Genomic DNA, 129,577 nt, shown 5'->3' on the forward strand with positions numbered 1-129,577 from the left:
GCGTAAGTGCTGAACCTGGAGAGTTTAATAATTACCATCATTAAAACAAACTACTTCAGAATTTGAGTCATTTGTTGTCCCTGCCCAAATGGCAGTAACTTGAAAAGAATGAGAAAGCACATACTCTCATCCTATCCCACTGAATGCAATTGTAAATTTGTACCCCCTGCTAGCCTGGCTGCATACCTGGAAAGAGAAATTTGCAGACCTCAGTGCCACGCATACTACGTACAAGGGAAGACACCTAAGGAATTGGGAGGCAGGTACCAAGTTCTCAAGGAGTTAAAACACTCAGACTGGAAAGACAAAGCACAGAATCTACCCATGAAACATGAATATAACCACAGTATTGTCTCCCCAGTGAATTTCTATAATGAGCAGGGTTTCTTGGGAAAAAATACTGAAAGATAAAAGTAGAAAACAATCACCTTCCATGTAGATCCTGGAGTCTATTTATTTACTGGAGTATTTATTTATGTATTATTGATATACACTCATATGAAGGTTTCACATGAAAAAACAATGTGGTTACTACATTTACTCATATTATCAAGTCCCCACCCATACCCCAATGCAGTCACTGTCCATCAGTGCAGCAAGATGCCACAGATTCACTATTTGCCTTCTCTGTGCCACACTGTTCTCCCCGTGATTCCCCACACCATGTGCACTAAACTAATACCCCTCAATCCCCTTCTCCCTCCTCCCCACCCGCCCTCCCACACGCCTCCCTTTGGTAACCACTAGTTCCTTCTTGGAGTCTCTGAGTCTGCTGCTATTTTGTTCCTTCAATTTTGCTTCGTTATCTGGAGTCCCTTTATTTGAATGACTAATCAATTGCCTAGAAGACAAGGTCTTCTACCTGTAATATGTACAGATTTTAACTGATGATGGAAGGAGAACCATCAGACCTCTGGTGAAAGCTACCCAGTTCTTCACAACTGACCCAAACTGTTTTGGAAACATGGATCCTCACTGCTCATTAGAGACACTCAAAAAGAATATGCACAGTGTACCAGGCTTTGTGCTAAGCAATGGGGGATAGAGATAAACAGGTCCCAATCCTTACCTTCAATTCAGATATTAAAGCCAGTTTTCATCCCAAAATAATGATGCAACATGGTAAGTGTAATAAAATAGAATTTTATACGAATTGCTTTGGCAACATGGTGCATCCACAACTTACAGCCTAAATGACATTGGACAAATTAATCATTCTCAAGCCTGTTTCTTTATCTATAAAACAAGGATAATGTAAGTATCCACCTCAAGTCTAGTGCACAGTAAGAGAATAACAAATGACAAGCATTGTTCATTATTTTTATTTACTGATCATTATTATTACAACATGTGCGATTTGAGAGAAAAGTTTGGTTCAATAGGTAGAAAACCAGCCCCAAAGAATGCTCAAAGCACTTGTGAATATTAAGTACCTATTTTTCTGGAATGAAATTGAGTCACGTCTGTACCAACTAATTTCCATCTGGAGCACTGTGAGAATCCCCTGATGATAACCATTAATTTTGGAGCGCGGGACCCCACCCAACGGGAGCTAGCATTAAGCATCAGGACATTGTGAGCAATCGGGAAAACTGGGCACCGGCAGGTCCCAGACGTGTGCTCCGGCTGAACCGCCCAGCATCAAGTCCTTGCCTGTCCGCGCCGGGTCCTGAATCCACAGGCCCCTGGTCCCCGCTCCACGGGGCACGATGCCCCTACCCCACCAAGCTTGCCCAGGCGAGGCCCCACCACTGCGCCGCCGTTGCCGGCCGGCCGCGTCGGGAGGGCCTCCCAGCAAATCACACAGGGACGTAAACCACCGAACACTCCTTTCTGGAAAGACCTTTCTTCTCAGAAGGCGGTGCGGTCGGGTCTCGCCTTACTCCCTCTCGCACGCAGGACGCCAGGCCTCGCATAGCAGCCGCGGCCTCCAGCAACGGGAGCCCCGGCCAAACCGGTTCTCTCTGCGCAAGCGCAGAAATCGGGCGGGCACACGGCTTCCTCTCGCGCTCAGAGTCCCGGGATACTAGGGGCGGGGATTGCGTGATGACGTTGCGGGGCGAGGTTTCGGGCGGCGGGAAGAGGCGCTGGAGAATGGAGGTGCAGGAGAGCGGTAGCATGGGCGAGCGCGGGCCCCAGGCCCCAGCCCCTGCCCCGAGCAAGGCCCCCGGCAGCGCGGGCCACTATGAGCTGCCATGGTGAGGCCCTCGGGCCATAAGTGATGGGTGCTTGGGAAGTGTGGGTGGGCGTGTCCTGAGGGGGACCCCAGGGGTGGGAGCCCGTTCGCTGGGCCCCGAAGCGTAGCAGGAGGCCCTGCGGTGGCGTACAGATTATTACTTGGAGAGGGCGAGGGATGCGGGTCACTGAGCCAACCTGGGGTCGATAGTAGCTGACCTGAGCTCTAGAAGCTGGTTCTCGGTCAGAGCAATGCTAGTGATGTAAACAGCCAGCCCCCGTGACCACCACTCTGCGCCGGCCCCTGTGCCGGGGGCGACTTTGCTAGTCACTCGCGCCGGACGCAGGACGAAACTCGGGGATATGTGCACAAGGCGCTCTCCTCCCTTCTGTGACTTTCTGGTTTTAAAATAGGGGCATTCTGGGTAGCTGGGAGGAAATGGTGACTTGGAAGTCAGCTGCACAGGCACAGGTGTGCGAGCGCTGTGCTCTGATCCCACTCCCTATGCTCTTCTCTCAGTATCTCCACCGTGCGTGGAAATGGCTTACTCCGGTGCTCTGTATTCCCATCCCTCCAGCACACCCCTGTTTTGCGGAGAGCAGATACCTAAATGAAGCGCAGTAGATAGCTAACTGGAAAATCTATAGCTGCTCTGATCAGCCCCCCAGCCACTAACCACATGAATCCATTGAGCACTGGAAATGAGGCTAGTCCCAGTTGAAGTGGGCTGCAAATGTACAACATACACCGGATTTCGAGGACTTGGTATAAGTAGCTTATGGTGGTCAGGGAAGACCTCTGATGAGGTGATATTTGAGCAGAGACTTGAACTCGAAGTAAGCCATGTGGCTGTGTGGAGAAAGCTTGCAAACAAGATGAGCTGCCGTGAAGAACCTGAAGGAGAAGCATGTTTGCCTTGTTCAAAGTCTAGCCCAAATTTCAGCTGGTAACATTCCCGGGTGGTGATTCTCCCTCTGGACTTCCACAGCCCTTGGTTTTTGTAACCAGTTGATCACTGTTGTAGAGCTAAGTTCACTGTGGGAAAGCCCTTTACAGCAAGAACCATGTCTTGCTCATGTCTGTACCTTCTGCTTTCCGCCCCTTGAGATCTCTAACCCCTTACACAGTGCCCAGCACCTGGAAGGGGCAGAGTATGAATAGGTAGGAACAAACATGTTCCATCTGCTGATCTTGGAGAACTGTCTTCTTTATTTCCTGTGGTTTGTGGCAAACAGGTTTCTTTGTGTGCTGCTACTTCTGGAGCAGAACTGGTATCTAGGGGTGCAAGCCGAGGGTAAATCCGGGAGAATAATAAGGGACAGAAGAGGTCTTGATAGTCAAATCATTGTAAATCCACTGCCACTTCTAGTCTCAGCTGGAGAAAGTCATTTTCTTTAATAACATAGCCTGCTCATTAATTTAAAAGAGGGAACTGTTGGTCTGAAAAAGCCACTAGCCTGTCCATTTCACATAGCCTAATAGGATCACAAGATAGGCCCATGGTTTCTGTCTAGCCAGCTCTGCTGTGCACCTGGTACCGTTCTGTAGAAACTGGCAGGTAAGGGATGAGAAGGGGGATCAGTTGCACCAGTGTGTGTCAGATCAAATGATGTCAGGCTGTGTGTGCTGCACCTCTGTTATGATGGGCAGGCTGTGTTGCCGCACAGTGTCACATTGCTCCAGATGGCCTGCTCTGGCCCTTCTCCAGCAACAACAGGTGTTTGCTCTGGCCGGTTTGAAGCCTTTGGTATACAACTCTCATGCACTTAACTTTTCAAATGGCACTTGGGCATCTCTTTAAATTTAAAACCTGCAACCACTTGGTGTATTTTCATTGACTGTATATAATCTTCTGACAGGGCTCTCAGGATTGCCTTATAGTGCCTCCTTTGGATAGTGTGAGAATAGCCATGTCAACATCTTTATGCATTTCCTTCAAATCAGGGTTGAAAAATATAGGCCAGTAAGGTTGAATGAAATCGTCGGGAATGAAGACACTGTGAGCAGGCTGGAGGTGAGTGATTTTTTTCAGAGATGATCTCACATCGAGTTATTTGATAAACTAGAGGCAATTGGAGGAGAACAGCAAAGATCATGAGGGGGAGGCGAACCATGACTCCAGAAGAATTCAGGGACATTCAGGAGACAGGATTAGGATTAGACAAGAATCAGGAGACATTCAGTTTGGAGGACTAGAAGCCATGGTGGATGACTTCAGATGTTTGAAGAGCTGGCTTATTGGAGATAGGTTCTCAATCTAGTCCTGAATCCTCCTAAAGCAGAGGTGGCAAGCTTTTTAAAGGCCAATTAATAGATATCTCAGGATTTGCAAATTGTGTAAGGTCTTTGTCAAATATTCTTTATATTTTTTTAAACAGCCCTTTAAAAATGTAAAAGCCATTCTTAGCTAAGGGGCTTTATAAATAAAAAGGCCTCAGGCTGGATTGCCTCCACTGCTGCCTACCCTCTCTCCTGGGGTAGGCAGCAGTGGAGGGTTTTCAAACCCCTGCCTAGAAGGGTCCTAGTGACAGAGTAGTCAGCTTCAGGATGATGGGTCGGAGCAAGCAGAGCAAACTTTGAATACCTAGCTCTAGGGGTCTTTAAATGGAGTCCAGTAGCCCAGCTATTTGAGACACAACAGAGGCAGTCACTGCAGTAATTAGGCTTAGACTTTAATGGCTACCAAGGTATTTAATATTTATTTATTTTTACACATGTATTCATTTTACAAATATCTGAGTATCTCCTCTGTAATGGTGCGGTGTTAGGAACTGTTGATATAATGGTGAACAAAATAGACACAACCCTGTGCAAAAGTGATTTATAGTCTTATGGGAGCTACATTAAAGGCCATAGGCAGAGCTAAGCATTCTGCTAGAGGAAGTACAGGGTGCTGTGCAGAGCATGTGACAGGAGTTAACTTGCTTACAGTATATTCATTCCCAAGTGGAGGAAGCGACACCAAAGCTAAGTGGGTGGGAATCAGCCGCACTTGGCGGGTAGCCAGGGAAGGTGGCAAGAACAGCATGTGCAAAGGCCCAGAGGTGAGAGAGCCCAGCTCGTTCTGGGAGGAGAACGCCATCTTAGTGGAATACAGAGCAGTACTTTTCAAACATTGATGGGCATATGAATTGCTGGACATCTTGTGAAAAATGCAGATTCTTAGCCAGTAGGTAAGGAGCAGGGCCAGAGATTCTGCATTTCTCACAAGCTCCCAGGGAATGCCAATGCTGCACGTCCCGTGGAGCAAGAAGCCACAAGTATGCATTTGGGATGTTGGAAAGGAGCTCGTGGGTGGTGGGATCTAAACTGGGCAGAGCCTCTTGAGCCACCTTTAAGAGGCTTCCGTCAGACAGAAATGTTTTAATAGATGTGTATTTTAGAAAAGTGGTTGTGGTTACTGTATAGGAAATGGATTGGGGTGGGGCAAGATTAGAGGTAAAGAGACCAGTTAATGGAGATCTAGGCAAGAGATGATGGGCTGAGAAAGTGGTCATGGCTGAAGAAAAGTAAATGGACGCAAGATGACAGAGCAAGAGTGGCTAAGCCTTTGTAATTGAGGTGTGTGCTGGGTGAGGAGGAATGCCTGATCATGGGTGAGGGTGACCTGCAGGGTCCCAGCATGGGCCTCAGGGTTGAGGGCATTGACAGTCCATGGAAGGGAAACATGGTGGGGCCTCAACTGTGTGGGGAAACTATGAATTCAGTTTTGAATATGCAGAGGTGAGAGTCCATGGGGCCTCCATGTGGAGAAACCTGTAGCCATATTTTACCACACTGGCCTGGTGGCCAGGGAGGCTTGGGCTCCTCCTGTTTGCAGATTGACCCATTTTAATGGACATTTCTTCCTTCAGGTCTTTGCAAGAGAAGGAAATGTGCCCAATATTATCATTGCTGTAAGTGCTCAGTCCTGGCCCCAGTGACTTGCGTGTCTCCTCCAGCGCGTAGAGCTCCTCCAAGAGGCCCCTTATCGCCACGCCCTACCTGCCCTCAGCAGAGGGAAACGTTTTGCTCCAGTTGGTCAGGAGGCTGAGGCTCGGGCTCGGGGTAGGGGTGGGGGATTGGGGGCAGGGAGGAGAGTGCAAACAATAGTGAATAATAAATGGGGAGCTATGTTAAGCACATCCTGTTGGCTTGAAGCACTTAGGGAGCTGTCATTCCCAGGGACCCCCAGGAACGGGCAAGACCACCAGCATCCTGTGTTTGGCACGAGCGCTGCTGGGCCCCGCGCTCAAGGACGCTGTTCTGGAACTCAATGCCTCAAATGACAGGTATGCCTGGGTGGTGAGACAAGGGTGGCAAGCGGTTTACAGTGGGAGTTGCCATAGAAACATCCCTTTTCCTTCTGTGTTGTACTTGAAGTTTGCCTTGCCAGCCCCATGTTTTCCTTTACTTCTTCCCAGTGAGCGAGGATGGGAATTGCTTGCCTGCTGATGTGGCTTCATAAGCATTGACTTGCTGGTTTGCTTTTTTCTTACATAAATTATAAAAACTATTTTTAACTGTGGTAAAATACATATAAAATTTACCGTCTTAGCCATCCTTAAGTGCATGGTTCAGTCATGTTGAGTTTTATTCACATCGTCATGATCTCCAGAATTTTCTTGAGCTTCTAAAACTGCACTTCTGTTCCCATTAAGCAGCAACACCCATCGTCTCTCCCCCACAGCCCTTGGCACCCGCCGTTCTGCTTTCTGTGTCTATGAATTTGTCTACCCAGGACCTCAGATAAGTGGAATTCTACAAGATTTGTCTTTGTTTGGCTTTTTTCATTCAGCTTAATGTCCTCAAGGTTTATTCACATAGCAGGTGTCAGAATGTCCTTCCTTTTTAAGGCTGACTAGTATATACCCCACATTTTGCCTATTTATTCATCTGTCAGTGGACACTTGTGTTGCTTTCATCTTTTGGCTGTTGTGAATTGTGAATAAGGTCGCTTTGAACGTGGGGGTGCAGTCTCTCTCTGAGACCCAGCTTTCAGTTATTGCTGATACATACTCAGCAGCAGAATTGCTGGATTATTTAGTAATTCTGTGTTTAACTTTTTGAGGAACTGCCATACTGTTTCCCACAGTGGCTGCACCACTTTACATTCCCACCTATAGTGCACAGGGGTCCCAGTTTCTCCACATCCTTGCCAGCTCATTATTTTCTGGTGGCACTGGTGTTGTGTTAGTAGCCATCCTAATGTGTGTGAGGTACTCATTTATTTTACAGATACAAAATAGTAGAAGGTTATGAAACGAGGACCTGTTGAAGGAAATGTCTGCAAGGTCTGTCTCTGGTTATTTCTTGAGGATGTGGTTCTCAGCTCTTTAATGTTTCCCTGGTTTTGAACACCTGTGCATTCCCGAAACGGCCAGTGCCTTTGAATGCAGTTAACCGCTCATTGGCCGTCGTGAGTGCGCATGTCTGGGTCCATTTTAGAAATGCTGATTCCAGGTGTCAGTACAGGAGGTTCTGGCTCATCATTACCTGTTCTTCTCACACTTGAATTATCAAACTCACAAGTTTTGAGAACTTTGATGGCTCATGATTTTGAAGAGAGTAGCCTATAATTGCAAAATATTTTCAAGTTTACTTATTAACACCCATTAGAATGATCATTACAATAATTTTTTTCATGTTTCCTTCCTTTCATCTTTATATACACACCTGCCTTCAGCTTTTGATCACTTACAGACTGTACCTTGTAAATGTTGGGGTGCAAGCATCATAAAATATGAAAGAATACTGTCACATGACCTGGAGTAAAACAGGATGATCTAGGTTCTTATTATAAGATGTTGAGGAATCAAGTCTTTTCTGTTGAGTGACCAACTTGGTGAAAATATTCTTAGTTTTTCTCCTTAGAAATATATTGTTCACTCCTTGATTCTTGGGTTTTGAGAAAGTTCAGTATGATTTTGGCATCTGAGGATTCACAATCTAAGATTTGGCTTATGTGATCAATTCACATTATTAGAATCTAGACTTTCTGCTCTTTGTTTCTCTGCAGTTGTTTTCTGATTAATCTATTAATTAATGAAATAATCTCCCTCTGTCATTTTTTTCTCTTTTGGCATTGGAGGTAGAAAATGAAAAGTTGTGCATTTTTAGCTATGGTCTCAATGAAAGCTTTAAAAAAGACAACCAGGATGATGCATCTGACCCTCTTTTATATTTTCTAGAAAGAAATCTAGTCCCTCAAGTAACACAATAAAAACTGACGGTGAAGCAGTAGGAACAGTGCCCTTGCCCCCCACCAACTATTGAATCATTCTTCGAGGCAATTCCATCATTCTTTCATTTTCTTCTTATTTTAGTCTTTTTTAGCATAGTTGGGAATAACTGATGAGTAATGATGCAATAATTACAAGGATGAAATTGCTGTTTAGTTTCAAGATACAGGAAGAGTTAGATCATCTAGACCCCAAAATATATTTTAGATTCTGAAAGAGTCCAGTGGACCCATATGGTAATTGTAAGATAAAACAAATTGCATTCTATCCAAAAAGTGAGTTTTTTCTGTGTTCTTTTGGAAGACCTCCAAGAAGGAATAATGGTAATGACGTGTCAGTCTTTAGAAATAGTTAGAATTGTCCAAAAAAGAAACTTAAGACCTAATGCTAGGTCTGTGAGGGTATACTAAAGGTCAGAGGTCCCCAGGAAGTGACTGAATTTGTCTCAGAGGGTGACAGTAAAGTTCTGGCTTACTGTTTCAGAGGTATTGACGTTGTGAGGAACAAAATCAAAATGTTTGCCCAGCAGAAAGTCACCCTTCCCAAAGGACGGCACAAGATCATCATCTTGGACGAAGCAGACAGGTAGAGTGCTTTGCCAAATACATTTTGACCTTGATCTCTGTGTCTTTCATGGGGCGTTATTCTAACAGGAGAAAAAGCTGCCACCGTTGCACTGTTGTGATAGATTGGCTTATCATATCTTCAGGAAGCAGTTTAACAGGGGCCTGAGCCTTAAGCCTTATGTTATTAAGTAACTTCCAAACAGTTGTCTAAGGTGGTCAATTAACGTGTTTGTTCCAGTATTTCTAGAATGAACAATTTAAATAGTGTTTTTTAGAATTGTGGTGAAATACAGTAACATAAAATTTACCATTTGTCCCATTTTAAAGTGTGCAATTCAGTGGCATTGAGTACGTTCACAATTTCCTGCCGCCATTGCTAGTATAACGGAAAGGTTTTAAATGACATTTAAAAAAATAACAGTAACTTATACTCTTTAACGAAAATTTAGAATATATTGTTACTATCTTGCTTTCTTCTCTTTTCTGCACTATGCATTTCTGCATGGTTGACCTCATGTGTATGCTTTTTGTATCCTTTTGTCCTTTTAATGTTGAAAAGCAGTGTTCCCTATTATTATAATCTCTATATATTAAAATGTAGTTTTAAATTGCTGTGTGAGATACCATAGTAACCATTTTATTGTACCATTATAGCAGTAATAGCAGCTCATGTTTATTGAGCCCTTATATGTAGTCATTTACATCCTGCCAGGTGATCTCTAAACACTTTCCATGTTACTAACTTATTTAATTGTCATAACAACCTTCGGTAGGCGGCATTGTTATGTCCTTACAGGTGATGACACTGAGGTTTAGGTAATTTGCCTAATGTTTCACAACTAGCAGATGAAGGAGTGCTGGGTGAGCCCCAGCGGCCTGACTGCAGGCCTTGCTCTATGCCCATGAGTAGCCTGCTTGTGCAGGATCCAGCTGGGGTCCTGGAGGGAGGCTGAGCATGCTCACTTGGGAGTTCAGAGGTCTCAGGGCTCTAGGCAGGATTTGTGTCCAGTGGGCCCTGGACCACTTATAAACTCTCCTCTTGTGTCTTTCTTCTCAGCATGACTGATGGAGCCCAGCAAGCCTTGAGGAGAACCATGGAAATCTACTCCAAAACAACTCGCTTTGCCCTTGCTTGCAATGCTTCGGATAAAATCATAGGTAGGGGTCGGCTCTGGGTGGCTTGGGGTCCTCATGGCACTCATACTGGCTCTGTAGCAGCAGAAGGGTAGGGACTTTTTGATTGCCAGCTGTGGGCCAAGCACTGTATAGTCAACTTTTTAATTTAATCTTACATAATTCTATGGGGAGGTGTTACTAGCTCCACATCAGAGATGAGAAAAATAGCTCAGAGAGGTTGAGTAGTTTGCCCAAAGTCACACAGCAAATGGAAGAACTGCGATAGGAACCCCAGGTCTGTCTCTTTCCCCATTATGGGCACATGTGACGTTTAGTGTCCTGTGCACAGTGCTGACAGTCGCTGGCCCACTCTGGGCGTGCTGCTGTGCTTTCTCTGTTCTACACCCTTGGCATGTGCTGAGTCTGTGCACTGGGCTTTGTTATTACCAGGAATTGCCTCACCTGTGAACCCTGATGTGCTAGTTTCCTTTCTGACCTGGTGTCTGTCCTTCCAGCTCCCTCACTGCTGTGAGCCTTCTCACCTCAGCTGCTCAACTTCCTGATACAGATGCAGACACAGTCCAGCTTTTCTCTCCCTCTCACCGTTTCTCACAGCTGTCTTGTCCCACTGTCCTTCCTCACATCTAGCCTGCTAAGCCCCAGCCTGTGTGAGCCACCTGACTCCCCCTTCCCCCAGGCCCTCGTGCATTGTCCCAGACAAACATGTGACCCAACATGAGGCACAGTCAAGGCTTCCAGCCTGGGCAGGCCCTCTATGTTAGCAGAAGTCTGCTAGGCCCTCTCACCTTCCCCACATACTCCTTACTTGTTCATTCATGCATTCAATCACTCATAAGCAGACAACGTACTCTGTCCTCAGTAGGTGTCAGGCGCTGTGCTAGTGTGGAACATACAGAATTTGGTGACAACATTCTCTACTGTCAAGACAACGTGTGCTGGAGGAAACTACTAGAACTTCTTAATTTGTGGATGTGACTGTAGCTTGTCTGTCTGCTTAACCTGTGAGGGCAGGAATGGCATCAGAGCCCCTCCCCAGATGTGTTTCCCACAGGGCTGTGTGTTAATGAATTTGTTTAGTGATTTGAAACTGCAGTTGGTGGAGAAAGCTCTGGCCCTCTCTTTTCCTTCATTTTTCTGATACATACAGCATTCTGATTTTTTAAATATTTCTAGAAATATAACATCGAAATGCAATCTCTAAAGAAATTTACTCCTCAGCTGTAGAGGAAATGGTTCACAATCAAATTGCTCCAGAATTGATTTTTCAGCTCTGTGTAACTGAAACTGTCTGGGCTCACCTGGAGTCATACCGGTTGAGAGAGAGGCAACTTTCTTTGAGGAATGCCATGGTTGCCTTACTCTGACATGTCTTTAAATTCTGCAGATTCGGTTTCTGGTGCTTCACAAAAGAAAAATCTATGGAAGGAAACGTCTGGTGTAGTTGGGATATGAATTGCTTTTAAATATGAGCTCCAGTTCTTAACTGTTCTTTCTCTTATCTGTACTGATAAACCCAAAATGTAAATAAGGTGAAGCTTCCTGATTTCAGAAAAATTGAAATGCGCTAACTCTTAGGAAAGCTGCCTTAAGTCTTATTCATTCAGGAGATACCAGCCATGTTCCATGTACACAGCATCTGCTCCGAGCAAGGCACAGAGGCTCCACATATGTGAAGGGCTCTCTGACCTTGCCCTCCAGGGGCTCACGCATGGATAGGACAGGGGTCCCCAAACCAGCGAGCCTTGAGCCATCCAAGTCCTCTTTTTTCTGCTCACCAGGATCAGATCCAAGGTCATCTAACTTCCTCAGTCTTGAAGCCCCACCCATGCTTCCTCCTCCAGGCCTTATGATTTCTCCCTGGTACACTGTCCCCCCCGGCCCCCTCTTTGGTCCAGCACACGGAACCCTGTCGCCTGAAGTGACCATGAGGGTTTCACCACCCTTTGCCAGGGCAGCCTCACTGTTTTCTGTCTCGCTCAGAGCCCATTCAGTCCCGGTGTGCAGTCCTCCGCTACACAAAGCTGACCGACGCCCAGGTTCTTGCCAGGTTAATGACCATAATCGAGAAGGAGAAGGTGCCGCATGCTGACGATGGCCTGGAGGCTATTATCTTCACCGCCCAGGGAGACATGAGGCAGGTGTGTGCTGGCCCAGGTGTGGGCCTCCTGGGCTTGCAGCGCTGTGGGGGGGACTAGGCAGCCGGAGTGGGGGCCGTTGACCCAGCCCTGCTGAGGCCTTGGGCTGCCTGAGAGCATGGATAGGCCTGCAGGGAGGAGTCTATGAAGAGAGGTGGGGGAAGGCAAAGAAAGTCACGCTTGATGTTTTTTTCTTTCTCACCAGGCTTTGAACAACTTGCAGTCAACTTTCTCAGGATTCGGCTTTATTAACAGTGAGAATGTGTTCAAGGTATAAAAGCTGGCATGTGTGTCATGGTGTGCAGAAGCAGTGTTTATCTGCTGGGGCCAGCGGGGCAGCGTTGGGGCAGAGGGGGTGGACCGTGCTGCCACCTCTGTGCTGGCGCTCGTCCTTGGGGAGGTGTGAGGGGAACTTGCCCTAATCCCATCTGTCCTCTGGTGCCCCCCACACTGGGGAGTTGGGAGTGACCCCTGAGTACCACCAGAGTGTGGATGGGTGGGAGGGCCCGGTGCTTCCGTCCATGCCCGTGGATCTGTGCAAAGCCCTGCACACGTGTCCCCAGCAGCATTTTGTGGCTGAGGAAACAGGCCCCAGTAGCTTGCCTGAGATCGTCCGGCTGCTCAAGGGCAGGAGGGAGCACAGCATTTTCTCCTCAGCAGGCTCCTGGCTCTCGCCCCCAGGTTTTCCCGCAGCCCCTGCCCCTGCTCCCCACTTCCTGCACCTGGAGCCGTAGCTGTGCTCTTCAGGGCCAAGCCGAGGAAAAACAGTCTTATTCTCCCACGTGGGTGAAGGGGTTTTCTTTCGGGAATAATTTGTAAACTAGCTAGCACGTTCTAACAAGTGTGGTTACAGAGACTGATTTCCCCCTGGTTTGGGGGTTAAAATTGGGTAGGGCCGTCCCTGCATTCAGATCGTAGCTCTTTCTCAGCTGTGAACCGGTCAAGTGGAAGCCTGTGTTTAGACCTTGGCAGCAAGTGTATCTCCAAAGATCCTAGGGAAACTCACGGAGTCCTCAGTAGTGACAGTTAAGTCACGTTGCATCCCAGAACAGAGCATTGAAGGCCCCAGAAACTGACATAGGAGGGAAGGTAACTTCATCTGGGAAGAAGGCCAGGGGCAGGCGTGGCACCCCAGAGACACCAGAGGCTTTGATTCAGAAGGTTTAAATGTGATGCTGTGCTAGAGGTTGTAATCCAGGGCCAGAGGCTGGGATGAGGGCAGGCAGCCTCTGGGCTCAGGGAGCTGACATGCAACAGGCTGCCCTGCCAGCCATCATACTGAGGCTGGGCACCCTGTCCCAGGAAAGCCAATTCCTTTCTGGGGTGGGAGATTGGCCTCAGCAACCTTATTCTTAAATGGATTCTAAAACGTTCTGGGCAAATGAGCCTCCAAGAGTCTTTAAAGCTGCCCCCAAGGAGATGCCTCAGTGGCCCTTGGTAATCCTTCTTGGCTTGGGAAATCCGTGATCATGTACCAGAAGCTCTCACCACAGGAGGTGGGCACCACTCTCTGATGACTTGTTCAGTGGTGAGAGGGGCATTCCCAAAACTGGCTCCCTTTCTGGAGAATGCAGTGAAAAAGCAAGTTGGAGAGGCTGGTTACGTGGATTGTGCTGAGCCTGGCCTGTTGGGGCTCCTCAGATGGCTCCCATGGCCCCTAACGCACCCTTCTCTGGTATGGTCAGGTCTGTGACGAGCCGCACCCCTTGCTGGTGAAGGAGATGATCCAGCATTGCGTGAGCGCCAATATCGATGACGCCTACAAGGTTTGCCGGGACCATTGGCTCCCTGAGCAGGATGGGGGGCACTCCCTGGGCTAGGGACTGTGCGCTTTGCTCCACTGCCTCGGGGGCTGAACTCCCTGTTAAGAAGTCAGGCCTGCAACTCAGAATCATCCCTGTTTACTATCATTATATTCTCCTCAAGAAGAGTTTGCTAAGACCCTAGGAGAGGCCAGCCCAACTCCTTATGCTGCAGTGAAGGCATGTTTCCGTTGAGGGGAGACCCCCTCCACCCTCCTGAAGAACACAGACCCAGAAGTCCCTGGTCAGCCAGAGAGGAGGCACCAGGGCTTTCTAACCTGATTATGGAGCCTGTCCCTTGAGCAGATTCCAGTGGGCATCATTGGGGTTCAGGTGACCCTCAAGTCCACATGGGAGGCAGTGGTATGATTTAAGGCCATTGGCCTGATTACAGCAGGTTTCTCTCCCCCTGCTTCCCAGATTCAGCCAAAAGTTGACTGGGTTTAGGGCAGGCTGAGACCTGGTGTGAACTGCGAGTACAAGGCTGGGAAACTGAGGTAGAGACCCAGGCACAGGACTTGAAGCCTTCAGACTTAGGAACATAGAGCTGCCTGTCCCCTGAATTCACCCCAAGGTGCCACAGCAAAGGCCAAAACAGCTAACTCCTGGCCCTGCGGCCAGTGGGGTGGGGTGCCATGGGGGTTGGAACATCCTGGGGCTGAGAAGGCAGGAGGCTGAGACCGCTGCAGGCCCCCCCGCCCCGGCCAAGGTTCAGGGCCCTCCCTGTGGGGGCTGTGTATCTGACCGGCAGCTAGGAAAAGCCCGGCAGAGAGGTGGCTCTGCTACTTCCACACCAGAGTGCTTGCCGGGATGATTAATGAGGCTTTTTAAGAGCCTTAGATAAAGGCGTTTCATGGGGATTATGTAGACCATCTTGTAATGTTTTAAAACAGTTGCAGTAGTACCTCTGCTTGCTGGGAAAATCAGTTACCAGCACCTGCTCTAAAGGGCATGGCCCACCAGCAGCTCCTTACCACCACGAGGGTTGTCTGGTGGGGTGACCCCTCCACTCTCAGCAGGCCTGAGAATGGTGTGGCTTTGACCTCCTGTCCCCATAGTGTCCTTGTTTACAGAGTTAAACAGCCTTAGCATCTCTGCTTTTGTTTAGATTCTCGCTCACCTCTGGCATCTTGGCTATTCACCAGAAGACATCATTGGCAACATTTTTCGAGTGTGTAAAACCTTCCAAATGGCAGAATACTTGAAACTGGAGTTTATTAAGGTCAGTGAGAGCCTTGCAATGCCTTTCTCCTCAAGAATGTGGGCCATGCCATGGTTTTCTTTGTTTTCCTCCAGGCCTGGCACCTGAAGGGTGCTCAGTATCCCCAGTGATGGTGGAGGCAGGGCTGGCAGATTCTCCTGGGGGCCAGGAGCTTGTTTGAGCCGTTCTGCTGGTCAGTGAACTAGTGTTCCTGTGATGGCTCTCTTCCTTAGAGATTTATTTATCCATTTGTTTATCTTTTAAGGACAGATGAGTTGACATAATTTACATAGAGTAAAATTCTGACTCAGGTATGTTCTGTTGACAAAAGCATTCATGCTGGTATGAATGAAACCTCACCACAATCAAGGTGTGAACAGCTCTGGGATCCCCTGCAAATTTATGTGCCTCTTCCCCTCAGCCACCTGAAAACCACTGATCTATTTTCTGTTTAGGGGACAAAAGTTTCCAGAATGTCATATATAAATGGAGTCAAGCACAACACAGCCTTTCAAGTCTGGCTTCTTTTAGCTTAATGCATTTTGGATTTTTTTCATGCTGTTGTTGAATCTATCAGTGCGTCATCCTTTGCATTGTTGAGTAGTGGTCTGTTGTATGGACATACCACAGTGTGTGTGTTCACCAGTTGAAGGACATTTGGGTTTCCAGGTTTTGGTGACAATGAATAAAGCCATTACAAATATATATGTACATGAATTCATGTGAATGTGAATGTAAGTTTTCATTTATCTTGGGTGAATTCCCAGGAAGTGAGATTGCTTGCTAAATGGTAAGTATATGTTCAACTTTATAGGAAATCACCCAGTGGTTTCTCTAAGTGGCTGTAGTATTTTGCATCTCTACCAGCAATGTGTGAGCATTCCTTGTGATCCACATCCTAGTCAGCACTTGGAAGGCTCAGTTGGTTTTTTAAAGCCATTCTAAAAAATAAGTAAGTGTTTAGTGGTATCTCACTATGGATTTAATTTGTATTTTCCAGTAATTAGTGATGTCAAACACTTTGTTATGAGTCTATTTGCCATCCGTAATCTTCCTTAATGAAACATCTGTTCAAATCTACCTTTTCTTTAATTGAGTGTTTACTTATTAATCTTACTACAAAACTAAGTTTGGGTGTTTGCTATATTTTCTGGATGAAAATCTTTTATCAGATTTGTTTTTTATAAGTATTGAGTATTTTTTTCCAAGGCTGGCTTTTTAAAATCTGCCCTCAACAGTACCTCACAAAGAAATATCAATATCCTTTTAGGAAGTAAATTGGACTTCAGTTAAACATAATCCATTACAACTTCAAGTTTATTTTCCAGCTGGAGTGTTGAGTTCATTGCATCAATTTTGAATAAGCCATTAGTCCAGATTTTAAAAAGTAGACTTCTCCCTCACTTACTAAGCAGATTTAAATTTGATTTGTTTTTCAGGAAATTGGATACACGCATATGAAAATAGCAGAAGGTGTGAACTCCCTCCTGCAGATGGCAGGGCTCCTGGCCAGGCTGTGTCAGAAGACAATGGCCCCTGTGGCCAGTTAGAGCAGACAGCTCATTGATTGGGTTATGAGAGCCATCATCCCTGAGAGACAGGAGTCACACAGCCTTCTGACTCAGGAGAGAAATGCTGCCTTAGACAGGTATTGGAGCCCACCTTCCTTTAACACGATTGTTTCCAGCATGTCCCCACGAGCATTTGCATTCAGCCTCAGACTTACGGATGTGGTGACAGGGTGGAAGGCCCCAGGGAACCTGCAGGGCATGATTGGGCATTTTAGCTAATAAGACTGTACAGTTCTGTCAGCAATGAAGTGGCAGTGCAAGGCCCCAAGGAAAACCAGCTTCCTGTCCCTGCACAGGCTCCTAGCATCCTACAAGTAGAAAGGTGATTTAGATAATAAATTAGACAAGCTAATGTCAGTTTTTCTAGCGGCCTGGAGGACAGGTCCATGAGGTAGGATTTGCTGTAATTTACTGACTAGTCATGTAGACTTCTAGAACAGCCTAGGGCAATGAGCCCTTCGGATAGAACTCTGGGTTCACCAAAAACGGGGAAACTCCTGCCACGCTGCCTGTTCTGTGTAGCTGGATGTATACTTTGCTTTAGAATTCCCCAGTGAATTTCATATTAATTTGTAGGATTGCTTAATTTTTCCTTGTTTTAATTATGAAAAATACCAATTGTTCATAAAAGTAGAGAGAATGGTATAGTGACCTTGACATGTTCATCCATCTGAGCAGCTTGACCAGCATGTGGCCAATCTTGTCTGCTCTCTTCCCATCACCCTGCCCTGCCCCGGGACTGTTCTGAAGCAAACCCCAGATGTCACTTAGAATGGTGGTTCTAAGGGGGTGGGCATGGGGTGTCTCGGCGTCCTGATTGCTGGCCTCCTCAGAAAGCTTTGATTGGTGACATACTGTGTGACTGGCTGGCTCCTCCTGCCCCAGGGGCTCTGGGGTGAAGGGCCACAGTGGTGTGGCTGTGCACCGATGCAGACCGCTGGACAGCTGGGCGGGCCAGGCCTGTGCTTGTCTCTCCCCTTGGGCTCTCCCACCCAGGCTGGGTTCACAGCTGCTGCCTGCGGCCTGAACCTCGGAAGCAGCCAGGGGAAGGCCCACTCTACCTCCTGCTTCATGCCCTCCTCCCCACGTGGGGTTAGTCATTGCCCAGACCACACTGTTGAATATGGACACTAAAGTGACACAGGACAGGCTCATTGGCTTACAGTTTTAAGGAGGAGAAAAAAGTTAAGGTGGTCAAAAACCACACTGAAGTTTTACAAATTACTCTCAAGTACTTTCTCAGCCTCATTTTTGATCCAGAGCCTCCTGGTCCCTGTGAGGCAAAGGATGATTTTGCCCGGTTTGCAGGTGAGGACCCCAGGCCCACAGAGGCTTTGGGTCCCTGCAGCAAGGAGCTGTGGGGGCAGGACTCCAGGGTGTGAGGTGACAAGTGGCCTACCGTTATGTTTGAGCTGTTTTTCCTTCTAGTTTCCTAACTTGTGGCATTGACTTCTCATACAAAGAATTTGTGTGGCATCCTGGAAGAGGACTGGGCTTGGGGACAAAGTTCCTGCCCCCTCCTTCCCCTCTCCAGGCCTCAGTGTCCCTTGCTGTTAAACAAGAGCTTGGCCTTCATTCCCTCAGAAGGTTTGCACGAAACAGGGAAAGCAGACAGGAGAAATACTGCTCTTAAACTAAAACAGTTTATTGAAGCATTCAGGTTGGAGGGAGCATTTTGTTTCCCAGACTGTGGCTTTTCTGACTCAGAAGGTTCCTTTGGACCCCTGCCCTTCCATGAGACAGTCATGTCACTGCCCAGTTAGCTAAGCTGAGGCCAGTCCTGGGGCAAGGGAGGATTTCAGGGCAGCCGGGGGGTGCCCATCCTGGCCAGTCCTCCACCCTGCCTGCCCCTTCCAGACCGTGATGCGCCTTGTCCCCTGAATGGTCACAAAGATGGCTGTAGCCTCAGCTCTTCCTGAGTGAACTGAGGCCCAAAGAAAAGAGAGCCAGGGCTCCCCCAACTGCCCAAATTAAGTCATGTAATGCTTGCAGGAGACAAGGTGGGCAAACATCGCTACCCTGAAATGTAGGCTATTAAATATGGCTCTGCCCATATAAATTAATTGTATAAGTTTACAGGTCACGAGAAACAAATCCCAGCAACTGACATTAGTAATTTGGGATCCAAATCCAAAACAAGAAGGACATGAATACCAGTGTTGTTCCAAGATTTAGAAAGTGGGTGACTTGCCCTAAATCCTGGGCACGCAGCCACGGCAGTGGCCAGGCTACCCTGGGCACCAGCTCCTTCAGAAGCCTGGTCTGAGGGTGATTCCACGTGTAACCGTCCTTTCCTGGGACCAGATGGGTGCTCGTTGGGACAGGCTGGCTCGTCTCCCAGAAGCGCCCATGACGGGGGTCTAGAAGTGGAGCAACTCTGATGAAGGGCTCCTTGCTTCCTCAGAGGCAGTAAGGGAGGCAAGTAGTCCTACGTGCTCAGGGGTTCCCTTGGCTCCTTCATGAAGATGGAAAATTTGTTAGAAGGAAAAGTTTTGCTTCCATTAGTATTTTGTTCCCTCAGCACCGGAGTGGCTGGCTCGGGGTCAGGGGAGGGACACACGACAATGGTCCACATCCAAATGCCCCCCTGACGCGAGGCTGGCAAGAGAACCCACCCATCAGACAGCCTCCACTGTGTTTCTTATTTAGGCACTTTGGCTCTTTTTTTGGAATCCTGTATTCTCTGACCCTGACCAGGGCCTGGGTTAAGCTGACCCGCCTTCGGTGCAGGAATGCCTTATGCAGGCTGGCTGGGTGGCCTGCCCTTGTGCGCCTCCAGTGACCGATCACCTTCCAGATCGGTCCTCCCCCCTCACAGTGGGACCTGACAGGTGGTACCGGGCTCCGACTCAACTCCTTCCACCTTGCCCAGCAGCCCTTCCACTGATTCGAACACCGTGGACTAGCCTGGGGCTCAGACCCTTCTCTGTGCCAGGCAGGATTCAGGATGTAAAGGCTCCATCCAGCCGCAGCCTGACCCAGACTTGAACGTGTGTCATTTCTGCCAGCACACAGTATAATGTAATGTCTTTCAGCTTAAAAACCTGCGCAGCCCCTGCAGCTCCTGCCAAGGGGTTTGGGTGCATTTTGTTTATTACTATGTACCCTGACAGGTGCCCAGTAAATATCAGGGGAATGAATGAACCATGGGCTCAAATTTTGCAGCTCATCTTGTTGCTGGCTCTCAGATGGCTCAGGCTTGCCATCTACAGGGAGGATTGCCTGTGTCCTGTGGACTGGACTTGGGACAGACAGCCTTCCAGGGCCCTCTGGGGCTGATCCTGCCTCTCGCAGAGTCTGGGCTCTAATGTCTGACCACTTGGGTGCTTGCCCCCACCCCCGCTCACTCTGTGTGTGACTTTGGGCAGGTGGCTGAACACTGCCTTTGGGACATCAAGAGATGGTGTATGTGAATACTGAGCACCATGCTGGCCTGTGTGGTAGCTGCTTGGCACCATGCAGCCACTATTGTCATTGTCCCCAGCATCTCCAAATCCCAGCCTTGGCCGAGTCCTGCTGGGCTCATGCTTTACATGCAGGGTCTTGTCTGAGATGCAGGTCCTGTTAGCTCCATTTTGCAAGTGACACAATAGGTCACTTGCTCAAGGTTGTGGAGACCCAGCCAGAGCCCACCCCACAATTCACCAGCCTTCCCCGCCTGATACCCCAACAGCCTGAGAACCGTATGCATGCTGAGGATCTGTCATTTCACCAAGCCTGCCTCAGCAGTTGGGCAGAGTAGAAGGGACCCCTCAGGAGCCCAGAACCAAGGAGCAGGGTCCCAGCACCCTGCAGAGCCACCGCATTCAGCCCCCACTGTTCCTCTGGCCAAGCTCCCTGTTTCCCTCGCAGTGTGTCCCCTGGGCCTGTGAGGTCCAGCATATTGCACCCGGGTAGCTGGACAGGGGGCTGTACCTTCCTTCCACGTCTTCCCTAGGCTTCCAGGGCCACCACACCCTCATTCACATAATCAGGCTCCCCGCTGTCCTCATCTGAGCTTCCTGCCCTGGAGGGAGGTGCTTCTCTTGGAACCTGCTCTGTGGACCAGTGGGCAGAGGTGAGATGATGGTCAGGTGGTTCCCACGAATACATCCAGGGCTGGGTTCCCCCAGAATGCTCATCCTGGGCAGTCAAACCCACAGATGCCACAAAACTGCCTGCAGGAAATGCTACACAGGATAGCACGTGTCCATCCTCTCTGGGATTTGCCAGAGATTTGCCCTGCTCCAGAGCTGAGCCCCTGCAACTCCATCCACACAGCTGGACAGGCAGCCTGCCTGATAGGCCCTGACCTCAGGAGGCCACGGTGGCTGCTGAGGGATGTCACATTACGGTTCAAGGCCCCGCAGCCACTGATGTGCCAGAGGCTTCATTGCAGAATCAGTTGGACTGGCTGCAGGGGAGCCTACCGCAGTGTGGCCTCCCCAGGCCAGGGCCCTCCCTCCAGAGCAGGAGGACCTCCCTCCAGGTCCCCAGACAGTGACCCCTCGGGAGCCACTGCTCTCCAGCCACATACCCAGGACCTTCCTGGATTCCTGCCACTGATGGATGGATGCCGAGTTCTGATAATCCTCAGATCCCTCGTCACCTGCAGGGAGAGCACTGGGAGAGGGCTGGCAGTGGGACAGCCACCATGGCGAGTCCTCAGGCCAGCAAGATGCCACAGGCCCCTCCAGAGAGGCATCCGTGCCCTGTGCAGGGCAGCCCCCTCGGGGAGGAAGGGTCTCCTCAATGCATTCCCACTGAGGCCTGGGCCCCAAGGGGCCTCCTCCAGGACACAGGCTGTGCTTGACCCAAAGGCTCCAGGGATGTGGGAGACCCTTGGGCTTCAAGGAAGGTGATGCCTTTGGGCAGTGGGGGCTTTAGGTGCCCTCCACCTCTGACCGAGGCCACCCCGCTGCCCGGTCCCCGCAGCCTCACCTGACTCAGGGCTCTTCTGCTTGCAGAGAAGCACGTTCTCGTAGGAATTGTCATCGTCGTCACCTGCCAGGGAAAGAGATGGGGCTCGGAATGGTGGTGGGCCCTGCCCAAAGGCCTGGTTCTTCCTCCTCCCTCTGTCCATCCTTCCCTCCCTCAGCAGCTGCCCTGTTCTGCCAAGCCCCCAGCCCTCTGGATCCCCCAGGGCCTCAAACATCATTCTGGACCAGCTTCTGAATGGGTTCCGGCCTGACTGCAGCAGTGTCTGCCCTGGGCTCCCTCACAGAGGGAGGTGCTCCCCAATGCTCTGGGGTCGGGGAGGTAGGTGGGGGCTGCAGTTAGGCAGCTGGAAAGTTGAGGGGAGGGAGGCCCATCTCTTTCTGGGAAGGAAGGGCAGGAGGGCCGTGGGGATAAGGAGTGTCAGGAACCAGGCCTAAGCTGGCACAGGACCCTTTAAGCTGGGCTGGAGACCTGGGGGTCTGCCCTGTGGCTTCAGCTGGGCCTAGGACTGCCTCATCATCCCTGGGACAGGGAAGCTGAGCTTTAACCATGACCCCACCAGTATCCATCTGTTCTCCAAGAAATGAGGGCCCCTCCCTACTGCAGAAGTTGCAGAGGGAAGGAAGAGGACCCGCTCTTTGCCCACATGGTCCTCAGCCCCCACCCCAGCACAGCCTGAGCAGAAGCCCAGGTTGGGGAGCTGGATACAAACCCCAGGCCTGTGCCCTCAAGTCCTCAGTTACTCTTTCTGTAAAGCAAAGGTGTTGACTGCCTGGGCCCATGAGTTCTAGGGCAGGAGCCCCTGCTGGGCTCAGTGTCAGCAGGGCTGCCCCGCCTGGCTCCTTCCCTGAGGGAACCTGGGTGACAGGGGCCCAGCCTCCTCCCTGCTCCTGCCCCTAGACCCCTCTGGGTCCCTGGCCTCTGTGGCCCAACCCCCTTCCACCCCTGCCTCTACACGTCCCTTTCTTCCCCTGACCCTGGACTCCTGCCTGCAGTGCCAGCCTCCCTCGGCCATCCACCATCCTCCATCCCTCCTGACCAAGGCCCAGCCGCCTCCTCCCCGTCCTCCCAATGGCCTCTGGTCCTGGGAGTGTGGCTCCTGCAGCTGAGCTCCCACAGCCACCTTCTCCCTCTCCCTCTCCCTCTCCCCATCCTCACCATCCACCTCACCTTCCAGGGGCTTCTGGAACTGCCCCCAGTTGTAATAGTCCATAGTGATGGGGTCTCTGGCAAGAAAGCCCAGACACGGTGTGGGTTGCTGTGCAGGCTGGTGGCTATGGGGGGGGGGGGTCCTGGGGCCAGTGAGGCTGGGCTGCTCCAGCCATCCAGGGCCCAGGGGGCCAGGCCAGGCTCTCCCCCAGATCCCTCCATCCGGCTCTCCTGACCATCCTGGGGCTGAGGGGGTGGCAGTCTAGCTCTAGCCACCTTCAGGGGACTCTAGGCAAGTCCCCATCTGTGTTGGCCCATCTGTGAGGTGAGGAGTCATCCCTGGGGGCCCTTCCCCTCTGGGTTCCATGGAGCTTGTCTGACTGTGATGCAGGATGAGATCCCCCTCCCAGACAGCCCCTCCCTGAGCATGGCTACATCCCTGTCCCCACAAAGCCATGGCCACCTCAGGGGAAACAGTGCTATCAGGAGCCTGCCTGGGCCCATGAGTTCTAGGGCAGGAGGCCTTCATAAACAAGGCAGCTCCAGGCAGGGGCAGGCAGGCTGGGAAGGAAGTGCCCAGGGCCAGGAGAAGCTGCTCACATGTAGACTGCATCTGACCCATGTCTACTTCCTGCAGGAGGAGACAAGAATTAGCCCTGAGCACTTGCCCATGGACCCTGCTAAGCCCCCGCCTCCCGAGAGCCCACCTACCTTTGCTGAAGTTCTGGTACCTGGGGGATGCGGAATCTGGAAGAAAGGCCAGGCTCATTGCTCCCTTCCCGCCCCTGCCACTTCCCAGCTCTTGCAGCCCACGGGAGGCCTCATTGCACACTGTGAGGCTCAGGTGTATCTTTCGTTCCTCTGCCCCTGCTGTCTGACCCTCCCCTCTAGGTCAGTCGCATCAGGCCTCCAGCCCAGCTCGCCTGGCGCCCAGACCTCCCCTGCACAGTACCTGTCCCAACAAGTATTTACCTGTCTCAGTCCCACCTTGGCCCCACACACCTGTGTCTGAGAGTCACTCACCTTCGGTGCTGGGGGAGAAACGCAGCAGCTTGTCCTTCCTGCAGGGGAGGGGAAGGAAGGGGCTGAGGAGGGCCAGGGAGAGAGGTCCTAGGGTTTCTGAAGTTCTGAATTCCTAGGAGGGTCTTGACTTGGGCTTAGCCAGGTGGGGACTCAGGTCCCCCTTGTGGGGCTGTGACCCCTCTGTGCCTGAGGTACAGGGCTGATTCCTACCTTGGTGTCACATCAGAGGCCGTGTCCACCAGGGCTGCTGGCCAGGACTGCCCAACCACTGCAAAGGACAAGGGGGTGTTGGCCGGGCCCCCAGGCCAGCCCACCAGTGCAGCCCTCTCATCCACCTGGCCATAGCCTCAGATCAGGCCTGGCTGCAGCCTTAGAACAATGGGATCGAAGGGCCTTTGATATGGACACCCCCAACCCCAAGCCCAGCCCCTGGACCCTTCTGTTTGGGGACTCACAGGAATAGGTCCGGGCCACTGAAAAACTCTGTTGATTCTCTTGCCTAGAAACACATGGAGGTATGTTTAGCCAGGGCCTGGCCTCCTCCAGCCCAAGGGACAAAGAGACAGAAGATATGGACAGAGAGGGGAGGGACAGACCAGGGAGAATGAGGAGAGTGCCTCCCCTCCAGACCTCAGATCCAGGGCTGCCTGATTCCCCCTTCTCTGGACTGCTCCCTTGCCCTGCCCATTGGGTGCCCACCCTTCTTACATGGCCCTGGTCTGAGCCAGCTGCCAGCCAGACCCATGCCCCTACATGGCCTCTCCAGGCCCCCTGGGATGGTCAGGAGGGTCTGTGGGCAGGGCTGGGGAGGCAGCTGTGAGAGTCTGTGATGTGAGGGTCAGGGTGACTGCTCAGGGAGCCAGTGGTGACTTCAGTCAGGAATGACAACGAGGTCCCACCTACCCCCCCAGGAGTGTTGAACATTTTAAGAGGGCACACACCTCTTGAGATGTTCAAACACACCTATATTCCCAAATAACGAGTGAGACAACAGCAAGGTGTCTAGCCATTGTCCAATATCTGCCTTTGAAACAGATCTCTGGTTTTTATTTAGGCTGCCATGTGCCCATCTAAAAGACTATATTCCCCAGCCTCCTGTTGCACCTAAGTTTGGCCATGTGATTAAGCTCTGGTCAATGAAATGCAAGCCAAAGTCAGAACTTTCAGGAAAGCTCCTTATGGAGGCACTGCCAACCAGGGTACATCCTTTTAGGTCTTCTCCTTCATTCTTAGTACTGTCTGGAATGAAAGACGAGGGCTGGAGGTCTGGCTGCCATTTTGGACCATGAGAATAGATGTCACGTCTAAGGATGGTGGAGCTGATTAGCTAATCATTACAGCATTTTGGATTCCTCTCCTGGACCGGAACGGGTACCTGGCCTAGCCTTCCAGGAGCTACCAGGGGCTGGAGGTCAGGGTGACCTGATTTAGGAGGAAAGCCCTAAACCCACAGGAGAGAACTAGGCATGGTTTCCCAGAGAAAGTGATACAGCTGGGCCTGGCACACACAGCAGCCGCTTTATGTAAGCTGGCAGGACTGAACCCAAGTGAGTGGGGGACAACCTGTCTTTCCTCCCACCTAGGCTCAGTTTTCCCACCTCCCACATGAGGTTTAGCTTCTGGCTCTGACAGTCCACAATTCTAAGGTCCACCAAGGGCCTGGAGTGTCCAGAGTCTGAGGGAGGAGGGGAGAAGGGAGATACTGAGGAGGCCTGCCTTAGGGCAGGGAGTTTGGGGGATACAGGAGAGTCCAGCTCACCCCTGGTGGAGATTGTGGGCTGGAAACCCAGAGGACCAAATGACCAAAAAATCCTGGAAAGGTCCAGCCCCAGCCCCAGGGGTGGGCATAAATGGGAAGATTCTATTTTCAGATTTTACTGTGGTTTTTCAGTTGCAAAAGGAAATGAGAAAGGGCGTGTAGGCGTGTTTGTATGTGAGTGCTCGCCTGAGTGTGCACATGAGTGCTGCAAGTGTGAGAAGTGCACACGTGAGTGTGGGAGCCTGTGGGTGTGAGTGGGCATGTGTGCAGGTGGGCCTCGGCATCCCCCAGGCCTTCCGTAGTCACGGTCCTACTCCATGTAAGGACACCGATGGCCTCTGCCCTCCTGCCCAGGTTGTCCCTGGCCCACAGCCCTGACCTGCAGTGTCCTGCATGGCTGACCATCCCAGGGCCCCAGAGCAGCCCACCTGTCCTCAAAGTGCCTGGGACTCTATCCTGCCTGGGGTCTGCCACCCAGCCTGGGGTCAGTGACCCCACTAAGTCTCTACCCCGACTCCTTTGCTTCCTACTGCACTAAGCTCTTCTGTGGCTCCCCTTGGCCCTTAGAACAAATGCTAAGGCCTCTTCCCATAGTCAAGGCCCCCCACCTCCTCTTCCAGCTCATCGTTCTCAAGGCACACCCTCATCTGCCACCTCATCCCGAAAGACAGTGTCCACCCTGGTCCTCCGTTGGGGACAGGACCCACAGCTCTCTGGAATGTCCCCTTCACCTTCTCTCCCCCAAGGGATGTGCCCATGTCCTGCCCTGCGCTCCTTCAGCATTTTCCAGGGGACCCTCGGACACAGCTCAGTTGGCTCTGTGCCCAGTCTCTGTCCCACAGCTCCCCATTGCTGCAGGAGGGTGGGATTCTGCTGTGAATGCCCAGCACTGGCACAGTGGGCTCCCCTGGGTGGGGGTCAGTGGGAGGAACTCTGGAGATGCTCCTGGGCCAGGAGAGCAGCCCCCCTCCTCCCAAGGCCCTCTCCACCTGGCTAGGCAGGAGCTCCCTGACCAGAGGGGCCCCTGGGCGCCCCCTCTCCTCCTCCCCTGACCACATGGGGCCCACTAGAGGCTGGAAGAGGTGTGAGTGAAGGGGTGAGGGGCAGGGAACAGGGAAGCCCAGGGGCACATGACGCCACTCACAGACTCCTCTGCTCATAGATTTTCTCGGACTTTTTCGCACCTGTAAGAACAGAATATCTTAGCAAGTCCTCTCTAGCCTGTGCCCTGTGCAGGCCTCAAGGAGGACGACACTGTGGGCCACCCAACATGGACAGGGGTTGGATGCCATGGGCAGCCTGCCTCCCCTTCCTTGTCCAGTGACCCCTGCCCCACACATGCCCCTTAACCCAGCAAAGCCCAGGCTCCTCAGTGAGCCAGGCCTGGTGTCTTCAGGGCAGTTTCAGGGCTGGCCTTGTGAGGCTCACGTGAGGCCCCTTGTGGGCACAGCCAGGTCCTGGCCTGAGCAGGTCTCTGGTGCACCATCTCTTCCATTGCGCCTGTGACCCCAGCCTTTACCTGGGCGGGAGCAGCGCACACACAGGCCAGCCGCTGCCCCCAGTAGCAGCAGCAGGGCGGCCCCAGGCCAAAGCAGCTCCGTCGCGGCGCTCATGTCCTCTCCTGGCCACTCTTCCTGAGATGCTGTAATGTGGGCACCTGTGAGCCAGGGAAGGGGTGGCAGAGCCACCCCCTCCAGGAGGCTGGCCGCCCTGCACTTTCCCCAGCCCCAGAGCCGAGCCCAGTCGTGGGAGAACCACCTGCTCCCCTGCTCCAGGACCACTGGCCAGGACGGAACCAATCCTGTACCCATCTGATCCAGATCCGCATTCCTGTCCCCAAGGACCACCGTCACCACTTGGTAAATGCTGGAAGGTTCTGGGGGACCACCAGGCCCCACCATGTATATGTGCACACTCCCACACTCACCTGTGCTTAATATGCATGACTACACTTTGAGGGGAAGGTGTCTCTCTCTCTCAAAGGGGCTTGTATCACTTTACAAATAAAGAAACCAGAAATCCCACAGCTGCAAAGCAGAATGACAGAATTTAAACTCCAGCCGCTGGTCCCCAGCCACCTCTGGCTCTGCCACGGCATCCCATTGTCTCCTGTGAACGCAGCTCTGCTGCCCAAACTCAGAGTCTGCGGCCCCTGCAGCATGGGAGCCCCTGGCAGCCCCCACCCGCCCTAGGGTGCTTCCCTGACCCCACCCATGGCCTCCCAGGGAGCTGGGAGGAGGAGGTCCAGAAGGCTTCTGGGAGGATGTAGGCCTGAAAGTCGTGCTGAGGAGCTGGGGAAAGGGAGGCTTGGGGAGAAACCTAGCGTTATATGGCCTGCCTCCTGCTGCAGGCTCCCCTGAGGCCTGTGCTCACCCCGAGGTTCCTGAATCCCTGTGGCAAAGATGACGAGGCTGTGGGGGGCCCTTCACAGAGAAGCCATCTCTCCTTCCTGCAGGAGGCCAAGTGAGCCAGTGGGAACTCGGGAAATCGTGGACCCTGTGACGGGCTGCCTCCACATGAGGAGAAAGGCCGCCCCCGCCAGAGCGCTGTCTGGGGCCTCAGCTCCCACCACCTCCGGCCTGGGCACCGCCCTCCAGCCTGCAGGCTCTCCTCCTCCCCAGCCCCGCAGCCCCGGCCAAGGCCATGTCGTGCCCTGCCGAGCAGAAACACCAGGTCTTGGAGGGAGGACCCCACTTGAGCCTCAGAGCCTCTTGGCCTCAATTTCCTCATCTATGGAAGAGGATCAGGCCAGTGCCTCCCTCAGAGACTCGCTGGAGGATGAGTGTGACCAGCCAGGCTCACGGTCTGGGCTTCCTGAGAGAGACTTGCTAAGGGTCTTACTGTCCTTGCTGGCTGGTTTGGACAGTCCCCTCATGCCCCGCCCCTGACATCTTTGTCCTTTTGGTTAGGACAGAGGATCTGCCCCTGAAAGAGACTCAGGCACAGACACGTGGGTGGGCTGCACACTTGTTTGCTGAGACCAGACAGGGGTCTGCTTGAGAGCACAGGAGTGAATCCACGCTCTGGGCTGGGCACTGAGTCCCTGGGGCCTGGCTTGCTGGCCTCTGCTGCCCTCCTGGGACAGGGCGGCCCTCCATCCCAGAAGCTCTGACCACCAGGAAGCCTGCGCCCTGGACCCCGCTGTCCTGGAGGAGCAGCATGCTCAGGTCGGGGTCCCAGCCCTGGCCACCCCACCCACCTGGCACTGGACGAGGAAGCGAGGGGACATGAGAACACAAATTCTACCCTTGCTCTGGAATCTCAGTGGCCCCAGCCTCTGTTAAACAGGCAACAACGACACTCATCCTTCAGGTCTGTCGTATGAGGCCTGGCACCTCGATGAGGCATGTGAAGTGCTGCTTCGGGGGCCACGGATGGCTGTGACTACCATGACTTGCCATCACCATGGTCTGGTCCCTGTGGAAGGGGAAGGGGCGGCTGCAGCCTGCTGGGGCTGGAACCGGCTGGACAGCCTGCAGAACTGTGGAGCAATCTATCCGGAGCTCTCCCTGCCGGGTGCCCCAGACCAGGCCTGGGCCTCCTCCACTGCATTGTGCCAGGACCCCGGGAGGGGCTAAGATCTGAAGGAGAGCGTGGCCTTCAGCCCAGCACCTTAGTTGTCACAAGGGACACACTAGGTCCTCTTTCCAAGGCAGGAAGGTGGGGCCCAGAGAGGCGAGTACTCTGTCCAAGGTCACATAGCTATCCAGTCCCAGAGCCGGCATCCAAACCAGAACAGGCTGACTTCAAAGGCCGCACTCCTTTACCTCTTCCTTTTATTACATTTTTAAGAATCACGAAATATTTTTTAAAAGAGAGACTTATTTGAGGAAGACTTGGGACCGCCCCCACCCCGACTCAATAAATCTGCCCTTTCTCTTTGCTTTCCCACCCAGGTTCTGAGAGCAAGCGGGGCATGAGGGTGGAGAGAGCAGAGGCTGAGTGCCCAGGAGAAGCAGCCCCAGCAGCCCTAGGGGGGCCCCAAGGGGCCAGGCAGGGCTGGGTGGGGTGGGGAGGCTGCCACAGCCTGTGGCTCTGCAGGCCAAAATAGCACAAAGGGAAGTGGGCAGTTTTCATATGAACAAGGTTTGCAACATGCTGGCTGCAAGAAAGCCCTCTGAGCTGGGCTAAGTGAACCTCAGCATCCGAGTCATGCACCCGAAAAGGCCTTGGGAAGCCAGTCTGACCAATCTCCCAGCCCTACTCATGCTAGAGATGGGGAAACTGAGGTGCACCAGGGTCCCAGGGCAGGCTGGGGAGACGGGGTTGGATGAGGGGTCCCTGCTGGCCAGGCTCTGCTCTGGGGCCTGTTGTTTTCCCAAATAATCTTGGCCTTTAGATGAGGCCACCTGAGAGGCCTCTAATGGAGGCTCTTAAAGCTCAGGTGGCCAAGGCAGGGGCCTGAGCAGCCTTTTCCCATAGCAGAGGCAGCGGATGGTGAAGGCCAAGACCACCTGTTGATAGAGCTGGGACAAGGGGCTCTCTAGGGCCTATAGCCTCATGGACCCCAGCAGAGGGTTGGCAGCCCAGGCTGGGGACTGCGTAGGGTGGCAGGGGCGCCATCGCCATCTGGCCTGATGCAGGACCAGGCACACTGGCCTGTGGAGTCTCACCAGCCCTCCCATAGCCCTGCGGCAGGATAGTTCAGCCCCATTTTTCAGAGAAAGAAATCAAGGCTCATTGGCCTAGACTTGCAGAGGCGACTGCCCTGGCCCTTCACCAGTCTCTGGAAGTGATGAGACCACCCCGGGGGCTTCCCAAGGTTGTGCACCCTCAGCTGGGCACGGCAAGGACAGGGAGGTAACCGGAGCGTTAGAAACAGGCCTTACCTCCGAGGGCCGCAGGGCTGGGGTGAGGGTTCCCTAGCCAGCGGCGCCTCGGCAGGACGGGCTAAAGGGGGGGGTGCCAGGTGTCCTGGCAACTTTCCACCCTACCCGGTGGGCTGCCTGGTGCCCTGCTGGGCCAGGGGAGTCCACGGGGGACAGTCTCAGGACCCCTGCCTCAGGGCCAGGCCCCAGGCCCTCCTGGGGAAGGCTTACCTAAGAGCTGGGGGCTCCTCACTGCCGCCACCTCATCCTGGCCCACACACCTGCTAAGCTGCCGCCAACACCACAGGCACTGGAGGGCAGCAGGCAAGGCGGCGGGCTTCCTGTCAGCCACTGAATCATCTACCTCACACATCCGCTGCTCTGCTGGACAGGCTCTGCTATTAACAGCCGGGGACAGAGACGCAGAGACAGAGAGAAAGAAGGAGACAGACACAAACACAGGCACAGGGAAAACAGATAGAAGCAGACGCGCACACACACTAAATACAAACACAGGCACACACAGGTCTCAAAGAGGGGGAAGCACACCCTGAAGGACAGGGGGAAGAGAATGAAAGGTGGTGCTTGCAAGACATCCCCCAGGCAGCAAGAGAGTAGGAAGATGTGGAGAGACATATGCTCAAAGCCACACACAACACAGAAATACACATCCACCTTGACACTACACACAGCAAGAGAGGGAGTGAACCAAAGGTACATGCAGAGAAAGACACATGGTCAGGGAGAGAACAAGAAAGAAAAATGCGCGCACACACACACACACGGACAGATAGGCAGAGACCACACACACACACACACACACACACACACACACACGGAGAGAACAAGAAAGAAAAATGCAGACACACACACGGATGGACAGATAGGCAGAGACCAAACCTGGGATGGATCCAGAGACAGAGGAAGACAGAGATACACAGACTATCAGAGAAATGCAGGAGGAGACAGCCAGAGTCAGAGCCACTCAGAGAGCAAGAGTCCCGGAGAACCAGACATACCCACTTCCAAACGCACACACACAATATGGGTGGATGGGGACAGAGGGATGCATGGCAGATGCATGCCAGGGGAAACAGAACCAACAGCCAGAGCCAAACACAGCCGGACAGAGGAAAGGACAGTGGGAGCAACAGCCGCAGGCAGCAGGGAACCCTGCTGAAGGACAGGACAATCACAACTCCCTTCTAGTCCTGGGAGCCCCAGCTCAGTTCCCGTTTTCCAGGTGAGGTTCATGGAGGAAATGAGTATGGACCCCCATCTGAGCGCTGCTGCTCCAGGGCCCGGCCTCCCCACCCCCCTGCCTGCCTGTTGACGGGAGGATTGGAGCAGAGCAAACCAGCTTCTTGGGACAGATCAAAACCGCACAGGTCACTCGGGATGAGGGTGGTGGGGGCCTCCGTTACTGGTCCTTCAGCTTGCCTAAGGCCATTGAACTATTAGTGGCCCTCCACCTGCTAGAGACCCTGGGGAAGCCCATGAAGGTCTCCTAGCTCGCATCGGCCTGGCAATTCCAAACCTGGGCTCCCCACCTCTGGGGGCCCCTGTCTGCCTGGGACTGGGTTTCTCTTTCAGCCCCAACCTGGGGTGGATGAGATTTCCTGCAACACCAGGAAGGTGGGGGTGCGGTCAGGAGGCCCCACTGGGATCGAAACAAAATGGGAGGCCGAGCAGCGTCCTGCTGCCACCGTGTGGGTGAGGAGGGTAGCACATGGTCTGGGAGCTTGTTTTGGGAGATCTGTAGACCTTCAACATCATCAGGAGCCCGTCCCTGTCCTCCTCATAAATATGTAGCAGGCCTAAAACCAACCCCATCTGAACTCCCAAACCTATGCCTTTGCAATCACTGCCAGTCTGGCAATGCGACATTTAATTCCTATGATAACCTGCCAGCTGGTGGGAAGATTGGAGGCTCCCAGGGACTAAGCTGAATTTGAATCTAGACCCCAAAGCCACTAGAGCGTTGTCTGCACCATTCACAGGGCATCAGTGGGTACATGCCAGCAGCACTTCTCATTGGGAGCAGTGGCCAGGACCCTCACACAGCTGGGACAAGCCTGCATTGCTTCCATGGTTCTACTGGGCTGTTTTTTATTTTTCTCTTACTGATTTGCAGGAATTCACACATCCTTTTTTTTTAGTTTGTGACTTGACTTTTCATTGTTTCTATTTTGATAAAGTACTTAAAACAAAAACAAAAAACTAGTTAGTATATGCTTCAAGAGTATAATGCATGTGAGAAAGACTTCTACCAATTCCAAGGACTGGTGCCGCTTACAGAATCTCTAGGCTACCTGAAAAGCTGTGATCTCCCTTAGGACGGCAAGCTCCTGGTCCAGGAAGGATTTTTTTTTTTGATTATTCATTTGATTTTCATACTTGAGTTATATGTGAATCCCACATTTCTCCCTTATTTATTTTTTTAAAAAATAAAATGCTGAAATGGTAGGTAGATGCAAGATAAAGGTAGAAAACATAATTTAGTGCTGTAAGAGGGCAAATGTAGATGATCAGGTGTGTGCCTACAGACTATTAATCCAAGCTAGACAAGGGCAACAAAACATCCACGGATGCAGAAGATTTCTCTCAAAACAGGGGGGGTGAGGTTCTAAGCCTCACCTCTGTTGACCTTCAATTTCTCTCCTGATGGCCCCCCTGCGACTGTGCCTGTCTTAGGTTGTTCCTCCCTTGAGGAATCTTACCCGCCTCTGGCTAACCAGCCGTCTTCCAGGAAGGATTTTATAAACATTTTACCTCGTCTCCCACAGTGAAAATAACAAGGAATAAATTCTCTCTAAGGCTTACACTGAATACCAAAGAGCCTGCCACTGCGAAAGAAGTGCTTTTATTTGTGTATTTTTTACAGTTAGAGAGTGGTTACAGATGGGAGAAGAGATTAGTAGGTTATAATTAAGTACAGTCATTATTTTAGTTCATTTACATGATGACAAAATGTGAAAGACACTTAAGATACCAGACATGTCTATAAGCCTGTTCATCTCACACTAAGGAAGTTAACTCCACCATCTCAACATGTTAAAGACTGGCCAAGAAAACATGGAAGATAGAGCAAAGCCCCTAGAAGGCTTGGTGCCCTTCAGGGACACATGAGGAGCCCAGCCTGAGCAAACCTGTCACCTGTCTGTGCCACATTTAAGGCTGTGTGACCAGCTTACAGCTTACAAAAGGGCAACCATCTGAGGATGGGGCGGCAGACCGGGTGGGAGCCATTGGTGACACGAACGACGCACTACTGTCCTGTACTCAAGATCCTTTAGAAAGCTGGGGATGTGACACCCTGGCTGTTTCCCCTCCCACCAGGCAGAGTCCTGCTGGCAGACATCCAGAAGCTGGTGGGCAGAAGGTGTTCTGCCTGCCCTGCTCTCCTCCAGATCAGGAAGCTCCACAGACAACCTGGGCCTTCTCAGGTCCGAACACAGTTGTCATTCCAAAGAGTGAACCCTGTCGTGGGGTAGGGACCCTGTATGACCTCCAGAGCCACCTGGAATTTGAGGACTAAGGGGAAACATTAAATTAGTTTTTTATGTGTTTTAAATTAAAGTACAATTCACGGAAAGAGCAATTATGAGGCTTCCTAAAAAAAAAAACCCAAACGAACCAGCACAAATCTCCAGAGGCCAGAAAGCATCATATCATCATACACCACACAGAAAAGAATCAGTGCTTCCAGAATCTCCAGTCAAGCAGCTTTACAAATTAATTAACTCTTCTTGTTCTGGACTTCATCTCTACTATGTGTTCTCTTTCTGAGAAAACTAGGCTATTCCTCAGGAACTGTGAAAGTTGATGCTAGGTAACAATTCCAACACCTTCCTCCTCCACCCGCATGTCCACCTCCTGACCACCTTCCTCTTTCTGCCTCCTAAGGCCTCCCTGAAAAAAACGACGTGATTTGTGATGGGAAACCCAGGCTTCTGGAAGTCTGCTGTGCAAACTGTCCTCTCCTAGGACCTGGAAAAACGATCTGGCCCCTGACAAGATGTACTCTGAAGTGAACATTCCTAGAAACCTGAGACCCTTATTAAAAGGGCCTCAGCTTGCATACCATTAGTTTCTCTGAAGCCAGTTCAGGAGTAGCAGAGAAAGCAGATCAACTACCTATCTAAACCTAACTCTGGAACATTCACACAGCTGCTACTTTTAATCATCACAAGCCATATGAAAATGACCTTACTTATTTGGGTGCTTATTTGGGGAAAGACTTACCCTCCTCTTTTAATTCAGTCACTCATGGACAAGGGGCAAGTACCAAAATGCCTTCTGTAACATTTGTTATCACAGAAATACTACACGCCAGGACAAAAGGTGCTTATGGGAAGCCACCACTACAGTTACAGCAACAGAGGGTTGGGAGGAGGGGGGCCAGCTGCACCAGAGTTTGATTTCAGTAACAAGGAACCTCTCAGTTACTGGTGGACCTAGACGATCCTTTCAAGGGACTGAACATTCACGGGCCCTTCAAATGTGGAATCCACAAGAGCTTTGTAAAGAAGCCCCATGGAGCTGACATCACACCCCTGGGCCACCAGCCCAGGAAACCCCTCTGAGTGACCAGGTTGCAACTCCTCAGCTTAGGACAGGGGGTTCACAGACTCCTCCCTTTGGCGAAAACACTAGTGGGCATCAAGGCCTCTCCTCCACACACACTTAGTGGAACAGTCCAAGTAACTCACTCATGTATCTGCTGCACAGCACCCACCCTCTCCCCACTGTATTTCCGCAGATGAAGCTGCAGTCAAGGTTCTTACCTCCTGCTAAGTGGATCCTGTACTGTGCCAGGCCCCCTGCTGACACTGTCCCCACCAGCCCAGCTTCTCTCAAAGCTCACAGCTCTGCAGCTTGCTCACTGGGCCACAGAATCACCCAACTGCCCAGCAGCACCTCCCAAAACATGCCTGCCACAAAGCAGCACCCATCAGTGTCATGAAAAGCTCCTGGAATTTCTTCTAAAAACAAGTAGTTATTATAAGTGGTGTGTAAAGGCTAGATGTTTTCCATCTTGGGGAAAAAGGCCCTTCAACCAACCAAAAACCATAGCTGTACTGTATGTAAGGTTTCTGTTAGGAAAATTACATTTTTAGGAAGTGAGAAGGGGGAAAAACACAGGAAAAGAGTTGACATCCTACTTTTAATCATCACAAGCCATTAAAATAATTTCACTAATTCTGTAACTTCCAAATGCAAGATGCTTTTCTGACAGTGCACTTTATTATTCAGATGCTCCTCCCCAAATTTCAAGTTGGTGACTGCATAAGCAGCTAAAAAGAACTAAAAAATAAGGACAAGCATTAAATATTACGTAAGGTTTTTCTTTTATTTAAAAGATCATTCACAAAATACCATATCCATAGATTTACTTTCTGCATATAGTTGAATGTGTTAAGTGTTTGGAATTCCATTCTTACATTTAAAAGTCAACTGGATTGCCCAGAAGTTTAGAAGAATCTGTTTTGTTCTTAATCTTTCCACATTGAAGATATAAGTAGGTCATCTGAAAGCATCAGGTTTGATTACAATCACATAATGCATGTCTTTCTTACGTATTGGTGTTACACAAATGGTTCTTATTTCAGAAGCAAAGATGGCAGGTGGAAGGAAGGAAAGGAGGGGAGAGTTCTGTAAATTGCTGAGACCATGTGACGAAAGAATAAGAGAAGCCAAGGACGCCAGCTAGCAACAAACCACTACCTCAGCACACTGCTTGGCGCATGTGGCCCCTCGCAGCCCTCCAGTCACGACACTGAGGGCCTCTGGCTTCAGAAGCTCCTACTGGCCTCCCAATCCCAGGCAAGTGCTGAGCACTGGACATGGGGACAAGAAACGGCCCACAGAGACCTAGGAACTGAGAGCCACCTACCAGTTATTTTAAAGTTCCTGACAACTCTGCATAGCAAAATTCTCAATTCATCAAGCGAAACAGAGTGCCACACTCTAGGTTCATTTTAATAAAATTAAGGGATGGTGCGAAGCATAGTAGCTCACTGTCACTTCTACAAGGGAACAGAAAAGACACAAGAGAGAGATGCAGAATACACAGATGCCAGGGATGGGAAGAAAGCAATGTCTGCACTAGAAAGTTAGCTGAGCACAGCTCTGCCGCCACGACCTTTTAGTCCCCCAAACCGACCTGCCCAGCAGCGAGGAAAGCAGACGGCAGTTCGTCACATCTTGCCAGAGGAGTCTCTAACACCGCCAGGGAAAGGAGGGGCTAGTCTGGATGCAGTGGGGAAAGAGCAATAACCAGGTGTGTGAACCCAACAGTGCATCCAATGTCGGCCCCCTCACACTATTTCACGTAGCTCTTCCCCATTCATTTCCCTGTCAGACTGAGAGCCCGTTCTGCTGGGGCAACCCATGTGGGGATGGGGTAACAGACAGGACTGCTTATAAATAGGGACAGGAAGAAATTTGCAAGGTATCACCAGAATAGTTTATCCTTGTTTTCAAAACAAGGTGCCTCAAATTCTTTATGTTGATCACGGCTGAAAGAAAACAAGATGCTATCCAATCTGTGGCCTCTTCTCTGGTTTCTCCTTGGAAGCCACAGCAATACAGAACTCAACATGCAGGTCAGAAGAGAAGCACTGAGCAAAATCAAAGGAAACGACTGGAGTCGGGCCAGTGTGTCTAAAGTAAAAAGAGAAAGCAAAGGAGAAAAATGAAGCAGCACCTCAATGCAAACACTCCCACATGGCAGCTGCCTCTCCCTCTGGAGACACTCATGTGCTGGAAGGAAACAAGGAGCAAGAAGGCAAGGACTAAAGGAAATTGGGGAAGGAGTGGCAGCAAAAAAGCACACAAAAACAAAAAGCACAAGCAGGCACTAGACAGAGGGCGAAGCCAAGAATGTACTAAAAACCACTTGTTAACTGCTGACATGCACTCACAGGCTCTGTTTCCGTCGTAAGAAAGGACAAAGGTCAGGCGCAGGAATGGTAACTGCAGGACTGCCGGTCCGGGGGCCAGCCAGGCTGTGGTCTTGCTCTAACTCCCCCCACTCCCATTCCCTCCCGGCCGCAGCTCATTCTTGCTCCTTGTGGACGACTTCCTCTCTGGGCCTGGCTCCTCCAAAGATAGCAGAATTGGGATTGGCTACTTGATTAAGGGGCGTTGCAACTGTTCGAGGTTTAAGCTGGAGCCTCGGTCTCTGTGCTCTTTCCTCTGGGGGAGAAAAAAAACAACACGCTTTATAATGAATGGATTCCATTCCCCATCCAGGCAAAATGACCAAACTGATGCTGACTTCTACAACCCAGCCCTTTTCTGAAAATTAACAACCTTGAAGAACTATTCAATCCCCAGATACCCTAATAAACTTACTATTTCCTATTTAAGACTACGGGGCGGCGTGCAGTAACAACTGTAGTAGCCTAAGGAGCCGTGTGGGGGCAGCCAAGGTAGCACGTTTACAAGTTACTGCCTTACCTTCTGTCGGTTCTCTGAAATCCATGCTGGACCCTCGAAGGGGAGGGCCATCTCTGAAACGACTCCCCATTGGGGGGCCCGTTCGCCGGTCACCTGGGCGACTCCCTCCCCTGCCTCCTAGGAAGTCATCCCTGAAGCCTGGAGAAGTAAGACGGCACTGAGTTACTCGTTAGACTACTGTCTCAAGCCGAGTATAGCTTGTGTGAACTGTTTCTCCGTTTATTTTTAAATTTGGTTTGTCCAGCCTCAGTTTTTCTGAAATAAAGGGCACTGGAAGTGAGTCCAAATGTGAATCTGCTTGTTTTTTTAAAAAAAATTAAAGTTTTAAATAAAAAAGATTCTTAGGAGAGAAAAAATGAGCTGTTTAGAATCTTAGCTTGCAGGAAAAATGGAAAAAGACCACATGAGACTATAACATAGCATAGCTTACAACAAAACAAGAATCCTCAAAGAACGGGTTATTCTGTTTTCTAATATACAATACACAGTTATTAGAAAGAGAAACCTGAAATTTAAGTTACAAGTTAGACTGCAACATCACACAAATAAGCTATATACAATGTCACCTCTGGGTGACACTCCTCACTTTTCTGTTTCTGCTGCATTTCAGGTGTGGATGGATCATCCTAAAAGCAAACCACCTGTGTGGTAGACAAAGTGGATACCAGAGTCGGGCCCACTGCCTCACAGAGTGGGCCATGCTGGCAGACCCCTCAGCCCCAACCTGCACGTCTCTGGCTGCAAAGGGTTTTCCATCATTCGTGTGTCTGCTACAATTACCAACAGAAGTAAACTGCATTTCAGTCAAGAGTTGTTAAGAGTAAGCTCCAATTCCCATCCATGTGTAGAATATTTTCTCAGTGGATTCATTAAAAAAACCTTCATCCTTATTTAGTTTTGTATTTAACTTAAAGTCTTTCGTTTGGGGAGGAGGGATTTTAAGCTAATTAACCTTTTAACAGTACAGCCTGTTGAAATTAACTTTCAGTACAAGTTTAAGAAATGAGATTGTAATTACACAAATGGACCCGCCTTCTGTCCCAGCTCCCAGAGGAGACTGCTCTTATCCTCAAAAGATGGTGCCATTGCTCAAAGCTTTGCAGGACCCATCTTTGGGAAGAATCCTGAGCCTGAGGAAGATTCTTCCATACACAGCCCATCTTCATTATTCATAGACTTTGTATTTGCAAATCCACCTACTCAATAAAACTTAATTTGCAACCCCAAAATCAGTATTTTTGGCTCTTCTGTTGTCATTCAGACATGCAGAGCAGCAAGGCTGGGGCCACCTGACTCCCATGGCTGAGGTGGAATAGGGCAACACGCTGCCTTCTTGTTTCCACTCATGCTATGAACAAATGTCTTTTTCACCATCTAGTTAGTGTTAGACTGTTTACTCTTTTGGGCTTCTCACTGGTGATTTCACTGTTTAAAAGGCACCTATGGGAGGGCTGTGCAACACAGAGAAGACAAGTAGTGACTCTACAGCATCTTACTATGCTGATGGACAGTGACTGTAATGGGGTTTGTGGGGGGGACTTGGTGAAGGGGGGAACCTAGTAAACATAATGTTCCTCGTGTAATTGTAGATTAATGATACCAAAAAAAAAAAAAAAGGTACCTAAACAGTGCTGAAGGGTTGTCTAGTGTTCCCTAAGTACAAGGAGGATGTGACATGCCTTATGGAGAAAATATGCATTACACCACGCATAAACTTCAATTCAGGCAGAGAAAGTGTTACTTGGCCATGAATTCACTGTTGATGTATCAGGAAAATATTAAATAAGATGTTTTTAAACAGAAACACATAGAACAAGGTTACATATTGATCAGCTGACAAAAATGTTATAACCCGAGGCTCACAGGGACCTGACCATATTTATTCCCTAGGACAAATGTATTTGCTAGGTCAGGGTTTGCAGTGATTTCATATATAGAGAACCAACTAACTGCAATGGTGTTATTTTTCTGTTCTCTAAAGCTGGTAAGGAATCAAGTTATTTGAAACCCATTTCAGAAACTGGGTTGAACAACATAAATTTTAACAAAGGAAGTAATGAAAGCAAGTCTAGAAAGATTTAAACCAACAGTAGTACTGCTCTTGGGGAAAACTCATTTGGATGTATACAGGCAAGTATAAGGTTCTCTACAAAGTCTTTTTTTGTGTGTATCATTTATTCCCTAGGACCAATATATTTGCTAGGTCCTAGGGAATAATTACATGAGTGACATTACAGTTACTAGACTCCCCCCATTATCAAGTCCCCACCACATACCCCATTATAGTCACTGTCCATCACGTAGTAAGATGCTATAGAATCACTACTTGTCTTTGTGCTAGACTGCCATCCCCGTGCCCCCCTACATTATGTGTGCTAATCGTAATGCCCCTTATTCCCCTTCTCCCACTCTTCCCACCCATCCTCCCCAGTCCCTTTCCCTTTGGTAACTGTTAGTCCATTCTTGGGTTCTGTGAGTCTGCTGCTGTTTTGTTCTTTCAGTTTTTTCTTCTTATGCTCCACATATAAGTGAAATCATTTGATACTTGTCTTTCTCCGCCTGGCTTATTTCACTGAGCATAATACCCTCTAGCTCCATCCATGTTGTTGCAAATGGTAGGATCTGTTTTCTTCTTATGGCTGAATAATATTCCATTGTGTATATGTACCACCTCTCCTTTATCCATTCATCTGCTGATGGACACTTAGGTTGCTTCCATTTCTTGGCTATTGTAAATAGTGCTGCGATAAACACAAGGGTGCCTATGTCTTTTTAAAACTGGGCTCCTGCATTCTTAGGGTAAATTCCTAGGAGTGGCATTCCTGGGTCAAATGGTATTTCTATTTTTGAGTTTTTTGAGGAACCTCCATACTGCTTTCCATAATAGTTTAATTTACATTCCCACCAGCAGTGTAGGAGGGTTCCCCTTTCTCCACATCCTCATTTGTTGTTGTCTGTCTTTTGGATGGTGACTATCCTAACTGGTGTGAGGTGATACCTCATTGTGGTTTTAACTTGCATTTCTCTGATGATTAGTGATGTGGAGAAGTGTCTGTTCAGCTCCTCTGCCCATTTTTTAATTGGATTATTTGCTTTTTGTTTGTTGAGGTGCATGAGCTCTTTATATATTTTGGATGTCAACCCCTTACCAGATATGTCATTTATCAATATATTCTCCCATACTGTAAGATGCCTTTTTGTTCTACTGATGGTGTCCTTTGCTTACAGAAGCTTTTTAGTTTGATAACAGTCCCACTTGTTCATTTTTGCTTTTGTTTCCCTTGCCCGGGGAGATACGTTCATGAAGAAGTCACTCGTGTTTATGACCAAGAGAGTTTTGCCTGTTTTCTTCTAAGAGTTTTATGGTTTCATGATGTACATTCAGGTCTTTGATCCATTTCAAGTTTACTTTTGTGTATGGAGTTAAGCAAATCCAGTTTCATTCTCTTGCATGTAGCTGTCCAGTTTTGCCAACACCAGCTGATGAAGAGGCTGTCATTTCCCCATTGTGTATCCATGGCTCCTTTATCATGTATTAAGTGACCATATATGCTTGTTAGTATCTGGGCTCTCTATTCTGTTCCACTGGTCTATGGGTCTGTTCTTGTGCCAGTCCCAAATTGTCTTGATTACTATGGCTTTGTAGTAGAGCTTGAAGTTGGGAAGCGAGATCCCTCCAGCTTTATTTTTTCCTTCTCAGGATTGCTTTGGCTCTTCGGGGTCTTTTGTGGTTCCATATTAATTTTAGAACTATTTGTAAGAATGCTGTCAGTATTTTGATAGGTACTGCATTGAATCTGTAGATTGCTTTAGCCAGGATGGCCATTTTGACAATATTAATTCTGCCTATCCAAGAGCATGGGATGAATCTCCTTTTATTAGTGTCCTCTTTAATTTCTCTTAAGAGTGTCTTGTAGTTTTCAAGGTATAGGTCTTTCACTTCCTTGGTTAAGTTTATTCCTGGATATTTTATTCTTTTTGATGCAATTGCAAATGGAACTGTTTTCCTGATTTCTCTTTCTGCTAATTCATTGATAGTGTATAGGAATGCAACAGATTTCTGTGTATTAATTTTGTATCCTGCAACTTTGCTGAGTTCAGATATTAGTTCTAGTAATTTTGGAGTGGAGTCTTTAGAGATTTTTATGTACAATATCATGTCATCTGCAAGTAGTGACAGTTTAACTTCTTCTTTACCAATCTGGGTGCCTTTTATTTCTTTGTTTTCTGATTGCCATGGCTAGTACCTCCAGCACTATGTTGAATAAAATTGGTACAAAGTTTTTTGTTTTTTTTTTAAAGTTTCATTTATTGCTTCTATGATGCTTTCCTTTCTTCACGTAGATCCAAGCTTCTGACCTATATCATCTTCCTTCTCTTTAAAGGACTTCTTTCAACATTTCTTTCAAGGCAGGTCTACTGACAACAAATTCCCTTAACTTTTGTTTATCTGAGGAAGTTTTTATTTTTCCATCACTTCTGAAAGTTAATTCCACAGGGTTCAGAATCCTAGGTTGATAGGTTTTTTTTTTTCTTTCTGTCAACACCTTCAGTATTCCACTCCACTCTCTTCTTGCTTTCAGGGTTTCTGAAAAGAATTCAGGTGTAATTCTTATCTTTGCTCCTTTATAGAGAAGGTGTTTTTTTCATGTTTCTTCAGGATTTTTTCTTTATCTTTGATTTTCTATAGTTTGAGAGTAAAATGTAGTTTTTTTGACATTTATCCTGCTTGGTGTTCTCTGAGCTTCCTGGATCTGTGGTTTGGTGTATGGCATTAATTTGGGGGAAATCATTATTACTCCAAATATTTGTTTCTGTTCCTTTCTCTCTCTTTTTTCTTTTTATATTCCTTTTACAAGTATGTTGCAAATTTTGTAGTTGTCACACAGTTCTTTTTTTTTTCAGTCTTTTTTCTCTTTGCTTTTCTGTTTTGGAGGTTTCTTTTTAGGTATCTTCAAGCTCAGAGAGTCTTTCCTTTCCTCAGCTGTGCTCAGTCTCCTAATAAGTCCAACAAGGGCATTCTTCATTTTTGTGGCAGTGTCTTTTATTTGTAGCATTTCTTTTTGGTTCTTTCTTAGTGTTTCCATCTCTGTTTATATTGCCCATGTGTTCTTGCATGTTGTCTACCCATTAGAGTTCTTAGCATATTAATCATAATTGTCTTAAATTCCCAGATTGATAATTCCAAAATCATTGCAATAGCTGAGTGTGATTTTGATGCTTTCTCTGTCTCTTCAAACTGTGTGTTTTGCTTTTTAGTATGTCTTATAATTTCTTCTGAATAGTTGGACAGTATGTACTGGATAAAAGGAACTTCTTGATACTGGTTCCCAGTGAAGTTGCTGCTTGTGGGCTTCTGTTACTGTAAACTATAATTCTTGGTGTTTCCCCAACCCTCTCTCTAATTTTGGGGACAGTGGTTCGCTCTGTGACTTCAGCTTTCTTCTAAATTGTGGAAAAGTTGATTTCTCAGCTTTTACTTGTTAGGACCTACTGTATAAATTTTAATGGATGCTGGTACTAATAGTGTAGGGACATACCACACTTGACATAACTAATCCCATAGTATTGAAGATTTTGCTTGTTTCAAATAAGACTATACTAAATATATATGATTATCTTCTTAGATTCTTTTGTGTAGAATTGCCACTCAAACTGAAGAGAAAGAACTAAAATTTGGTGCTGTCCACTGGTAGGGTGATGGACTCTCACCTGTCTCACCCTCAGTCACTAAATTATCTTTACAAAGGGATGTCCCCAGAATCTATTTTTTTCCCCCAACATTAACGTTTTATTTAGAAGTTTTCCATCAATGCTTCTGGGAAAGGTTGTTCTGTAATTTTCTTTTCTTGTAAAATCTGTCACATTTTGGTATCAGGGTTTTTCCAGCCGCATAAAATAAATTGGGAAATGTTCTTTCTGTTTGTATTTTCAGTATGTTGTTTAGTTTAAATGTAATTGAAGACTTCAAGTTATCTCTTTGACATACTTCTAACTTCCTTCTGCTTTACTTTCTTAACCATAATTTCCCCCTGGAAAGGGGGTGCACCATTCCTGGAAGTACTGCAATACCAGGTCGATGCACAGAGTGGATGGAGCAAGCTCCATCTCCTAGTTCCAAAAATCCATTTAATATATTGTCCTCGGATAGAGGACATATCAAATATTAAACTGATAAAAACAGATACTGCACTTGATCTTAGCCAAAGGCCGAGAAGCTATTGCCCCTGAATCCACTCTTGAGCAGAGAAAATGCTTCTCCGACCCCGCCCAGTACCCCGGCTTTTCTGGTCTTCCGCCGGCTGCCCAGAGGCCTGCCTTTGTCAGGGTTGGCGAGCCTCCACCAGCAGGGGATGCCATACAGTCTTTTTTTAACAACCAGAGCTCACACTGTTCATTAAACAAGCCTAATTAACCTGATATTTTCCTCAAATTCAACCGTGACATGTACCTTCTCATTTGATTATGGAAGTAAAGTTACTCTCCTTTAATATATTAGGTAATTTTTGCTACCACTTAGCCTAAAGCATGTTAGCCCACACCCACACTGACAAGGCAGATAAACACAACTGCTGTTTTGTTCAGGGGCACAAGATGAAGCAAAGAAAAAAAACAGTGTACGTTAGTAAGACGTGATGCTTCATTCTGAAATCTCTTACGATTCAAGCAATGGGAAGATAACTGGCAGGGAAAAAGCAAGGTTTGATATTAACAAACTTCTTTTAATCAAGTTTGATGACAGATTTCTAGGAGGCACACTATTCAGGAGAACCATCTGAGTTTTCTTTACAAAGTTTGACACACTGGCTATTCCTGATGGTGGGACTTCCTCATTTGGGTTCTTCTTTGTATTTTTTGCTTGAAATTTGTTTTACAACAAGCATGTGTCATTTAAAAATAGCATCATTCTTTTTTAAAGAGGAAAAAAGATTTTTACAAATAGTGTAGCTGACACCTGAACAACATGGGGGTTAGGGAAGCCAACACCCTTGTGCAGTCAAAAATTTGCATATAACTTTTCATTCCCTAAAAACTTAACTATATTTAACATGACATTTAGCCTACTGTTGGTGTATTTTACAGTAGTAAATGATAAAACAGGTTAGTATCCACATATATTTTACATATTCATGACATGCCTTACTTTGTCTTGATTTTTTCTATGTATCTTTAGGCTGTGTGGTCCGTCTATATGAGTTTTTCAAATCATCGCGTTATGTCCAAATAACTTTCTAATACATTTACTGAAAAATATGTGCATACAAATGGACTCATGCAGTTCAAACTTGTGTTGTTCAAGGGTCAATTGTATCTAGGCATTACTCCAACATGTTGGCACTTCTGGTTTTAGATAAAACACTGCCGTTTACACGGGAACTAATGGGTGGCCATGTTCACTACATGTCTGCTTTAGAGTAAAAGCCCAAAGTAAGTCAGTGGTAGAAAGGTACTAGCGACCTAAGGGACCCCCACCATTCCAGAGCCAGGCGCTCACTGCACTATTCCTACAGTACTAGGGGACAGAAGACTGGCAGGTCAGAGACCACCACTCATCCGGCCGCTAAGTGTTGCACCTGGATTGGCTGTGAGAAGACATCTGTTGCACGTTTCAATCAGAGACTAGCTTATACATAAAATTACAGATTTCCTGGATTATACTGTACTTTTATGAATAAGCTCATTTCTGATTGGCTATAGGACTTTTAAGAATTAAATTATTCAAGAGCTAAGAGCTATAAGCAGTCATCTGTTTAGCTAAAAGCAGTACTGGAAATGAATTTTTAAAGATTTTAGACTCATAGACACCGTGCACCAGTTCCTCCAATACTTACCAATCACTGAGTTTTGGTTTGATGGGGAGAGGGTGATAGGGTGGGGGACCCTTGTTCTCATTACAGTGGCAAGTACAAGAAGAGATAATCTCAAGTTTATAGAAAACAGACCTGTTTTTCATTTTCTACCTTGTTACAACTGACATTTTTACCACTTACAGGAGTTACTATAAAACAAAACAAAACAAACAAAAACAGATACAGAGATGTTTAGGCGATCAACCCTCAAATCAGAGGCCTAGCATGCAAACTGAACTCTTGAGTTGAGCCAAGGAGGGACCTATGGATCTGCCATACTAAGGTAAGAAAAGGAATGGTAAAAGGGATCATGTCCAACATCAAGGTTATGAACTCCACACCTTTTAAGAAAACCACACGTCACCCAGACTGCCATGTACCATCTAAGAGGGAGCCAACAGGAACCAGTTACAAGGTTTTCTATAAGCTTCTAGAACCCCTACACTATTTCCAGAAGTAACAGTACTTCTATTTGTGCCACAGAGACACAGGAGCCACCAAGGTGTTTCCCTGGGTTCGATCCTGAGAAAGACCACTGCGTGGGATGAAGGCTCCTCTGCGAACAGCAGGCTAAGGAAAGGAAACAATAAGGCGGATGAGTCTAACCTGCCCACCCACACTGGGGAGCCTATCAAGTCCTACCCCAAACATTTCAGTTCTACTAGAGGCTTATTGCATGCCTGGGTACCTTCTGGGAAAGTTTCATTTGTGATACGAACTAAAGAAGTAGTCCGGCCAGGCGGGCTACTCACAAGAACTGTACACAACAGCAGCAAGGCCACTGAAAAAGTAAGTGGTGATACTTTAAATACTGATACCGGAATTGAAGTCATCCCGGGAATCCCATCCACCTCTAGATTCTCGAGAGCCACCCATTCCTGAGGATACACAAAAAAGATAAAGTTGAGGTTGTATCATTACCTTGCTGCATAAACATGGAAAAATTCACTGGGAAGACGTACAACTCATGTGATGGGAAGTTCAGTAAGAGTCTTTGCTGCCAACAGAAAAAAAAAAACAACCCAGGCTTGCAGAAGCATCATCTACTCTAAGATTTTACATATTCTTAAAAGCTCACAGAAACCTATTAGTTCTATGAGATAGAGTTCCATTAGTGACCTTCAAGAGTTGTAATCAGCGGGCATATGGCCAAGTTTTATTGTTCAGTTTTAGAAGAACCAATCACCTCTGTCATCTGGTCCACCTTTCCTGAATCCAAAGCCACCTTTATCTTGTTTTCTGCCTTCTGCAATGTCCACACGAAGTGACCGATCTCCCAACAGCTAATGATAAGGGGAGAACAGTGTAAGTATTGGAAAGAAAAAAAAAAAAGCACAAAAAGCACAAACTACCTACTAACACAACAGAGAAAACCTGAAGATACTTACTGCACCATCGTACGTCAAGGCTTCCTTAAGGGAATCCACCTCATCAAATTCTACATAGCAGAATCCTGTAAGACAGAACAAACCCCAATTTCCTCAATGAACTCTGGGTTAAAGATATTGCGCAATCTCTGTTCTTCTCATTTCCCCACATCAGAACCACTACTTTTGTTGCATCTAGATGACAGCAGACTAGGAGTGCCTGAAAGAGCGTATTTTACTTTTCAATAAATAGAACATTGACTCGACTTCTTCCTCCCTCTCGATTATATTCTAGCAGAAAGGAACTGATCAAATGAGTTATGGCTATGTTTTTATAAAGCTGTCTCCTTATCTGTTTTAACCATAACATCACAACCTTTTAACAATGAAGAGCTGTTAGTTCTGACTTCTAAATGACTCCATAATTTAATTGGGGTTTCAAGATAGAGGTTTCAAATCTGATATCAAAAATGCTTCAAAGGAACAGGCTGAAGGTACCTATAATTTACTACTCAGGCCACTGGTATAGAAGTTGCTTTACAAAGCTCAGAAATATACCCTCAGGAACAAGGGCATCCTCCTTGGATGTCATACAGACAGATGGCCTAGGCCTGAGCATTTGTTACCAACGACTCATGTCCCTGATGCTAGATTCTGGTATAGGCTTATAAGCAGAGAACACTTCCAGGCAGAAAAACCACACCTTCTTTCACCTCAAACCTCTGAATAAATATCTCTATACTGGCAATACCATCCCCACCCCTTCCTCACCACCTGGAGTCCAGATCTGGGCGAAGCACTCCCCTGCCCCAGTATGCTCACACTGCACCCTGTTCTACTGCTGCTCGCCAGGATCCCCGTCCTGTGTGACAATCACATTTCACCTTCAAAGCCTGCTAGGCAGCAAGCACTTTGAAGGCCCAAGTTCAGACTTCCTGTTCCCTGTCAGCTCAATAAGTACTTACAGGAAAATGTCCTGCTTGGCTGGACAGTCCCCCCACCCTTTCTTCCCTGAGTGGATTTAGTATGTAGAGGATTTGGGAAAACCACTTCCAAGTTAAAGAGGAAAGAACAGCCAAGTCATGCATTTCACTCTACAGAGCTGCTTAAATCGAAGCTGACCCTCTATGAGATAAACCCTAAAACCTACTGCTACCAATGCAGCCCAAAGGCTGGCTTCACCCGCACATTATTCCCTTCAGTTTGACTTCCTAATGCCTGCTAGCAGGAACACTGGGTGGGACTTACTTTCACAGGTTTAACTCACGTATTTGTTCTCACTGTTTGATTACGAACTACAATAAGACTTCAATTCTTAAGTCAAAAAAACTTTCAAAACGATAGTATCACCTATATACAGAAACACTCAGATAAACACCACCTCTGCTTCTTGTCCAGCTCTCCGCAAATCACTCTGTACTTTTCACAGATGTACTTCCAGAAAAAAGTAAACCAAACACCCTGGCACCATGCACCCTTCAGGAAACCTTGGAAACTAGATGATTATGCTCCTCTGCACAAGTGCCCTGAGAGACTAATCTATACAAGTTAACTTTACCTGTAATCTGAGCCAACTCTCTCCCAAGCACACATTCTGAAGTCACAGATGTATACTGACAACACTTATTAGGTTATCTTTTGGGTTTTAGAATAAATAACCAGATTACGGGAAAACTATAGGAACCCAAGCCAGCCATGCTGAAAGGCACCTGAAAAGTCCTCCATTTAATCCGCTCATTTCTCCCCCAGGTCAGCTCCTTTTCTGCCCAGGCAGGACTGACTGACAGATCAGGCAAACAGCAGATTTACTTGGGCATATGCCACATCTTTCTACAAACTAGATGATGTAAAACTGAAGGCCTATGAATTAAAGGGTTGTGTTTATTTTGGCTTCTTGGACTAAATATTTCAGACACTTTTATAATCAGAGTCCCAGTTCACTAACATTTTTGGCTTTGACCACCCCCCACCATTATATACAGAAGAATTCCCCCAAACTCACCTTTAAATTTGTCTGTGTCTTTGTCTCTGACTAGCCGTACACTCCTTATGCTGAGATCCTTAAAGATAGCATCTATGTCGCCCTGAACCGTGTTAAAAGGCAGATTTCCTACATAGGCTGTGTAGGGGGGCTCTGTGGGCAGCTCCTTCTGGCTACGGGAACCATGGCCACCAGCATTGCCGCGGGACCTAAGAGGGGAGACACACAGGATTCAAGTCTACCCACGTATTCTTGCTCCAGAGCAGGGACAAGGAAATGTCTTCCATTCGGCCACCAGTCAGTTGAAACACTCCACTCCAATGTATAGTAACATCTTGAAAAAGTATTCCAAAATACACCAGAATGCAAATGTACTGTATTTATGAAAAGGGTGCCTATCTTTTGATGACAGAAATGTCCACACAGAAACACAGGAACTATGTAAACCTATTTCCCTGGAAAATCAAATCTAATATAACCTATCCAAGACAACTGGTTCTACCCTATTCACTTAGAATCAGCACCTGCAAAGGGTCTATCTGCTAAAACCTAAGCAAATGCCTTCCTTCGCACTTGCTAATATTAATACACACAGAAATGGACTGTATGGGGATTAATGCACTCCTGACACAACTGCTTCTTGCTCTTGCCTGATATGGATAGTAAGAATGCTCTAACAAAAATTTTAGGTTTTGTGCAGCAAGTTCTATGTACATACTACTCCCTACTCCCCACGCACTACTTCACAGGGTCCTCAAATAAAAGGTGTTTATGCTACAGCATTTAAAGCTCAATGTCACTTCCTCAGCTGTAATAAGAGGTGCTTGCTTGTCCATGGGGTCCAGAGCTAAAGGCCAAACTTGGACTCTACTGTATCACTGCTGATCTGCAGAGGTCCTGCCACATACTTGCTCCCACCACATGACTTTGAGGACTTTGTCATCTGCTCTAAGCTCTATTTATAAAACTGGGTTAATACTAACATAGACATTAAGTTACTGAGAGGTAACAATATACTTCAGATTCTGCCTCACACACAATACACACTATCACTGCACCTACAGACCTGAAGTTAAAAATGTTTTATACATAATCAAAAAGTAAACGGGGCCATTGTACGGTTGTCCTAACCCACAGGATGCACCGTACCCAAAGTGAACCCTAGTGAACTATGGGCCTTGGGTGATAATGACACTGCTATGTAGACTCACTGACTGTAACAAATGTACTACTCTGATGCGGATGTTGGTAAGGGGAAGCTGTGGCCCTGGGCACGTGTGAGGGCAGTGACCTCTAGGAATATGGGAACTCTGTACTTTCTGATCAACTGTCCTGGGAACCTAAATTTGCTCTACAAAATAGTCTATTAAAATGAATGGAGGAGAAGGAGAGCATTTCTTTATTTCAGTAAGAAAGGCAGCTCATAAATGTAGAAGGAATCATTAGAAAACCACTACTCTGAACCACCAACACACAGTGACGGCCTCAGGCCTGGCTCACCAATGGATACTAACACCACCCATAAACTCACCCTGGTACTCACTGCAACAGCCAGGCACCTGAGCTTAGCATCACTAACAATGGAACAAACTTACTTTATGGCCTGGATTCTTCAAATATGTTAAAGTCATGAGAGACAAAAAAGGTGGGGATACTAATGAAACATGACAACGGGTGTTACATGTGATTTTTGAATCCTGGAACAAACAGGTGTATAAAATAAAAGAAAAAGCAGTGGAGATATGTGAATACAGTGTATACAGATATTGCTCCAATGTTTAAATTTTTAGGGGAGCGGTAACTGGTGTTGCAGTTAAAATGCCCCCTTCTCAGGAAAGACAAAATATTTAGGAATGAAGTGTCAAGACAGACACATTTATTTTCAAGGGAGTCAGCATAAAGAACAAGTGTTGCATTATGTATAAATAAAGATAATGCAACTGTGCAACTTGTCTACTTTCTTTCAACTTTACTACAGATGTAAAAAATTTCAAAATGTATACAAGAACATAGCAGAAAAATAATTGAAAGGGAGGTGCTGTTTCTTTTGTAAGAGACATTTAAAATTAATGAGTCCCTCTCACAACAAATATCTGTTCAAAGTTATCCTATCTGCAGGGGAAATATTAATACAAGTCTGGGAAAGTAACTTTACTTTCCCAGATTTTTAATCTATACTGCTGGAAATACCAAGAAAGTAAATTCCACATCTTCCCTGAGATAATTCCAGGTATCTCAAGTATTTGATAATATTCTTTTTTTTTTTTTTTTAAGGATTTGAAAGATCTTTATGTTGAAAACTACAAAACATTGATGAAAGAAATTGAAGGAGATACAAATACATGAAATGGTATCCTATATTTACAGTCTGGAAGAATTATTTTTGTTAAAATGTCAATACTTCCAAAGACCATCTATAGATTCAACACAATGCCTATCAAGATTCCAATGGCATCTTTTTTTTTTTTTTTTTTTTTTTTTTTTTTATTGAAGGGTAGTTGACAACAGCATTGCATTACATTAGTTTCAGGTGTACAACACAGCGACTCAACATTTATATACATGATATTTCTAGGTACCAGGTATCACCATACCAAGTTGTTACAATATTTTGACTATATTCCTTATGCTATACATTACATCCCGGTTACTTATTTATTTTACAATTGGAAGTGTGTTATATATATATATATATATATATATATATATATATATATATATATATAGTGAGGGCATCTCTCATATTTATTGATCAAATAGTTGTTAACCACAATAAATCTCTGTATAGGGGGGTCAATACTCAATGCACAATCATTAATCCACCCCAAGCCCAATTTTCGTCACTCTCCAATCTTCTGATGCATAACGAACAAATTCTTACATGGAGTACAAATTCTTACATAGTGAATAAGTTACATGGTGAACAGTGCAAGGGCAGTCATCACAGAAGCTTTCGGTTTTGTTAATGCATTATGAACTATAAACAGTCAGTTCAAATATGAATACTCATTTGATTTTTAAACCTGATTTATATGTGGATACCACATTTCTCTATTATTATTATTTTTAATAAAATGCTGAAGTGGTAGGTAGATACGAGATAAAGGTAGGAAACAGAGTTTAGTGTTGTAAGAGAGCAAATGTAGATGATCAGGTGTGTGCCTGTAGACTATGTGTTAATCCGCGCTAGACGAGGGCAATAAACATCCATGTATGCAGAAGATTTCTCTCAGAACATGAGGGGGGAGGTTCTAAGCCTCACCTCTGCTGCTCCCCATTTTCTCACCAGATGGCCCCCTGCGACTGTGCCTGTCTTAGGTTGTTCCTCCCTTGAGGAATCCTTTTTAAGACTTTTTTCTAGCAGAAAAAGACAAAGCATGATGTAATTCTAGATGGCTAAAATTTTTAAGTTTAGTAACTCAGAATCCTGCTATTCCCCAATAGGAAATCCGCATTCTGTTTCTAAGAACACCAGAAAAGCAGGTTTAGAAGTGAACTGCATTCCACTTGCTCCCACTTGCCCTACTCTCCCAAATTAGCAAATGTGATTTATTTGCATTTCAATACCCTTTGAAACACTGCTGTTCTTAGGATAACCACAAACCTGAAATATTTTCAGTAAGATACTTTTTGGGACTGGATACTGAACATATAACATTTATGAAACATCTGATCTGAAAACAGTCCCTTGCCCTCAAGTAACTGCTCACAACTCAGCATATAAAAACACAGACAACTATATTATGATGTGTGCATGTTTGTGCACATTTGTACATATGTATGTAAAAAAAGCACAAAGCTACGATGATTTTTTAAAAATTAAGGTGACAGTGAGGATGAAGTGATAAATTTGATGAATCCGGAAAATTGGAGGTGGGAAGGCTCCGAGGTTTCAATGGCACAAGAAACACCTGCACAAGCACTTCTGTAGGGGCTGGATGGAGGACTGAGAAGCTAGGCTCAGGTGACCTCCAACCTGATGGGTACAGGGAACCAGGTGACAAGGCAGAAGTAAGAACACAGGAGGATTAAGACGCCAGCTCTGGCTTTGGGAAGGCAGAAGAACCCACTTGCAGAAGAGCAGTACTTGAGGAGTGAGAGAGGAAGAGCTATAACCTGAGGCCATCAGCTGGCAGAACTGCCTGTGGCTTAACACTCCCAACTTTTTCAAGAATTACGGAAGCATTCTAACTACAACCCTACCTGACTTGGCCAGTTCTACAGGACTTAAGTCTTTCTCAGCTTTTCATTGAACAGTTAGTTCACTGAAGACACTACAGGGCAGTGGAATTAGGGCCACCTAGGTAGATTTCAGTTTATTCATTCTAACATTTATGAAGCACCTACACTACAGTAAGCAAGCAACTTGAGAGACGAGGGTGAAGAAAACAAACTCCTGAAAAGTGTATATGCATATAAAAAATACACTGTTATTAACCAATCAAATAAAACATTGAAGGACAGAAAATTCTTTAGGTTAAAACTGCTGTAATATCTCTCTGACACTAATTTAGGGTTCGGGGCTAGCATCTAAATAAGCAGTGCTACACACAAGTACTTTCTATAACAGGTTAAAAATAACATTCGGAGAAAAGACCATTTGATACCTTAGCTTGTTGCAGGAACTCTTCCAAATTACCTCTGTACCTCAGTTTTCTTATCTGTTATTCTATAAATATTTCCAATCCTTATTTTATAAAGCATAAGACTGACCATAAAAACACTTTATATATACTGACCACTTTATAAAAGCTTAATGAACAACTTTAAAGTGTGATGATAAGACTAACATGCTCAAGGCTACACTGTTCATGCAGGAACAGATGAACTAGCAGCCATCGACATAAAAAGTCAGTGGATGAGCAAAGTGGCAGGCCTGGGCAGACCCCATCCACATTTAGAAATCTGGGCTGCCAACTCCTAGGCCATTATCACTGCCCACCAGGCCACGACCCTTCCTGCTCATCACTGCTTCTTTACTGTCCCTTGGGACAGTTTGTTGATTTTTACAACTATGAAAGTTTTAAAGTAACAAATCACTTCCTCAGTAATTTAGGAAATCCACCTTTCAACTCTAAGTATCACCAAAACCCTTTACAGACAAAACACTTTTTTCTTCACTCAAATCAACCATATTCCCGGATGTCTATGAAGTACAAAGCACAGTACACAGGGCACAAACCTAACACTCAGTTTCAGCCCTCAAGCTGCTGACAGCTCAAGTGAGGGTATCCAGGCATCGAGAAAGGAGAAATCATATCCTGGACAGAGGACTACAGAAAATTCAGGAGACAGCAAGGAGAGCAGACAGTCTCTGGAGGATGAAGCAACAGGAATTTGGACTCCACTTTCCAGAGAGCAGACAGGGAGAACACAAAAGTAACAAGAGGAACTGGTGACTAAGCAAACACATGTAGGAGTGAAGGGAGAGGGACATAAGAAAGATATGAGGACAGATTACTAGGGCTGGGATTAGATCTGGTAAACCGAAGAAAGAGAAGAGTACTCAAAACTTAATTTCAAAATATGAAGGATAAGGAAAACTTAAGGACACATGCTAAAAGTTATTTCTGGGATTTTATAAAAATTTCTAGATACATTAGAAACTATTCAGAATTTAAGCACCGTTGCCATCACTCTTAAAACTTCAAGACCAATGCCAAGAAATCAAGAATAATATTTTACAGAATATCAGCCTCTCTCTCTGGTATGTGAAACACTGGGTCTTCTATTATCTTTAGGTGATAACTGAGATAGTTTCAATAGGGCTGATCAACAACTCTGGTCTTTGGTATGCCACCCAGAAACACTAGCATGTACCATGTGGCACTCTGCTACATCCTACATAAAAATCACAGTAAAACTGCCTTTCTAAAGAATGAAATACAAGTAAACGACGATGACAAATTCTACTGAGCATGCTTTAAAGGAAAAAAAAACAATGGTCAAAATGTGTAACCTACTTGGTTTCTAGACAATAAGCAAGAAAGGTTAAGCCCTTATTCCTTATACACAGTTTATACTACCTGTTACTAACATCTCACACTGGTTACAATCATCGAACCAATATCAATATATTATTAACTAAAGTTCAGTTTATTTGGATTTCCTCAGTTTTTACCTAATGTCCTTCTGTCACAGGATCCCATTCAGGATGTCACATTACGTTTTAGTTATTAAGTTTAGGTTTTAAAAAAACTAGCCCAATGTAATTTGGACTAAAAGCACTTCATTTCCAAGTAGATCTCCCTCTCCTTAGCGTATGCATTCACTATTAAATCCCTCCATCTGATGACTGACTGCCATTACTATGGGATGTTTGTGAAAGCCCCTGAAAGTTTCTAGTAAACATTTGGGAGCTGGCAATGTCTATGGTGAATTGTTCAACGAGCCCTACTTCAAGGAGGACTTTTCTGCTGTGAATGAGATCTTAATAATTCAATCACACCTGTTAAAGAAAAAAATAAGGCTTTGCAAGGAGATGCAAAGTAGTTCTAAGGGAGAAACTGTTTTGCTTATTGCTTTATCTCCAAAACTGTACAGTATCTGGTATCTACCCAGGGTTGGAGGAATGAAGCCACAGGCCTACCAACTACTTTTAAGATTGCAAATAACTCCTTTCATTTATATGGATATTTTTACTTGGAAAAAAAAATTTTTTTTTAATACAAGAGATGATTATATGTATTTAGATGACATCCTTAATTAGGTACCTAATATGTTTTTAAAAAAATCTTTTTTGGATGTGATCAACAGCAAGGAACACATTTTACATCAAGACTTATTAACACATACATACATATATGCCTGCATACTAACCATTAAAAAAAAAAGGCTTGCCCAGAAGTAGTCACTCACAGAATGAAGTACACTAGTCACTATTTCCTTAAAAAAATGCCTGTCAGGACCCACTAAATTGATTCCAACATCTATCAGTAAGAAACAACAGGCAATTTGAAAGCTTTGTTTTAGATGAATAGTCAACACAAGGGGGACTTCTGGTTTACACAGTCTTTTAGGAAATTTTTCTTATTAGGAAAAAGGCATTTATCATAATGTACTAAAATTTTGGACTCTCACACATTAAGCAAATAAATGGGTTATTAATGTAATAACTTCATATGGATGAAAAGGGTTACTCTCCACCTCACTAGTCATCAGAGAAATGCAAATAAAACCACAATGAGATATCACCTCACACCAGTAAGGATGGCCACCATCCAAAAGACAAACAACAACAAATGTTGGTGAGGTTGTGGAGAAAGGGGAACCCTCCTACACTGCTGGTGGGAATGTAAATTAGTCCAACCATTGTGGAAAGCAGCATGGAGATTCCTCAAAATGCTCAAAATAGAAATACCATTTGACCCAGGAATTCCACTTCTAGGAATTTACCCTAAGAATGCAGCAGCCCAGTTTGAAAAAGACAGATGCACCCCTATGTTTATCGCAGCACTATTTACAATTGCCAAGAAATGGAAGCAACCTAAGTGTCCATCAGTAGATGAATGGATAAAGAAGATGTGGTACATATACACATGGAATATTATTCAGCCATAAGAAGAAAACAAATCCTACCATTTGCAACAACGTGGACGGAGCTAGAGGGTATTATGCTCAGTGAAATAAGCCAGGCGGAGAGAGACAAGTACCAAATGATTTCATTCTTACGTGGAATATAAGAACAAAGAAAAACTGAAGGAACAAAACAGCAGCACAATCACAGAACCCAAGAATGGACTAACAGTTACCAAAGGGAAAGGGACAGAGGAGGATGGGTGGGAAGGGAGGGATAAGGGCGGGGAAAAAGAAAGGGGGCATTACGATTAGCATGTGTAATGGGGGGTGGCACAGGGAGGGCTGTACAACACAGAGAAGACAAGTAGGGATTCTGCAGCATCTTACTATGCTGATGGACAGTGACTGTAATGGGGTTTGTCGGGGGGACTTAGTGAAGGGGAGAGCCTAGTAAACATAATGTTCTTCATGTAACTGTAGATAAATGATACCAAAAATAAATAAATAAAAAGCTGTGGTATAAACAATTTGTATGGATCCGTTTTCAACTTTACAAGCCAAGAGTTCTTTTCTAAATCAGAGAGCTTATTGTTTGAGATTTGATATTCCACATACTACCAGCTCCATTTTAAATGAAACTTCATGCACCGCTGGACTTGATACGATCCACAAGTAACTTACAACTACCCAATTTATTTAAACATTGTACTTATTTACATAAATACAAAATGCCAGACCACCATTTAAGATCTAGAATTCAAGGCATTTAGTCACAGCTAACAGTTCCTCTCTTCTTCACTGAATATTTGAAAAATCATAAAAATCTCACATTAACATATTAAAACAAATACTTAATATTAATAATTATGTTCGCTAATATCAAATTTACATGTTACAAGAGTGAAATGTTTTAAAAGTATCTGGAGAAAGTTACACACACTCTCCTTTAAAAGCACACAGTCAAGTAAAAGAGAGGAGCAGCCTATCAATGACGAGACTTAGCAGGCACAACCACCAAATGTAACATGTGAACCCTGACCGCTCCTAGTTCAAGCACATGAGTTGTACACATAAATTTATGAGCTAATTACAGAGTACTTACTGAGCTATATTAAGTTTTCAGCTGTGATGGTACTATGGTCATATTTTTTTAAGTGTTTACCTTTGAAACTCATATTTAAGTGTGTCTAGATGAAATAATCTGAAGTTTGCTATAAAATAATCGGTTAAGTGAGAAGACAGCAAAGCAAAGAGGTATATAGGTAAGATAAGATGGTCACCTTTTTAAAAAGTGGGTATTGGGCACATGAGGCAGGTTATTTAGACTGGATTCTACTTTCTGTTTTAAATTTTCTATAAACAATTTTTTTGCAGATTTAAATAAGCCAATTACAGAACTAATCTTTGAGACAACTGGGCTAAACTGAACAGGGACTGGGTAATAGGAAAATTGCTGGTTAAAAAACCCTGACCATTTAAAAACACATACCCAAGTACCAGAATTATTTTAAGATAGAATGATAAAGACAAGATGGCTGGGATTGGCTTTAAAACATTATATTCTCTTCCCACAATGGGGAAGAAAGATGAAATAGGAATAGCAAAAAATGTTTATTAAGTTAAATGGGTAAAGTTTCTGTTTGGGACTAGGAAGAAGTTCTAGAAATAGTGGTAATGGCTACACAATACTGATTACTGAAGTGTAATCATTATGAACATTAGTGCCTCTAAACTGTATGATTAGAAACAGTCTAACCATTCTGGTAAATTTTGTTATATATATTTTACCATGTGCACACACAAACCAAAAAATGAAACTGGGTAGTGGCTACATGGGGGTTTGATAGTCTCTACTTCTGTTTATGTATGAAAATGTTCCCATTCTCTTTTAAGAACTAGGTAAAATAAGCAACTGGTAATTCCAGCTGGATCTAGATCACACTAACATCCCCTCACCAACAGAAAAGTATTTAGCTGAAGTAGCAATTCTTTTGTATTTTTCAGTCTCTACAATGTAGCTACTCTGGTTCTAGTTCTGACCTCTCTAGAGCCTCACCTTTCTTCCATTTAACAGTCCAGTAGGCTTACTAGCTGTTGTACCACAGTTAAATCTTTTTTTACTAGAGCAGAGACAACTGGGCCCTGGCACGAATGAAGGCAGGGGCACCAAACGGCACTGTTATTCAGGCTTCACCACACACTTGCAGAGTTCAAAAAACAAAACAAAGTAATGGTGGGGGAGCCAGCTTCACTAAACAAAGTTTTTGATAAAGCAGTAAAAAATGATTTTTATTAAACCTCATCCCACTTTTTAATACCCCATATTACAAAATGGGGCCAAAGTGCTCCAGGAAAAGCACTCATGTGAGTGAGTTACAAGCTGAGCTAGTTACTCTTTCCACGGGACACCACTTTCATCTGAAAGAACTGACACTCTATGGTTGTTCAGATGTACCTATTAGGCAGACATTTTCTTGAAAAATGAAGTGAGCCCGTCACTTCAAGGAAAACAACAGCATCTGTTGCTACTGATAAATAAATATGCAGGCTTTCAAGCAAAAACTAGTTTTTTAGAAAACCTGTATCCATCAATGGAAGCTTGACAGCCTCCCAACACCGGACATTTTCGATGAAATTGACGGTGATATGAATGAGCATGAATTTCAATACTGTATAAAAATGTGCCAACATTTGGAAGATCTCCATAACTCAGTGAACCGATAATTTTCTACATGAACCAATGTACCACATAACAAAATCATGTGTTGGTAAAGGATCCATTTAAAATATAAGACAAATGGATAGATATTAATGAAACAGTATAAAAATTTACTGATAAAGTTTCAGATTCTACAATGCAACTAACCTCTATGGAAACTAACTCTTGTTGAGCTTGGTAAAGTACCAAATAAGAATATCCACAATTACCTGAAAAGGCTATTAAAATGCTCCTTTTTTTCCAAATACAATACAGGGGCTGGGGTGTCAACCCCATCCACACAGTCGAAAATCCACCTAGAACTTTTTTGGTGGAAGACTCAAGAGTGAGCTCCCCATCTACAACCCTGGACTCCCTCGAAAACAGCCTACTGTTGACCAGAAGCCTTACAAGTAACACAGTCAGTCAATCAACACATATTTTGTACAACATGGATTATATACTGTACACTTACAATAAAATAAGCTTGAAAAAGAAAACATTATGAAAAAAATAAAAAGGAAGGAAAAATACATTTACAGCATTGTATAGTTATATAGTGAAAAAAATCCTTGCATAAGTAGGCTGGTGTAATTCAAACTCATGTTGTTCAAGGGTCAACTGTACTTACTTGTGTAAGCCTGGGTTTTCATCAACATGTCAATCAAAACAACTTATCTCAAGTGAATACAGAAGCAGGTATGAGAAACCAGCTGCCTTCTATTAACACAAACATTCAAAGACTCCAAAAATGTATCTGATTCATTACAGAAGGATCGTACGCAGAACAAAGGTGATCAGTCTTCATGTACTCCATACTGGAGGTGCCCTGTTTTCAATGGAGTATCAGCACCCACAGGACCCATTAAGAGTATTTTAGAAATCATGACATGGGGAAAATGTCAAAAGAACCAAGGACATTCAATTTAAAGAGGATTTAGACGTTATAGCTGTTAGGTTCTATCAAAATCAAGCAACACCACTTACTTTATGGCCTGATTGTGCAGGTCTAACCAGTTGTACAAATGGTGAAAAGGCAAAGAGGCACGACAAGCTCTCCTGCCAACTCTCCATTTCTAGGGGAAGCTGGAAACTGAAAGATGGGAGTCTGATCTAGGACTTACACCTCCCACCCCCACCCCAAGCATTCTGCTTTGTAAGCCCCAAGTTTCTGGAAAGAATTCTTGAATTTGTATGAAGTCTTCCCAGAACACCAAGGTTAATTTCAAACAGAAACATAAAATTTAAAAACATACTAAAAAAGTCTTTAGAAATTACAAGTATTTATACTAAATATTCCAAACATAAATACTGTAAAGAACTAATAATTTACAATAATGAACTACTTAGTATTCATTTGTGACACTGTTATACCCGTCATGCTTTATGCCTACAAAAATGAACAGATTTCTCTTTCTTGGCTTTAGAAATCTAGCCAGGAGGAAACACTAACTCCAGTTAACACAACTTTGCCCACTCTTCCCAAGGGAAATATTTTAAGAATTAAAAAATACTATGTATCAGGAGCTACCAATTATTAACTTTGTTATGCAGCAGATACTGTACTGCACGCTTTAGACACATCTCAGTTAATACAACCAATAGCTCTACAGAGGAGTTTCTACCTCATGTGTGTGGAAAATGGCTCAGAGTGGTAAAGGACTTGTTTAGGTCACATAGCTAACACATGGCTGAGCTTACACTGAAGCTCTGGTCTTCCTAACTCCAAAGCTAGGGCTTTTGCCTGAGGTGTCTCTCAGACACCTCTAGGTAAAGTCAAGTACTGCATTTGCGGTAACAATCTTAACAGAGGAGAATAATTTGGAATCAATTCACTGGGGAGTGAAGAGAATAATAATAAACCCAAACAACTTGCCATTTGATAGGATTTTAGAAAAAGCTTTCAATACTTTAAAAAATCCTCGTTATCAGAGGAAATAGCTACAGGTTTTATATACCGTTTTCCTTCCCCTTTTAAGTCTTAAAATATGCCTAGAAATTTATAGATAGAGATGGCAAACTTAAGTCCTACAAGATCCGAAGGTTAGAACGCCAAACCCCTAACCGACCTGATGAAGAACACTGAGGTTTGTAGTCTTGCCAGTTTTTAGCAGGTTATCAGTTTAGCAATCTCAATTCTTGCTATGTCCAAGTTCCAATCTATGGTTTTAGGTTAAGACTCAGGATTTGTTGCAGTTAGATATGTAAAACCAGGATCTCTCCACTTTACTGCCAATTGAATGAAAAACTGGAACCTAGGAAATGTAATTTAGCAAACTGCAAAACAAAATACACATATGATATGGTACAATCAACTCGATAATTTGGACTTGCTTTTGAGCAACAATGTAGCCTCTGGCTCTCTCACTGGCTACTGGGAACCTGCCTCTATAGACTAGGAAAATAAAGCTTAATACTGCTTTCTGACAACTGCACTGGTTATCATATACACCTACGAAATAAACTTACGGGGAATACATAATTATGAAAAACAAGTTTTTAGATTATGTCTGTACATTTCAGACCTGCTATTCCTTTCACCTGTGTGACCCAAGTGGTTCTGAGTTGAGATCTCTTTATCTAGCTAAGGTGTTTTGGACTGGAGGGGAGGGGCCTTACAAAAATTACAAAGCAATACAACACCGGCTTTCCAGAGGTGGTGACCTTCTAAAATGCCTAAGCATTGGATTTGAACAGAGCAAACAGTAGTGAGGCATCTGATGTGAACATAACTCAAATTACAATGGAAATTATCACTGAAGAACATCTGGTCAGCTAGTCCATCATCCAGCTACATTTCAGAGATCCCAATAAATGGTAACTCCTGATCTGATGAAATTAAAACACTGACTCTGGAATAGGAAAGCTTTGGCATAGACCACATCACTACATGACTGGTCCTTTGTGAAGTTTCTGGAACCACTCCAGACACTTTAAATGAAAACACAAATTCACCAACAGGGTTTTAAAACTACTTTAGATATCTGAGTAATATTTCCTATGTACTTTTACATGAATATGAAGTCAACAGAAAATTCTAAGATCAGATGGAGAAGATGCTCAATAAAGGGATTTTTTAAATTAGGAAGCACAAGAGATGTAGAGTGCTAGCTACTTATCTCTAATGCTAGTTTCTGGAGTACATCTGGGCACATGGCTAATGTTTTCATTTGCCTTTGAATAGCATGTCAAGAAAATTTTACTTTTAATCACCTTTTTTACTGTTCAAGGCACTCCAACTGTCAAAATTTAATATTCACTGAAGGCTAACTTGAACACCTCAATTCACCAGAACAATTGGCAAAATTGTCAAAAAGTGGAATTAAAAAAAAAAATCCCAGAGCTCAGTGCAATATGACTTATTGTAAAGTCAAAGCAACTAAAGCTCCTTGGATGTGCCTTAAATTGAACCACTCGGTTTAAGAGGCGTTTTGCTGGGTACTTCTGAGTATTTTCTTAAACTAGAAAAAAATCCTAGTTATTAAATTTCAAGATGATTGACGTACAACTTTGATGTCTAGAAACCTACCCCCAAAGGCAATAATTCTACATGTCATCCAACATCTCCTCCTTTTTTATTAGCAAATAAAACATTCTTTGAAATAACAGGTGACTCCACCTCCCCCAACCTCCAAGTTCTAGTGTCAGGAATGATATTGGGTACACTCCTGTACCAAAACAATCCTTTGTCTGAGCCATTCCCAAACCAAGTATTCAAAGATCATTCTTCACCAAACACATACTTTTGGGACTGAAACCCAGGAGTCTGACTGGACACCTCAGTAGGTACTATTGTGGTATTATCCTGGGAAAGTAATCCTTTCTGTAAAAGTACACAAAGACCAAGTGTGTCCTTGACAAATAGCAAGACAGCCTATCTTCTAAATTTTGTATGAGATAACTTGTATTTAAAGAAATAAGTCAGTGCGAGGTCTTGGAGTAAGCACCATAAGCTTTCTATTCACTCAGCCAAGGACTTTTCCTTTTAAACAAAAGTGCCTCAATTATATACAGTCTGCATGTGAGCAAAAGCAGAATGAGGCTAAATGCGAATCCTTCTCTAGGTCAGAAGGGGAAACTAGGAAGAAACATAATTTTCGGCTAGCAAGCATGTAGCACCTGTCAACAAGACACTCTGACCCAAAAAAGTAAAATAAAAATGCTGTTACGTATTTGTTTTGTTTGGTCTCCCCCTCTCCGGGTGCCAATCGGGCCCATTCCCGGGCTCCCGTCGCCAAATCACTAACTCCTACGTAAGGGGAAGGGACTCACCCCTCTCTGGGCCTCCTGACCTTACCCATTCTGCTAGTTTCCTGGCACAGAGGATCAGGGAACCTACAGCGCAGGCAGACAACAGGACGCCCGGACCCGAGCCGGGCAAGCTGTGACCCCCACCCCCGCGCTGCAGCACAGCCCCGCGCACTGGGGGATGGGGTTGCAAGCGGGAGCTCGTTCTCTCCGGCATCCAGGACCGCCGAGGCCGAGCCAGAGGAAACACGACTCGGCGGCGGAAGGCAGAGGCAGGAATCGGCTCCGTGAGCAAGACCCTAGGGAGCCTAACGGCCGCACCCCCTCCCCGAGCGCGCCATTTCCAGGCCCCGGCCCTCCAAGCGCCTCTCCCAGGCTTCCGCAGGCCCAGCAGGGCCCCTGCCTCACGCTGCCGCGGGTGAGCGCGAGAAGGCCGCCGTCCCGGCGCCCCCGACTCCGCCAGCCCTCCGCGCCCGGCCAGGACCCGCGCACGCCCGCCTCACCCTCTACCGCCGCCAAAGCTGCTGTAGGCCCGATCGTCGTAGGTATCGAAGTCCGCCATTTGCCGTCTCTGCTCCGAGAGGAACCAGAGTGAGCAAGGAAGGACCCCGAAATATAATTCCCCCCCGCCCCGCCGCCGGGGCTGTCCGCTGCGCCGCCTGATCGCAAATAGCATGCACGCGCGCGCGCGCGCACGTACGCCGCGCTGCGCCCGGCCTGGGGCGACAGGCCGCTGCTGGCCCGGCGTGCTCTGCGGCCTGTGTGGTGTGGCGGCGTGTTGGCCCAGCGCCAGGCCTCACGGGGCCCGGCCCATTGTGCGCTGGCGGGCTGGCTTCAGCCGCAGCCTTCTCCAGCCCCCGCCCAGCCCCGCCCCACCCCGCGGTGGACGCGGGCCATTTGGTGGCTCCCTGGGCGCTTTATGACGGCTCCTCTCCGGACTGGCCTGGGACTCTCTGCCGTGCCCTCTGCGCTTTCTGCTGTCGCTTAGCTTTTCGTATTTCAGACCCTGCAGGGATTCTAGAGGCCTGCTCCGCTTGGCTGCTCTGCGACACCCTCTTCTCGAACAAGGGATCTCTCGCTAACATCAAAGTAAGAGCCACCTCCTCCAAAGCGGAGACCCACAGAGCTGGCACTCGCTGGGAATGCACAGGGGCAAACGGCCTGGAAGGGGTGAGATTGGGCCAGGATCCGAACGTGCGAGGCGATGGGGATGCAGATATGAATCCTGCCTCCAAGAGTGTGCTTGTGGTCAGGGTATTGGTAGGGCGGGGGGTGGGGGCGGTTGAAATGAGAATCTAGATGGTCTTTGAACTAGTGACAGTCGGCGCATCTCGCTTTTGCTGAAGTTTTAGCGCTGGAAAAGAATCCAGTCCTGACTTTAATGACATCTGGCAATAGCGGAAAGTGTAAATGCAATGAGAATGGATTACACTGGTTATTTCTCAGGTTTTGTGATTGCGATTGTGGTAGTAACGAATACACCAAACCCTAGTGTGTGTAGGCACAATTTCAAAGAACCTTATAGAATTTTTGCAATATATGTCTAGCACTTTATTTATTATTAAGGTATCGATATACAATCTTAAGGTTTCACATAAGCAACATTGTGGTTACTACATTCACCCATATTATCAAGTCTCCCCCCATTGCAGTCACTGTCCATCAGCATAGTAAGATGTCTAGCACTTTTATATTTAAGCATTTTCTGCTACTTTATCCCACTTCTGGGGTTGACAGAGCAGCAGTAACTCATTTTTTGCTTTTCTGTCTTGGTTTTCCCAAGTAATAAAGCCAGTTTACTGTCATGTAGACCCTGGGCTCAGCCTCTTACTAGCTGTGTGACTTCAAGCAAGTTAGTTAACCTCCTTAACATCTTGATTGTACCATCTGTAAAAGAGGAGGATGTCACCTACCTCATAATTGTAAAAATTAAATGAGGAAATGGTAAAATTCCTGGTCCACAGTAATCTGTATTGAACATCTATCCACTATGTGTTCTGGCAGCATTATGGGCATTTTACATGTATAATTTCCAAATCTCTTATATTATAGCTGGAAATACCTAGAGAGGAAGGAACTTGCCCACAGTAACATAGCTTTGATCTCATAGCACATCGCTATGAAAACTGTTTCTTCTTACTTACTTTCCAGTTTTATTGAGACCTTAATATTTATTCTTGAATGCCCATACATTTTTTTAATTCCAAATTCTCCCAGTCCAAAGTCACCTCCAGGTGAGATCCTGGAGTACATGGATCCATGTTGAGAGTTCTCTCTGTCATCTGCCACAGGGCCCTACATGAGGGAGAAGTGGTTAATTTATCCTTAGTACAGTAAAAGGAGGGAAGACTCCTAGAAGGCCTGTGGCTTGGGCTCTCCTGGCCCCAGGACCTTCCTTGGGTCATCTCATCCCTCCAAGTTTAATCCCCCCTTTCTCTACCCAGTCAGCACCCAAGGCCAGTCCTGGGCCACACTCCAACTATCTGTCTGTAGGCCTTTCTCCTCTTTGTCTCTGGCACACAGTCTGCCTCCTACCTAAGATCCAGAGGATTGAGGCCAACCCTTTCAAGTTCCGTAAACACTGCAAATGCCTCCTTGGCAGAGTTACATGTGCCTCTCCTGAGGTGTCTTCATGAACTTTGATCCTAATTCGTTCCTTAAATTCTTCTCCAGAGTGGATACCACAGCCTTTACAAGTTCCCTGAGGGTGGGGAGGATGCAGCCCCTTGAAGGCCCGCTTAGATGCCACTTTGCCTGAAAGGACTTAGCGTGGTGGTAAGACTGCAGGTTGCATTTCAAACTGCCTGTATTTAAATCCTGTGCCATTTATATTAGCTGTATGACCTCAGGCAAATTGTTTTATTTCGAGCTCATTGTCTATAAAATAGGAATAATAGTCATTTTGATATCAGTTTTCAATATTCAGCAATTTTTAAGTTCTGAAATGTTGGTATAATGTTTGGTATAATACTGTTAACTTCTCTAAAATCTGAAATATGAATCATTTTTATGTTGAGATTAAGATCAATGACTTAATCAATTTATGTGAAAAGACATACTGATATTCTACAAATGTATACAGATCAACTCCTGCATGAATCTCAATATGCATCTGTATTGAGCTACTGTAAAGCTTCTGTTATAAGCATGAGTATTACTCTAGGGCAAAGATTGCAAACAAGTGCCTATGGATATGAGAAAAAATTGAAATTGACACATGGTATCTCCATCTATACATGATGAAAATGAAGAAAAAAAGTACTACATATGTTTCCTTTGCAACCAAAACTGTAGCTCATGAGCATTAAAAATGTGAAGACTTTGCAAAATAACAATTGTTAAAGAAAGATCTTAACTGTATCTAATAAGAGGTGGAAATATCTGGAGAAGGATGTTTCAGCCTTGCCCCCTTGATTTGTTTCCCACACAGCAGCCATAGTGCTTCACCTAAAACCTAAATCCTGCTACTTAGGGCATGTCACTTCCTTTGCTCAAGCTTTCCCCGTCTTCCTGATTAGGAGCCAATGTCCTTACTATGGCCCAAAGGGCCCAATTGGGTCTGCTCACCCTCCCAGTCCCCTCCCAATCTCTCTTAAGCGCTTTTCGCCCAGCCATGCTGGCTTCTTTGCTCTGTTGCTTCAAGCTCCACCTGCCTTTCCACTTGAAGCCTCTGCTTTTACTGTCCCCCTGATACCCAAATGGTGCCCACCTTCACTTCCTTTAGCCTCTGCTTAAAGAAGCCTTCCCTAACTGCCCTATTTGAAATAACAACAACCCCAGTTGTCTCTTTCCTGCCCTGCTTGTTCTTTTCCCAAGCCCTTGTCTCACCTGATTTATCTATTTATTGTTTACTTATTTAAGGTCTGTCTTCCTTGAGAGCTGGGAGTTTGTTTTGCCTGCTGATAAGCCCCAGCCCAAGAGGGGGACTGCCTCATAGAGGATGCTCCATAAATACTGGATGCTTCGGTGAATACTGGGATCAGATTAAAATATTTGGAGCTAGAGTAAAACCCCTTCTTCATCCCATTTCGTTCCATCCCTCAAGTTGGATGGCATTGCTAAGAGCTTCAGTAGCCTCCAGAACTTCATGGTCAGAAAGACCCTGTGATTCAATAATAGCGCACCATTCATGTGCTGTCTTAGTCCCAAACTGGAGGGGGAGAGGGAGCCAAGATGGTGACGTGAGTAGGACAGTGGGAATCTCCTCCCAAAAACATATATATTTTTGAAAATACAACAAATACAACTATCCCTAAAAGAGAGACCAGAAGGTACAGGACAACAGCCAGACTACATCCACACCCGCGGGAACCCAGCGCCTCACGAAGGGGGTAAGATACAAGCCCCGGCCCGGCAGGACCTGAGCGCCCCTCACCCCAGCTCCTGGAAGGAGGAGAGGAGTTGGAGCGGGGAGGGAGAGGGAGCCCAGGATGGCTAAACACCCAGCCCTAGGTATCTGCACCCAGAACGCAGACACACAGTGCGAAGAGTGCGGGAAACTAGTGAAACAGGACAGTAAAACCTGTGAGCGGGTCCCTGCAGCCGGCACACCTGGGACAAAGAAAAGCGAGTGCTTTTTGAAAGTCTTAAAGGGACAGGGACCCCACAGCTGGATGGAAGTGTCCCGGGACATTTAGCCTAGCAGCTGGGAATCCCAGGGAAATCAGGGCGCCCTAACCCCCTGGGTAGCAGCGCAGCTCTGAGACCCCTCACGGTGATAAACAGCCCCCCGCCCATTCCCCCTCCGGTGCGGCCCTGCCATAGCAGAGCAGCAGCCTGAGGCTGGCCACGCCCACAGCAAGGGAGCTTCCTCCATAGCGGCCAGGCAAGAAACAGAGACCCAGTCTACGCGCAGCTGCCCAACACAAGCCACTAGGGGTCGCCATTGTCCCAGTAAAGGTCAGGAGCAGGTGGAAAGGGTCTTGGTTCTCCCAACTGACAGACGAGCCAACAGCATACCACTGCATCTTTCAACATGAACAGGCAGAAAAATTTGATCCAGACCAGACTAACCCAGACATCCTCCACATCCTCCCCTAAGAAGGAATCTGGGGAGATAGATTTAACCAATCTTCCTGAAAAAGAATTAAAAATAAAAGTCATAACCATGCTGATGGACTTGCAGAGAAATGTGCAAGCGCTAAGGAGGGAGAATACAGAAATAAAACAGTCTTTGGAAGGACTTAAAAGCAGAATGGACGGGATGCAAGAGGTCATTAATGGAATAGAAACCAGAGAACAGGAATGCATAGAAGCGGATGGAGAGAGAGATAAAAGGATCTCCAGAAATGAAACAATATTAAGAGAACTATGTGACCAATCAAAACGGAACAATATTGCATTATAGGAGTACCAGAAGGAGAAGAGATAGAAAGTGTCTTTGAAGCAATAATTGCTGAAAACTTCCCCAAACTGGGGGAGGAAATGGCCTCTCAGACCACATAAGCACACAGAACACCCATGACAAGGGACCCAAGGAGGGCAACACCAAGACACATAATAATTAAAATGGCACAGATTAAAGACAAGGACAGAGTATTAAAGGCAGCCAGAGAGAAAAAAAAGGTCACCTACAAAGGAAAACCCATCAGGCTATCGTCAGACTTGTCAACAGAAACCTTATAGGCCAGAAGAGAATGGCATGATATATTTAATGCAATGAAACAGAAAGGCCTTGAACCAAGAATACTGTATCCAGCACGATTATCATTTAAATATGAAGGTAGGATTAAACAATCCCCAGACAAGCAAAAGTTGAGAGAATTTGCCTCCCACAAACCACCTCTACAGGGTGTCTTAGAGGGACATCTCTAGATGGGAGCACTCCTAAAAAGAGCACAGAACAAAACGTCCCACATATGATGAATGGAGGAGGAGGAATAAGAAGGGAGAGACATAAAGAATCATCAGACAGTGTTTATAATACCTCAATAAGCAAGTTGAGTTAGACAGTAAGATAGTAAAGAAGCTAACCTTGAACCTTTGGTAACCACAAACTTAAAGCCTGCAATGGCAATAAGTACATATCTTTCAATAATCACCCTAAATGTAAATGGACTGAATGCACCAATCAATAGACACAGAGTAATAGAATGGATAAAAAAGCAAGACCCATCCATATGCTGCTTACAAGAGACTCACCTCAAACCCAAAGACATGCACAGACTAAAAGACAAGGGATGGAAAAAGATATTTCATGCAAACAACAGGGAGAAAAAAGCAGGTGTTGCAATACTAGTATCAGACAAAATAGACTTCAAAACAAAGAAAGTAACAAGAGATAAAGAAGGGCATTACATAATGATAAAGGGCTCAGTCCAACAAGAGGATGTAACCATTAAAAATATATATGCACCCAACACAGGAGCACCAACATATGTGAAACAAATACTAACAGAATTAAAGGAGGAAATAGAATGCAATGAATTCATTTTGGGAGACTTCAATACACCACTCACTCTGAAGGACAGATCCACCAGACAGAAAATAAGTAAGGACACAGAGGCACTGAACAACACACTAGAACAGATGGACCTAATAGACATCTACAGAACTCTACATCCAAAAGCAACAGGATACACATTCTTCTCAAGTGCACATGGAACATTTTCCAGAATGGACCACACACTAGGCCACAAAAAGAGCCTCAGTCAATTCCAAAAGATTGAAATCCTAGCAACCAACTTTTCAGACCACAAAGGTATAAAACTAGAAATAAATTGTACAAAGAAAGCAAAAAGGCTCACAAACACATGGAGGCTTAATAACATGCTCCTAAATAATCAATGAATCAATGACCAAGTTGAAATGGAGATCCAGCAATATATGGAAACAAATGACAACAACACAAAGTTCTAACTACTGTGGGACGCAGCAAAAGCAGTCTTAAGAGGAAAGTATATAGCAATCCAGGCATATTTAAAGAAGGAAGAACAATCCCAGATGAATAATCTAATGTCACAATTATCAAAATTGGAAAAAGAAGAACAAATGAGGCCTCAGGTCAGGAGACGGAGGGACATAATAAAGATCAGAGAAGAAATAAACAAAACTGAGAAGAATAAAACAATAGAAAAAATATCAATGAAACCGAGAGCTGGTTCGTCAAGAGAATAAACAAAATAGATAAGCCTCTAGCCAGATTTATTAAGAGAAAAAGAGAATCAACACACATCAACAGAATCAAAAATGAGAAAGGAAAAATCATGACGGACCCCACAGAAATACAAAGAATTATTAGAGAATACTATGAATACCTATATGGTAACAAGATGGAAAACCTAGGAGAAATGCACAACTTCCTAGAAAAATACAACCTTCCAAGACTGACCCAGAAAGAAACAGAAAATCTAAACAGACCAATTACCAGCAATGAAATTGAAGTGGTAATCAAAAGACTACCCAAGAACAAAACCCCCGAGCCAGATGGATTTACCTTGGAATTTTATCAGACATACAGAGAAGACATAATACCCATTCTCCTTAAAGTTTTCCAAAAAATAGGAGAGAATACTCCCAAACTCATTCTATGAAGCCAACATCACCCTAATACCAAAACCTGGCAAAGACCCCACCAAAAAAGACAATTACAGACCAATGTCCCTGATGAAGATAGATGCAAAAATACTCAACAAAATATTAGCAAACCGAATTCAAAAATATATCAAAAGGATCATACACCATGACCAAGTGGGATTCATCCCAGGGATGCGAGGATGGTACAACATTCGAAAATCCATCATCATCCACCGCATCGACCAAAAGAAAGACAAAAACCACATGATCATCTCCATAGATGCAGAAAAAGCATTCGACAAAATTCAACATCCATTCATGATAAAAACTCTCAACAAAATGGGCATAGAGGGCAAGTACCTCAACATAATAAAGGCCATATATGATAAACCCATAGCCAACATCATACTGAACAGCAAGAAGCTGAAAGCTTTTCCTCTGAAATTGGGAACAAGACAGGGATGCCCACTCTCCCCACTGTTATTCAATATAGTACTGGAGGTGCTACCCATGGCAATTAGACAAAATAAAGAAATACAAGGAATCCAGATTGGTAAAGAAGAAGTTAAACTGTCACTATTTGCAGATGACATGATATTGTACATAAAAAACCCTAAAGACTCCAATCCAAAACTACTAGAACTGATACTGGAATTCAGCAAAGTTGCAGGATACAAAATTAACACACAAAAATCTGTGGCTTTCCTATACACTAACAACGAACTAATAGAGAAATCAGGAAAACAATTCCGTTCACAATAGCATCAAAAAGAATAAAATACCTAGGAATAAACCTAACCAAGGAACTGAAAGACCTATACCCTGAAAACTATAAGACACTCTTAAGATAAATTAAAGAGGTCACTAACAAATGGAAACTCATCCCATGCTCCTGGCTATGAAGAATTAATATCGTCAAAATGGCCATCCTGCCCAACACAATATACAGATTTGATGCAATCCCTATAAATTACCAGCAGCATTCTTCAATGAACTGGAACAAATAGTTCAAAAATTCATATGGAAACACCAAAGACCCCGAATAGCTAAAGAAATCCTGCGAAGGAAGAATAAAGTTGGGGGGGATCTCACTCCCCAACTTCAAGCTTTACTACAAAGCCACAGTAATCAAGACAATGTGGTACTGGCACAAGAACAGAGCCACAGACCAATGGAACAGAATAGAGACTCCAAACATTAACCCAAACATATGGTCAATTAATATTCAATAAAGGAGCCATTGACATACAATGGGGAAATGGCAGTCTCTTCAACAGATGGTGCTGGCAAAACTGGACAGCTACATGTAAGAAAATGAAACTGGATCACTGTCTAACCCCATACACAAAAGTAAATTCGAAATGGATCAAAGACTTGAACATAAGTCATGAAACCATAAAACTCTTAGGAAAAAACATAGGCAAAAATCTCTTAGACATAAACATGAGTGACCTCTTCTTGAACATATCTCCCTGGGCAATGGAGACAAAAGCAAAAATGAACAAGTGGGACTATATCAAGCTGAAAAGCTTCTGTACAGCAAAGGACACCATCAATAGCACAAAAAGGTATCCTACAGTATGGGAGAATGTATTCATAAATGACAGATCTGATAAAGGCTTGACATCCAAAATATATAAAGCGCTCACACAGCTCAACAAACAAAAAGCAAATAATCCAATTAAAAAATGGGCAGAGGAGCTGAATAGACAGTTCTCTAAAGAAGAAATTCAGATGAACACATGAAAAGATGCTCCACATAGCTTGTCATCAGAGAAATGCAAATTAAAACCACAATGAGATATCACCTCACACCAGTAAGGACGGCTACCATCCAAAAGACAAACAACAACACATGTTGGCGAGGTTGTGGAGAAAGGGGAACCCTCCTACACTGCTGGTGGGAATGTAAATTAGTTCAACCATTGTGGAAAGCAGTATGGAGGTTCCTCAAAATGCTCAAAATAGAAATACCATTTGACCCAGGAATTCCACTTCTAGGAATTTACCCTAAGAATGCAGCAGCCCAGTTTGAAAAAGACAGATGCACCCCTATGTTTATTGCAGCACTATTTACAATTGCCAAGAAATGGAAGCAACCTAAGTGTCCATCAATAAATGAATGGATAAAGAAGATGTGGTACATATACACAATGGAACATTATTCAGCCATAAGAAGAAAACAAATCCTACCATTTGCAACAACGTGGACGGAGCTAGAGGGTATTATGCTCAGTGAAATAAGCCAGGCAGAGAAAGACAAGTACCAAATGATTTCACTCATATGTGGAGTATAAGAACAAATAAAAACTGAAGGAACAAAACAGCAGCACAATCACAGAACCCAAGAATGGACTAACAGTTACCAAAGGGAAAGGGACTGGGGATGATGGGTGGGAAGGGAGGGATAAGGGCTGGGAAAAAGAAAGGGGGCCTTACAATTAGCTTGTATAGTGTTGTGGGGGGTATGGGGAGGGCTGTGCAACACAGAGAAGACAGGTTTATACAGCATCTTACTACGCTGATGGACAGTGACTGTAGTGGGGGGGGGACTTGGTAAGGGGGGTAGCCTGGTAAACAGTGTTCTTCATGTAATTGTAAATTTATTATAGCAAAAATTAAAAAATAAAAAATAAAAATAATAAAAATCTGGAGGGGGAGAGCGGCACAGACCAAATTTGACCCTCCTACAAAAGAGCTTCCTACCTCAGTCTTTAAAAGACTTAGAACATAATTCACATAAATGTCTTGATTTCTTGTTTGTCTTCAAAAACTGGGAAGACCTGTTGGCCCTGGTGCATTTTTCATGGCACCAGGCACCCCAGCTGAACACTGACCCCTCCAGGCCATGCTGGGCCCCAAGTCATCCTAGCTTCCACAGCCCCTACCACATTCAACCCCTTTCATTTCTGAAGAATAGATACTACTATTGTGTATCTTACCAGTTCATGCCATGGTACCATGCTCTACAATTCCTTTTGTCCAAGTATCCATTCCAAATAGTCTTTTTCAGATTTATTCCTGCTGGTATTTATTCCTAGTTGTGGAACTAACATCTGTATGGTATTCCACTATATGAATAAACCACAATTTGGTTGTTCATTCCACAATAGGACCGATTGGTGGTTGGATATTAAACTCCCTATTTGAAAAATGGTTATCGGTTTATTTGGGTTTTCTGTTTCTTTTTCAATACATTTTAGTAAGTTATATATATATTTTTTCTGTGCATTTTATTTTTTTTTATTAAGGTATCATTGATATACAATCTTACAAAGGTTTCACATGAGCAACATTGTGGTCATTACATTCCCCCATATTATCAAGTCCCCCCAAACCCAACCACAGTCACTGTCCATCAGCATACCAACATGCCACAAAGTCACTACTTGTCTTCTCTGCTACACTGTCTTCCCTGTAAGTGCCCACACCATGTATGCCAATCATAATGCCCCTTAGTCCCCTTCTCTTTCCATTCCCACTCACCCAGCACTCCCCTTTGGTAACCACTGGTTCCTTCTTGGAGTCTGTGAGTCTGCTGGTGTTTCCTTCCTTCAGATTTGCTTTGTTGTTATACTCCACAAATGAGTGAAATCATTTGGTACTTCTTGTCTTTCTCTGCCTGGCTTATTTCAGTGAGGATAATATCTTCCAGCTCCATCCATGTTGTTACAAATGGTAGAATTTCGTTTTTTTCTTACGGCTGAGTAGCGTTCATTTTGTATGTGTGTCACATCTTCTTTATCCATTCATCTACTGATGCACACTTATGTTGCTTCCATATCTTGGCTATTGTAAATAGTGCTGCAACAAACATAGGGTGCATATGTCTTTTTGAATCTGGGATCTTGTTTTCTTTGGGTAAATTCCTAGGAGTAGAATTACTGGGTCAAATGGTATTTCTATTTTTAGTTTTTTGAGGAACCTCCATACTGCTTTCCACAATGGTTGAACTAATTTACATTCCCACTATCAGTATAGGAGGGTTTCCCTTCCTCTGCATCCTTGCCAGCATTTCTTGTTCCTAGGCTTTTCTATGTTGCCATCCTAACTGGTGTGAGGTGATACCTCTTTGTGGTTTTAATTTGCATTTCCCTGATGATTAGCGATGTGGAGCATCTTTTCATGTGTCTGTTGGCCATCTGGATCTCTTCTTTGGAGAAGTGTCTTGTTCAGTTCCTCTGCCCATTTTTTAATTGGATTATTTGCTTTTTGTTTGTTGAGGTGTGTGAACTCTATATATTTTGGATGTCAACCCTTTATCGGATCTGTCATTTATGAATATATTCTCCTATACTGTAGGATGCCTTTTTGTTCTATTGGTGGTGTCCTTTGCTGTACAGAAGCTTTTCAGCTTGATATAGTCCCACCTGTTCATTTTTGCTTCTGTTTCCCTTGCCCGGGGAGATATGTTCATGAAGCAGTCATTCATGTTTATGTCCAAGAGATTTTTGCCTGTTTTTTTCTAAGACTTTTATGCCATGTGAGGTTTTTATCTAATCACTCACCATGCTCGCTTTCTTTGGTTGACCTGGGGGCTCCTTCCATGGCTCTTTCCCCCCAGTTCAGGATCCAGCCTGAGGGTTATTGCATTTAGTTGTTATTTATTGCAGTCAATGGTTGTAAGTCTTTAGTCTCCTTTAATCTGGGACATTTCCTCTATTTCTCTTCCGTTTATGACATGGCATTTTTGAAATATAGTCCCCCCTCTTTTTTTAATAGAAGATTCCTCATTTTGGGGTTTGATAGTTCCTCGTGATTAGAGCCAGGTTATACCTTCCAGGCAGGAGCACCTTGTCTGTGTCGTGCCCTTCTCCCGACACCACGGCTGGGGGACATGATGTCCATCTGCCCTTCGTTCCTGATGTGAATTTTAATCCCTGGCCAAGGAGTCTGATTTCTCCACTGTATATAGTTACTGGTTTTCCTAACGAGCAGTCTGTGGGGAGACTTTAAGACCACGTGAATCCTCTGCTCCTCCCCGAAGCTGCCCCCTGGACTGAGCGTCTGTTGGTGACTCTCACCTGAGCCAGTCTGTGCTGTGATGGTTGCAAAGTGGCACTTACATCATTTTAATAGAGTAGGTATCATACGGTATATGAATACTTTAAACATAAGCATTTTGTCTCCTCCTCAAGCAATCTCTGTAAATTCTGCGATTTATAGAATTGTGGGTGTAAAATTGGTTTTCTAGAACTTCATGGGCCGGAAGGGTGCTGTGACGCCCATGATGGTTGGGTCTTTGCTTGGCTGTTATGTTTTAAGGAGTACTTGGTGGCCCCCACCACGAAGTTTACCCCTGGCACCCAGGGCTATAGGCACCCTCTTGGATCCCACATGCCAGCCTGCCCGGGTGGGAGGAGCCCTGTGCCAGCTCTGTCCCTCTCTGTCCCTGGCCACAGCACTCTGAGTGACCTTGGGCAAGGGAGGCAGGAGCAGGGGAGGAAGTCATCATCCTTCCAACTCAGACTATGGGGCTCCTGGCCACGATGCTCACCTAGAGACAGGAGAAGCTTGGCCACACAGTCTTTCAAGGGCCAGGCCCATGGGGGAGGACAGGACCCTATACCAGACCTGCATGCAGGGCAGCAGGGGAAGTACAAAGGCTGTGTGTGCCAAGCAGCTGCCGTATGTGAGGTGCCTCCCCCCCAGGACCTGATGTCCATAACTTTTGTGGCTTTGTCCTTCCAGCAACCCTGTGAGGTATATGGGGTCATCCCAGTTACAGACTTGAAAACCTAGGCTGGGAGCCTCAGTTCTGGTTCTCATTTCCTCCTACCCAGTCCCCAACACAGGCACTCAGTGCCTTTGTAAAACCCATTGGCTCTTGCCTCTTTCCCTCAACTTCCCCTAAAGTGCTCCTTCCTTCCTGTCTCACCATGGCCCAAACACACAGCAAAGAGACTCTTCCTGCCCCAGGGCCTTGGCACATACTACTCCCCCAGGTGTCCCACCCCACTTCCTGCCTGACCCCTCTCTGCCACTTTCAGAGGCTCCTGCTGATCAATCCCTTGTTCTCTCCAGGAAAAGCACTGACTCCGAGGGATACTGTGGAGCAGCCCCATCCACACCAGCACCCCTCCGGCTTGCCCCGGCAGGCCCCCCTCCAGGGAGGGGCCAGGACTGTCACTTTGGAGACCACAGTGTTTGTAACAATGATGTGCCCACTGCTGCGGACAATCCCCAGCCCCAGACCCCCTGCCGGACCAGGAGGCTTCCTCAAGCATGACCTCCCACAGAGAGGGGTACAGCCCTAGCCTGGCCCTGGGGCCTTCAGCTGGGACACCCTGGACTCCCGGCAGTTTCTGGAGTTTGTTCTGGGAGGTGGGGTGACCCGGCCAAGCCCTTGAGCTGTCTGAGGACCATTTTGGTATCGTGGACATGTCCCTGCCCGCCCTTTCTTCCCCTCCTTCTCCTGTGTCCCCCTCAGACCCAGAGAGTCATTGTCCTGGGAAAGGGTCACAGGAGGCCCAGCTTCATGCAGGTACTGAGGAGGGAAGTCCAGCCCTCAGGAGCCAAGTGGGGACCCCCTTCTCTGCAGCCACTTCGAGGCCAAGGCTGTCCCCAGGGCTCTTTGTCCCCATATACTGAGCCTCCTTCAAATAGTGGTACAGGTTCCCTTCAGCCTGTCTGCCCAGCCATGTTCGAGGTGTTGGGGGACAAGGTTCTTCTTCCCCCACAGCCCCCAACACCAACACACACACAGCTCCAAGCTGCTGGCCACAGAGTGGTCACCAAGGCCAGAAGCCACAGTATTAGGAAATTTGGGAGCCCCTCTCCTCACCAAGACCACTGACCTGACTTGGAGCTGGGGTTGGGTGGCCCAGGAAAGCCCAGAGCCAGGGCTTTAGGCATGTCTTGGCTGGTCAGTAATATGGTGACCCCTGGGCTGACTGGGTGTTCCAGAACTGGGCCTCCCACCCGCAGATGTGCTCGCGAAGCTCTGACATAGGTATCCACAGACCCTTGACACATGCACACTCAGGGGTCATGTGTGCACACACGGCCACACGGGGAATGCATTTGCAGCCAGCCACACTCGGGCGACACCGAAGCTCACACTTGGGTCCCAGGACTGAGCCCCAGGCCTGCCAGGTACACATGGGCAGCCTAGCTGTGCACATACCCAGGTAGACGTGGGTGAGTGTTGAGGAATGTGTGTGCTGTGCACACCCATCAGAATGCACATGTGCCAACAGGCACCCTTTGGTCTCACCAGGCATCTGCCCAGAGCTTTTTAAGCCCCACCCATTTCCTGTAGCCAAGAAAAGCCCCCAAGGGTTGTTGGCAGCAAGAAAAATCTGTCTCTCCCCCTTCCTCTCAAGCCCTCCTGAGTTACTCCAGGCCTGTGTGTAGCAGGAGAGCCAGCACTGGCCCAGCAGCCCCAACCTCTAGAGCTGGAGGGCTGGAAAGTTACTGCCCTGTGCCCAGCACCACCGCAGAGGGCTGGCCTCCACTTGGAGCCTCCCCTGCCAGGGATGAAGGGGGCAGCCTGATGCCCCATCGTGGTGCTCTGACGTGTACCAGGACCAGTATGCAGTACATGCCCTGGGGGCAGCCAGTCAGCCTCACCGCCCCCTCCCCTCTCCCCAGTGGCTTTTGGTAGCTCTTGCACGTGGTTTTATTAACAGCAGTCTAGAAGAGATGCTTTAGTGGCCTAATGCAGAGTCAAATACTACTCTTCCCAGCAAAATCAGGCAGCTTGCCTGCCCACAGGAGGCACTGATTCATCTACTAACAGGCAAAGGCCCACATCAGGGGCGACTGAGCCCCAGGGTGGGCTTGCAGGGGGCTGTGGCAGGGAAGCTCTATCCCTGTGAGCAGGTCCGCCTGCCCCGTGTGGGCTCAGCCACGTCCCCATCCCAAGTCCTCCCGCGCCCTTCCTCTCCCGAAAGTGGAATTGTTGAAGTGTGGCCAGTCTGTGCTCAAGACAATAAAGCTTGTGACTGAGGTCCAGGACCCCTGCAGTTGTCTGCTTCTTTCTGTGGGCATCCTGGGCTCCCAGATTGCAGGCATCTCGGTGCCAGGAGTTGGTCTCAATCCCATTTCACATGGGCGCCAGTTAATTCCTACTCATCGAAGTCCAGGGCTGAGCTGCATTGCCCGCGCAGAGGGCATTCAGTGGGAACAGGTAGAAAACCAGAGATGGGGCAGCGGGGGGGTGGGACGGGGGAGGCATTTGCATCTGGATCTGTTAGAGGCGTGAGTGGGCCCACCCCGGAGAAAACGGAAGATCTCCCCAATGCACAAAGTAGTGACAGACCAGCTCACACAAGTTTGATGAGCCCGGTGAGAACAGTATGTCGGGGAGCTGATGCTGTCTCCTGCGACAAGCTTTCTGTAAATCAAATGAACAGTCAACGTTTTGCAGCTTCGTGGTCATTTTACAGGCTTTGCAGTTGAGGTTGCCTCCCTGGGAGACTGAACAAGGGAGTGGAGGTTAACACTGAATGTGTCTGGAAGCTTCGTGCCCTTTCTCAGGCGCTGTGTCAGCAGAGGCCTGGAGGAAGCAGCGGGGACACCCAGGGGCGAGCAAGAGTTTAGGAAAGGGCTGTGTGCACCGGTGTGGACAGGGTTAAGGGAATGCACAGGGGACTCTGGGAAGCCACTGCTACCCCAAAGGGGCAAAACGATCGGACCAGGCAGAAGCAGCAGTGGTGAGAGGCCCCCAGCAGCAGGTGGAGTGGTTCAGCAGAGAAGGAACTGGAGTAAACAGCCCCACCTCGCTCCTGCAGCCCCCCCATTGGCTGAACCCAACCCGAAGTCAAGGCCAAGGAGCCTGCTGGAGGACCAGGGGGCTTACAGACCAGCCCTCGGGGCACAGCCAGGATGCAGGGGTGTGCAGAGTGGGTCTGAGGGGAGGGGAGAGATGGAGAGCAATCAACACAGTGTCCGTCACAAGGCAGATCCGGGATAGGCGCAAACAGCACCTATTCTCTGGGCATCTGCTGCCTCATATAAGTGTCCTCTGTCCTTCCAGAACTTTCCAGCCCAGCATATTGAAATTCAAAGAGCTGCTGCAGACAAGATTCTTTACTCTCAAGGCTTAGCCAGCACCACGTGGTTTCTGCTTTCTTTCCACGTCACCTCAGGCACTAGCTTAGCCCAGTCTCTCCACCGACGGGCTGGATGGAGGGGCCACCCAGGAAGAGCGTCCCTGGGGTGCAGCCTTGCCCACCACCCTCCAGGTATGTGGGCTGCCCCATTACTCCTCTTACTGAGCCTCAGTTTTCTCATCTGTGAAGTGGAGAAAATAAAACCAATCTCATGCCCTGGTGGGTCTCAGTGAGACACTGGAGGAGACCTTGGTTAAAGGCTCCACTCGGTTGTTTCTTCCACTGGCCCAGTCTAGGGGGGAGTTGCTCCTTCTCCATCTGCAGGTCCCTGGGGACCCTATCCCCAGCCCTGCTTGGTGGGTCCCTCAGCCATCCAGTTTAGGGACTGGCAGGTTGCTCACACAGTACAAAGGAGCCCCGAAAACTCAGCACAGCCGCAGGCACCCCTGAGTTGAAGCTGCAGGAGCAGCAGGCCCTGCACCCGGCCTGGTCAGGGGTAAGGGGAAGGGTGCTGGGAGCTCTAGACCAGGCCTGTGCTGACTTTTCTTTTCAAACCTATGCATTTTGAGATAATTCCAGACTTAGAGAAGAATTGCAAGAGTAGTAGGATTCCCAATATGTCCTTCCCCAGCTTCCCCTCCCGTACCCCTCTTGCCCACCCGCAGGACGATGCCGGAAACTAGAACATTGACATTGGCAGGAGACTATTGACTGCAGGACAGGCTTCATTCGCGTTTCACCAGCTTTTCCTCTAATGCCCTCTTTCTGTTCCAGGATCCTGTCAATGATCCCATGTGCATTTATCATGCACGTCATGTCTCCTTAATCTCTGATCTGCCATCATTTCTCAGACTTTCCTGGTCTTTCGAAACCCTGACACATTTGAAGAGCACTGAACAGTTATTTTGTCCAGTGCCTCTCAGTTTGGGTTGGTCTGGTGTTTTCTCATGATTAGATTGAGCACAGAGATGCTGTCCCTTCTGCACCAAGTCAGGAGGCACCTCGTTATGTCCTTTTACATGTGATGCTCATCCTGATCATTTGATTAGGGTTATGTAGACCAGGGTTCTCCACAGCAAGTTACTCCTTTTCCCTTTGTAATTCACAGCTATTTTTGAGGAGATACCCTTGTATTGTGCAAATACCTGGTTTCTCATTAAACTTTCCCCACTGATGTTTACATCCATCCTTGTATCTTGCCTGTGGCAATTATTACTGTGATATTCAAATAGGGATTTTCTAATTCCTTCACTCTCTCTTTATGCACGGGAATTCTGTGAGGAAGAGTAGTCTCTTCTTCTTCATTAACTTATTTCCCAGGTATTTCGTTATATCACTATGGGTCATGGGTATTTATTTTACACTTCCTGTTGTTTTGCAGTACTATTTCTTTTTACTTTGTTGTTCAAGTTCTTCTACCCTGATCACTATGAGCACTTCAGTTGGCTCCCCTTTTTGCCTTGACATACCTCTACCCTTCTGTGTTTTAAGCACTTCCCTATTCCTGTAACATGCTCCAAGCTCATCTTGTAGTTTCCCTGCTGCAGCCCCTGGAATCAGCCATTGAGATATAAACCTGAAGCACAGGCAACTAAAAGGGGAAAAATAGATTAATTGAATTTCATCAAAATCTAAAATTTTTGCATCAGAGGATGCCCACCAAATGTCGGAAGATGTTTGCAAATCATACATCTGGTAAAGATCTAATACCCAAAATATATAAGGAACTCTTACAACTCAACAATAAAAAGACAACCCAGTGAAAAAATAGGCAAAGGATCTGAATAGACATTTTCCAGAGAAGATCCATAAATGTCCAATAAGCACGTGAAAAAAATGCTCAGCATTATTAGTCATTAGGGAAATGCACATCAAAGCCTCAGTGAGATACCACTTCACACCTACCAGAAGGGCTAAAATAAAGTGACAGACACTAGTAAGTGTTGCCAAGGATGTGAAGAAGTTGGAATTCTCATATATCACTAGTGGGAATGTAAAATGGTTCAGCCACTTTGGAAAATGGTTTGGCAGTTCCTCAAGATGTGAAACATAGAGTTACCATATGGCACAGCAATTTTACTCCTAAGTATATACCCAAGATAACTTTAAATATGTGCACACAAAAACTTGTACACAAATGTTCCTAGTGGCATTATTCATAATAACCAAACAGTGGAAATTACATGAATGTCCATCAACTGATGAATGGATAAACAAAATGCAGAGATCCATACAACGGAATATTATTTGGCCATTGAAAGGAATGATGTACTGATACATGCTAAAGTGTGGATAAACCAAAATGTTATGCTAAGTGAAAGAAGCCAGAAACAAATGGTCATATATTGTATGATTCCATTTATATGAAATGCCAACAATAGGTAAATATATAGAGACAGAAATGAGCCTGCTGGTTGTTGGGGGAAGGTCTCAGTCTAAGGCGGAGAGGGAATGAGGAGCAATGGCTTAATGAATATGAGGCTTATTTCAGAGTAATGGAAATTTCTTAGACCTACATAGAGCTGAGGAATGTACTAAATGCCACTGAGTGCCTCTTTGAAATAATTTCATGTTATGTAATTTTCACCTCATTATTTTTTTTTTAATTTTGCATTAGAATTATGACATTTCCATGTGGGAGGAGTATGAGTTGTTAATATTATCATCAAACTGTATTAGGCATCTTCATTAAATAATGATGTGTGATCATCAGATGTTTTTATTTCTTCAGTTAATTTCAGGGGGAAAATTCAACTGGTGCAATTGATCGTTTAATAGAAAAAAAAAAGGAGGAAAAAAGTACCAAGAAGCATTTCAGCAACTGCACTAGATTTGGGCTTGGCAGGGGGTAAATGAATACATTTTTAAAAAATTTCAATCGTGGTAAAAATCAAATAACATGAAACTGACCATCTTAACCATTTAAAAATGTATGGTTCAGTAGTGTTAAGTATATTCATACCGTTTTGCCATAGATCCCTAGAACATTTTCATCTTGCAAAACTGAAACTCTGTACTCACTAAACACACGCACCCCCTGCCCCTGGCACCCACCATCCACTCTCTGTCTGTGTGATTCTGATTGCTCCAGATACCTCATGCAGGTGGGGTCATGTGGTATCTGTCTTTTTGTGACTGGCTTATTTCACTCGTCATCATGTCCTCACGTTTTATAGCACGTGTCAGAACTGCCTTCGTAAGGCTGAATGATGTCCAGTTGTCTGTATATATCTTTTTTGTTTTTTTTTTCCATTTGGCATTATCTTATTTTTGTTTTGGACCCAGCTTTAGTGAGATATAATTGACAAATAAAAAATTATATTTGTTTAAGGTGTACAATGTGGTGTACACAAATGCACTTGAAATGATTTCCACAATCAAGCTAATTAACATCCACCCTCTCAGGAGCTTTTTTGTTTGGTGAATATACTTAAGATCTTAGCAAATTACAAGCACACAGTACAGTCTTATTAACTATAGTCACCGCGCTGTACGTTAGGTTCCCGTGAGTGAATCTGTTGGATGTCACCTGATTTAAGTTATCAGGATGATAATTTCAGAATATATGTGTGTATCAAATCATCGTGGTGTTAAATTCACAAATGTCATTTATATATCAATATAATTGGGGGAAAAAAGCATAACATTCCTTTTTGGAAAAAAGTTTACTCTTTTAAGTTACAAGAGAGCTAGGGAGCAAGTGGGGGCTGGCACGGGGCTGATGTCAGCAGACTCGGCCTGGCTTTGCATCCATGGCTGTGCTCCTGCTGTTGCATCTGGCGATCGTGGGAATCAGTGAGGACCTTCAAGCCTGATTCTCCTGAGGAGCAAGGCTCTGGGGCCTCCCTGCCCCGCCTCCATCTAGCTCCAGTTCTGTCTCAGCAATAAGAGTATCCGGGGGGGCCAGTGAAGAAGGCTTTCGCAGTGTCATTATCTGGATTTACCAGGAGATCCCCTCCGCTTCCCCATTACTCAGACGTCTGAGGCTCGTGAAAATGACAGAACTGTCCTGACCACACTCGAGTGTACGGGCAGTGGACATAAACACAAGGATGTCTTCCAGATTTTCTGGGAGAATATTGCGTAAAGGAGGAGCTTCCTCTGGGTATTTTTCTGCTCCTCGGGTAGAAGAACCCCTGAGCCTGGTGCTGATCTTTACTTCAGAGTTGGCTGTGCAAGAAAAATAAAATGAAATAGCAGATCAAATAAAAACCAGAAGGAACACAGGAAACAAAACAGGAAAGAAACGGGAGCCAAGAAGCAATTATTTTACTGTGCTCCCTTTACAGGGTTAAGCTGGATGCAGGACTGTTGGAAATTAAAAAGAACTGAGTGGAGGAACAAGAAGCAGGAAAAAATTGATTAGGTGGGAAACACTGATTTGAAACAGATCATGACCTTGATGCATCCAATATCCAGTGGCAGGAGGTGCTGACAACACGTGGAGGTCAATGAGGCTTTGTGCCAGGAAACAGGTGCCCGGGAGCTACAGTCCAAGCTACCATCCTCCACTTTTTGTTTTTTCCTAGGAAAAAAATAATTTTCAGGAGAATATTCTTCTGATAACTTTCATCATTGAACTTAATGAACTGACCTTAAAATTTCATATAGGAGGAAAAAGTATAGATTTCCAGTTGAGGGTGGAAAACCTATAATGCTGCCTCGGCCAGCTTTCCAATATAAAAACCACGATGAGGATAACTCAGTGATTTCAGGTCAGAGGCGGCCTGGGCGGGGATGGAGCCGGGGAGGAATGGTCTACACCGAGGACCTCAGTGGGCATCACTATTTAAAAAGTGTTCTTTAAAAGTATGATCCTTTGCTATTTTTTGGATGTTTGGAATATTTCACAGCAAGCTTTCTTTTTTTTTTTTTTTTGAGGATTAATTTGCATCCAGTAAAGCACAAAAATCTTAGGTGTCCAGATTGACAGATTTTTACGTAAGTATTCTTCAGTGTAGTCGCCACTCGGGTCAAAATATAGAACATTTCCAGCTCCACCCAGGCTCCCTTGTGTCCCTCCCCTGCCACACCCAAGGAAGAACCAATATTTCTACGTCTATCATCACTGATGAGTTTGGCTTATGTACTGTTTGGGGTGTGCGGTTTTTTAGCTCACATTACACTTGCGAGAGCCCTCTCTTTCTTGAGGTAGCAATAGTGCATTTTTTTCTTATTGTTGCATAGAATTCCATTGCATGAATGTACCACAATATCATCATCCTCCTAATTGTTTGGTAATACTATTTATTTTTAATTGAGATATAATTGACACAGAACATCATATTAGCTCCAGGTATACAACATAAGGGTTTGGTGTTTATATATATTGCAACCTGATCACCACGATACTAATTAATGTCCATCACCGTACATATTCACAATTTTTTTTCTTGTGATGAGAGCTTGTACCATCTGCTCTTCACAACTTTCAAATATACAATACAGTATTGCCAACTCTAGTCCCCATGCTATATGTGACATCTCCAGGACTTACTTATTTTATAACTGGAAGTTTGTACCTCTTGACCTCCTTCACCCATTTTCCCCACCCCTCACCCCCTGCCTCTGGCAACCACCAGTATGTTATCTGTGTCTATGAGTTTGGTTTTATTGTTGTTTGCTTAGATTCCATATACAAGTGAGATCGTAGAGTGTTCGTTTATCCATTCTTCTCTTGAGGCACAAGTGGGTTCAGATAGTGTATACTAAACCCATGCGGACAGAGGGAAAGAGGAAGTTCGTAACAACGTTATACAATAAGATGGACAGACAGCCCGATGCCAGGATCTGGGAGGTCTGTTGACAGTAATCAAGCCTCTGTGCCCCCTGACTCAGGCCTCAGGAAGCTCCAGGCTGCTCAGGAGTAAGGTCCACACAATGGCAGCTCCTTAGGAGGTTTGGGCACGGGAGGCTGAGCAGAGGCACACGCTTAAGACTGGACTGAGAGTGGCTCCCACCCACCCTCCACCTAAGAATCTCACCTGGGACCAAGTAGTGTGCAGTGAGAGCCCTCCTTCCATCTGCACTTACTGAGCTATTCCCAGATCACAGAGGAGGGGAGAAAAATGTAGCAGTGTACGACCTATAAAAACACTGCAGAAGAAAGGAAAGAGCAGCGTTGGGGAGACTTGGAGCAGAACCAGCCTCTGAAAATAGTCTATTGTCTCACAGAATCCAGAGGCATTACAAAGTGTGCCTGAAGACAGTGAGATTTCTGTTTCTGGTGCTAAAGCAAGTGAAATTTCTTTAAAAAAATATTTCTCTTGCTCTAATTTCTCCTGATAGAATTTGTCAGATAAAATAGAACAAACATGCTTTTAAGCATATAGCTGAGCTTGCAGGAAAATACAGAAAGAACTCAATGGCCGAAAACAAAGGTGATCTGGCGCCCAGAGTGGTAAGCCGACGAGGGAGCTGAAGCTGCCCTGGGAATCTGCCAATGTCAGAAACCAAAGGCCTGGGGTTTCATGGCCACAGGGGGAACAAGGCTTTGCAAGGAGGAATCGGTACCAAGATGCCCACCAAAAGGCAAAAGAACAGAGCTCCAGCCTCTGTAGAATTATGCAGTAGAACATCTTTGCCCAGGCAAAGGGAGTGACCAAGAGGATTGAGTGTGATTGCCTGGACCCTGGGTAATAACAATCACAGGAGATTTTCTGACAACTGAACCCTCATGAGAGGAGAGGGTGGAGTTTGAATATATGCCATTGGAGTGGTTCAGGGAACATTACGCCAGCAAGTGGTCCTGGTGCAGAGCACCTGGTAGGAACAAGTGCACTTCTGCTCTCCATCCCAGGCCTTGCAGGATCCCACTGAACACAAGCTCACAATTTAACAATCCACAGAGCAAAAGCCAAAAAAGCCAGGAGAAAAGGAACTTCAGATACTGGAATTGTTGCATGCAAATATGAAATGCCTATCTCTACGGTTTAAAGAAATTAGGTTGAATTAAAAACAGGAGCAAGGAACATGGTACTACCAAAAAAGACCAGACTGGATAGAAATAAATCTTGTTAGAGCTTCTAGAAATGAAATAATCTCATCACTGCAACTGAAATTCAATAGATAGTTAAAACAAAAGATTAAACAAAGTTGATGGGAAATTGGAAACCTGGAAGATAGATCTGAAGAAATTGGCCAGAGATGGAAAATGGGAAAAAAACTGGTTAAGAATCACAAGGGAGCTTACATACCTCAAATGCCTCAAATCATGCCTGGCCTGGCGCTCAGTAAGCATTTGCTGAATAAATAAGAGGCAAAGAGAATAAAAAGAAAGGATCGTATATGTCTAATCGGGTTCCAAAATAAAATAGAATTGGAGAGAGGATTTAAAGAGGAAATAGCTGAGAAATTTCCAGAACTGACAAAAGATATGAATGTGAAGTGGGAAGAATCCTGAGCATTGTAAATAACAAGAAATCCACACCTGGGCACGTTACGTTAAATTTGCAGAAGGCCCCAAACCCAGATCCACCAGTACTCACTCGCAGGGTGTAACCGTAACAGCAACTTTATTTTTGTGTCCCAGTTCGTCACGAAACATGTTCAGGCTGGGCGCTCTGCCCCTGCCCGGCATGAAAGCTCGGACAGGCGCCCAAAGGTAGACAGGAAGTGCAGATGGTCCTTTGCACACGTGGTCTCAATTCAGGACTTCAACTGTTGGACATCTGTCCACTGTGTCCCCCAGCTTGGAGGAAGGCATGATGAGTCCTGCAGGGGTCTTCTTAGAGCCCCTCTTAGGAGGCTTCAGTTAGGAGATAGACAGCCCACCCTTGCCTGGAAAGCGGGGCTCACCACGTGTTCTCCCCAAGCCAGCGGTTTTATATTCCATGGGAGTTTTCTCCTAGGCAACATTTAGCAACTTCTCGACATTTTTGGTGGGCGCAAATGGGGGATGTTACTGGCATCTAGTGGGGAGGCCAGGAATGCTGCTAAGTACCTACAGTGCACAGGATGGACCCCGGGGAAGACTGAGAAATGCTGGTTTAAAACAATCCTCATATTCTTTCAAATCATGCACAACTGGGCCTTTATTTTCCTGATAGATTTGAATCCCCTAAGAGTTCCTTGCAGTGCACGGGGCCCTACATGCGTCAGCAGGAGGCAGCACCAGGCAGTGGCTGAGACCCACTCCTGACTGTCACGAACTTACCTGTGGCCCTGGGCAAGGCCCTTCCCTCCCCACCCTCAGTTTCCTCGTGTAAACTGGGGAGCATAAACCCTAGGTGAGGAGGTCAGAGAGGGAATGGGAATCATGAGCTTGGGGCAGGGGGCACCCTGGCTCATTCCTCCTGGGATGGGGTCAGGTGGGGCCCTGGTCCTACTTTGGGATAATGAAGCGGAGCTTGGAGCCGCAGTGTCCAGGGTGAGGGACACAGCCACCGTGGGTGGGGTGGGGGAGTGCGGGGTGGGGTGTCCTCAGGACTCCCCCACTCAGGGCGCACAGCACTGCCCCCTGGGGCCTGGAAGGAACCTGGGCGCTTGGACCACAGAGACGGCTGGGTTGAACTCCAGCTAGGCCACTCACCTGGCTTACGACCTTTGCCAGACACCTAAACCTTCCTGAGCCCGTTTTCCCGTCTCCAGTATGACTGGGACAATGAAATCCATTGCATGGGGTTGTTGTGACAATCAAACCTGACACTTCCGCCCTCAGCATAGGGTGGGCCACATGGAGGGGGCGTCCTCAGGCACTGGGACCTCTCTTGCCCCACCCCTGTCTGCCCTGTCTGCCTGGGTAGACATCAGTCCAACCGTCCGGGTTGGTCGGGAGGCCTTGACTTTCTCCGCCTGCGGGAACTCGGTGTGAAGCTGGATGGTGATGAAAACACTCACCCCCGGCCTCATGGGGGCGCATCCCGCCCAGGCTTGCCTTGCTGCTCCGAACTCACCGCTAGGTGTCACCCTCGGCCCTCTCACTACTGCACATCAATCTAAGTCTGTGGACGTACAGGGGGAGCTTGAGGCCCAGAGCGACGGCGCGGGGCCGCGTTCACAAAGGGACCCAGATGTCCCAGCTCCTGACCTGGAGCCTGCTGGCCCCGTGGCCTCCCAGGCTTGGCTCCAGCCTCTGTGTGAGTCCCCCTCTAGTATGGTAGAGGGTGGATATCCACTCCATCCCCAGGATCTGACCCAGTCTCCCTGCTCAAATCATAGGCCCCCCACCCTGTGGTACCTCCGGTCTTGATGAGTCCCTCTTGACCGCAGCCTCTGCCCCCATCCACGAAGCTGCCTCTGGGCCTGGAATCTCTGTCCTAAACTCTGTCACACCACCCTCCCCCTTGCCAGCCTCAACTCTGGGCACTCACCCTTGTCCCTCTCCAAAGAGTGGCTGAAAAACATCTTAAGACAGAAGTGTGGAGTCCAGCATAAACTCAGGAGACAGCATGGGACAGGAACCTCAGTTCTAGAATCTTCTCTGGAACCTCCAGCCGAGCTTTCTGCTCTTTCCCTCAAACATACCAGCTGAGAGAAGAACCTGCTGTCTCCTGGGCTGCCCCGACACCCACCCAGGCGTCCCTGACAGCCTCTCTGTCCCAGCTGCATTGGCCCAGTGCCTGACACACAGTAGGTGCTCAATAAACAGCTCTACAATGCTTGTAAACCCCTCCCACCCCTCAATCTTCAGTCTCATCCTCTTTGCTATCTTCCCTGAGCTCCAAACATTCCCAGGTTCACCGTCCATTCCAAAAACATGTTTCTTCTGCTGAACTTTATAAGTCACTTGATTGTCCTCTTCTAATTTTAATCTGAGTTTATTTGACCATCTATATCGGTAATCTTCAAACTTTTTACTATTGCTCCCTTTAAAAAAGGATTTCTTTTGGTCTTTAAAGCTTACATCTTATATAGAAGTTAAATATTATTGTCTTCATTCTTGGTGGTCAATTCTTCATCCACGGTCCTGGCCTCTTGAAAACCACTCTTCATCTCATGGGGGGCTGTCTGCATCTTCTTCTTCTTTTTTTTAAAATTTTATTATCATTAATCTACAATTACATGAAGAACATTATGTTTACTAGGCTCTCCCCTACCACAAGTCCCTCCCACAAACCCCATTACAGTAAGTGTCCATCAGCATAGTAAGATGTTGTAGAATCACTACTTGTCTTCTCTGTGTTGCACAGCCCTCCCTTTCCCCCCACCCCCCACATTATACATGCTAATCATAATACCCCCTTTCTTCTTCCCCACCCTTATCCCTCCCTACCCTCAATTCTCCCCAGTCTCTTTCCCTTTGGTAACTCTTAGTCCATTCTTGGGTTCTGTGATTCTGCTGCTGTTTTGTTCCCTCAGTTTTTGCTTTGTTCTTATACTCCACAGATAAGTGAAATCATTTGTTATTTTTTTTCTCTGCTTGGCTTATTTCACTGAGCATAATACCCTCTAGCTCCATCCATGTTGTTGCAAATGGTAGGATTTGTTTTCTTCTTATGGCTGAATAATATTCCATTGTGTATATGTACCACATCTTCTTTATCCATTCATCTACTGATGGACACTTAGGTTGCTTCCATTTCTTGGCTATTGTAAATAGTGCTGCGATAAACATAGGAGTACATCTGTCTTTTTCAAACTGGAGTGCTTCATTCTTAGGGTAAATTCCTAGAAGTGGAATTCCTGGGTCAAATAGTAAGTCTATTTTGAGCATTTTGAGGAACCTCCATATTGCTTTCCACAATGGTTGAACTAATTTACATTCCCACCAGCAGTGTAGGAGGGTTCCCCTTTCTCCACAACCTCGCCAACATTTGTTGTTGTTTGTCTTTTGGATGGTAGCCATCCTTACTGGTGTGAGATGATATCTCATTGTGGTTTTATTTGCATTTCTCTAATAACTAGTGATGTGAAGCATCTTTTCATGTGTCTGTTCGCCATCTGAATTTCTTCTTTAGAGAACTGTCTATTCAGTTCCTCTGCCCATTTTTTAATTGGATTATTTGCTTTTTGTTTGTTGAGGTACGTGAGCTCTTTATATATTTTGGATGTCAAGCCTTTATTGGATCTGTCATTTACGAATATATTCTCCCATACTGTAGGGTACCTTTTTGTTCTATTGATGGTGTCCTTTGCTGTACAGAAGCTTTTCAGCTTGATATAGTTCCACTTGCTCATTTTTGCTTTTGTTTTCCTTGCCCGGAGAGATATGTTCATGAAGAAGTCGCTAATGTTTATGTCCAAGAGATTTTTGCCTATGTTTTTCCTAAGAGTTTAATGGTTTCATGACTTACATTCAGGTCTTTGATCCATTTTGAATTTACTTTTGTGTGTGGGGTTAGACCGTGATCCAGTTTCATTCTCTTACATGTAGCTATCCAGTTTTGCCAGCACCATCTATTGAAGAGACTGTCATTTCACCATTGTATGTCCATGGCACCTCTATCAAATATTAATTGACCATATACGTTTGGGTTAATGTCTGGAGTCTCCAATCTGTTCCACTGGTCTGTGGCTCTGTTCCTGTGCCAGTACCAAATTGTCTTGATTACTATGGCTTTGTAGTAGAGCTTGAAGTTGGGGAGCAAGATCCCACCCCTCTTCATTCTTCTTTCTCAGGATTGCTTTGGCAATTTGGGGTCTTTGGTATTTCCACATGAATTTTTGAACTATTTATTCCAGTTCGTTGAAGAATGTTGTTGGTAATTTGATAAGGATTGCATCAAATCTGTATATTGCTTTGGGCAGGATGGCCATTTTGACGATATTAATTCTTCGTAGCCAGGAGCATGGGATGAGTTTCCATTTGTTAGAGTTCTCTTTAATTTCTCTTAAGAGTGTCTTTTTTTTGGGGGTATCATTAGTCTACAATTACATGAACAACATTATGTTTACTAGGATCCCCCCTACACCAAGTCCCCCTCACATACCTATTCACAATCACTTTCCATCAGCATAGTAAGATGCTCTAAAATCACTACTTGTCTGCTCTGTGTTGCACAGCCCACCCCATACCCCCCCACACTATACATGCTAATCATAATGTGCTAATCGTAATGCCCCCTTTCTTTTTCCTGCCCTTATCCCTCCCTTCCCACCCATCCTCCCCAGTCCCTTTCCCTTTGGTAACTATTAGTTCATTCATGGGTTCTGTGATTCTGCTGCTGTTTTGTTCCTTCAGTTTTCCTTTGTTCTTATACTCCACATATGAGTGAATGAGTGAAACTGGAATGATCTGCTTTCATTCTCCTACATGTAGCTGTCCAGTTTTGCCAGCACCATCTGTTGAAGAGACTGTCATTTCCCCCATTGTATGTCCATGGCTCCTTTATCATATATTAATTGACCATATATGTTTGGGTTAATGTTTGGAGTCTCTATTCTGTTCCACTGGTCTGTGTCTCTGTTCTTGTGCCAGTACCAAATAGTCTTGATTACTGTGGCTTTGTAGTAGAGCTTGAAGTTGGGGAGGGAGATTCCCCCCCCAACTTTATTCTTCCTTCTCAGGATTGCTTTGACTATTTGGGATCTCTGGTGTTTCCATATGAATTTTTGAACTATTTGTTCCAGTTCCTTGAAGAATGCTGCTGGTAATTTGATAGGGATTGCATCAAATCTGTATATTGCTTTGGGCAGGATGACCTTTTTGATTATATTAATTTTTCCTAGCCAGGAGCATGGGATGAGTTTCCATTTGTTAGTGTCGTCTTTAATTTCTCTTAAGAGTGTTTTATAGTTTTCAGGGTATAGGTTTTTCCACTTCCTTGGTTAGGTTTATTCCTAGGTATTTTATTCTTTTTGATGCTATTGTGAATGGAATTGTTTTCCTGATTTCTCTTTCCATTAGTTCATTGTTAGTGTATAGGAAAGCCACAGATTTCTGTGTGTTAATTTTGTATCCTGCAACTTTGCTGTATTCTGATATCAGTTCTAGTAGTTTTGGAGTGGAGTCTTTAGGGTTTTTTTATGTACAATATCATGTCATCTGCAAATAGTGACAGTTTAACTTCTTCTTTACCAATCTGGATTCCTTGTATTTCTTTGTTTTGTCTAATTGCCATGGCTAGGACCTCCAGTACTATGTTAAATAACAGTGGGGAGAGTGGGCATCCCTGTCTTGTTCCTGATCTAATAGGAAAACTTTCAGCTTCTTGCTGTTCAGTATGATGTTGGCTGTGGGTTTATTCTATATGCCCTTTATTATGTTGAGGTACTTGCCCTCTATATGCATTTTGCTGAGAGTTTTTATCATGAATGGATGTTGAATTTTGTCGAATGCTTTTTCAGCATCTATGGAGATGATCATGTCATTTTTGTCTTTCTTTTTGTTCATCCGGTGGATGATGTCGATTGATTTTCGAATGTTCTAACATCCTTGCATCCCTCGGTTGAATCCCACTTGGTTGTGGTGTGTGATCCTTTTGATGTATTTATGAATTCAGTTTGCTAATATTTTGTTGAGTATTTTTGCATCTACGTTCATCAGGGATATTGGTCTGTAATTTTCTTTTTTGGTGGGGTCTTTGCCTGGTTCTGGTATTAGGGTGATGTTGGCTTCATAGAATGAGTTTGGGAGTATTCTCTCCTCTTCTATTTTTTGGAAAACTTTAAGGAGAATGGGTATTATATCTTCTCTGTATGTCTGATAAAATTCCAAGCTAAATCCATCTCGCCCGGGGGTTTTGTTCTTGGGTAGTTTTTTGATTACTGCTTCAATTTCTTTGCTGGTAATTGGTTTGTTTAGATTTTGTGTTTCTTCCTTGGTCAGTCTTGGAAGGTTGTATTTTTCTAGGAAGTTGCCCATTTCTTCTAGGTTTTCCAGCTTCTTAGCATATAGGTTTTCATTGTAGTCTCTAATAATTCTTTGTATTTCTTTTGGGTCCGTCGTGATGTTTCCTTTCTCATTTCTGATTCTGTTGATGTGTATTGATTCTCTTTTTCTCTTAATAAGTGTGGCTAGAGGCTTATCTATTTTGTTTATTTTCTCAAAGAACCAGCTCTTGGTTTCATTGATTTTTTCTATTGTTTTTTCTCAATTTTGTTAATTTCTTCTCTGATCTTTATTATGTTCCCCCTTCTGCTGACATTAGGCCTCATTTGTTCTTCTTTTTCCAATTTTGATTAAATGTGACGTTAGACTATTCGTTTGAGTTTGCTCTTCCTTCTTTAAATATGCCTGGATTGCTATATATATTTTCCCCTTAAGACTGCTTTCGCTGCGTCCCACAGAAGTTGGGGCTTTGTGTTGCTGTTGTCATTTATTTCCATATATTGCTGGATCTCCATGTTAATTTGGTCATTGATCCATTGACTATTGAGAAGCGTGTTGTTAAGCCTCCATGTGTTTGTGAGCCTTTTTGCTTTCTTTGTACAATTTATTTCTAGTTTTATACCTTTTTGATCTGAAAAGTTGGTTGTTAGAATTTCAATCTTTTTGAATTTACTGAGGCTCTTTTTGTGGCCTAGTATGTGGTCTATTCTGGAGTATGTTCCATGTGCACTTGAGAAGAATGAGTATCCTGTTGTTTTTGGGTGTAGAGTTCTATAGATGTCTATTAGGTCCATCTGTTCTAGTGTGTTATTCAGTGCCTTTGTGTCCTTATGTATTTTCTGTCTAGTGGATCAGTTCTTTGGAGTGAATGGTGTGTTAAAGTCTCCTAAAACGAATGCATTGCATTCTGTTTCCTCCTTTAGTTCTGTTAGTATTTGTTTCACATACACTGGTGGCCCTGTGTTGGGTTCATATATATTTATAATGGTTATATCCTTTTGTTGGACTGAGCCCTTTATCACTATGTCATGTCCTTCTTTATCTCTTGTTAATTTCTTTGTTTTGAAGTCTATTTTGTCTGATATTAGTACTGCAACACCTGCTTTTTTCTCCCTATTGTTTGCCTGAAATATGTTTTTCTATTCCTTGACTTTTAGTCTGTGGATGTCTTTGGGTTTGAGGTGAGTCTCTTGTAAGCAGCATATAGATGGGTCTTGCTTTTTTATCCATTGTATTTTTCTGTGTCTATTGATTGGTGCATTCAGTCCATTTACATTTAGGGTGATTATCAATAGGTATGTATTTAATGCCATTTCAGGCTTTAGATTCGTGGTTACCAAAGGTTCCAGGTTACTTTCCTTACTATCTAAGAGTATAACTTAACTCACTTAGTATGCTGTTACAAACACAATCTAAAGGTTCTTTTCTATTTCTCCTCCTTTTTCTTCCTCCTTCATTCTTTATATATTAGGTATCAAATTCTGTACTTTTTGTCTATCTCTTGATTGACTTTGGGGATAGTCTATTTAATTTTGCATATGCCTCACAATCAGCTGCTCCACCCTCCCTACTGTGGTTTTACTACCTCTGGTGACAGCTATCCAACCCTAGGAACACTTCCATCTATAGCAGTTCCTCCAAAATAGACTGCAGAGATGGTTTGTGGGAGGTAATGTCTCTCAGCTTTTGCTTATCTGAAAATTGTTTAATCCCTCCAAATTTAAATGATAATCTCACCGGATAAAGTAATCTTGGTTCCAGGCCCTTCTTCTTCATGGCATTAAATACATCATGCTGCTCCCTTCTGGCCTGTAAGGTTTCTGCTGTGAAGTCTTATGTTAGTCTGATGGGCTTTCCTTTGTATGTGATCTTATTTCTGCCTCTGGCTGCTTTTAACAGTCTGTCCTTATCCTTGATCTTTCCCATTTTAATTACTATGTGTCTTGGTGTTGTCTTCCTTGGGTCCCTTGTGTTGGGAGATCTGTGGATCTCCATGGCCTGAGAGACTATCTCCTTCCCCAGATTGGGGACGTTTTCAGCAACCACCTCCTCAAAGGCACTTTCTATCCCTTTCTCTTTCTTCTTCTTCTGGTATCCCAATAATGCGAGTATTGTTCCGCTTGGATTGGTCACACAGTTCTCTCAATATTCTTTCATTTTTAGATATCCTTTTTTCTCTCTGTGCCTCAGCTTCTTTGTATTCTTCTTCTCTAGTTTTCTCTTTCATTTATTTTCTTCACCGTATCCAACCTGCTTTTAATACCCTCCATCGTGCTCTTCAATGATTGGATCTCTGACCTGAATTCATTCCTGAGTTCTTGGATGTCTTTCTGTACCTCCATTAGAATGTTGATGATTTTTATTTTGAACTCCCTTTCAGGAAGATTCACATGTAATTGAGTCACATATCATTTAAATCTTTCTCGGGAGTTGTATTAATAATTTTACTCTGGACAAGTTCCTTTGGAGTTTCATGTTTGTATATGGCGCCCTCTAGTGTCCAGAAGCTCTATTCTGGAGCTGCTCAGCCCCTGAAGGAATGTCGGTGTCGCAGGGGAGTGGTACTGGTACCTGTGGGGAGGAAAGAGCTGTTCCCCGCCTCCTGGCTCCTGTGCCTATCTCCACTGCCTGAGCCAGTGGGCCGGTTACACAGGTATGTTTTTGTCCCAGAGCAGCCAGATATGGATCCCTGCTTTCCACAAGCAGCTGGAATCCCAGTCTCCCCAGGAACTCTGCCTATATTAACTTTCCAACCCGGTAGTCATGCGAGTCTCATGAAAGCACCATGAAATGTAGGTTTGTGCTCCCAGAGCAGATCTCTGGAGCTAGGTATTCAGAAGTCCCAAGCCTTCCACTCCCACTCCCTCCCTGCTCTGTTTCTCTTCCTCCCACCAGTGAGCTGGGGTATGGGAGGGGCTCAGGTCCTGTGGGCCCACAGCTCTGGTACGTTACCCCGTTCGGTGAGGTCTGCTGTTTTCTCCAGGTGTATGCAGTCTGACGCTATCCTCTTTCCTGTTGCTCTCTCAGGATTAGTTGCACCAATTAAATTTTCTAATTGTATCCAGTTTTAGGAGGAAGCCTTTATTTCTCCTCTCACACTGCCATCTTTAATCCCTAGTCTGTCTGCATCTCCTTAAACTCTCACCTCTTTAACTTTCATATGTTTAGTCTTTTAATCTCAGACTTTAGGCTTTGATCTTCAATCTTAAATGACATACATTTTGTCACTTTATTTCCCATTGTTTTAAACCTCTTAACTTTTGTCTCTTGTTATTAAGAGTAACTTTTAAGCCAAACTTTTTGATTTTTCATTCTACTTTATATTTGCTGTTTTTTTATTTTTTTATTTTTTTATTTTTGAGAGGGCATCTCTCATATTTATTGATCAAATAGTTGTTACCAACAATAAAATTCTGTATAGGGAACTCAATGCAGAATCATTAATCAACCCCAAGCCTAATTCTCAACAGTCTCCAATCTTCTGAAGCATAACGAACAAGTTCTTACATAGTGAATAAGTTCTTACATGGTGAACAGAACAGAACATGATCTGGTCATATCACAGAAACTTTCGGTTTTGATCATGCATCATGAACTATAAACAATCAAGTCAGATATGATTATTCGTTTGATTTTTATACTTGATTTATATGTGAATCCTACATTTCTCCCTTATTATTATTATTATTTTTTAAATAAAATGCTGAAGTGGTAGGTAGATGCAAGATAAAGGTAGAAAACATAATTTAGTGCTGTAAGAGGGCAAATGTAGATGATCAGGTCTGTGCCTATAGACTAAGTATTAATCCAAGCTAGACAAGGGCAACAAAACATCCACGGATGCAGAAGATTTCTCTCAGAACAGGGAGGGTGAGGTTCTAAGCCTCACCTCTGTTGATCCCCAATTTCTCACCTGATGGCCCCCCTGCAACTGTGCCTGTCTTAGGTTGTTCCTCCCTTGAGGAATCTTACCCATCTCTGGCTAACCAGTCATCTTCCGGGGCCATACAGGAAAATGTAAAGTTGGTAAGTGAGAGAGAAGCAATATTGTTTGAAAAGGTTAATTTTTTACTTCTTTGCATATTTATGCCCTGTGGCTTCTATGCCCAGCATTTGTCTTGAGGTATCTTTACCACTTGGAAGAATTATGATACTCGGTAATTTTCGATATGAGGCACGAATTCTATTTAAGGGTTGTAATTAGGAAGGAAGAAGAAAAGCTATAGAAGTATATACTTGCTGTTTTTAACTTTATATTACATTTTAGCCCTCATGTTAATTTTAAAGTTTCCAATTCATTGGCCCCAGTGTTTTATTTCTTTCATCTTAAAATGTTTTCATTATCAAAAACAGTTCATGATTGTAAGTATTTACTGGCTTTTGATTTCCTCAGTTTAAAATTCTCATTTTTCTCACGGATTACTTCTTCTTAACCTTCCAGGTGTTCACATCTCACAAATGCCATGTAACCGGGGTTCTGTGGCTGGGGTCAATCCTGTGTTACAGCTGAGCCAGTGAGACCCAAGGAGGATAAGCATGGGCTGGAGGTCACATGGCTCGTGAGTGGCAAGAGGGAGGGCAAACCCAGGCCACCTGGCCGAGTCTTGCCCACTGCTTCCTGGTCTCCTGGCTCCTACCTCCACTTGAATCCGGGAGGCCATAGTGCTCTCCGTTTAGGCGAGATGCATCCCCTGCTGTGCCTGCAGGAGCCCTCAGGCTGCCCCGTGTATCTCCCTGCTCTTTCACAGCAGCTTCTCCCAATCCTCATTCCAAGGTATTTGAGAGACTACGAGCCCCTCGGTGCAAACGTCACCCTTGATTTGATGAAGCACATGGTCGCCTAGACTCTCATACTGCCCAACCTTTCTCTGAGGGCCTGTGCATGTTGGGATCTGTGGTCTCTGACACCCACAGCCCTTGGTGTCAGGGCAGACTATGCCAGGAGCGTGCCACGCCCTGGAGGGGGGCTGGGCCAGGGCTTCCTCTGGTGGGGCGCCTGGTCTGACCTGATGCCGGAGTCCTCATCTCTGACGCGAGGGAGGACAGGAGAGGGTCTACACCAGGGCCATGGTGCAGCTTTGCACCAGGCAGCCCTGACGTGGAGAACAGTCCAGTCCTGTTCTCCTAAAGGTTGTGTGACAACTGGGCCACCATGTTACACAACTCCAGGGGGTGCTGTTCACATAGTGCCATGCGGGATCCTCCTGTAATGGGCTGCAGGTCAAGGAGCAGCTGGCTCTTAAGAGTTTATCCCAAATAGGGACCATTTTGGGGTCATCCCCTACCATTGCTTTACACATGGGCTCCTGACTCAGGCCGGCAGCCAGAGGCCTGCCCCGGCACTTTGCCTCCAAGACCAGCACCGGCCCCCAGGAGCCCGAGGGATGAATATGGAAGCTTCAGCCTTGTTTTATCTCCTTCCCAGTCCTGCCCGCCAACTGTAAAGAACAGAAAAGTAGCAGACAGTTTACGACAGAGAGAGAGAGGAGCACGGTCGATCTGTTACCATGAAAGACGCCCGACAAAGAAGTACAGACTGCAGATCCACATGTGTGTACAGACCCAGACAAGTGGCAGTGAACCCCGCTGTTGGGAGCCAGGGTAGTTTTCCCCCAGGGTGATGACTAGCAGGAGGTATGTGGGGACTTTTGGGGACCCAGCGTCTTCTATTACCTTACCTATGTGCCGGTCACATGCAAGCATTCTGTTCATGAAATCCACCATGCAAAATAGAAAGCAACCTTCCGTGCTTTCACTTAGGATTTCTGTGCCTTTCTTGCATGTAATACCTCAATCAAACGTTTTTTTAAGAACAAAAAGGAGGCTTCCTGCTGCGGGCTGAGGATGTGGCTTTGTCCTGGTCAGGGTCCAGCCTGCCTGCTAACTGTCGCCAGCAGAGGGCTCTGGCCAACCTCCCGGGTCGGCGCTGGGAAATGCTCCATGCTTTTCCAGACTGGGAGGTGCCAGCCATTGGAGCACGTCCCCCACAGAGCTCCTGAGGCCTGACTTCTGCCATGTGATCCTAGACGATGTGCCAGGAAGCCACCCGGCTCACACCTGCAAAGCGGATGCCCTACTGTGCGTCCCGCTTGGTTCCCTTAAATTTTTTTTTTTCTGTAGATAATTATTTTTTATTGAAGGGTAGTTGACACACAGTATTACATTAGTTTCAGGTGTACAACACAGTGATTCAACATTTATATACATGATAATTCTAGGTACCAGCTATCACCATACCAAGTTGTTACAATATTTTGACTATATTCCTTATGCTATACATTACATCCCGGTTACTTATTTATTTTACAATTGGAAGTGTGTGTGTATATATATATATATTTTGTTAGGGCATCTCTCATATTTATTGATCAAATGGTTGTTAACAACAATAAAATTCTGTATAGGGGAGTCAATGCTCAATGCACAATCATTAATCCACCCCAAGCCTAATTTTCGTCAGTCTCCAATCTTCTGAAGCATAATGAACAAGTTCTTACATGGAGAACAAATTCTTACATAGTGAATAAGTTACATGGTGAACAGTACAAGGGCAGTCATCACAGAAACTTTCGGTTTTGCTCATGCATTATGAACTATAAACAGTTCAAATATGAATACCCATTTGATTTTTATACTTGATTTATATGTGGATACCATATTTCTCTCTTTATTATTATTATTTTTAATAAAATGCTGAAGTGGTAGGTAGATACAAGATAAAGGTAGAAAACATAGTTTAGTGTTGTAAGAGAGCAAATGTAGATGATCAGGTGTGTGCCTGTAGACTATGTGTTAATCCAAGCTAGACAAGGGCAATAAAACATCCACGTATGTAGAAGATTTCTCTCAGAACAGGGGGGGTGAGGTTCTAAGCCTCACCTCTGTTGATCCCCAATTTCTCACCTGATGGCCCCCTGCAACTGTGCCTGTCTTAGGTTGTTCCTCCCTTGAGGAATCTTACCCGTCTCTGGCTAACCAGTCATCTTCCGGGCCCATACAGGGAAATGTAAAGTTGGTAAGTGAGAGAGAAGCCTTATTGTTTGAAAAGGTTAGCTTTTTACTTCTTTGCATATTAATCCACCCTGTGGCTTCTATGCCCAGCAATTGTCTTGAGGTATCTTTACCACTTGGAAGAATTATGATACTCGGTAAATTTGATATGAGGCACGAATTCTATTTAAGGGTTGTAATTAGGAAGGAAGAAGAAAAGCTATAGAAGTAGCAGGCGGAAGAAAACATGGGAAGATTGATTATTTCTTTGACATATCTTCTTGTAGAGTAACTTCAGCATGTATAGGTTTTAAACTACTAATTAAATTGCGCATACACATTAACATAATAGTATAGTTACATAACCAAAGCATACCTGTAATTACCAGTCATCTCCAGTGAAACCAAGAAAACCAGTTAGGCACCTTAGGCATTTGTGAAAACTTATCTATGATATGGTGGATATTGTCCAACTGAACTTGAACAGTCTGAGAGAAATCAAATTAAAACAACCCATTCCTGGGGAATGTTCACATCCCTTATGTTCTTTTAACAGTAAATAGTCTGTAGTTGTAAGATTTTGGAGCGCTACAATTTGCACTTCTCCTAATTCTTGGTTGAGTTCCAACAGTATAGATCCAGTCAAATTTGTTGTTTTACTGTATGCACAGGCCAGCTTAGACATCACCTTCTTCATTCCCATGGCAAGTCCAGGAACTGGTGGGATGAGTGCATCTACAGCTGTAGCAGTGCGTGGATCTTTGTTGGGGTTTTTGATGATCATCTCTGGCATGAGTCTTCCAGAGAGTGCTGATGTTGGAAGTTCTTTTTCATATCGTATCTTAGTTCATTTTTGGGGTAGTCAAATTAGGCTTTGATCCTCTGTATAAACACAAACAGGCCCTTTGCCTACACTTTTATATGCCCTTTATACCCTTGTGTAGAACACATTGGAGGTCACCACACAGGAACTGCCTTCTTTGTTTGTTTGTTATCATTAATTTACACTAACATGACGAATATTATGTTTACGAGGCTCTCCCCTATACCAGGTCCCCCCTATAAACCCCTTTACAGTCACTGTCCATCAGCATAGCAAAATGTTGTAGAATCACTACTTGCTTTCCCTGTGTTGTACAGCCCTCCCCTTTCTCCCACTCCCCCATGCATGTTAATCTTAATACCCCCCTTCTTCTTCCCCACCCCTTATCCCTCCCTACTCACCCATCCTACTCAGTCCCTTTCCCTTTGGTACCTGTTAGTCCATTCTTGAGTTCTGTGATTCTGCTGCTGTTTTGTTCCTTCAGTTTTTCCTTTGTACTTATATTCCACAGATGAGTGAAATCATTAGGTATTTCTCTTTCTCCACTTGGCTTGTTTCACTGAGCATAATACCCTCCAGCTCCATCCATGTTGCTGCAAATGGTAGGATTTGCCCTCTTCTTATGGCCGAGTAGTATTCCATTCTGTATATGTACCACATCTTCTTTATCCATTCATCTATCGATGGACATTTAGGTTGCTTCCAATTCTTGGCTATTGTAAATAGTGCTGTGATAAACATAGGGGTGCATTGGTCTTTCTCAAACTTGATTGCTGCATTCTTAGGGTAAATTCCTAGGAGTGGAATTCCTGGGTCAAATGGTAAGTCTGTTTTGAGCATTTTGATGAACCTCCATACTGCTTTCCACAATGGTTGAACTAACTTACATTCCCACCAGCAGTGTAGGAGGGTTCCCCTTTCTCCACAGCCTCGCCAACATTTGTTGTTGTTTGTCTTTTGGATGACAGCCATCCTTACTGGTGTGAGGTGATACCTCATTGTAGTTTTAATTTGCATTTCTCTGATAATTAGCGATGTGGAGCATCTTTTCATGTGTCTGTTGGCCATCTGTATTTCTTTTTTGAAGAACTGTCTGTTCAGTTCATCTGCCCATTTTTAATTGGGTTATTTGTTTTTTGTTTGTTGAGGCATGTGAGCTCTTTATATATTCTGGACGTCAAGCCTTTATCGAATGTGTCATTTTCAAACATATCCTCCCATACTGTAGGGTTCCTTTTTGTTCTATTGATGGTGCCTTTTGCTGTACAGAAGATTTTCAGCTTAATATAGTCCCACTTGTTCATTTTTGCTGTTGTTTTCCTTGCCCGGGGAGATATGTTCAAGAAGAGGTCACTCATGTTTATGTCTAAGAGGTTTTTGCCTATGTTTTCTTCCAATAGTTTAATGGTTTCATGACTTACATTCAGGTCTTTGATCCATTTTGAGTTTACTTTTATATATGGGGTTAGACAATGGTCCAGTTTCATTCTCCTACATGTAGCTGTCCAGTTTTGCCAGCACCATCTGTTGAAGAGACTGTCATTTCGCCATTGTATGTCCATGGCTCCTTTATGAAATATTTATTTACCATATATGTCTGGATTAATGTCTGGATTCTCTAGTCTGTTCCATTGGTCTGTGGCTCTGTTCTTGTGCCAGTACCAAATTGTCTTGATTACTATGGCTTTATAGTAGAGCTTGAAGTTGGGGAGTGAGATGCCCCCTACTTTATTCTTCTTTCTCAGGATTGCTTTGGCTATTCGGGGTCTTTGGTGTCTCCATATGAATTTTTGAATAATTTGTTCCAGTTCATTGAAGAATGTTGCTGGTAGTTTCATAGGGATTGCATCAAATCTGTATATTGCTTTGGGCAGGATGGCAATTTTGACGATATTAATTCTTCCTAGCCACGAGCATGGGATGAGTTTCCATCTGTTAGTGTCCCCTTTAATTTCTCTTAAGAGTGACTTGTAAACCCCAACAAAGATCCACGCACTGCTACAGCTGTAGATGCACTCATCCCACCAGCTCCTGGACTTGCCATGGGAATGAAGGAGATATCTAAGCTGGCCTGTGCATACAGTAAAACAACAAATTTGACTGGATCTATACTGTTGGAACTCAACCAAGAATTAGGAGAAGTGCAAATTGTAGCGCTCCAAAATCTTACAACTACAGACTATTTACTGTTAAAAGAACATATGGGATGTGAACAGTGCCCAGGAATGGGTTGTTTTAATTTGTCTGATTTTTCTCAAACTATTCAAATTCAGTTATATAATAACCATCATATCATTGATAAGTTTTCACAAATGCCTAGGGTGCCTAACTGGTTTTCTTGGTTTCACTGGAGATGGCTGGTAATTACAGATATGGTTCGGTTATGTAACTATACTCCTATTATGTTAATGTGTGTGCGCAATTTAAGTAGTAGCTTAAAATATATACATGCTGAAGTTACTCTACAAGAAGATATGTCAAAGAAATAATCAATCTTCCCATGTTTTCTCCCGCCTGCTACTTCTATAGCTTTTCTTCTTCCTTCCTAATTACAACGAATTCTTAAATAGAATTCGTGCCTCATATCAAATTTACCGAGTATCATAACTCCTCCAAGTGGTAAAGATACCTCAAGACAAATGCTGGGCATAGAAGCCACAGGGCATAAATATGCAAAGAAATAAAAAGCTAACCATTTCAAACAATAAGGCTTCTCTCTCACTTACCAACTTAACATTTCCCTGTGTGGCCCCGGAAGATGACTGGTTAGCCAGAGACGGGTAAGATTCCTCAAGGGAGGAACAACCTAAGACAGGCACAGTCGCTGGGGGGTCATCAGGTGAGAAATTGGGGATCAACAGAGGTGAGGCTTAGAACCTCACCCCCCCTGTTCTGAGAGAAATCTTCTGCATATGTGGATGTTTTATTGCCCTTGTCTAGCTTGGATTAACACATAGTCTACAGGCACACACCTGATCATATACATTTGCTCTCTTACAACACTAAACTATGTTTTCTACCTTTATGTTGTATCTACCTACCACTTCAGCATCTTATTAAAAATAATAAAGAGAGAAATGTGGTATCCACATATAAATCAAGTATAAAAATCAAATGTGTATTCATATTTGAACTGACTGTTTATAGTTCATAATGCATGAGCAAAACCAAAAGTTTCTGTGATGACTGCCCTTGTACTGTTCACCATGTAACTTATTCACTATGTAAGAATTTGTTCTCCATGTAAGAACTTGTTCGTTATGCTTCAGAAGATTGGAGACTGACGAAAATTAGGCTTGGGGTGGATTAATGATTGTGCATTGAGCATTGACTCCCCTATACAGAATTTTATTGTTGTTAACAACCATTTGATCAATAAAAATGAGAGATGCCCTAACAACAACAACCAAGAAAAAGTACACACTTCCAATTGTAAAATAAATAAGCAACCGGGATGTAATGTATAGCATAAGGAATATAGTCAAAATATTGTAACAACTTGGTATGGTGATAGCTGGTACTTAGAATTATCATGTATATAAATGTTGAATCACTGTGTTGTACACCTGAAACTAATGTAATGTAATACTGTGTGTCAACTACCCTTCAATAAAAAAAAAAAAAAAAAAAAAAAAAAAAAAAAGAGTGACTTGTAGTTTTCAGAGTATAAGTCTTTCACTTCTTTGGTTAGGTTTATTTCTAGGTATTTTACTTTTTTTGGTGCAATTGTGAATGGAGTTGTTTTCCTGATTTCTCTTTCTGTTGGTTCATTGTTAGTGTATAGGAAAGCCACAGATTTCTGTGTGTTGATTTTGTATCCTGCAACTTTGCTGTATTCCAATATCAGTTCTAGTAGTTTTGGGGTGGAGTCTTTAGGGTTTTTTATGTACAGTATCATGTCATCTGCAAATAGTGACAGTTTAACTTCTTCTTTACCAATCTGGATTCCTTGTATTTTTTTGTTTTGTCTGATTGCCGTGGCTAGGACATCCAGTACTATGTTAAATAACAGTGGGGAGAGTGGGCCTCCCTGTCTAGTTCCCAATCTCAGAGGAAATGCTTTCAGCTTCTCGCTGTTCAATATAATGTTGGCTGTGGGTTTATCATAGATGGCCTTTATTATGTTGAGGTACTTGCCCTCTATTCCCATTTTGCTGAGAGTCTTTACCATAAATGGGTGTTGAACTTCATCAAATGCTTTTTCAGCATCTATGGAGATGATCATGTGGTTTTTGTCTTTCTTTTTGTTGATGTGGTGGATGATGTTGATGGACTTTCGAAAGTTGTACCATCCTTGCATCCCTGGGATGAATCCCACTTGGTCATGGTGTATGATCCTTTTGATGTATTTTTGAATTCGGTTTGCTAATATTTTGTTGAGTATTTTTGCATCTACGTTCATCAGGGATATTGGTCTGTAGTTTTCTTTTTGGTGGGGTCTTTGCCTGGTTTTGGTATTAGGGTGATGTTAGCTTCATAGAATGAGTTTGGGAGTATCCCCTCCTCTATTTTTTGGAAAACTTTAAGGAGAATGGGTATTATGTCTTCCCGGTATGTCTGATAAAATTCCAAGCTAAATCCATCTGGCCCGTGGGTTTTGTTCTTTGGTTGTTTTTTTATTACCGCTTCAATTTCTTTGCTGGTAATTGGTCTGTTTAGATTTTCTGTTTCTTTCTGGGTCAGTCTTGGAAGGTTGTATTTTTCTAGGAAGTTGTCCATTTCTCCTAGGTTTCCCAGCTTGTTAGCATATAGGTTTTCATAGTAGTCTCTAATAATTCTTTGTATTTCTGTGGGGTCCGTCGTGATTTTTCCTTTCTTGTTTCTGATACTGTTGATTTGTGTTGACTCTCTTTTCCTCTTAATAAGTCTGGCTAGAGGCTTATCTATTTTGTTTATTTTCTCGAAGAACCAGCTCTTGGCTTCATTGATTTTTGCTATTGTTTTATTCTTCTCAATTTTATTTATTTCTTCTCTGATCTTATGTCCCTCCTTCTGCTGACCTTAGGCCTCATTTGTTCTTCTTTTTCCAATTTCGATAATTGTGACATTACACCATTCATTTGGGATTGTTCTTCCTTTTTTAAATATGCTTGGTTTCTATATACTTTGCTCTTAAGACTGCTTTTGCTGTGTCCCACAGAAGTTGGGGCTTAGTGTTGTTGTTGTCATTTGTTTCCATATATTGCTGGATCTCCATTTTGATTTGGTCATTGATCCATTGATTATTTAGAAGCATGTTGTTAAGCCTCCATGTGTTTGTGAGCCTTTTTGCTTTCTTTGTATTTCATTTCTTATTTTATGCCTTTGTGGTCTGAAAAGTTGGTTGCTAGGATTTCAATCTTTTGGAATTTACTGAGGCTCTTTTCGTGGCCTAGTATGTGGTCTATTCTGGAGAATGTTCCATGTGCACTTGAGAAGAATGTGTATCCTGTTGCTTTTGGATGTAGAGTTCTGTAGATGTCTATTAGGTCCATCTGCTCTACTGTGTTGTTCAGTGCTTCTGTGTCCTTACTTATTTTCTGCCCAGTGGATCTGTCCTTTAGGGTGAGTGGTGTGTTGAAGTCTCCTGGAATGAATGCATTGCAGTCTGTTTCCCCCTTTAGTTCTGTTAGTATTTGTTTCACATATGCTGGTTCTCCTGTGTTGGGTGCATATATATTTAGAATGGTTATATCCTCTTGTTGGACTGGGCCCTTTATCATTATGTAGTATCCTTCTTTATCTCTTGTTACTTTCTTTGTTTTGAAGTCTATTTTGTCTGATATTAGTACTGCAACCCCTGCTTTCTTCTTGCTGTTGTTTTCCTGAGATATGTTTTTCCATCCCTTGACTTTTAGTCTGTACATGTTTTTGGGTTTGTGGTGAGTTTCTTGTAAGCAGCATATAGATGGGTCTTGCTTTTTTATCCATTCTATTACTCTGTGTCTTTTGATTGGTGCCTTCAGTCCATTAACATTTAGGATGACTATTGAAAGATATATACTTATTGCCATTGCAGCCTTTAAATTCGTGGTTACCAAAGGTTCAATTTTAGCCTCTTTAGTACCTTACTGCCTAACTTAGCTCGCTTATTGAGCTGGTATATACACTGTCTGGAGATTCTTTTCTTCTCTCCCTTCTTATTCCTCCTCCTCCATTCTTCATATGTTGGGTGTTTTGTTCTGTGCTCTTTCTAGGAGTGCTCCCATCTAGAGCAGTCCCTGTAAGATGTTCTGTGGAGGTGGTTTGTGGGAAGCAAATTCCCCCAGCTTTTCTTTGTCTTTGAATTGTTTAATCCCACCCTCATATATAAATGATAGTCGTGCTGGATACAGTATCCTTGGTTCAAGGCCCTTCTGTTTCATTGCATTAAATATATCATGCCATTCTCTTCTGGCCTGTAGGGTTTCTGTTGAGAAGTCTGATGTTAGCCTGATGGGTTTTCCTTTATAGGTGACCTTTTTCTCCCTAGCTGCCTTTAAAACTCTTTCCTTGTCTTTGATCTTTGCCATTTTAATTATTATGTGTCTTGGTGTTGTCTTCCTTGGATCCTTTCTGTTGGGGGTTCTGTGTATTTCCGTGGCCTGTTCGATTATTTCCTCCCCCAGTTTGGGGAAGTTTTCAGCAATTATTTCTTCCAAGATACTTTCCATCCCTTTTCCTCTCTCTTCTTCTTCTGGTACCCCTATAATACGGATATTGTTCCTTTTGGATGGGTCACACAGTTCTCTTAATATTGTTTCATTCCTGGAGATCCTTTTATCTCTCTCTATGTCAGCTTCTATGCGTTCCTGTTCTCTGGTTTCAATTCCATCAATGGCCTCTTGCATCCTATCCATTCTGCTTATAAACCCTTCCAGAGTTTGTTTCATTTCTGTGATTTCCTTTCTGGAATCTGTGATCTCCCTCCGGACTTCATCCCATATCTCTTGCGTATTTCTCTGCATCTCTGTCAGCATGTTTATGATTTTTATTTTGAATTCTTTTTCAGGAAGACTGGTTAGGTCTGTCTCCTTCTCTGGTGTTGTCTCTGTGATCTTTGTCTGCCTGTAGCTTTGCCTTTTCATGGTGATAGGAATAGTTTGCAGAGCTGGGACGACTGGAAGAACTTCCCTTCTTGTTGGTTTGTGGCCCTACTCTCTTGGGAGAACAGCGATCTCGAGTGGCATATGCTGGGTAGCTGGTGCAGACAGGGCTTCTGCTTCCTGCCCAGCTGCTATGGAGTTTATCTCCGCTGTTGCTGTGGGCGTGGCCTGGCTCAGACCTCTGCTCCAAAGTGGTGGAGTCGTGTTGTAGGGGGAGCAGCCGGGAGGCTATTTATCTCCATAAGGGGCCTCCGTGCTCCCTGCAGCCCAGGGTATTAGGGTGCCCAGAGATCCCCGGATTCCCTACCTCTTGATTAAGTGTCCCGCCCTGCCCCTTTAAGACTTCCAAAAAGCACCTGCCGAAACAAAATGACCATACACACACAAAAAAATTTTTAAGTTAAAAAAAATAAAAAATAAATTAAAAATGGCCGCTTGTTTTTCTTTATTCTCCGGCGCCAGCCTCAGGCATCTACTCACCGGTCTTGCTGCCCTGTTTCCCTAGTATTGGGGACCCTATCCCTTTAAGACTTCCAAAAAGTGCACGCCAAAACAAAACAGAGAAAAAAAAAATGGCCGCTCGCTGTTCTTATGTCCTCCGGACCCAGGCCTCCGGTACCCGCTCACCTTTCTGGCTGCCCTGTTTCCCTAGTATCCAGTGCCCCGCGCATGCACTGTGTCTGCGCTCTGGTCCGGATGGCTGGGGCTGGGTGTTAGCAGTCCTGGGCTCCGTCTCCCTCCCGCTCTGCCACTTCTTCTCCCACCGGGAGCTGGGGTAGGGGCCCTCGGGTCTCGCCGGGCCGGGGCTTGTATCTTACCCCCTTTACGAGGCACTGGGTTCTCGCAGGTGTAGATGTGGTCTGGATGTTATCCTGTGTCCTCTGGTCTTTATTCTATGAAGAGTTGTCTTTGTTATATTTTCATAGATATATGTGGTTTTGGGAGGAGATTTCTGCTGCTCTACTCAAGCCGCCAACTTGGCTCTTCCCTCTCCCTTAAATTTTTTAACAGCCTGCTTGAGATAAAATCACATACCAGACAATTCACCTGTTTAAAGCGCGTTAGTCACTAAGTTATGCGACCATCTCCACAGTCAAATTTAAAAGATTTCCTTAACCCCAGGATTTAATAATATGGGTAAACAGTTAAACCACTGTGTTGTACATTTGAAACCAACATAAGATTGTATATCAATGATACTTCAAAAAAATTTTTTTCTCACCACCAAAAAGGAGTCCTGTGCCCCTTAGCCATCACTCCCAATCCCTCCTTTTCCAGAAAACACTGCAATTATCTGATAATGCTGTGCTTTTATCTTTTAAATAAAAATGGATCATGTTTCCTTCTGTGTACCAGTTGCCAAAGATTTCAAAGGGAAATGTGTGGCACACCTCTGACACTACTGAGCCCTCACCTCTGGCTTTGTCTTGTTTTCCTGCTCTTATTTTCCCTAATTTCCTAGCTCACTTTTGTTTTGTTTTATCTTGGCATATAAAACCCCACTTCAAGATTTGGTTGGGTAGCACTGCATTAATAGATGAACTCAGGGGAGAATTTCCTTCCCACCTGTAAGCATGGTAGATGTCCATTTATCGAAGTGTTTTTAAAATTTACACCCCTAAGTTAGTTTTACAATGTTATCTGTAAAGGTCTTAAGCAACTTTTACTAAATCTATTCCAAAATACCTTATATTCTGTTTTGGACTACTTAGTAGATGATGCTAGGACAATTAGCTGTCCATATGGAAAAAGAATAAAATTAGATTCCACCTCCCATGTAAGCAAAAACCAACTCCAGATGAATTAAATAACTACATTTGAAAAGTAAAGATGTGAAACTTTGAAAAGAAAGTGTAGGATAGGGAAGTGTAATAGATTAGAAAAACCCTAAGCAATATGTGGCTTACATAAGCTCTCTTATTTATGATCATTTCTATCTCAGGTATCATCACTCCAGATGCAGGCAACAAAACAAAACCAGAAAAATTGTTATGACTGATGCACAGTGATATCAAGAATTAGGCTTCTAACTTTCTGCCCTTCTGTACTCAGTATATTCCTTCCACATGGAGGGAGGTCACCTCAGAGTCCAAGATAACTGCTGGAGCTCCAGCCATCACATTTACCTTCTAGATGGTAGAATAAGAACAGTGAAGAAGGGAAATGCCCTAGAAGTCCCACAAAACACTTTCATCCCCATTTCATTGGCTGGATGTCAGTCTAACAGCCACCCTGAACTGGAAAGGGGACTGGGAATTCTAGTTTTTTAGCAGTTGGCAATATGTCCAGCTAAAAAGTGGAATGCTGTTACTAATGAAGAAAAGTAGAATGGATATTGGAGACTACCAACAGAATTGGCCATCAAAAATTTTTCTGAAGTAAGATGCAATAACACAAATGTGAAAAATATTGATAGGTATGACTAAATTAAAGTCTAAAACTTAAAATATATATATTTATTTAATAAATAAAAAATAAAATACGTAAATAATTTTAATAAATATTGAGAACAAAATGAAAAACAAATCCTAGTTTGGGAAAAGATTAGCAGAGCATATGGCTGGCAAAGGGTTGGGATCTATCATATATAAAGAATTCCTATAAATCACTAAGAAAAAGATTTATAACCCAGTACATGAACCTTTTCTCATGTACCCAACAGAGGCAGAGAGCATGGTTTTGTTCTGGGTGGGGGGTTCCAGACAAACCATCAGTGGTGACACTGAGCCCAGAGCACACAGCTGGGGGCTGAAGTGGTGACTTTAAGGACTAAGCCCCTACAATGGGACAAGGTCACTTCATAAGGCACAGGATGACCCTAAACTAACTGCAATGAGTGTTACATGCCTGTGGTCACAAGTGGCTTTAAATCCTCTGAAACAAAGGGCAGTCCAAATAACCAAGTAAATGAAAGGATTTCACACAGACCCTTACTTCGAGGGTGTCTCAACCTATATAGCTGCAGTCACCCCCCTTCCCTGCGGCATCTGCAACTCCACCCTCAGACTGCTTCCACCACCTTGTCTATGATGCTTGTTCTCCTTCCCAAAGAGTCGATCCCAGAGAAACAGGACATTCTGGCTGTCCTCACTCAGATTCCCCAAGGATATGGGTGTGAGGGATTGGGAAGTGACCCCAGGATGCCTGTGATGGGTGGGACAGTGGAGAAAGCCAATGATGAATGCGTTAGTGAGCAGGTGACCTTTGGGACTCAGTCTTGCTGGGGACGCTCAGAGAGCTGGGGAGAATGTGCCCCTGGATCGTCCCACCAAGTGGGGTCAGCTCGGGGCTCAGTCACCAGCTCCTGCACCTCAGTGGGTGAGGGTCCTTCTCTGGGCATTCAGGCACTCACCTGGGACCAGACGTCATCCTCAGGCAGAGTCACAGGAAGCTGCTGAGGTGGCTCCAGGTGGTCTGAGGGCATACAAGGACACCAACAGCCTCAGCCACGTGGGTAGAAGTACCACAAACAGTGCCACGTCCCCTCCGACGTGACTGTGAGGGTTCCAGTCCCCCACAGCAGGGCCCGTCCTGACAGGCCTGCTGCTTCCCTTTCGTGCCTTCCTTCCTGCGGTTGGATCACGCTGGACCTTTCCTGTGCTGTCCCCTGGGCTGTGCTCAGGCCTTTTCCTCCCGCTAGTCTGTCCTCACTCTCGCATCACTGATGTCCTGCTCAGAAACTGGGGCCTCTGTCTTCTCTCTCTCTCCTTCTCTCTCTGATTACCTGGTATTTATTCCTAGATGTGTCTGTCTCCCCACCTAGGCTTGGGCTCTGAGAAGATGCAGATGCTTAGATCTGCCTCCCCTGTGGGTCTCAAGGTCTATCCCTGTGCCCTGCATGTGACAGATGCTCCATAAAATTCTCCTGGACTCTCTTGGCCCCCTCCAGGAGCATCCAATCTAGCCAAGGAGAGAGTGGCCAGGACCTCAACCACATGTCCACCTAGCATGGTGTCTCCTGCCACATGCTGGAAATGGAGGCATTTGGGGGCGGTCAGTCCCGTGTGCCCAGGCCCGTGCTAAGCCACATGTGGAACTAGGAAGCAGGAAGGCCTGGAAGGAAGGGGATTTCATCCCCACCCTCAGTGAAGCCACAGTCTAGCCAGGACACCAGAGCATCCTGGGAGAAGGTTCATGAGAGGATTGGGTGACAACAGGCAGTGTGGACAGGAAGGGATAACATAATTCAGAGAAGCAAGAGATCTGAGAGGACTTCTTAGAGGAGGCAAGTGGGGCTGAGACCTGGGGAGCAAAAAGGGTTTCCTGGCTGCTGTGGCCCTCAGGGCCTGTGACCCTGGCTTGCCTCACTTTCCCCTTCATCGTTGTCCTGTGAGGCTCTGTTCTCCCCACCTGCCCTGAAGCCCATAGAGCTCAGGCGGTCCTATGGGTGGAGAGGGAAGCACTGGGTCTCATGCCGCCACTGAAGCCCTGAGTGTCCACAGCAAATCCCTCCCCTTCTCTGGGTCTGCTTCCTCATCTGTTATGGGTGCATCATCCTATCACCCTCCCAAGTTTGACAGGAGGAAAGGCAACTCTGTGGTTTTGAGCCTGGAGTGGGCAATTCTCCTGAGGAATCATGCCACCCAGCCTCTCATCTCGAAAATGGAGAAAATGAGACCCACAGAGGCCAAGGGCCTGCCTGAGCACATTCAGGCAGGCTCAATACGTCCCTGACTGGGACTCTGCTCAGGACATTGGGGGTGAAGCTGAAACGCGGTCTCTCCCGGAGTGAGGGGGTGGTCACTTGGGGAGGGATGTGTGCAGTCTTCTTTGGCACCTTGGAAATGTTGATTGAGGAAAATTATGCAAAGGAGCCCAGATTGGAGATGCTCATTTGAATCTCAACAAGATTGCTACATGAAAAGTAGCAGAGGAAGGAGGTAAGTTTCGGACTGGGGGGAGGCTGCCAGGCCTTATGCATTGAGAAGGTCATGGTTCCTGGTCTCCTGGTGCCCCTCCCCCACCACTCTAACAGCTCCAGGACCCCCGTTGCAATCCTGCCCCTGTCCTCCTGCCCCCCTATTAGCCCCTTTCATGCACTGGACCCATGTGATGATCTAAAAATCAGATCTGACCATGTCACTCTTCTGTATATAACCTGCTGAGGCTGCCTGTTGTCCTCAGGATAAAGCCAGGCCTCGGCCCTGCACTCACAGCCCTTCCTGCCTGGTTCCTTGGCCTCATTTCCTGCCACATGCCCAGCACTGTCCAGTGCTCCAGCCAAGGGAAGCTCCATTCTGATTGGCTGGGCCTCTCCCAGACTCTGGGCCTTGCAAGGGCCACTCCTGGTGCCTGGAACAGCCGGCGCCTCCTTTCCAGCAGGAGAGCTAGGTCATCGCTCAAGCATCAGCTCAAAGGCACCTTCCCAGCGCCTCCAGGCCAAGCTGGTTGTGTCTGGCTCTGCTCTTCCAGAGACTTCTCCTGTAGCACCTACCCTTGGGGCTGATGTGTCTGTGGGGCTACAGGCCCCCGAGGTTGGGGCCCCCTGGGGCATCCCCTGAGCCGTCCAGCACAGAGACTGCTGGGGGCGTCTGCCTGCAGGGGAAGCACCACGGGCCTGCCTCCCTGGCCTTGTGGGCCTCTCCCCCAGGAGCTGGCTGAACTGGCCTCAGGGACTCCCAGTTCCCCAACCGAGCCTGTCCTCAAGGACAGCGGCAGGAGGGGAGGGGCGCAAGGAGGGAGGCTGGTTATTAATGAAAAAGCAAGTCACGTGCAGGTCCTGCTTCATTCCAATAAAAACCGTCAAGGGTATTAATTACCAGATCTGGTGAGAGATGCAGGTTAGGTTCACTCTGGCCGGGTATGGATCCTCGTGGTCAGAATGTCAGTGAGCACCAGGCCTCCCTGGCTGGGCCTGGGCTGATGTGGGCTGGTGAGGTGAGGGGCACCTTGGGTGGATGGCTGGGGCTGGAAATAATCTGTTACCTCCTGCTGAGCCATCACCGAGTTCCAGGCAGGGCCACATGACTGCCTGTATGCGCCTCTGTAATCTCATTCCCAGCAGCCTGAGATGGGCCCCATTTTTATCCCCATGTTGCAGCTGGGGACACCCGGACACACAGAAGTTTTGTGACTTGACAGGGTCACACAGCTACAGGGGTCTGCCCTGGAGCACCAGCTGGGCTCTGAACCACAGGGACACAAGGACCTGGAAGTGCTGTCTAGCATGACCAAAGCAGCCTGTCATGACACAGGTATGGAAACTGAGGCAGGAGACAGCATCACTTACCAAAATCATACTCCACGTTTGTGGGACATAAACCATGTCCCCTGATGCTCAGTCCAGGATTCTTTCCCTGCCTCACCAGCTAAGTGTGTGTGTTGGGGTCCCTGCCAGGAAGGGACAAGGTGAAGGGGCCCCAGATGTGCTGGGGTTTGGGGACCAGGGCCACCTGCCCCTTCCTGGCTCCCCACACCTCCCTCTGCCACCTCCCTTCAGCAGCCCAGCTGGGCTGAACCAGCCTAGTACTTCTCTGTGTCAGCCCCGGAAGGCGGTCTCAGCCCAGCGCTAGTCCCAGCGGAATTAAAATAGGCCTGACCTAAATACAAGCACAATGCTAGTGCTGAAAATACGGCTGTGTCAGCGGAAACTCCAGCTCGGTGGGAAACCGCGTACTTTGGGATGAACACCCCCCACTCCAGTAAGGCGGCCAGGCTGCGTGACTGCAGACACCGACCGTTTCCTAAGATGTCCTTGAGTGTGACAAAGAGGTGGGCAAGGGAGGACAACTGCTCCCCTGGCCTGGCTGATGGCAAGCTCCCGGAGCAGGTCAGGCAGCCCACGGCCTTGCCTCTGTCACCCCAGGGAAACCGAGACTCTGTGAGGGGCAAGCCCTACCCAAGGCTGCGCAGCTCAGGAGCAGCAGGGCTGGGGGGCGGGCCTCTGGTTTCTGGGTGGGAGGAAGAGCAGGGGTGGGCAGTCAATGGGCTCCTGGAGCAGAAGTTTGCCCATTCCCCAGGAAGGCCATGCAAGAATAATGGCCTTGACTGGCCCTGGGGTGTCCAGATGGGCCTGGGTGGGGCTTCTAGGGCTCTGGCAGGCTCCTTTGGTCACTAAAAGGAACCAGCCCTGAACATGGGCACTAAAGGTGTGCCAACAGGCAGAGGAGCAAACTGTGTCGGCCTGTCAGGGCCCACTTCCTGCAAGGGGCCCTGAGCTCAGAAAGTCTCCCCACTTGCTCCCCACTTGGGTAAATGCTCCATCCTGTGTGGATGGCACTGTGGCCATCCTGAAGTTCTTAATGATTTTGCTTTGCATGTGTGTTATAAGTGAAATCTACAGAACAATGAGCACAAGAAAAAAAACTGAGGGGTTACTTGGAATGTGGGTCCATCTCCATGCTGCCCGGTTAGCATACAGCGTTAGCAGTGCCCCATGGGCACGGAATCCCGGGGGCCTCATGGGGGGCAGAGGCTCAGCAAGGCTCAAAGCAAGTGTAAGGCAAGCATGGCGTATCAAGGGCTGCCGACAACCTTGCTTCTGTTCAAACCAGAACTTGCGCAGAATGCAAAAAGGAGACAAAATGGGCAGTGGCAGAGTCACGAGGGACCAGGGAACCCTGACACACCCTTTCTCACCTGGTACTTCCTTGCATTAGCCAAAATGATGACATAGAAGGAAAGGCAGAGATAGGGCAACTCACAGCCTCTTTTCCCTTCAGTCCTTCCTTCTACATGATAAGCAGAAGGCAGAGGGGGCTGGTTTAATGCATGTGTATCCAAAATGAAATAAACACAGGTGAGTTTAGAGCAAAGTTTCTACTTTTGGTGTAAGAATGAAATATATGTGCACGTATCAGTTGTGTAAATATGGTGTTTCCATACTGGAATTAATGCTCTTATATGTGCAGTTGGACAAGATAAAGAGGAACAAATGGTAAAGAACAAAATGGCAAGGGGCGGAAGATGGCAGCGTGAGTAGAGCAGCGGAAATCTCCTCCCAAAACAACATATATCTATGAAAATATAACAAAGACAACCCTTCCTAGAATAAAGACCAGAGGACACAGGACAATATCCAGACCACATCCGCACCTGAGAGAACCCAGCGCCTCGCGAAGGGGGTAAGATACAAGCCCCGGCCCGGCAGGAGCCGAGCGCCCATCCCCCCAGCTCCCGGCGGGAGAAGAGCAGGCAGAGCGGGAGGGAGATGGAGCCCAGGACTGGCGAACACCCAGCCCCAGACATCCAGGCCAGAGTGCAGGGCGCTCGATACTAGGAAAACAGGGCAGCAAGAACAGTGAGCAGGCACTGGAGGCTGGGCGCCAGAGGACATAAGAAAAGCGCGCGATCATTTTTTTTTTTTTTTTTTTTTGCTTTTTTGCTGTTTTGTTTTGGCGAGCGCTTTTTGTAAGTCTTAAAGGGATAGGGACCCCAATAATAGGGAAACAGGGCAGAAAGACCGGTGAGCAGACGCCTCAGGCTGGCACTGGAGAATAAAAACGAACGACCACCTTTTTTTTTTTTTTAATTAAAAAAATTTTTTTTTTCTTTTTAATTAAAAATTTTTTTTTTCTTTTTTTTTGGTGGTCGTTGTTTTGTTTTGGCGGGTGCTTTTTGGAAGTCTTAAAGGGGCAGGGCGGGTCACTTAATCCAGAGGTAGGGAATCCGGGATCTCTGGGCACCCTAACCCCTGGGCTGCAGGGAGCAGGGAGGCCCCTTACGGAGATAAATAGCCTCCCAGCAGATCCTGCTCCAACGCGACTCCACCATTTTGGAGTAGCTGCCCGAGCCAGGCCACGCCCACAGCAACAGCGGAGATTAACTCCATAGCAGCAAAGCAGGAAGCAGAAACCCTGTCTGCGCGCAGCTGCGCAGCACAAGCCACTAGAGGTCGCTGTTCTCCCAGGAGAGGAGGGCCACAAACCAACAAGAAAGGAAGTCCTTCCAGCCGTCACTCGTCCCAGTTCTGCAGACTATTCCTATCACCATGAAAAGGCAAAGCTACAGGCAGACAAAGATCACAGAGACAACACCAGAGAAGGAGACAGACCTAACCAGTCTTCCTGAAAAAGAATTCAAAATAAGAATCATAAACATGCTGACAGAGATGCAGAGAAATACGCAAGAGAAATGGGATGAAGTCCGGAAGGAGATCACAGATGCCAGAAAGGAGATCGCAGAAATGAAACAAACTCTGGAAGGGTTTATAAGCAGAATGGATAGAATGCAAGAGGCCATTGATGGAATTGAAACCAGAGAACAGGAATGCATAGAAGCTGACATAGAGAGAGACAAAAGGATCTCCAGGAATGAAACAATATTAAGAGAACTGTGTGACCCATCCAAAAGGAACAATATCCGTATTATAGGGGTCCCAGAAGAAGAAGAGAGAGGAAAAGAGATGGAAAGTATCTTGGAAGAAATAATTGCTGAAAACTTCCCCACACTGGGGGAGGAAGTAATCGAACAGACCACGGAAATACACAGAACCCCCAACAGAAAGGATCCAAGAAGGACAACACCAAGACACATAATAATTAAAATGGCAAAGATCAAGGACAAGGAAAGAGTTTTAAAGGCAGCTAGAGAGAAAAAGGTCACCTATAAAGGGAAACCCATCAGGCTAACGTCAGATTTCTCAACAGAAACCCTACAGGCCAGAAGAGAATGGCATGATATATTTAATGCAATGAAACAGAAGGGCCTTGAACCAAGGATACTGTATCCAGCATGACTATCATTCAAATACGATGGTGGGATTAAACAATTCCCAGACAAACAAAAGCTGAGGGAATTTGCTTCCCACAAACCACCTCTACAGAACATCTTACAGGGACTGCTCTAGATGGGAGCACTCCTAGAAAGAGCACAGCACAAAACACCCAACATATGAAGAATCGAGGAGGAGGAACAAGAAGGGAGAGAAGAAAAGAATCTCCAGACAGTGTATATAACAGCTCAATAAGCGAGCTAAGTTAGGCAGTAAGATACTAAAGAGGCTAACCTTGAACCTTTGGTAACCACGAATTTAAAGCCTGCAATGGCAATAAGTATATATCTTTCAATAGTCACCCTAAATGTTAATGGGTTGAATGCACCAATCAAAAGACACAGAGTAACAGAATGGATAAAAAAGCAAGACCCATCTATATGCTGCTTACAAGAAACTCACCTCAAACCCAAAGACATGTACAGACTAAAAGTCAAGGGATGGAAAAACATATTTCAAGCAAACAACAGTGAGAAGAAAGCAGGGGTTGCAGTACTAGTATCAGAAAAATAGACTTCAAAACAAAGAAAGTAACAAGAGATAAAGAAGGACACTACATAATGATAAACAGCTCAGTCCAAAAAGAGGATATAACCATTCTAAATATATATGCACCCAACACAGGAGCACCAGCATATGTGAAACAAATACTAACAGAACTAAAGGGGGATATAGACTGCAATGCATTCATTCTAGGAGACTTCAACACAGCACTCACCCCAAAGGATAGATCCACTGGGCAGAAAATAAGTAAGGACACGGAAGCATTGAACAACACAGTAGAGCAGATGGACCTAATAGACATCTATAGAAATCTACATCCAAAAGCAGCGGGATATACATTCTTCTCAAGTGCACATGGAACATTCTCCAGAATAGACCACATACTAGGCCACAAAAAGAGCCTCAGAAAATTCCAAAAGATTGAAATCCTACCAACCAAGTTTTCAGACCACAAAGGCCTAAAACTAGAAATAAACTGTACAAAGAAAGCAAAGAGGCTCACAAACACATGGAGGCTTAACAACTCGCTCCTAAATAATCAATGGATCAATGACCAAATCAAAATGGAGATCCAGCAATATATGGAAACAAATGACAACAACAACACTAAGCCCCAACTCCTGTGCGACACAGCAAAAGCAGTCTTAAGGGGCAAGTATATAGCAATCCAAGCATATTTAAAAAAGGATGAACAATCCCAAATGAATGGTCTAATGTCACAATTATCAAAATTGGAAAAAGAAGAACAGATGAGGCCTAAGGTCAGCAGAAGGAGGGACATAATAAAGATCAGAGAAGAAATAAATAAAATTGAGAAGAATAAAACAATAGCAAAAATCAATGAAAACAAGAGCTGGTTCTTTGAGAAAATAAACAAAACAGATAAGCCTCTAGCCAGACTTATTAAGAGGAAAAGAGAGTCAACACAAATCAACAGTATCAGAAACGAGAAAGGAAAAATCACGACGGACCCCACGGAAATGCAAAGAATTATTGGAGAATACTATGAAAACCTATATGCTAACAAGCTGGAAAACCTAGGAGAAATGGACAACTTCCTAGAAAAATACAACCTTCCAAGATTGACCCAGGAAGAAACAGAAAATCTAAATAGACCAATTACCAGCAACGAAATTGAAGCGGTAATCATAAAACTACCAAAGAACAAAACCCCCGGGCCAGATGGATTTACCTCGGAATTTTATCAGACATACATGGAAGACATAATACCCATTCTCCTTAAAGTTTTCCAAAAAATAGAGGAGGAGGGGATACTCCCAAACTCATTCTATGAAGCTAACATCACCCTAATACCAAAACCAGGCAAAGACCCCACCAAAAAAGAAAACTACAGACCAATATCCCTGATGAACGTAGATGCAAAAATACTCAACAAAATATTAGCAAACCGAATTCAAAAATACATCAAAAGTATCATACACCATGACCAAGTGGGATTCATTCCAGGGATGCAAGGATGGTACAACATTCGAAAGTCCATCAACATCATCCACATCAACAAAAAGAAAGACAAAAACCACATGATCATCTCCATAGATGCTGAAAAAGCATTTGACAAAGTTCAACATCCATTCATGTTAAAAACTCTTTGCAAAATGTGAATAGAAGGCAAGTACCTCAACATAATAAAGCCCATCTACGATAAACCCACAGCCAACATTATATTGAACAGCGAGAAGCTGAAACCATTTCCTCTGAGATCGGGAACTAGACAGGGATGCCAACTCTCTCCACTGTTATTTAACATAGTACTGGAGGTCCTAGCCACGGCAATCAGACAAAACAAAGAAATACAAGGAATCCAGATTGGTAAAGAAGAAGTTAAACTGTCACTGTTTGCAGATGACATGATACTGTACATAAAAAACCCTAAAGACTCCACCCCAAAACTACTAGAACTGATATTGGAATACAGCAAAGTTGCAGGATACAAAATCAACACACAGAAATCTGTGGCTTTCCTATATACTAACAATGAACCAACAGAAAGAGAAATCAGGAAAACAACTCCATTCACAATTGCATCAAAAAAAATAAAATACCTACGAATAAACCTAACCAAAGAAGTGAAAGACTTATACTCTGAAAACTACAAGTCACTCTTAACAGAAATTAAAGGGGACACTAACAGATGGAAACTCATCCCATGCTCATGCCTAGGAAGAATTAATATCATCAAAATGGCCATCCTTCCCAAAGCAATATAAAGATTTGATGCAATCCCTATGAAACTACCAGCAACATTCTTCAATGAACTGGAACAAATAATTCAAAAATTCATATGGAAACACCAAAGACCCCGAATAGCCAAAGCAATCCTGAGAAAGAAGAATAAAGTAGGGGGGATCTCACTCCCCAACTTCAAGCTCTACTATAAAGCCATAGTAATCAAGACAATTTGGTACTGGCACAAGAGCAGAGCCACAGACCAATGGAACAGACTAGAGAATCCAGACATTAACCCAGACATATATGGTCAATTAATATTTGATAAAGTAGCCATGGACATACAATGGCGAAATGACAGTCTCTTCAACAGATGGTGCTGGCAAAACTGGACAGCTACATGTAGGAGAATGAAACTGGACCATTGTCTAACCCCATATAAAAAAGTAAACTCAAAATGGATCAAAGACCTGAATGTAAGCCATGAAACCATTAAACTCTTGGAGGAAAACATAGGCGAAAACCTCTTAGACATAAACATGAGTGACCTCTTCTTGAACATATCTCCCCGGGCAAGGAAAACAACAGCAAAAATGAACAAGTGGGACTATATTAAGCTGAAAAGTTCTGTACAGCAAAAGATACCATCAATAGAACAAGAAGGATCCCTACAGTATGGGAGAATATATTTGAAAATGACACATCCGATAAAGGCCTGACGTCCAGAATATATAAAGAGCTCACACGCCTCAACAAACAAAAAACAAATAACCCAATTAAAAAATGGGCAGAGGAACTGAACAGACAGTTCTCCAAAAAAGAAATACAGATGGCCAACAGACACATGAAAAGATGCTCCACATCGCTAATTATCAGAGAAATGCAAATTAAAACTACAATGAGGTATCACCTCACACCAGTAAGGATGGCTGCCATCCAAAAGACAAACAACAACAAATGTTGGCGAGGCTGTGGAGAAAGGGGAACCCTCCTACACTGCTGGTGGGAATGTAAGTTAGTTCAACCATTGTGGAAAGCAGTATGGAGGTTCATCAAAATGCTCAAAACAGACTTACCATTTGACCCAGGAATTGCACTCCTAGGAATTTACCCTAAGAACGCAGCAATCAAGTTTGAGAAAGACAGATGCACCCCTATGTTTATTGCAGCACTATTTACAATAGCCAACAATTGGAAGCAACCTAAATGTCCATCAATAGATGAATGGATAAAGAAGATGTGGTACATATACACAATGGAATACTACTCAGCCATTAGAAAAGGGCAAATCCAACCATTTGCAGCAACATGGATGGAGCTGGAGGGTATTATGCTCAGTGAAAGAAGCCAAGCGGAGAAAGAGAAATACCAAATGATTTCACTTATCTGTGGAATATAAGAACAAAGGAAAAACTGAAGGAACAAAACAGCAGCAGAATCACAGAACTCAAGAATGGACTAACAGGTACCAAAGGGAAAGGGACTGGGGAGGATGGGTGGGTAGGGAGGGATAAGGGGGGGAGAAGTAGGGGGGTATTAAGATTAACATGCATTGGGGGGTAGGAGAAAAGGGAGGGCTGTACAACACAGAGAAGGCAAGTAGTGATTCTACAACATTTTGCTATGCTGATGGACAGTGACTGTAAAGGGGTTTATAGGGGAGACCTGGTATAGGGGAGAGCCTAGTAAACATAATATTCATCATGTAAGTGTAGATTAGTGATAGCAAAAAAAAAAAAAAAAAAAAAAAAAGGGCAGTTCCTGTGTGGTAACCTCCAACGAGTTCTACACAAGGGTATAAAGGGCATATAAAAGTGTAGGCAAAGGGTCTGTTTGTGTCTATACAGAGGATCAAAGCCTAATTGGGCTACCCCAAAAATGAACTAAGATACGATATGAAAGAGAACTTCCAACATCAGCACTCTCTGGAAGACTCATTCCAGAAGATGATCATCAAAAAACCCCAACAAAGATCCACGCACTGCTACAGGTGTAGATGCACTCATCCCACCAGTTCCTGGACTTGCCATGGGAATGAGGAAGGAGATATCTAAGCTGGCCTGTGCATACAGTAAAACAACAAATTTGACTGGATCTATACTGTTGGAACTCAACCAAGAATTAGGAGAAGTGCAAATTGTAGCGCTCCAAAATCTTACAACTACAGACTATTTACTGTTAAAAGAACATAAGGGATGTGAACATTCCCCAGGAATGGGTTGTTTTAATTTGTCTGATTTCTCTCAGACTGTTCAAGTTCAGTTGGACAATATCCACCATATCATAGATAAGTTTTCACAAATGCCTAAGGTGCCTAACTGGTTTTCTTGGTTTCACTGGAGATGGCTGGTAATTACAGATATGCTTTGGTTATGTAACTATAGTCCTATTATGTTTATGTGTGTGCGCAATTTAAGTAGTAGCTTAAAACCTATACATGCTGAAGTTACTCTACAAGAAGATATGTCAAAGAAATAATCAATCTTCCCATGTTTTCTTCCGCCTGCTACTTCTATAGCTTTTCTTCTTCCTTCCTAATTACAACCCTTAAATAGAATTCGTGCCTCATATCGAATTTACCGAGTATCATAGTTCTTCCAAGTGGTAAAGATACCTCAAGACAAATGCTGGGCATAGAAGCTACAGGGCATAAATATGCAAACAAGTAAAAAGCTAACCATTTCAAACAATAAGGCTTCCCTCTCACTTACCAACTTTACATTTCCCTGTATGGCCCCGGAAGATGACTGGTTAGCCAGAGACGGGTAAGATTCCTCAAGGGAGGAACAACCTAAGACAGGCACAGTCGCAGGGGGGCCATCAGGTGAGAAATTGGGGATCAACAGAGGTGAGGCTTAGAACCTCACCCCCCCTGTTCTGAGAGAAATCTTCTGCATACGTGGATGTTTTATTGCCCTTGTCTAGCTTGGATTAACACATAGTCTACAGGCACACACCTGATCATCTACATTTGCTCTCTTACAACACTAAACTATGTTTTCTACCTTTATCTTGTATCTACCTACCACTTCAGCATTTTATTAAAAGTAATAATAATAAAGAGAGAAATGTGGTATCCACATATAAATCAATTATAAAAACCAAATGAGTATTCATATTTGAACTGACTGTGTATAGTTCATAATGCATGAGCAAAACTGAAAGTTTCTGTGATGACTGCCCTTGTACTGTTCACTATGTAACTTATTCATTATGTAAGAATTTGTTCTCCATGTAAGAACTTGTTTGTTATGCCTCAGAAGATTGGAGACTGACGAAAATTAGGCTTGGGGTGGATTAATGATTGTGCATTGAGCATTGACTCCCCTATACAGAATTTTATTGTCGTTAACAACCATTTGATCAATAAATATGAGAGATGCCCTCACAAAAAAAAAAAAGAAAAAGAAAAAAAAAAAAAAAGGACAGACTTCCAATGGTAAAATAAATAAGTAACCGGGATGTAATGTATAGCATAAGGAATATAGTCAAGATATTGTAACAGCTTGGTAGGGTGATAGCTGGAACCTAGAATTATGTATATAAATGTTTTATCACTGTGTTGTACACTTGAAACTAATGTAATGTAATACTGTGCGTCAACTACCCTTCAATAAAAAATAATTATTAAAAAAAAAAAAAAGAACAAAATGGCAACATGCTAATAAGTTTACATTTTAATTTTTCTTTTTCTTGGACATTAACTTGCAAAATTTTAAGAACATCATATAAGTTGAAAGAGAGACTGTAGGTGAAGAGATCATGTTTTGTATGTTAGCACGTTTAAGGACACATTTTTCCTGCTTTTTGAACCACAAGCCCCCTATTTTCATTCTACAATTCCATAGCGGGCCCCTGTCCTGGGTCTGAACAATTGAGGGCCTGGGCAGGAAGAGAAGTGTGTCTTGTGTCGTTTTCATTTTCTTCTTTATCCAATTCTCTACAGACCCAAATGAGCTAGGGCAGTGTGCTGTGGGCCTGTGGGGGCCCAGACAGGTAGCTGACCAGCCTGAAATCAGGGATTCCTTCCTGGAGGCAGTGACATAAAAAGAGCTTGGCCTAGAGAGGTGAGTGGAAGATGGGCAGGCAGACAAGGTGGCTTCAAGGACACCCAGTGGCCATCCGTCTCAGAGCCTCAGGGTTCTCTGAGTGCCTGGCTGGCCCTGGCATGTGTGTCCCCTGAGCAGCAGCTGCAGGAGAACTGCAGCACCAGACCCAGAGTAGCCATCACAAGATGAGGGTAGCCATGCCTCAGGGATGGGGCCTCAGTGCCCCCAGGCCAGGCCCCAGATAGGCCCACCCACCCCTCATTCAATGAACACACACCTCTGAGCTTCTTCAGGACACTGGGCAAAGGACACAGACCTCTAAGGAGGTCCCAGCAGGCAGGGGCCTGGTGACCTAGACCTGGCGGCCTCTGAGCAAATTAGAAAGTGGCTCTGCTCTGGGCAGATGCCGTGCTGGGGTGCTAAGCATGGTGAGCTGACCTGGATGCAGCCCTGAAACACTGCACCCCAGTGAGCTCAGCACGGCCTGGCCTTCAGCCCCAGCTCGCCTGCCCACCCAGAGGCCAGGAGCAGCAAGTCCTGATGACTGGTGTGTCTGTCCTCTCAGTTGCCCAGCCTGTCTCCCCACCAGGGCCCCTTGGGCTGCCGAGGACTGGAGCTGAGGCTGGGTAGTGGGGTCACACACAGCAAAGGCCACGGAACCTTACATGTGCCACGCCCAGTTCTGACCATTTGGTGCACAAGGACCCACTGAGTTCCCATGGTACCTCCTCGAGGTGGGCAAGCTCCATTTGATTGGTGAGGTCACCAATGCACAGAGAGGTAAGGTTATTTGCCCAAAGGCACACAGCTGGCAAGGGGCAGAGATGGGGTTTCCCCTGTTAACCACAGGGCTGAATAACCTCTTCCTCCTTGTCTCTTGGCTCCCTTTGGTTCTGGCTTAGATGGCCCCCTTTAGACACCACTTAGGATGAAGCTGAGGGAAATTCATTAGGTTAGATAACTGCTCTTGTTTTACAAATGAAAAAACTGAGGCTCAGAGAGGGGAAGCGACTTGCCTGCAGCAGTACAGCAACTTCGAGCTCCCTGCCCCAAAGTGAACAGTCATGTTCTGTCACTCGGACACTTCCCGTCTGAGATCTCAGTGGGTCCTGGCACTCACCCTGGAGAGCCTGCCAGGCGAGGCCTTAGTGTTTAGGCAGCTTGTGCTGAGGGGACAGGTGGGGGGTGAAACCAGCCCACACTCAGCTCGCCAAGCTCATGGTCTCAGGCCCCGTCATCCAGGGGCCCCGGTTGAGGGGACAGAAATAGGCCACCTGAGGCTTTCCTGGGGCTCAGAGGAGCCTGGGCGCACCGCCTCCGAGTGCACCGCATTTTCTGCTCACTGATTTATTTTCAGAGCAGGGAAGTGGATCTGAAATGCTCCTTCTGCTTGTTTACCCCTGGGGGAATGTCGGGCTTCTGAACAAGGCAGCACACCGGACGAGGCTCCTTGCCCCACAAGGCTCCCAGTCACCATATGGGCCCGGGGCAAATCCTGCCCTGCCACTTGCTGCTCTGTGAGTTTGCGGTCTTTCTGCACCTCAGCCCCCCAGTCAAATGGGGGCGCCGTGTCTCTCCTAGCCACGGGCGGCCCGTGGAGAGCTGGCCCTATCCTTGCTGCCCCTCTCCTTGGGTATTGCTGTCCTTGCTTGGGGGTCCACTCTGACTCCCAGAGTCCACCAGCCTTTGCTGCACACGGGCTTACTGGCACCGACAGGTGAAGAGAGCCGAGGCTGAGCTAACTCCAGGCTGCTGGAGGATGCGGGCTGACCAGGGGCCCGGTTCCTCTGCGATGGAGCCCGCTCAGCTCAGAGTGGGGCCTTGGGGCGGCCACATGGGGGCCTTGGGGCGACCGCAGGGGCGCCTCTTTCCCAAGCTCGGATTGTCTGTGTGCTCTCTTAGGGGCTAATTGTACATCCAACGCTAATTGTTACAGTCCTTGTAATCCTCGCTTCTCCTGTAGAAAGGGAGGCCTCAGGATGCTAGCAATGTCCCCTGTTCCCCAAGGACCATGCCTGGGGCAGTGGCCCTGTCCTGCCCTTTAGCCCCTTGCCAAGAGCCCTCAGGCCACCTCTGGGTTCCTGTGGGACTGAGTCACCAGTCAAACCCAACTTGGGTAGGGAAGGACCATCCTTTCTGGCTTGTCTTACCTCACCTCCCCAGAGGAAGTTACCCCACAGCCCCAGAGATCCATCTGCTGGTGGGGTGACAGACAGACAGCATGCCCCCACACCCTGCAGGCTTCTCAGTGCTTACTGCTGAGCGTAAGACAGGAATGATTCACGTTGGACATGGGGAGGACTGTTGGATGTTAAAATGGGTGAGGAAATGTTGGGGTGGTGAGTTCTCTGGAGAGGGGTGGGTGGGTTTGGCTGGGAGTGGGGGAGGGACCAGGTAACCCCTGGGGCAGTCCCATACCCCACCCCATCCCTCAAGCTCTGGGAGGCAGTGACCTCGTGCTATTCCCTATCATAATATTTACCAACAGTGCTGCAACTGAGCCAGGCAGCTCGGCAATTATAATCACGTTATCATTATTGCTGTTAATTCCAATCATAAGCATAAATCATAAACAAGCGGGGCCCAGCAGATAGAGAAGAGGGGGCAGGGCCACCTCTGGGAGGGCATGGGGGTGAGACTGGCCTCCCTTCCCACTCACTCATTCCCACTCCCCTCCTGTTTCTGTCCAAGTGTCCCTTCCAGAGCCTCTCTGACCTCCACTCCTGCTTAGGTGGCTGACCTGAGCTCAGACTGCTCACTTGTAAATCATATCTCTAGGAGTCATCATCTGATCTTCCAACTAAGGGCCGGTCTAAGGGACACAGGAGCCAACTGAAAGCACTCTGTGGCCAAAACGGGAATAATTTGAGCAACAAAACAAAGCATTACAGGTTGCTCTGCTATCCCAAAGTAGAGTGTTCCTATGAAGATTTTAGTAAGCCCCAAAGTGAAGCAATTATTAATTTATATGGAAAATTTTTGGAGCCACTTCTAGATCCCAAAAACTAACCTGAGGATTTTCTGTTAGCCTAGGATACATCTTGCTGACAGACATACAGAATAAATTGGGATAAGGCACAGCTGCTCACACACACAGTTCAAAGCATCTATAGCTGAGATGCTGAGCGTGGTTCCAGGGAAGTAACTTGGTGGAGACCCTCTCGCTGCTGCAAGGGCGCACTGCGTCTATAAACGGCTGGCTGCAAAACAAACATGGAGTGGTATTTTTTATTTTCTCCTTTTTTTGAAAGAGTGAAAAGTCCTCTTTGCATTTCTTTTGGTAGTGTGGATAAAATAAAGGTTCCTATGGCCAGGATTCTCACCTGGCCCCGGTTGACTAGCTCACTACACATATGTGGGCAATACATTGCTACTGACTCTATATAAAGAGCTCCACCCAGTGCTCTGGGTGACATGGTGGCATGGCTGCACAGCTGCTGCAGGGCTGCAGGAGAGCAGAGACTGGAGTGGTGGCAGTGCTGAAGGCAACGACTGAGATGGCTGAGGTGGTAGAGAGACCCAGAGGCAAAGATGGGCTTGCTGCATGCAGACCTGCTCTGAGTGGATGGGATTCCAGTGATTGACCTGCCACCATGGGAATAAAGTTGGGTATAAACCCTTTCACCCCAAGAACATTCCATTGTCATTCCTCGGGCTCATTGAATCCACAGTGAACTTGTCCGGGGCTGAAACCCATTGGCCAGACAGGTAGCAAAAAAAAAAAAAAGACAAAAACATTTAAGTCTTTCATAAAACTCAAGTGGCATAATGTGAACTTTTGAAAAATGAGGAATGCCTGCATTGAATTACAACCTAAAGTATAATAAAATAAATATCCATGAGTCCATCCTGATATAAATGATTGACTAATTAAATGGGGAGGAGAGACTAACCTGCACAGAATTCCACATAATTTAGGTAGGTACTCTGCCCTCAAGGAGGGGGAGCTTACCCTTCATCCCTGAAGTGTGGGTTGTGCATGCTGACTTCTTCCCAGAGGAAACAGAGGGATGAGAAGCAGGTTTACAGCAGGGAAGCTTGATAAACACTATTGCAGCCAGGTGACCGAGGTCCACATCAACAGTGACGTCGTGTTGATACTTTATGCCCTTGATATGCTCTGATGAGAATGGTACTTTCCCTGTGTCCCTCCCAAAAATTTATAATCCCAGTCTGATCATGAGAAAGACAGACAAATCACAATTGAGGGACAGCCTACAAAACATCAACCAGGACTCCTCAAAAGCATGGTCATCAAAACCCAGGGAAGTCTGAGAAAATGTCACAGCCAGGTGGAGCCTCAGGAGACCTGACAATGTAACATGGGATCCTGGATGGGACTTAGGGACAGAAAAAGGACATTAGGTAAAAACTA

At 45.4% G+C, this 129,577-nt stretch overlaps 3 protein-coding genes, 1 long non-coding RNA gene and 1 other non-coding gene across 11 annotated transcripts; 2 read left to right on the forward strand and 3 right to left on the reverse strand.

Annotated features, from left to right (window-relative positions):
• The first annotated feature begins 2,031 nt into the window (after positions 1-2,031).
• Positions 2,032-17,454, forward strand: RFC2 (replication factor C subunit 2). Of its 2 annotated transcripts, XM_036887312.2 has the most exons (11): positions 2,032-2,198; positions 4,121-4,190; positions 6,031-6,072; positions 6,341-6,447; positions 8,881-8,982; positions 10,021-10,121; positions 12,081-12,238; positions 12,441-12,506; positions 13,921-14,001; positions 15,146-15,259; positions 16,678-17,454. In XM_036887312.2, the coding sequence occupies exons 1-11, from the start codon at positions 2,047-2,049 to the stop codon at positions 16,786-16,788; spliced, it is 1,104 nt and encodes a 367-aa protein (XP_036743207.2). In that variant the 5' UTR covers positions 2,032-2,046; the 3' UTR covers positions 16,789-17,454. The 2 variants fall into 2 exon arrangements, with proteins under 2 accessions (XP_036743207.2, XP_057343228.1); XM_057487245.1 differs by lacking the exon at positions 13,921-14,001.
• Positions 17,455-17,856: 402 nt separating this feature from the next.
• LAT2 (linker for activation of T cells family member 2) lies at positions 17,857-30,991 on the reverse strand. 5 transcript variants are annotated; one of them, XM_036887319.2, is made up of 13 exons: positions 30,697-30,983; positions 27,177-27,299; positions 26,802-26,841; positions 24,354-24,397; positions 24,109-24,166; positions 23,899-23,936; positions 23,587-23,622; positions 23,476-23,506; positions 22,897-22,952; positions 21,730-21,792; positions 21,326-21,411; positions 20,725-20,846; positions 17,857-19,264 (listed from the first exon to the last, which is right to left on the reverse strand). In XM_036887319.2, the coding sequence occupies exons 1-12, from the start codon at positions 30,836-30,838 to the stop codon at positions 20,772-20,774; spliced, it is 792 nt and encodes a 263-aa protein (XP_036743214.1). In that variant the 5' UTR covers positions 30,839-30,983; the 3' UTR covers positions 17,857-19,264; positions 20,725-20,771. The 5 variants fall into 5 exon arrangements, with proteins under 5 accessions (XP_036743214.1, XP_036743211.1, XP_036743215.1 ...); XM_036887316.2 differs by having other exon boundaries at positions 21,326-21,397; positions 30,697-30,977; XM_036887320.2 differs by lacking the exon at positions 23,476-23,506 and having other exon boundaries at positions 21,326-21,397; positions 23,607-23,622.
• Positions 30,992-35,797: 4,806 nt separating this feature from the next.
• Positions 35,798-64,252, reverse strand: EIF4H (eukaryotic translation initiation factor 4H). 2 transcript variants are annotated; one of them, XM_036887300.2, is made up of 7 exons: positions 64,095-64,252; positions 49,149-49,336; positions 47,168-47,232; positions 46,966-47,062; positions 46,598-46,657; positions 37,930-38,067; positions 35,798-37,665 (listed from the first exon to the last, which is right to left on the reverse strand). In XM_036887300.2, exons 1-7 carry the CDS (start codon positions 64,151-64,153, stop codon positions 37,526-37,528), a joined length of 747 nt encoding a protein of 248 aa, XP_036743195.1. In that variant the 5' UTR covers positions 64,154-64,252; the 3' UTR covers positions 35,798-37,525. The 2 variants fall into 2 exon arrangements, with proteins under 2 accessions (XP_036743195.1, XP_036743196.1); XM_036887301.2 differs by lacking the exon at positions 46,598-46,657.
• On the reverse strand, positions 43,968-44,151 carry LOC118913415 (U2 spliceosomal RNA). The gene has a single exon (XR_005025201.1). It is a non-coding gene; the product is annotated as a U2 spliceosomal RNA (small nuclear RNA).
• A 134-nt stretch (positions 64,253-64,386) lies between the features above and the next one.
• Positions 64,387-79,065, forward strand: LOC130679161 (uncharacterized). The gene is made up of 2 exons (XR_008992194.1): positions 64,387-66,366; positions 77,131-79,065. It is a non-coding gene; the product is annotated as an uncharacterized LOC130679161 (long non-coding RNA).
• Positions 79,066-129,577: the final 50,512 nt, after the last annotated feature.

The sequence above is a fragment of the Manis pentadactyla genome, chromosome 10 (assembly GCF_030020395.1).
Source record: "Manis pentadactyla isolate mManPen7 chromosome 10, mManPen7.hap1, whole genome shotgun sequence".
Classification (NCBI taxonomy): domain Eukaryota; kingdom Metazoa; phylum Chordata; class Mammalia; order Pholidota; family Manidae; genus Manis; species Manis pentadactyla.

Bases quoted from the DNA above. Each gene is read 5' to 3' on its own strand.
- RFC2 (XM_036887312.2), top strand. From the start codon at position 2,047: ATGACGTTGCGGGGCGAGGTTTCGGGCGGCGGGAAGAGGCGCTGGAGA. The intron at 6,073-6,340 runs GTAAGTGCTCAG...TGTCATTCCCAG, and splicing joins TGCCCAATATTATCATTGCT to GGACCCCCAGGAACGGGCAA. The intron at 12,507-13,920 runs GTATAAAAGCTG...TGGTATGGTCAG, and splicing joins ACAGTGAGAATGTGTTCAAG to GTCTGTGACGAGCCGCACCC.
- LAT2 (XM_036887316.2), bottom strand. From the start codon at position 30,838: ATGTGTGAGGTAGATGATTCAGTGGCTGACAGGAAGCCCGCCGCCTTG. The intron at 24,398-26,801 runs GTGAGTGGCGTC...ATGTGTTTCTAG, and splicing joins ATCTATGAGCAGAGGAGTCT to GCAAGAGAATCAACAGAGTT. The intron at 22,953-23,475 runs GTGAGCAGCTTC...CTTTCTTGCCAG, and splicing joins GGGTCAGATGCAGTCTACAT to AGACCCCATCACTATGGACT.
- EIF4H (XM_036887300.2), bottom strand. From the start codon at position 64,153: ATGGCGGACTTCGATACCTACGACGATCGGGCCTACAGCAGCTTTGGC. The intron at 38,068-46,597 runs GTATCAGTATTT...TTACTTCTCCAG, and splicing joins CCGGGATGACTTCAATTCCG to GCTTCAGGGATGACTTCCTA. The intron at 37,666-37,929 runs GTAAGGCAGTAA...TTTCTCCCCCAG, and splicing joins TTTCAGAGAACCGACAGAAG to AGGAAAGAGCACAGAGACCG.